The sequence below is a fragment of the Grampus griseus genome (assembly GCF_964374135.1).
Source record: "Grampus griseus genome assembly, chromosome: Y".
In the NCBI taxonomy this organism is placed as follows: Eukaryota; Metazoa; Chordata; class Mammalia; order Artiodactyla; family Delphinidae; genus Grampus; species Grampus griseus.
Window position 1 is genome coordinate 15,352,409 of NC_139016.1, and position 144,179 is coordinate 15,496,587.

The 144,179-nt window shown below is 37.2% G+C and overlaps 2 protein-coding genes across 9 annotated transcripts; both read right to left on the minus strand.

Annotated features, from left to right (window-relative positions):
* Nucleotides 1-1,628: 1,628 nt before the first annotated feature.
* On the minus strand, nucleotides 1,629-56,581 carry LOC309817677 (zinc finger X-chromosomal protein-like). 3 transcript variants are annotated; one of them, XM_082646941.1, is made up of 10 exons: nucleotides 56,229-56,581; nucleotides 53,415-53,550; nucleotides 23,035-23,122; nucleotides 22,091-22,179; nucleotides 17,051-17,620; nucleotides 7,706-7,855; nucleotides 7,352-7,492; nucleotides 6,824-6,979; nucleotides 6,198-6,338; nucleotides 1,629-5,301 (listed from the first exon to the last, which is right to left on the minus strand). In XM_082646941.1, exons 4-10 carry the CDS (start codon nucleotides 22,149-22,151, stop codon nucleotides 4,118-4,120), a joined length of 2,403 nt encoding a protein of 800 aa, XP_082503067.1. In that variant the 5' UTR covers nucleotides 22,152-22,179; nucleotides 23,035-23,122; nucleotides 53,415-53,550; nucleotides 56,229-56,581; the 3' UTR covers nucleotides 1,629-4,117. The 3 variants fall into 3 exon arrangements, with proteins under 3 accessions (XP_082503067.1, XP_082503068.1, XP_082503069.1); XM_082646942.1 differs by lacking the exon at nucleotides 23,035-23,122; XM_082646943.1 differs by lacking the exons at nucleotides 23,035-23,122; nucleotides 53,415-53,550 and having other exon boundaries at nucleotides 56,229-56,320.
* A 667-nt stretch (nucleotides 56,582-57,248) lies between these two features.
* On the minus strand, nucleotides 57,249-101,899 carry LOC309817716 (eukaryotic translation initiation factor 2 subunit 3-like). Of its 6 annotated transcripts, none has more exons than XM_082646977.1 (13): nucleotides 101,761-101,899; nucleotides 101,102-101,165; nucleotides 99,746-99,873; nucleotides 99,534-99,655; nucleotides 92,289-92,383; nucleotides 90,022-90,180; nucleotides 88,975-89,109; nucleotides 87,100-87,194; nucleotides 86,695-86,839; nucleotides 85,556-85,725; nucleotides 83,828-84,000; nucleotides 62,884-62,928; nucleotides 57,249-57,495 (listed from the first exon to the last, which is right to left on the minus strand). In XM_082646977.1, the coding sequence occupies exons 1-13, from the start codon at nucleotides 101,827-101,829 to the stop codon at nucleotides 57,450-57,452; spliced, it is 1,446 nt and encodes a 481-aa protein (XP_082503103.1). In that variant the 5' UTR covers nucleotides 101,830-101,899; the 3' UTR covers nucleotides 57,249-57,449. The 6 variants fall into 6 exon arrangements, with proteins under 6 accessions (XP_082503103.1, XP_082503108.1, XP_082503106.1 ...); XM_082646982.1 differs by lacking the exon at nucleotides 57,249-57,495 and adding an exon at nucleotides 57,899-60,070; XM_082646980.1 differs by lacking the exon at nucleotides 57,249-57,495 and adding an exon at nucleotides 60,415-61,178.
* Nucleotides 101,900-144,179: the final 42,280 nt, after the last annotated feature.

Genomic DNA, 144,179 nt, shown 5'->3' on the forward strand with positions numbered 1-144,179 from the left:
GGCCCAAAGTTCAAAACCCACTATTCTGAAATAGCACATCCTTAAGATACTGACTGGTCATGCTTTTCCTTATATAACCTACCATTTGTGGGAAATAAAGGAAATCAGTGAAACGAAGATTCCAGAGAACAGGGGTATAAATGATCTGAGTAGGGGGATCACAGACTTGGTTAGGTGTTATTTATAAGGCACTCTATTATAAATGAGTTATTCAGTTGAGTTGCAGTTGTCTTGTCTGACTTATGACTTGTCAGAGTGACATTCACCATATTCTCTTAATATTTAACTCAAACTTTTATTATTTACTGTTTGAACTATTAGGCAAACACATATTCCTATACAGTTGAAGAAGTGCAGAATCTTTATCTTTAAAAATCTAAGATTTTTGGAACTAAATAAAGGTGATTGTAACACAACACTGTCAATGTTTAAAGGCCACTAATTTTACCCTTTTAGACAGTGACTTTTATGTTACATCAGTTTTCTCAATAAAAATCTGAATGTCCCAATCTTTTTAACTCCTATTGACTAAATGCTTTTGACTCCCTAAAATTATGTTTTTATGTGCCATCGAATCCCAATGTCATGGTTATTACGAGGTGGAGTCTTTAGGAGGTGATTAGGTCATGGGGGTAGAGCCCTCACAAGTGGGAACAGTGCCTCACTATTCCCTCCCTCACTCCTTCCACCATGTGAAGACACAACCAGAAGCTGGCAGTCTATGAACTAGAAAAGTGGCACTTACCACCCACTGAATAAGTTAGTGCCTTGACCTTGGACTTCCTGGCCTCTGGAACTGTGAGAAATACTGAATGGTTAAGACAACTCCTGATAACTTTTATCTAATTTTTACTATGACAATAACCTGTTCTACAGTATGTTAGTGTCTGTAACAGACCTCCAAACTGGGCACAAAAGGGTAACTCAAGGACAGAGTCTTTTGCTATGAAAACAGTAATAACCATCATTGATTGCTGTGGTCTTATACTGAAATGAACTTTACGTGGTCTAAAACAACCACTTTATACATGGGACATTTATCTCAGAAGTAGTTGCAGATGGAAAACGACAAATGTTTTGTAAAGATAAAAGAAAAAAGTGTATTTTAAGGACATGCTAATCAAAAGGACTTACCAATTAGCTTTTTTTTTTTTTTTCCTCTCGCTGTTGTGGCCTCCCCTGTTGCGGAGCACGGGATCTGGACGCGCAGGCTCAGTGGCCATGGCTCACGGGCCCAGCCGCTCCGTAGCATGTGGGATCTTCCCGGACCGGGGCACGAACCCGTTTCCCTGCATCGGCAGGTGGACTCTCAACCACTGCGCCACCAGGGAAGCCCCCAATTAGCTCTTAACTACTCTAAAATATTACGTGCTAACTCACAGGATGAACATTTCCAACCAAGTCAAAAAAATGAAGCACAATTAAACATTTTGCATTCATTCCACTTCTATACAGAATGAATTAAGAAATGGGGAAACAAAAATAGTCCACTGTATTATGTTTACTAGATTTAAGAAAGCTGCACTTTTTTTTTCTCAGGAAAGTGTTAACTTTGTACTAGTATCAAATAGACTAAACACTGATTATCAGGAAAATAGTCTGATTTTTATTTTTGCATGTTACTCTCAAGTACACATTTACAATAGTGTCACATTCTTCTATATGAATTTCTTATTAAGTATTTTACTTTAAGTATTTTACAATGTGTACAAAGGAGGGAACATACAATATCTGACAGGTTATTTCAACAAAACAATAACTTATGTTCTTCTAAAAATTGGTACCTCTTTAAACACTAAACTGAAACATATACTTTTTTAGCTTTGCTAATCAAATTGTTTTAAGAATTAAAACAACCTCAATTAATATCAGTACATAACAGTAAGTACAATTTCATTTTTTCTTTATAAAGGCAAATGTTTTATATTAACTTGACCAAATCCTTAATACCTTTTAAAGGTCTCAATATTGCGCTTAAAAACAAAACAACTGTTTATGACTCCAGAATGTGAGAAATATGATGTAAAGTGTTGTTCTTTATCTTTCAGTGTATTTTTAAAATAAAATTATTTATCTATATTAATTTTACAGAATGTTTTAAAATTCTTAAATGTAAACTTTCATTAAACGTTTCCTTTTATGTTACTTCAGGGAATAACAAATTTGAGGGAGATTTAAAAGATACTCACATACAAAAATAAGAGTTTTCCAGAACAGGTCAACAGATGGACAATAAAACAGATGGGGACATATATGAGGGCCAAGAAGGCAGAGGTTCCAAAATCCATTTGTGGCTGTGGCTGGCATTAGGTTTAAATTCCTATATACCTAAATCACTTGATTTAGAACGAGATTAAATTAATCTAGCCTTGAGTGGCTGTGAAAAACCCCAAATGCTTAGATTTCTGACTGTATTAATGTAACTTCTGAATATGAATGGCACAGAGAAAGATAAAACCTCTACAGGAGTAGAAGAAAGCACCATAATGAAGTTGTAAGGTACCTACCACAAGGGAAGAAAAATTTCTAATCTCCCACAGTGTGCCAGTATATATGTGCCAATAGCTAATTTGAGCAACCTAAAATGTGTTTCCTTTTCTCCAAAATTTGTATTAACACAACCAAATTCTAATTAACTGAATTCATTTTATATCTATGTTTATGACTCACTAACTGCTTAAAATATTTCAACTCTCAAATAAAAAACAAAACTGTGAAAGAATTTATATTTCAAATAAAGCCTTACATTTTATTATGTACTTTAAATACAACTTCTGTCTTCTAATAAAAGGCAACTTGAGTATTAAATATTTTTCAAGTTTGCTAACTGCCTAAGAAATAAAAACGCAGGCTGAGCTTGTCAAGTTTAATTTGCACCCATTCTCTAGTATATACAGCCACCGCTTCCTTACTCTCTGCCTTATTTTGTGAGAAGACAGGTTCTTTACAGGCTTCTCGGTCTGAACAGAGAGATTAATATCTACTGGTACTCATTAGGTTTTCAGAAATTTTTAAGGTATGAAGATAAACCTGTATGAAAGCATTCTATCTAGAAATACCATTAACTTCTCTTTTCCAATTACCAAAGATTTTTATAAGATAATACTTCACTTTATAAAAATATTAGTGTCCTTATTTTTTTCCTAATTCTTCAGCTAAATTTTGATCCTTCTGAATAAAAAGTTGGCAAAAATGCTCCTTCATACATCTGTGGATCTTTCAGTTCATTGTACATTTAATACTTTTCATCATAGACTTAGAATTTGGGATTGTGTGTTTAAGTATGTAAAATAAGCAACATACAGGCACATATAAAATTTAGGGTACCTTGCAAAATCATATGAGCCACATTTCTCTCTAAAAAATTCCAAAACTTAGTTCACAATAAGTCTCATTTACAGAACATAACTATTCTAAAACAAAGGAGTACAGACAGAAGAATGAAAAACAGGAAAAAGCAAAACCTTTCAATACCACTTCTAAAAGTGTGCTGTGCTGGCAAAAAATGTAAACACTACAAAGAAAGTAAAAAGAAGCATATTTTGCCTGTTAAACAGAATGAAAACTAAGCACAAACTTAGCCAATATACTATATTCAATGTTGAGGCTCAAATGCAAAGTTTCACGGTCATGTGATTTGAAAATGTTAAGCTAGACAAGTAAATGACTCATGTTATAATTAGAACTGACAGTAAAATCTCCCATTTATATTCCAGATGTTTCTATTTAATGCAAAGAATTTGTGGGGGAAAAACGAGTCAAAATGATTACTTTTAGAGTTACTAAATCATGTTTTTATCTTTAATCGTCTTAGAAGAGTACCATCAAGGTGAATAAAGTAAATACTTAAATAGTTAAAACTTCTAAGATGGAAAAATTCAATACAGAATCAGGGATTATTTTATTGAAAGCAACTTGTTTGTTGCTACTTTTCCTCATTAAACAAACTAAATAAGATTCAGAACACTACTGAATAAAATGTAAAGGTAACGAGAAGGAATAATCCTATCTGTACACAGTATAAATCAATGTACAGTACTGTATGTGAACAAAACTGATCGGCTTTAAAATTGGCTTTTAAAAGCCAACATCTCTACAAAAGTCTGTGAAAGTATTGTTAGGGCAGGCCAACTTCTTTATGATGTCGCATTATGTGCTGGTTCTTTTCTGAAGGTCTTCGGAACCCTTTCTTGCAGTACTCACAACGGTGAGGATAGTCTTTCGTATGAATGGAGATAACGTGCCGTTTAAAGCCTGAGGCATCTGTAGTGCTATACTCACAGTACTCACACTGATATACTTTTCTACCACTGTGCGTCTTCATATGCTTTTTAAGCTCATTCTGTTGCCTAAATCCCTTTCTACATCTCTTACACCTAAATGGAAGATCTTTTGTGTGAACTGAGAGAATATGGCGACTCAGAACGAATGGATCTGCAATCTTAAAGTCACAATGTCTACACTGGTGCATTTTTTTACCCTTGTGGGCAGCCACATGTTTCTTCAGTTCTGAAGGCCTATGAAAGCCTTTATCACACATATCACACTTATGGGGGTAGTCCTTTGTGTGAACTGAAATTACATGTCGTTTCAAATCACTTGAGTTCGAACTCTTGTGGTCGCAATGCAAACACTGGTGAGTTTTGCTTTCTTGGTGGATAAGAGCATGTTGCTGCACCTCTTTGGTATCTGAGAAAGTCAGAAGACAACTGTCACACTTGAATGGCATCTCTTTACTATGCTTAGTTTTTACATGAGTTTTCAAATTAGAAGAGTCTGCAGACCTATATTCACAGTACTGGCATTGGTACGGCTTCTCCCCAGTATGGATTCGCATGTGCTTTTTGAGCTCTGACGGGTGACGAAAACCTTTACCACACTCCACACATATATGAGGAAAGTTCTTGCTGTGTACTGCCAAAAGGTGGCGATTCAATAACCCTTGTTCAGCTGTCTCGTATTCACAGAATTTACACTTGTGCATTTTGTTAGCTCCTTTTTCCTTATGCACCATTTTGTGAGTAAACAAAGCCCCAGCATGAGAGAAATGCTTCCCACACTCATCGCATTCAAAGGCCTTCTCCGCCTTGCTGGTCAGCTTGTGGCTCTCCAGGTGGTTGTGAAAACTTATCTTCTTGTTGGTAGTGTAATCACAGTCAGTACAGTGGTACTTCTTCTTGGTGAGGTGTTCAGGGTGGTTTTTCATGTGCCTTTTCAAAAAACCTCTCGACTTAAACTTTTTCCCACAAATCATACAAGGATAGACAGTCAAGGGATGTCCATCAGGGCCAATAATTATTGCTAAGAAAGGAAAAGAAAGGAGCATGAGTGATCAATCCAAGTTCTGTTTTGGTCTCTTCAAGCATTTAAAGTGTGTTCTTAACACTGTTTATAAGTACCTATATTACTTTAACATACCTTTTATTGTTTTTCAACAAAAGATATAGAAACCTAGTAATAAAGAGAACCTGGTCCAGAAACCTCATTATGACTGTACCAATCTTATTCCTAGTTTAAAATATATAAAGTAGCAATTTAAAGCCATATAAATTTAGATATCTAGAGAAAATCATTCATAAAGCTCAACATTTCAGCTTTTATTATGTCAAGCCAAACTGACATTAACTTAAAGTTCAACCAGACCTATAAAAAAATCTAATATGCAAATCATTATACAATATATACAAAAAAGGAATATATGAATGAACAACTGACGTATCTGTCCTGCTCCTCTCTGAATGATGCCTCATGCTGACAGAAACAGATCCCTTTTTTTTGGCCAAGCCATGCAGCATGTGAGATCTTAGTTCCCCGACCAGGGGTCGAACCCTTGTGCCCTGCACTGGGAGTGAGGAGTCTTAACCACTGGACTGCCAGGGAAGTCCCTAGATTTTTTTCCGTTTTTTCATTTAAAGTTAACTGACATAATATTTTAGTAATCTTTTTTTGCATTTCCCCTAAAATAACCTGATATTTTTATTTTTCCTGAAATAGGTTCTGATCCAAAATCTATTTTTTATCCAAGGAAATCATTCATGAATATCAGTGAATTCTTAAAATTATATTTTCAAATTCAATACACAAAAGCTACTGTATTCTAGCAGCTAAAATGCCATCATAACACCTCTGGGGATACATACTAGTTTCAACTGAGAGCTTGCAGAGCACGCTGCACTGTGGAACTCGTGTGCCCTCACCTGTTTGGTACTGCCTGGAATCAGGTCTTCTCCTTTTCTTTGGTTTTTGTTTAGCCAGTCTGCCAAGTCCAGCAGACTCATCTATGTGCAAGAGGGCACTTGCAGTACCATTCCGGTTTTCAATTCCATCAGAATTATTACCTAACAATATGCATTAAAAAACAAAATTATACAGTATTATAAATTATAAAGAATTAAGGATTCTTTATAAACTACAACAATGAAAAGCCATGATACTCATGAATGACAGAAATTCCCTTTCTAGGTACTAGGCTTTACTGGGCTTACTTATATACAAGACTGTAGGAAATGCCTAGCTTCCAAATATAGCATCATTTTCCCCCATGAATTCTCTCGTTCTCACGCAAAGGTCATGAGCCACATATACTAAAGATTAAAAAATTTGAGCTTGAAAGTCTACATACTTCTTAAATATAGGCACGAAAAAAATTCCTGTTAAAGGTAAAGGCAAAGGCAAAAGGTAGACTATATCATCTTCCTGTTTTTACTTAAATCACTACACTGGTACGTCATATTGCTGAAACTTAAGACCCTAGAAACATGTTTTTCAATAATAAATTCATGTTCAAGAACCATGCAATCCTTCAAGCTGCAACATGACATACCATAAGCTGCTGCCCATGCTATTGGCATGAATGTTTTGATTTCATTGTTATCCATTTGCTGTTCATGCACTGCAGCAGCGGCTGCTGCTGCAACAGCAGCATCCTCCTCTCCTACAATCACTTCCATATAAACTTCGTCTGCAATTTCTGCAACATCTGAGTAGAAAATCAACAGAGGCACTTTTGTGACCAAGTTTACAGATCAGACAGGGAAGATATTTTTATTTCAATTTTGTTATTAAACAGAAAGGAGGTTCAAATGTTACATACCTAGAATATTACTTTCCCATAGTAAATACACTATAAATATTTATTCAATGAATCATCACTTTCTTGGCTTTCACCATAATTTGCTTACAAAATGACATCCTGAGCATACATCAAGAGTCACTGATATTCTTCTTTGGAATACAGCAGTACAATAATGTCTTCTTAGTGCTCCTTATTTTCTTCAAATACTGGTGCTTTAAAAAATTTAAAGCCTATAGAAACATAAAATTCTCTCCCACAAAAAGGCCACCTACTTACTTAAATCTTCATCTTGCTGAGAGTCGTTAACAGTCATGTAAACCATCTTTTCCCTTGGCACACGAATACTGCTATTCTGATCAAGTAGTTCAACTCCACGATCATTCTCAGGCTCACTCTCCACAATGTCTACAGTGCCACCTATCAGAGAAGATGAAGGCTCCAAGAATTTATGTGAAGACTTCATTTCCATCTGTTTCACTTACTACATTTTACATACTTTTCTGTTATATTGGAACCCTCCTAAAAGTTATCTTCAGAAAAGATTACAACATTCTCAGTCTAAACCACCAAAAAGTAATTAGGCTGAAGTGTTTGATCAGGATGTATAATATGCTGAAGGTTTCCTCTTACCTAAGTCATCCTCTCCAGGGTCAGCTTTAAAAATGTACACCTTGATGACTTCAGGGCAAGTGCCATCCACTTTACAAGGATCCATTTCCGACTCTGCATCCATGGTCATTCCAGAGGAACCGTCGTGTTCTATTTTGCCAGCATCATCCACTAAAAAGGCAGGAAACACATTACATAGTAATAGATGCTTAAATAAAATATTACCATTTTCAAAACTCCTTTTTTACAAACATAATCTCTAACCTGACTCATGTAAAACTGGATGATTCTACCCAGAAAGCAGAAGATTCAATGAATACATTTTGAAAATTTTCGAAAAGCAGATGAGATATAAAGGTAGAAATTATTTTACTTAAACTGCTGGTAACCTAGGAAACTAACAAAAGTAAGAAATGATATACCTTACCTTTGGATATAGTTATATGCATAAGGTAAAAGCAGTATTATATTTTCGAAAATCTTGTGGGAAATGTCCTAGCAGTAAAATCAGCAAGCACTAAATTTAATATAAATGCTTTATCGGTGTTATCTCATGTTCACTACTCCTGAATACTGTTTGATCTTATGTTTCTATTAGAATTGAATTAAAAAAAAAAAACGAAGTATGATTTTCAAAAACGTATATTACAATGGTCAATGTAAACATCAAACTGTTTCATGTAAAACCACATACTTACAGACATGGTATATATACGTGCACGTAACAAACACACAGATACTTGAGTTCATAAAAGTAATCATTCTGGGTCATTGCTTACAAATGCAGCAAATCTATATTTAAACATACTCTTATAGGCCTTAATGAAGGTAGGGTGTTTTACATTTTTGGAAAAAAAAACCCCAAAATCCTTATTTAACAATAGAGGCTCTCATGGTTCCCAATAGTAGAGATTCAGGGAATACAGAACAAACATTTCATATTTTAAACTTCATAACAGAAGAAAAAGCATTTGTACAGTATTATGTTTAGGATTTGGAAAATTAACAAAAGTAAAAAAAAACAATGTCTCAAAGAAACATATTCTGAATTGTAATACCAAAAATGTAATTCCCAAATAATATATCCTTTCGTGCACTGCTATCTCTGGCACAAAAGAAAGTTTGGCAAAGACTGATAAAAACTTAGTACTATTCAACTCATCACTGACGCTGTGTGCATTAGAAAAAGAGTGAAGGAATGTTCTCTCTGCTCTAGACACAACAAGTGGTCTATTTGGCAGAGCTGAAGACCAAGCAGAGAGAAGCAGAACCAAAGCCCAGAGAAGACTTCAATTTAGCTTGTCTTCAATACTGCCATCAAGCCTTTTCATTTCCTTTTTGCTTCTGGTGCTCCTCTGCTAGACGTATTTCATTATCCTTTTCGTTGAACGATTATATTTTATTCAATTCAACAATGAATCACAACTATAAGTGCGACTTTGGGCTAGATACCAGAGATACAAATAAAATACGAAAAAGTCATGGACTCAAGAAGTTTGTATTCTAGTAGGAAAACGGATGATGAACAGATGATTTGATTATTTTAAAATGTGATATAGCTACCATTTAAGAGATTACCTACCTAGTAACTAAATACTTAAGGAGGGAGGTTTTAAAGTACTGCCAAAATTTTAAAGGACAGGAAACCTATGTTAATGAAAGTTGAATGATTTATCTGAGATCACACAGGTAATGACCTAAGTCAGAATACAAAACCTAATCCATGTGACTCATAGCTAACATTCATCAACTTTTAGGTATTTTAAGAATTCTATGAGATTTAAGGTGATTTTTTTGAAAAATCCATAAACGGTATAATTAACAGAAGGTGGTTTTTCCATGAGTAGCGATCAGATGAGTAAGTTCATGACTCAAGCACAACTCAAATAAGGGCATGGTGATAGTTTTGACCACTATGTAATTTTACGTCTTAAATTCCTAATACTGGCTTAGAAAGACAGAATTCAGCTTTTGATATCTTTAAAATAACTTCTCCAAATTCCCCATCATGTTCTCTATAAGATCTAAAAATTTCATTTGTCTAATCAAATTCTTACATAGAATTATAGAATATTCTTACGTAGAATATTCAGATAAATTAAGTATCTCCCAAGTGAAAATACAACACTTTAGTTTCTTATTACAAATCAAGACCATCCCCATCCCCAATAAATTACTTAACATAAAACTGCTTTCAAACAGCATCCTGAAATATTTTTACCAATGTGCAAACCCTACTATGGCACACAGAATAACACAACACACATACGAAGTCAAGGAGGAACATCTACACTGGTTTATAGTAACCCAGAGGTCACTGATATTCTCGGTGAAAAGTGTTTTAGTGAATGCTATATGGGGTCAGACAAAAGTGGGTGGAGAATTCTATATAGGATGTAAATTTCTTTAAGTTTAGTATAAAAAAGGAGAATAAAGAAGCAGTAATCAGAATGGGTTGCAGGATCAAGGAGATTACTGTTTGATAAAAATACTTAAGCCTGCTCAAAGTCTATAGGTAATAAAGAAAGTGAGAGGCTGGAATTAAGAGGGCATGGTGAATCTGCTGGATCAAGACCTCAGAAGGAAAGGGAGAAGACGAAACTAGGAGCAAAAATGAAGGCAGTTTCCTTATACAGGAGGGTAAACACTATTATTTTTGATACCCAGAAGCAAACAGCAATAGCAATGTAGCTAGCCTGTTTTGGGGGGACAGGAGCTAGAAATGCAGAAAACAAGAAAAAAAGTCCTGACTGGTGGTTTCAACCAGATATACACAAGAGGAGGCAAAGGACTCTGGTTTAAAAGTAAGAGAAAGGTAGACTGGGTTAAGAACTTGAGAAGTGAGGGAGAATGAGCTGGTACAGGATGAACCTAATAATATCAAGGGTCAAAAATCCCAGCTTGTTAAACTCTTGGCAATTATAAACAAATAACACACACACTCCCCTTCCCTAAACCCTGAATTTAACTAAAATATCTTTACAATATTTAATAAATACAGTTCGTGAGGAAAAAATAGGCATTATATCCTTAATTCTGGTCGGACGTGTAATAGCGTTTTTTTTGTTTGTTTGTTTTGCGATACGAGGGCCTCTCACCGTTGTGGCATCACCCGTTGCGGAGCACAGGCTCCGGACGCGCAGGCTCAGCGGCCATGGCTCACGGGACCAGCTGCTCCGCGGCATGTGGGATCTTCCCAGACCGGGGCACGAACCCGTGTCCCCTGCATCAGCAGGCGGACTCTCAACCACTGCGCCACCAGGGAAGCCCTAGCGGTCTTTTTAATGACATATCCAGCTGACTGACAATTAAAATTATGTTCTTAAAGGTGACTTTGGAATGTCAAACTGAGATAGGGGCTGGAGATCTCAGCAAACCAGGCAGGACAATCCAAAATAAATGTATAATTCTTTGGAGAACTAACCTCTAAGAACTTTGTAGATGAAGTTGCCCTCTTTTGGCAAGTTTATAAAAAGTCATTTTAAACAGGTACTGAAAAACCTAATGTCCTGTGTTTACAAATTCACACTAGATGTTTTTATAAATGTTAATCTGTAGGTAACCATAAAACTCTTGAGGACTGTAAAATCTAATAATTTTGGAATTGCAAAATGTCACATATTCACCTGCAGCTGTAAAAGATCCTTCTAGTTGCTTCTACGTTTTTAAAAATATGCAATAAAGGGAGTTCCCTGGGGACTTAGTGGTCAAAATTCTAGGCTCTAACCCCATCACCTAAAACTATCAATAGTTACAAGAATACTGTTCAGATATTTCTCTATGCATGTATACATGTAAAAGAATGGAAGAATGAACACAAATGTTTTAAATGAAAATTATAACGTTATTTACTTTTTTGCGGTCCGCGAGCCTCTCACTGTTGTGGCCTCTCCCATTGCGGAGCACAGGCTCTGGACGCACAGGCTCAGTGGCCATGGCTCACGGGCCTAGCCGCTCCGCGGCATGTGGGATCTTCCCCGACCGGGGCACAAACCCGCGTCCCCTGCATCGGCAGGCGGACTCTCAACCGCTGCGCCACCAGGGAAGCCCTATAACGTTATTTTTAAACAACAAATTCAACAATAAAGCCAATTTAATTTCACGTTCACCATTCTAGTCCCTTGAATATTCTCCCAATTCCTATGGCCCTCTCTCACTTCATCTGACCATTTGATTTGCAGAATCACACCCCTGCTGAATGTAACTTTTGTCTTTGCACCTATTATCTATGCAGCTACATCTGGATTTTTTTTAAAAATCACATAATTCTTATGGTTTCATTTTCAAATACATGACCATAAACTGTTGTGAATGGATTATATTTCACATTTTTTCCTCAAAACTCCAACACTACCTACCAATTGATTTTACTTCCTATTTCCCTAAGAACAAGTGAAACATTAAAAAAAATCCACTAAATTTGGCTCTACCCGCTTGACAACAACTAAATCCATAAATTCTATTTTTACTGTATGTTACCATAAACTATTTGTACTCCTCCTATTTAAAAGCAATCCCTCTGACTTGAGCACTAATTTATATTTTCTCTGTACTGTTCAACAATTATCTTTTACATCAATTTATCCATCATTTTCTACAGGAACATTCCTTTCAGCAAACAACTAAGCTTTCTCTCTGTAAAACAGCAACAATGATAAAACCACCTTATCTTGATCCCACTTCTGCAAGTTTCATTTCTCCAATTCTCATTCCACATTCTCTGAACTCACTTCACTTAGGCTTCTGCCAAACTTCACCAAAACTGTTCACTAAAGTCACTCATGACCAATTCTCAGCACTCATTTGACTTGCACTAGCATCTGACACAGATGTTCACTCTCCTCTGTGACTGACTTTCCTTCTTGACTTCTTTGACCTACACTCTTGATTCTTCTGTCATAGCTGCTCCTTTTCCCCTGCCTCTTAAAAACCTCACGCCTTTTCATTCTTGGCCTTCTTTCCTTTATACATAACCAATCCCTCTTTTGGTGATCTCACCCTTACGGTTTAAATTTCATCTATACACTAAGAATTCTCAATCTATATCAATCTATATCATTAACCCAGAACTATCTCCTGAACTCAGTTTAGCACATCCATTTCCTTTTTGATGTCTACCAGAAAACTCAAATGAAGTCTTTCATAAAATGTCATCTTCTCTAGGCATCCTGAGCATAACAACTCACTATCTTCTTTATTGGGCTATTTTAACTTTTTCAAAGCACTTTCTAATACACACATAATTCACTTATTAATTTTATGCCTGTACACTTCTGCTAGAAGGCATTCCCTGTGAAGGGAAGGAACTTCCATTCATTTTATTCACTAATCCCAAGAGCCTACAACATTGCCTGGCACATCGTAACTATTCAACATCCATTTGCTAAATGTATAAGTGATGGTCTTCAAGTAAATGTCTATTAGCCCAATAAATGTAGATTTTAAAACACCCCTCTTGGAAAAGTATTATAGTTATTAGATGGTTATCATATTTTAAGGACAGTTATCTACTGTCATCTGTGATGAGAGATAGAAATTAACACACTTATACATCATGCCATCCAAAATACTTTATAGTTAATACTTTGTACATAATTACTTTGTTGCATGATCTTCAAATATACATTTGTTTAGTCTACTTTTATTTTTTACTTTACTGAAGTACAGTTGATTTACAACATTGTGTCAATTTCTGCTGTTCAGCAAAGTGATTCAGTTACACACATAACTTTTATATTCTTTTCTTTTATGGTTTATTATAGGATATTGAATATAGTTCCCTGTTCTACACACACAGTAGGACCTTGTTGTTTATCCATTCTGTATATAACGGTTTGCATCTGCTAACGCCAAACTCTAGTTTTAAATTAACACCAGTTTTTCCCTCCATTCCTGAGATATTTCTACTGATGTATTTCATTTAATTGTTCTATTAATTACTGAATAGCAAACCCCCACCACTCATGAGTCCTAATGTCTGTGAAATCTTGGGTACCTGAGAATGACTTATCTGTCATTTTGTTTTGAAGAACAAGTTGGCTGGGTATAAAATTTTTAAACTATAGTTTCCTCAGAATTTTTAGACCCTGTTGGATTATCATATGGTATTGAGTATTTTGTGGTTTATCCTCTAAAAGTTCACTAACGTAACTACCATTACGACTTGACGGTTTTATCATTCTGTTAATTTCTTTTTACAATGTATTGCCTCATATGATTTCAATGATTCTTTTTTAATATTGAGATAAAATTTATATACCATGACAGTCACCCTTTTATAGTGAGTAGAGTGCACAATTCAGTGGTGTTTAATAAATTCACAGTCGTGCAATTATCATCGCCATCTAATTCCAGAATATTTCTATCGCCCTCAAAAGATAACCTTTGTACTCTTTTACCAACCCATCTTCAACTATCTCACAATTAGATTAGGCGATCACTAATTTACTTTTTGTCCTTATAGATATACCTATTCTAGACATTTCATATACTTATTTTTTGAACTTTCTAAGTTCATCCATGATGTGGACTGTATCAATGCTTCTCTTATTTTTATGGCCAAATAAAATTCCAATGTATGGTGATACCACATTTTTAAAGTCAATTCACCTACTAATGAACATTAGGGTTGTTTACATGTTTTGGCTACTAGCATTAAAAATGCTGCTATAAACATCTGTATAAAAACTATTGTGTGGACATGTTTTAAAATTTCCCGGGTATATGCTTAGCAGTAGAATAGCTGTGTCATACGGTAATTTCATGTTTAACTTTCTGAGGAATTGCCAAATTTTTCTGAAGTGGCTACACCGTTTTCTTTCCCACCAGCAATTTATGAGATGCAAAATCTCCCCATTCGTGCCAATACTTCTTACTTTCCATTTCTTAAAATACCAATCTGAATGTCTGTAGTGGTATCTCACTCTGGTTTTGATTTGTATTCCCCTCATGACTAACAATGTTGAACATCCTTTATATACTTACGCTTTTTCCTTTGAAGAAATGTCTACTCAAGTTCTCTGCCCATTTTTAAAATCAGGTTATCTGTCTTTTTATTACTGAGTTGTAAAAGGTTAATATCCTTGATTCTTAGACCGTTACATACAGGCTTTACAAATATTTTCTCCAATTCTGAGATCCCAGTATCATTTGTTGAAGAGACTATTTTTCCTCCCCATTGAACTTTTTTTTTTTTTTTTCGACCTCACCACGCAGCTTGTGGGATCTTAGTTCCCCAACCAAGGATCAAACCCTGGCCCTTGGCAGTAAGAGTGCAGAGTCCTAACCAATGGATCCCCAGGGGAGTCCCCCCATTGAACTATCTTGAAACCTTTGTGAAAAATCAGTGTATCAATCAATGGCCAGAGATGTATGGGTTTATGTCTGCACTGTCAATTCTCTTCCATTGATTTATATGTCTATCCTTATACTAATACTGATCAGTCTTGATTACTGCAGGTTTTTTTGTTCATATGGGAAGGTCAATTTCTCCTTCATTTTTAAAACTTTAGCTAGATATAGAATTCTTGGGTGACCGTCTTTGTCCCTTCAACATATTGACTGTATTATCCCACTGCCTTCTAGCCTCCATGTTTACTAATGAGAAAACCACCATTACTCTTTTTGAGGAAAGATCATTTGTATGTGATGAGCCAATTCTGTCTAGTTTTCAAGGTTTACTGTCTTTTAAGTATTTAAAAAGTTCACTGAATTTTTCTGTATTTGGGTTTTATCTCCTAGTTTCTGTCTCCTGTGTCTATCAATTTTCTCCATAATCATGGTTAATTCTATTTTTTTGCCATTTCACTTTTGCAATATTCTAAAGCCTGATCAAAAGATTCCTGATAATAAATTATTTATTTTTATTCTTATTGTTGCTTTCACAGTGGCTTTTTTTTTTGCCAATTAGTTTACTTTTATTAAAAGAGTAATCCATGTATGTGGTATAAAATTCAAACAGTACATCACTGAAAAGCGAGATAGAATGCCACACAGTTAAGGAGAAAGAAAACTTGTTAAGAATCTCTGTGGATAGAGAAGACGAAAAAAGTGCTGTTGCACTGGAGCAGTGGAGGCTGTAGAATGTAGAAAATTATCATTATCATAAAGCTGGGCCACGATGATGATATACCTGATCACACTAGAGACATATAAATGCCTACTATCTCTGCCCCAAAAATGTGTGCAGTAAATTTTACTGTGCTATGCTCAAAGACACAAGGGAAAAAGACTTATATTCAGAGTCAGTGGGAACAGTCTGAACTCCACCTGTACACTAAAACTTGATTTTAAAGACCCTAGCTATCTCTATGAGCTGCTAATTTAAGATAACCAAGTTGTTTAAATCAACAGCTAGATAATGGAACTAGCCAACAAAGTGAAACTCCATTAATGTAAGGAATATATTTAAAAGCTGGAGTCAGAAAGATCACACACCTATCGAGGCATTCTACTAACAATTATTATGACTATGATATGTGCTATAAGCAAAACTATGTCTAATTATGTCCTGGGTGATTAAAAAAAGTACGCTCAATGAAGAAAGCCAGCATTCCATAAGGAGTAGTGAGCAGAATGTAAAACAATGATATTAAATTTCTAATCAATCTAAAATCTACATAAATTAGTTGTTTACGCTCTTGTACATGACTACTTTATTTCAAGGTGTTATACTAATATAATTCCAAATGCAAAAGTGAATTTATTATTAAAAATACAATTATTACTCCAAAGGGAAAAGAGACATTGGTGTGGGAAAAAGTAAGTGCAAAAGTGAGTGCATTATAAAGAGAGAAGATTTTTTTCCAAACTGAAACCCTTTCAAGTTTTGGTGGTAATTCTAATAAGGGAAGTAACAGCCTAATTACATCCTTCACGATTTCATATAGTTCAGTCCTATTCTTTGCAGCCTTTATCTTTCTATTACAACCTTATGTAGAAATAAATAACTCTTTACTTTTGTATCATTTCACTTTCCTTAATTACAGCTTATCTTATAGGAACCACACTAAAACAATATTGCAAATAGGCTTATGAGATTTATCTTAACATTATATAAATTTAAGTCAAGAAAACATCACCCTGGGCTTCCCTGGTGGCGCAGTGGTTGAAAGTACGCCTGCCGATGCAGGGGACACGGGCTCGCGCCCCGGTCCGGGAGGATCCCACATGCCGCGGAGCAGCTAGGCTCGTGAGCCATGGCCGCTGGGCCTGCGCGTCCGGAGCCTGTGCTCCGCAGCGGGAGGGGCCGCAACAGTGAGAGACCCGCGTACCATAAAAAAAAAAAAAGAAAACATCACCCTAATGTAAGTTAGGAAAGACAGCCTTCAAAAACACCTTGGACAATCACTGTACCCCAACACTTACAGGAAATCATTAGGTAGTCCTCACAGTTGCCTTTGTCATCATCTTGCTGGTCCACAGGGATCCCGTTGGCATCTATGACTGCTTCAGAGGCACAATCTGCTACCAATACTTCTTCTGAAACTACATCAGTTGTCAGAGGATCAGTGATGATTTCTGCTTCAACTACACTATCATGAACGTGTTCAACGTGTCCAATGTCAGACACATGTATGGATTCACTTGTCAAGACGTGTTCTGGCATAGACATTGAGGCTGAAGTAATATCAGAAGCTAAAACATCATCTGGGACTGTGCAATGTGCTAAAGAAACTTCTTCGGTTACATCTGAGGTAATAAGCACTTGCTCTGGAATGATGACATTTTCAGACACATCTGCTTCTTCTAAGATATCTGAGCACTGAACATCCTCAATAACAACATCCTCAATAACATCTTGGATTACAACTGAGTCTGGGTCATCAGGAACAAAGTTATGTACAGTTATATCTGAATCCACAACATCTGAAACAAAAACCGTTTCTTGAACTTCCACAACAATTTGATCACCATCCATGTGTGTAGCATCAGTTCCTTAAAAAAACAAAAATTAAAACGACAAATTTCAGGTAGGCATGAATGGCTATCTTAAATGATGTAAATGTTCTTTAATTTCCACCAGGAGAACAGACTATATCCTTGGCTTTCTCAAACATTAAAATAGCTTTAAGGAATAAAGAGGGAATCTATCTGATTCATATAAGAAACAAAAGATTTTAACACAAGCACGGTTTTATTCAACGCTAACCAATTAACATGTAAAGAAATACTAGAAAAACAAAAAATGCAGGGCAGTCACAAAAGAAAAATATTCATTAAAACAAACAAACATTAAAGTTACCAGGCAACCAAAATAAAATTTTAAGCCATAATTATGAAATTAAGTAACACAAGTTCAGAAAACTAATGAACCATTTTCCCTCCTGTCTGTTCCATTTCTTTTCTTTTCCCCCCCAACTCATTCAACACAGTTTTCTACTTTTAATCATTCATATATATTTCTTTTCTTCCCTTCCTTTAAAAAATTTCATTGTCTCACCCTATTCTGGTATAATATTCCACCATTATTCTTTAATGACTGGAAATTTAGAAATTATCCTCTAAATTTATCCTCTGAATTTGGCATATAAAAGGAGCTGGGCATCAGTGAAAAGTGAGATAGAATGCTACACAGTTAAGGAGAAAGAAAGACAACTTGTTAAGAATCTCTGTGGATAGAGAAGATGAAATAAAGTACAGCTGCACTGGAGCAGTGGAGGTTGAGGTTAGTTGCTGTGCAGCCTGACCGAGTTCACCAGGGTATCTTGCCTCCATCTAGCCTCTTCCCAAGCCCGTACACTCCATCTCCAAGGCAGTTTCCTCAGAATATAAGAAACCCTACTCACTCCATTCTGTAGTTAAGGTGGAGGGGTGAATCAACTGGAGCCCCCTGAGATTAAATGACTTCACCAAGATCACACACAGTTGCTTGCACAGCACATGTACTGAATGAATGCCATGAATGGGAAAAGAAGTAAAATATCCTTACCAAAAACATAAGATAAAATAAAATAAAACAAATCTGGTATCTTGGCTCTTGGTCCAGTAAAAAGCAATCATGGAAGTCTTAACTACAATGCTACTTGGCTGATTAGTGTCCCTGGTCATGACTCAGAGAAACTGAATTTAAGCAGATGCCTAACCCAATGCCTATGTGTCAATAAGCAGGCCCTCCGAGAAACAAACAGATTCTTCAACAAACAAAAATGATCAACAAGGGCCAAGGAATAATAAAATAATAGTAAAAAGGAGTCTTTAAACCAGTTAATACCCACTTTCATTACACATAGAAAAAATAACAAGAAAATGTCTTCTTTAATTTCTATAAAACTCCAACATAAAGCTTAGTAATAATTTGTCTTCAATGTCTCTAATAATTCACATCAAGCAATAGATGACTTTAAGCTGCATCTTAAAAACATACCTGTGAAAGCACTTAGTGGCAACAGCACTGATTAAAAGGTCTAAATCACAGAGCACAGTTTAGACACATTCATTTTGTAACCTTGGGCAAGTCATTTAACCTCTGAATTTTGGTTGCCTCATCAGTAAAATGAGGACAGTAATATCTGTCGTGCATACCTCACAGGAGTGTTGTAATGATCAAATGGCAATGTAAGGGAAGTGTTCTGAAAAACTGTAATGAGAGGTTTCATTATTATTAGGACATGTAAAAATGGAGGACCTGGTAAATTAAGTGACTTGTTCATAGACAGACAAACAACATAGTCTAAATAAATAGAGCTAAAATGAAAAAGCCCTTCATTCTACCCCTTGACCCATGCCCAGGCTTGCTTGTGGCTTGTGGCTTTAAGCTAGTAAATCCTATGTGTTTTTCTCCAAGGAACTTACAGTCTCTCTTTCAAGAACATTAATTATACTTCAATATGTTCAAGTGTCCAAAGATGTATTTACCATTATCAAATAGAAATTACCACGAGTCAAGACTATCCCAAATTGTTTAAGAAACACACACACACACACACACACACACAGGATTTAGAAAGCATGTTAAAAATCCTCATGTTTCTTAGTAAAATTAATTACTGTTGCTTTAATATATGGCAATATGATCATATAAAATTCAATGAGTAAAATTCTTAAAATTTTAACTTATAAGAATAGCTGTGTAAATCACTTTACAATATTATGTACTTAGAACCATCTGTAAATGTCAATACTTTTTTCCCCACTGTTAAAACTTCATGAATATAATTTTCCTTGAGCAGTTGGAGGAATGAAGCAAGATTCCATCTGCCTGATGCAGAAGGCTCCTTTCAGAAAGCCTTTTGAGAAACAGGGCTGTATAAGTAGGACACTATCAAAACAGAGAATTTCAAGTTTATACTTTATCTCCTGGACATCGAAGAACAGAGAAATGACATCATCCATGTGTTATTTTAGAATGAGTACTCTACTGGTACAGGTAGTGAAAAAAAGAAACTAACTTCAAGGTAAATAATTTAATATAAGTTAAGAATGAGATAATAGTGCCTGGGCTAAGTGGGAGAACCGGCATGAAGAGCAGTGTGGTATACAGCCACCCCAGCCCATTTAGTCCACCCTACCCTCTTTGCAAAATGTCCATGCCACAATGGCTGAAATTGTGAATACATCACATTATGGCTAATGCCATAAATACTTTTCAGATATAATTAAAGTTATGAACCTTAAATAGGGTAATTTTACTAGATAAACATAAACCCTTAAAGCAGAGAAATTTCTTAGGCTGGCATTAGAGAGTTGAAGCAGAACGTTAAGTATGAGAGAGATTCAATGCCCAATTGCTTTGGGTGGGGCAGGATGGGGAGCACATGAAAAGCAAGTGAAGGAACACTAGCTGTGAGGAGCAAAGGCCAGCCAGCAAGGAAATGGGCACCTAAGCCCTACAACTGTTAAGGAAGTGAATTTAGCCAACCACCTGAATTAGCTTGGAATCAGTTTCACCCCAGAAGCTCCAGAAAGGAACGAACACCCTGCTGACACCTTGATTTCAGCCGCATGAAGTCCAAACCAAATAGCATAGCTATGTGGTGATAGACTTCTGATGTATGGAAACCATGAGATGAAGAATTTTACTATGTTATACAGCTACATTTGTTTAATGTTTGGCAGAGCAATAGTAATAGAAATGAATACAGATTTTTGGTACCAGAGTGGAGTGCTGCTGTACAAATACCTACAAATGTGTAATGGTTTTGATACTCCCTTGAATAGTCCAGTAATGGAAATATGGATGTTAACAACTCATGCTAGTGAGAACTCAGAAGGAAGAAACAACCAAAGCAGAAAAATTTTAAAAGAATTTACAGAATACCTAAGTCACCATGTACAGACAGTTAATACAAATCTAGACTTTAAGGACACTGCTAGTAAAAGCTCAAAAGATAGTGAGAAACATGTTACTCAAAACTGAAGGAAGGAAAAACCTGTTACATTGCGACAAGTAGCTTAGCAAAATTGTATCCTGAGGTTATATGGAAAACGTAACTTGTAACAGTTAACTCAGATATTTAGCTCAGGAGATTTCAGCAGAGTGTTGATGATGTGACCTGGTTTGTTCTTGCCGCTTATGGTAAATTCAAGAAAAGAAGATAAATTGTGGAAGAACCAATAAATAAAATGTAGCAGGACTTAACAACTGGGGAAATTCTCAGCATCAACAGATGACAAAGAAAAAAGGAGTTAAAATTGGGGTGATTTGCTGTCAGGAAAGAACCTTTTAGAGGAAAAGTAGTTTCTGACTACAACTCTTCTATAATCTCAGACAAAGCAAAAGGTCTGAGAATTCAGTCATACAATGTCTTTCTAAGGCTGTAAACAGTGTGCCTCACAGATTCCTTAATCAAAGTAGGATGCATCTAAAGAGCTTAGGGCGTTGTCCTGCAACCATCTCAGCAGAAGTCAAAAACAAGTGGGATTATCTTGGAAGGATATGTAGATGGATTTCTTTTCTAATAAGGTAAATGCCAATGACACAGAAAGGAGATTCACAAAATTCTTTAAAACTTTATACCATCAGAATGAATACTAGTTTGGATTGCTAGCTCCAGAAAAGAATGAAGCCCTGCCAACACTCCGTGAAACTCTACACAAGGACCAAGTTTAGCCACACTGTAGCTGAACTTCTGACGTACAAATCTGTGAGGTAACAAACTGATGTATTTTAGGTCCCTCAATTTGTGGAAATGCATTACAGCAACAAAAGAAAACCAGTAACAGCAGAAATAAACAAGAAACACTTTCAAAGTCAGAACTAATAGGACTTAGTAAACTGAGAAAATTTAGAATAAAGATAACAAGACTTTGATACTGATGGTATTACTGACAGACTGAGTTGGCAACGAGATTTTGAGAGGAAAACAAGATACCTAAGGATAAATCAATACAGATCTAGCAATACATCCTCTTGGTAACTCCAAATTTGTCAGATGGAAAGTGGAACAACCCAAGAAATAGATATACCTATTCCATCAAAAAATGAGTTTGGCTCTTGTGGCTGTAATTCAAGTTCATCTTCATCCATGGCCTTTGATTCTCATTAGTCACAGCTCCTAAACGGGGAAATAAAGTATATCAAACGTTAACTTTTTCGTATCACATACTTAAAACGTCATCATGATATTTACACTTCTGAAATGGTCACATTTCTTGATTTATCAAAACCTATCAAGGTAAAATAAAGTGAACATAATGATTACCAATTATATTTGGGTAGCTGTATCGTACGAGAAGTTAACTCAAGCATGTTGACAGTGTTTTGGGGTTTTTCTCTTTGTTTTAGTTACATTGTACTCTACATAAAGTGCAGAAATTTTTTTCTTTTTTTAAACTGAGGTACAGTTGATGTGCAATTGTTATATAAGTTTCAGTGATTCACAATTTTTGAAGGTTATTCTATTTCTAGTTATTATAAAACACTGGCCATGTTTCCTGTGTAGTACAATATATCCTTGTAACTTATTTATGTTATACATACTACTTTTTAACCTCTTGATTCCCTACCTTATTTTGCTCCTTCCCTCTCCCCTCTGGTAACCACTAGTTTGTTCTCTGTTTTTTTTCTGCTATATTTCACTAGTTTCTTTTATTAAAGTGCATAAATCTTAAGTGTTTAGCTTAATAAATTTATATTTGTGTAAATTTGTATTAGCATTACTCAGAGTAAGATATAAAACATTTTTTGTACCCCAGAAAACTCCCTCCAGCCTCCTTTCCATAAACAGCCATGACTCTTTAAGGTTCAACTTTAACACATTTTGTGGAATACTGAGGGAATTCCTAAAAGATTTTTATTACATCTTTAAATTTAATATAGTCTACAATCTCCTACCAATAAATTACAAAAATGGTAAAAATTCAAAATTCATTACAATGGTAAACTTTCTTAAGATTTCTATATAACTTACAGTGACCTCCCTTAATTGACCATCTAGTTGCAGAAATAATTCTCAAAGTATATGTATATTCTCCAGGCCACGAATAACTTGGTACCAGCTGAAAGGTTAAAAAATAAATTCATCTTTACACAATAAAATCAAAGTCCCATCTATAGGATGTCTGAAACCACAAGCAAGAGTTTCTCTCTCTCTCTCCTGGTGACTGAAACAATAACATAAAAACATGAAACCTGAAGGTAGGTCATCGACAAAATATGGCCTAGGGTAGAAAAAATAGCCAGTTTAAAAAAAAAAGAAAAATTAAAAAACAAAAATATGAAGAACCTAGCACATGCCTAAAAAGCAAGTGAGGAGATAGAGGGAGTAGAAAGGGGAGGTTTATTAGGGGCCATGATTTACTTATGTTGCAAGTACCACAGACACTTCCTAATTGGTTTTCCTATCGCCACTTTCTCACTTTCTAACTCACCTTCAACAGTGCTATCACATACAGCTTCTTTAATCTCTATCATTTTTGCTGACAACATATAAATTGTTACTATTAAGACTGCAAGTAATGTAGTGCACCAACTATATTTCTCTCTCTTTTGTGACCTTGATCCTGGAGGGACTACCTACTGACAGCAATAGTCTCCCTGTGAGTGCACCTTTGATATAAAAACCAATCAATCAGAGCCCACACCCCTAACCACCAAATTTACTAAGCCAAGATTCTCCTTACTCTAAAATAACCCAGGGCCACATTCCAAACAACTAGGGACAGTTCCTATAGCCCAGAGGCCACTAACATTGTTCAAACTATCCAATCCTAAACTTAGTATACCTATTCTTCCTTGCCCATTCCTTCCCTATAGAATCCCAATTAACGCTCTGGACTATGGCATCTCCTCTTCTCCTCTGCTTTCTTACCCTACGTGGTCCTTCATGAACGGTATGCCTCTCTCCTTCTCTTATACATGTGAGTGTAAACTTCTTCCTTTTCTAAAGCATACTTTAAATGATGTAAGACCTCAATTCAAAACATGTTAATGACTCCCTACTGATTCTCCAAATAAAATCTGATCTCCTTGGCTTACAAGCCTCTAAGATCTGGTTCTGACAACCTTTCCATTATTCTCGTAATTTTTCTTCATCTTCCCCTCCTTTCTACCACTACCCCAATCTCTGTTTCTGTCTCTCTCATCAGCCAAACAAAAATATCCAAAGTCTCCATAAGACCCAAACTCTATCCTTGGTTTCAGATTTCTTCTATGTAAATGACCTTTACGTGTTATTCCTGCACTAATTTATCCCCTACATGTCCTTCCTCATGAAGAAAATGCTAAAAACAACTACTTCCTCTGCTGCTGAATTTCCAGAGCACGATTATCCCTTTCTTCTTCTTTTTTTTTAAGCATATGTCATGGTTATTTATATCTCTTTTTTTAATCTATTTATTTAATCTTTGGCTGCACTGAGTCTTCATTGTTGCATGCAGGCTTTCTCTAGTTGCAGTGAGCAGGGGGTACCCTTCATTGCAGTGCACAGGCTTCTCCTGTTGTGGAGCACAGGCTCTAGGTGCATGGCCTTCAGTAGCTGCAGCATGTGGGTTCAGCAGTTGTGGCTCACGGGCTCTAGAGCACAGGCTCAGTAGTTGTGGTGCACAGGCTTGGTTGCTCCACGGCATGTGAGATCTTCCCCAACCAGGGCTTGAACCCGTGTCCCCTGCATTGGCGGGCGGATTCTTAACCACTGCCCCACCAGGGAAGTCCCTATATCTCTTATTAATGTTTGATATTGACACAGTCTCTAAGGAACTATGCAAGTAAGAATTACTCAGTTGTAATTTATACTATAAAAAAATTAATTTCCAACATGCCACCCCTAAGACATCCAATTTATTTTCAAAATATAATGTATTTTATGACATTTATTCAAAATGCTTCAAATAAAAAGGCTATGATAGGTACAGTAATATTTTTTCAACCATAAAAAAATGGAAAAGATAGTTCCTCTAAATAAGTTGTCACTGCTTCCTCTTCCCAAAACTTTCTAGCTTGTACTTCTTTTCCTTTTTTCAATATGTGACTATAAAAGGATAAATGAGAAAATATCTTACGAGCATAGTAATAAAAAATAAAATGATATCTTATTTAAGGTATCTTAAAGTTTCCCTACAGAAATCAATCTCATTATCTCTAATAAAAGTTGAACTTAGGGCTTCCCTGGTGACGCAGTGGTTGAGAGTCTGCCTGCTGGTGCAGGGGACGTGGGCTCGTGCCCCGGTCCTGGAGAATCCCGCATGCCGCAGAGTGGCTGGGCCCGTGAGCCATGGCCACTGGGCCTGCGCGTCCGGAACCTGTGCTCCGCAATTGGAGAGGCCACAGCGGTGGGAGGCCCACGTACCGCAGAAAAAAAAAAAAAAAAAAAAAAGAAGTTGAACTTGTATTCATTATGGTGCAATAAGAGTTTTCTACTGTCTTCACTCCAAAGAACACTGACTGAGACAATCATCCATGGATAAGTGAGCTTTTGTGGAAGTTCAAGAGTCAGTGGAGAAATTCCAGAACTCCCTTCAGCAAAAAATCTGAAACTGGATGCACTGGAGCCAGTAAGAATGGTTTCACATTACTCACATCCCCCAAGGCAGCACAGCTCAGTGCCAAGAGAGTCCTTCTTGGCCTGTGAATGAGGACCCAGCTACCTCAGTGGTGCAGAATATTGTCAAAGAGATCCACTTTGTTTGCCACATCCAGAATACTGATACTGGCTACAGGACTAGGGGCTATGAGAACAGTAGCCAGGGTTCTTGCGGGGCGTCAAAGGAACATGATCCTCCTGCTTCACAACTCTATCAGAAAACCCACCCATTGAACTGCTGGGGACCCCCTGCTTGTTCCACCCCCATACCTGCCTTACCCATACACACTCCCATCGTATGGCTGGCTCTCTGTTGTGTCTTGTCAACAGTACCAAGAGCAGGTCTGACTCAATGGGATTGCGAGAAACCATACCAATTAGGATATTCAGCACAGCCCTGGATAAAGGAAACCTGAGGCTCTCAGCACCCATGCTGGCTTTGCAGAATAGGAATAAGGCATACAATCTAAGGATTCCCTCAAAAGAGGGAGCAAAAAGGATGGAACAGGCATGTCCATAGAAAAGGTATTAGAAAGCCTCAGAATCCCTCATAGGGATGAAAGAAGGTATTTCTTTGCTGAGGACAGTTAAGACTGGAAAAGTGACTGCTTCTTCTAATGCAAAGAAAATGACACAAGACTTCAAGGAATTTGAAAAACGAAGGACACGCAATACCACCAATGGAACACAGTAACTTTCAAGTAACCAACTCCAAAGACATGGAGATCTTTAGGGCAATGTGCCATAAAGAATTCAAAAGTTATTTTATGAAAGCTCAGAAAACTAGAAGAAAACCCAGAGAAACAATTCAAGAAAACAATGAGAGCAATACATCAACAAAATAAGAAGTTCAAAAGCAAGACAGAAAAAAATAAAATAAAAAATAAAAAATAAATTAAAAAAAATTAAAATAAAAAAGCAAGACAGAGATCATAAAACAGAACCAAACAGAAATTCTAAAAGAATACAGTGAAATGAAATGGGAAAAAAGTGAAATAGAGAGCATCAACAAAAAAATGGATAAAGCAGAAGAAAAAAATCTTATGACAAGTCCTTTAATATAAACCAATCAGAGGTTAAAAAAAAAGAAAAAAGAATGGAAAAGGAAAGAGAGCATACCTTAACTGTGGGATACCATTAAAGAAAACAACCTACATATTACTGACATCCCAGAAAATGACAACAGAGACAAGGGGAAACAATGGCTTTAAGGAAAGAATGTCTTCCCCAAACTGTAGAGGATTTGGATATATCCCCTGAATTTCAACCTAAAAGGATCTTCTCTAAGACACGTAATTAAACTGTCTAGGGACTTCTTAACTGGCAAAGTGGGTTAAGAATCCACCTGCCAATGCAGCGGACACAGGTGCACTCCCTTGTCTGGGAAGATCCCACATGCCAAATAGGTAGCATTTTCCCCAATAGGAAATCCACCTATATCATGATGGTGGTTCCCTTATGAAAGAACGTTTTCCTCTTGCTGCTTTTAAAATTCTCTATTTCTTTTTTATTTTAGACAGTTTATTTTTTTAAATAAATTTATTTATTTCTGGTCGTGTTGGGTCTTTGTTGCTGCACGCAGGCTTTCTCTAGTTGAGGTGAGCAAGGGTTACTCTTTGTTGCGGTGCACGGGCTTCTCATTGTGCAGCAGGGACTCTAGGCACAAGGGCTTCAGTAGTTGCAGCATGCGGGCTCAATAGTTGTAGCTCGCAGGCTATGGAGCACAGGCTCAGTAGTCGTGGCACGCAGGCTTAGATGCTCCACGGCATGTGGGATCTTCCTGGATCAGGGCTCGAACCAGTGTCCCCTGAACTGGCAGGCAGATGCTCAACCACTGTGCCACCAGGGAAGCCCCTTTCCTTCATTTCTGAAGGACATACAGGACAATAATAAATTGTTCTATAAATTAAAAGACAAAAAGTATTAGAAACAATGTTAGCTACAATTTGTTGCTAGATATGTAATATGAGAAAGGCAAATTCTGTCAACAGAAACAAAGTGTGAAGGGTTTGGATAGGGTTTTTGTATTCAATCAACATTTTAAGTTGTTATCAGCTTAAAACTGATCATTATGTGCATAAGATAATTTATGGAAACCACAGCAAAAACCTACAGTAGATACACAAAAGATAAAAGAAGAAAAGCAAAGCTTACCACTATGAAAACTAGTCAGTTCCCAAAGGAAAGCAGCAAGAGAAGAAGGAAGGAAAAAAGGAATTCATGTCTGTTTCTAGTCATTCAAGAAACAGTGAGAGAATTAGTACATCTCTAAGTATCATTAACCATCCTAAACATAAATGGACAGAATTTTCTAATCAAAAGACAGAGTGTGGCTAGATGGATTTGAAAAAAAGAGACAAGACTCAACTACCAACTATATGTTGCCTAAAGGACACTCACTGCAGCAATAAGGACAAACACAGGCTCAAAATGAAGGCATGGATAAAGATAATCCTTTCAAGTGGCAATGAAAAGAGAGCAGCGGTAGCTACAAATATCACACAAAATCAACTGTACATCAAAAATGGTACAGAAGGTTATATACAGATAAAGGATCAATTCATCAAAAGATATATCAAATCAAAAATATGTATGCAACCAACACTGGACCCTACACTGGCCCACTTAAGCATATTAACCAAATAATGGCGAATCTGAAGGGAGAAATAATATTACAACAATAGGAGGAGGCTTCAACAGAGCAACTTTTAACAGACAGATCATCCAAACAGAAAATCTAAAAGGAAACATTAGAATTGAACTATACATTAGACCAAATGGACCTAAAAGACATATATAGAACATTTCATCCAACAGCAACAGAATACCCATTCTTCGCGCGTGCACTCAGAATACCCTTCAAGATAGATTATTATATAGGTCATAAGTCTTAAACTTAAGAAGAATGAAATTATCAAGTATCTTTTCCTGCAACAATGGTATGAAATGAGAAATCAGTACCAGGAACAAAGCTGGAAACTAACTGAACAAAAAACTCTGAATTAATTTGTCAAAGAAGAAATCATACAAAAATTTTAAAAATATTCTGAAGCAAAAATGGAAACAAAATGCAAAACGTACCAAAACTTAGATGTGGCAAAATGACGATAAACACCTACATGAAGAAAAAAGATCTCAAATAAACAACTTAACATTACCCCTCAAGGAACTATAAAAAGAACAAACTAAGCCCAAAGTTGGCAGAAAGAAACAAAGAACAGAGCAGAAATAAATGAAATAGACACCAGAAAACAACAGAAATGATAAACAAACTGAAGAGCTGTTTTTTGTTTGTTTTTTTTTTTCGATACACAGGCCTCTCACTGTTGTGGCCTCTCCTGTTGCGGAGCACAGGCTCCGGACGCGCAGGCTCAGCAGCCATGGCTCACGGGCCCAGCCGCTCTGCGGTGTGTGGGATCTTCCCGGACCAGGGTACGAACCCATGTCCCCTGCATCGACAGGTGGATTCTCAACCACTGCACCACCAGGGAAGCCCCTAAGAGCTGTTTTTTTAATGAGGTAAACAAAACTGACAAACCTTTAGCTAGACTAAAAAACAAAAAGTCAAATAAATAATATCTGAAATGAAAGGAGACATTACCACTGACACTAGAGAAATACAATCTTTAAGAACAACCACATGCCAACAAACTGGATAACCTACAAAAAATGGATATAGTCCTAGAAACATATTTCCTAACAAGACTGAATCAGGAAAAAAATATACAATCTAACAGACCAATAATAAGGAAGGAGACTGAATCAGTAAATAAAACTTCCCAACACAGAAAAGCCAAGGACCAGATGGTTTTGGTAACATTTAAAGAAGGATTAACACTAAGCCAATTCCTTTCAAACACTTCAAGAAGCTGAAGAAAAGGAAACAATACCAAGCTCATTTTATGATATTAAAGCAATACAAGGACAGTCCAAGAAAGGAAAACTACTATCCCTGATGAATATAAACGCAAAACTTCACAATAAAATTGTACTAAACTGAATTCGACAGCACATTAGAAGGATTACCACATTAACAAAATGAAGAATAAAAATCCTATGTAGTAAGTCCACAACTAATGTAAGCATCTCCTCTATGATCAGACACAAGAGTGCTCACAATCACCACTCCCATTAACACAGTACTGCAAGTCCTATCTAGACCAATCAGGCAGGGAAAAAGAAAAGGCAATGGAACTAGAAAGGCAAAAAGTAAAGCTGCCTCTACCTGCAGATGACACATTTAATATACAGAATATCCTAAAGACTCCATCAAAACACAAATTCAGTAAAGTTTCAGGAGTTGGATGAAGTACAATTGAAATTGTCTTCAATTGAAATTGAAGACACAAATAAATGGAACGATATGCTGTGTTCACAGATAAGAAAAATTATTGTAAAATGTCAACACTTCGCAAAGCTATCCATAGTTTCAATGCATTAAAATTCCAATATTATTTTTCACAGCAATGGAAAAAACAATCCTAAAATTCGTGTGAAATCACAAAAGAATCAGGAGTCCAGAAATAAACCTATGTAAATACACTCAATAACTTATAAGGAAGTTAAAAACAGTCAATAGGGAAAGAATGGTCTTTTCAACAGTGTTGAGAAAGTTGGACAATCACACGCAAATTATGAAACTAGACTTCTATCTTATATACCATTCAAAAAAATTAACTTCAAATGGACTAAGACTTACAACCTGAAACCATAAAACTCCTAGGAAAAGACAGAGAAGAAAAGCTCCTTGACACTGGTCTTTGCAACAATTTTTTGGATATGACACAAAAAGCAATCTGTTAGAGTCATCACTTAGTATCTGTTAAATGGCTAGTCTGAAAGAGATGATTAAGTGTTGGTGAGGACGTGAAGAAAAGGGAATGCTTCCACACTGTGGGTGGGAATGTAAACCGTTGTGGCCACTATGGAAATCAGTATGGAGGTTCCTCAAAAAATTAACAGGACAGCTCCATGGGGACCCCAGTGGGGTCCAAATGCCCGGTGAGCTCAGCATGTGCCCAGAGGGTGCCCAAGGACAGAGACCCAGGCCTGGAGATAGCATGTGCAACTCTGTCTGCAGGCTAGACAGGGTGTGCACCGCAGCTGAGCTCCGCATAGCCATCTGGGAGAAGGGGAGGGGAGAGAAGCCTTTAACACTCTGACATTAAACCAAAGAGGCCTCACTTAGCCAAAGTTACTATTTTACCCTGAAATCGAATGTCCTACAACTGATAAACAAGGAGTAACCTTAATGGACTGGTGTACTACTCTACTCTACTGCGAGTGTGAGCTTGAGCACCACATTATGTCAATTATATGGATAAGAAAGGAACCATATTTTCAGAAAACAGAAAGTTGGAGACAAGATGGCAAAGTAGAAAGACTTGAACTCACCCCCTCTCACAAAAACACCAAAACCAGGACTAACTGCTGAACAACCATCAATAAAAAAGGCTGGAACCTACCAAAAAAAAAATCTACATCCAAAGACATAAAGAAGAAGCCATAATGACATGGGAGGAGGGGTGCATTCATGATAAAATCAAATCCAATACCCGCTAGGTGGGCAACCCACAAACTCCAAACTAATTATATCACAGAGGTTCTCCTTTAGGAGAGTAATGACCCCCACGTCAGGCTCCCCAGCCCAGGGGTCTGGCATTGGAAGGAGGAACCCCCAGTGCATTTGGCTTTGAAGGCCAGTGGGGCTTGACTGCAGGAGCTCCACAGGACTGGGGGAAACAGAAACTCCACTATCGGAGGAGGTACACAAGGTCTCATGTGCACCAGGACCCAGGAAAAAGACAGTGACTTCATAGGAGCCCGGGTCAGACTAACCTGCTGATCTTTGAGAGTCTCCTGGGGAGGTGAGGACACTGTGCGGACAAGGACACTGGTGGCGGAGGTACCAGAAAGTACTCATTGGTGTGAGCTCTCCTGAAGGCTGCCATTTTGACACAAGACCTGGCCCCACCCAATAGCCTGTAGCTCCAGTGTTGGGTCGCCAAACAACCAACAGGGTGGGAATACAGCACCACCTATCAGCAGACAAGCTGCCTAAAATCTTCCTGAGTCCACAGCCACTTCTAAACACACCCCTTGACATGGCCCTGCCTACCAGAGGGACAAGATCCAATGCCACACACTAGAGTGCAGGCACCAGTACCCCCACCAGGAGGCCTGCAAAAGCCTCTTAGACCAACTTCACCCACCAGGGGGCAGACACCGGAAGCAAGAGAAACTACTATCCTGCAGCCTGAGGAACAGAAACCACAAACACAGAAAGTTATAAAATGAGACAGCAGAGGAATATGTTCCAGGTGAAGGAAAAAGGTTAAACCCCAGAAAAATACCTAAGTGAAGTAGAGACAGGCAAGCTACCTGAAAAAGCATTCAGAGTAATGAGATAAAGATGATCCAAGATCTCAGAAAAAGAATGGAGGCAGAGACCAAGATACAAAAAATGCTTTACAATCAGCTACAATATATAGAAGACAAACGAACAGAGATAAACAATACAATAGGGGCTTCCCTGGTGGCGCAGTGGTTAAGAATCCTCCAGCTAATGCAGGGGACACGGGTTCGAGTCCTGGTCCAGGAACACCCCACATGCCACAGAGCAACTAAGCCCATGTACCACAACTACTGAAGCCTGCGCCCCTAGAGCCCATGCTCCACAACAAGAGAAGCCACCACAATGAGAAGCGCGTGCACCACAACGAAGAGTAGCCCCCGCTTGCCGCAACTAGAGAAAGCCCGCGCACAGCAACAAAGACCCAACACAGCCACAAATAAATAAGTAAAATAAATTAATTTTTTAAAAATACAATAAGTTAAACAAAAAGTACACTAAAAGAAATCAATAGCAGAATAAATGAGGAGAAGAATGGATAAATGAGCTGGAAGACAAAACTGTGAAAATCACTGCTGCAAAACAAAATAAGAAAAGAATGAAAAAAATGAGAGTGGTTTAAGAGACCTCTGGGACAACGTTAAATGCACCAATATTCGCATTACAGGGGCCCAGAAGGAGAAGAGAGAAAGGGCCTGAGAAAATATTTAAGGAGCTAATCGCTGAAAACTTCCCTAACATGGGAAAGAAAACAGTCACCCAAGTCCAGGAAGTGCAGAGTCCCATACAGGTTAAACCCAAGGATGAATACACTGAGACACATATTAATCAAATTGAGAAAAATTAAAGACAATGAGAAAATATTAAAAGCAATAAGGGAAAACAACAGCTGATTTTTCAGAAGAAACTCTGCAAGCCAGATGAGAGTGGCACAATATATCTAAAGTGACGAAAGGAAAAAACCTACAACAAAGGATACTCAACCCAGCAAGGCTCTAGAGTTTAGATTCGCCAGAGAAATCAAAAGCTTTACACACAAAAGCTATAAGACTTCAGCACCACCAAACCAGCTTCACAACAAATGCTAAAGGAACTTCTCTAGGTGGGAAAGAAAAGGCCACAAACAAAAATAAGAAAATTACAAATGCGAAAGCTCACCAGTAAAGGAAACCATACAGTAAAGGTAGAAAATCATCCACACACAAATATGATACCAAAACCAGCAACTGTGAGGACAGTACAAATGCAAGATATAGGAAATACATTTGAAATTAAGAGACCAGCAACTTAAAAAAATTTGTGTACATACAGACTGCTACAGCAAAACCTCATGGTAACCACAAACCAAAAATCTACAATACATACAAAACAGAAAAAGGAATACAAACACAACACTGAAGTTAATAATCAAATCACAAGAGAAAAGAACAAAAGAGGAACAGAAAAAAAAGACCTACATAAACAAATCCAAAACATTAACAAAATAGCAATAAGAACATACATATCGATAATTACCTTAAACGTAAGTGGATTAAATGCTCCAAGCAAAAGACACAGACTGGCTGAATGGATATAAAAACAAGACTGCTATAAATGCTGTCTATGAGAAACCCACTTCAGATTTAGCGACACATACTGAAAGTGAAGGGATGGAATCAGGTATTTCATACGAATAGAAATCAAAAGAAAGCTAGAATAGCAATATTCACATCAGACAAAATAGACTTTAAAATACTGTTACAAGAGAAAAAGAAGGATATTACCTAATGATAAAACCATCAACCCAAGAAAATGATATAACAACCGAAAATACATATACACCCAAATAGGAGCACCTCAGTATATAACATAAATGCTGTCAAAAAAGAAGAAATCGGGGCTTCCCTGGTGGCGCAGTGGTTGGGAGGCCACCTGCCGATAACAGGGGACGCGGGTTCATACCCTGGTCCGGGAAGACCCCACGTGCCGCGGAGCGGCTGGGCTTGTGAGCCATGGCCGCTAAGCCTGCGCGTCCGGAGTCTGTGCTTCGCAACGGGAGGGGCAGCAAAGGTGAGAGGCTCGCGTACCGCAAAAAAAAAAAAAAGAAGAAATCAACAGTAACACAGTAATGGTGCAGAACTTTAACACCTCACTTACATCAATGGACAGATCATCCAGACAGAAAATCAATAAGGAAACACAGGCCTTAAATGGCATACTAAACCAGATGGATTTAATGGATGTTTACAGAACATTCCATCCAAAAGGAGACTATACATTCTTCCCAAGCGCACATGGAACATTCTCCAGCATAGAGCACATGCTGGGCCACACAAAGTAAGCCTTGGTAAATTTAAGAAAATTGAAATCATATCAAGCATCTTTTCTGACCACTACATTATGAGATTAGAAAGCAACTACAAGAAAAAAACTGTAAAAAACACAAATACGTGGAGGTTAAACAATATATTACTAAACAACCAATGGATCACTGAAGAAGTCAAAAGGAAATCAAAAGATACCTAGAGACAAATGACAGCAAAAACATGAAGATCAAAAACCTAGCACATGAAGATTGGGACGAAGCACAAGCAGTTCTAAAAGGGAATTTTATAGCAATACAATCCTATCTCAGGAAACAAGAAAAATCTCCAATAAATAACCTAACCTTACACCTAAAGCAACTAGAAAAAGATACAAACAAAACCCAAAGTTACTAGAAGGAAAGAAATTATAAACATCAGAGCAGAAATAAATGAAAAAGAGATGAAGAAAATAGAAAAGATGAATGAAACTAAAAGCTGGTTCTTTGAAAAGATAAAACTGATAAACCATTAGCTAGATTTCTCAAGAAAATAAAGAGAGCACAAATCAATAAAATTAGAAATGAAAAAGAAGGTACAACGGACACCACAGAAATACAAAGACTCATAAGAGACTACTATAAGCAACTATGCTGATAAAATGGACCACCTAGAAGAAATGAACAAATTCTCAGAAAGGTACAATCTCCCAAGACTGAACAAGGAAGAAATAGAAAATATGAGCAGAACAATCACAAGTACTGAAATTGAAATTGTGATTAAAAAACTACCAACAAACAGAAGTCCAGAGAAAAGTCCAGGACCAGATAGCTTCACAGGTGAATTCTATCAAATATTTAAAGAAGACTTAAAACCTATCCTTCTGAACAATTCCCATAAATTGCAGAGGAAGGAACACTCCCAAGCTCATTCGATGAGGCCACGAACACCTTGATACCAAAACTAGACAAAGATACCAAGAAAAAAAGAAAAAATACAGGCCAGTATCACTGATGAACACACAGACACAACAATCATCAACAAAATACTAGCAAACTGAATCCAACAATACATTAAAAGGAAGATACATCATGAGCAAGTGGATTTATCCCAGGTATGCAAGGATTTTTCAATATCTGCAAGTCAATCAGCGTGATACACCACATTAACAAACTGAAGAATAAAAACCACATGATCATCTCAACATATATGGGAAAAAACCTTCTGACAAAATTCAACATTTATGAGAAAAACTCTCCAGAAAGTGGGCACAGAAGGAACATACGTCAAAGTACTAAAGACAATATATGACAAAGCCACAGCTAACATCATACTCAACTGAAAAGCAGAAAGCATTTCCCCTAAGACCAGGAACAAGACAAGAATATCGACACTCACCACTGTGATGCAACACAGTTTTGGAAGTCTTGGCCACAGCAATCAGAGAAGAAAAAAAAAGAAATCCAAACTGGAAAAGTAGTAGTAAAACTGTCACTATTTGCAGATGACATGATACTATACATAAAAATCCTGAAGATGCTACTAGAGCTCATCAATGACTTTGGTAAATTTTCAGGGTACACAATTAATATGCAAAAAATTTCTTGCCTTTCTATACATTAACAACAGAAGTTCAGAAAGAAATGAGGGAAACAATATCACTTACCATCACATGAAAAAGAATAAAATACCTAGGAACAAACCTATCTAAGGAGGCAAAAGACCTGTACTCCAAAAACTGTATGACACTGATGAAAGAAATCAATGATGGCACAAACAGATGGAAAGATATACCATGTTCTTGGATCGTAAGAATCAATATTGTCTAAATGACTATACTACCCAAGGCAATCAAAGATTCACTGCAATTCCTATCAAATTAGAATGGCATTTTTTCACAGAACTAGAACAAAAAAACTTTAAATTTGTATGGAAACACAAAACACCCAAACAGTCAGGTTCCCTGACTTGAGACTACACTACAGAGCTACAGTCATCAAAACAATATGGTACTGGCACAAAAACAGAAATATAGATCAACAGATCAGGCTAGAAAGCCCAGAAATAAACCCATACACCTACGGTGAATTAATCTACAACAGAGAAGTCAAGAATATAAAATGGAGAAAAAAGTATCTTCTATAAGTGGTGTTGGGAAAACTGCATGAATAAAGAAATGAAAGAAAATAAATAAAAGAATGAAACTCGAACATTCCCTAACACCATACACAAAAATAAACTCAAAATGGATTAAAGACCTAAATGTAAGACTACATACTACTAAACACTTAGAGGAAAATATAGGCAGAACACTCTGACACAAATCGCAGCAATCTTTTTGGCTTCACCTCCTAAAGTAATGAAAATAATAACAAAAATAAACAACTGGGACCTAATTAAACTTAAAAGCTTTGCACAGCAAAGGAAACCATAAACAAAATCAAAAGACAACCCACAAAATGGGAGAATATATTTATTAATGATGTGATCTACAAGGGATTAATCTCTAAAATATACAAACAACTCATGGAGCTCAATAACAAAAAAACAAACAACCCAATCAAAAAATGGGCAGAAAAATCTAAATAGACATTTCTCCCAAGAAGACACACAGATGACCATAAAGCACATAAAAAGATACTTACTCAACATCACCAGTTATTAGAAAAATGCAAATCAAAACTACAATGAGGTATCCCCTCACACCAGTGAGAACGGCCATCATGAAAAAGTCAACAATAAATCGCTAGAGAGTGTGTGGAGAAAACGGAACCCCCCTACACTGTTGGTGGGAATGTAAATTGGTACAGCCACTGTATGGAGATTAATTAAAAAATTAAAAACAGAGCTACCATATGACCCAGCAATTCCACTTCTGGGCATATATTTGGAGAAACCCGTAATTCAAAAAGGTAGATGCACCCCAATGTTCACTACATCACTATTTACAATAACCAAGACAGGGAAGCAACCTCGATGTCCATCAACAGAGGAATGGATAAAGATGTGGTACACACATGTACAATGGAGTATTACTCGGCCATGAAAATGAATGAAATAATGCCATCTGCAGCAACATGCATGGACCTAGAAATCATCATACTAAGTGAAGCAAGTCAGAGAAAGACAAATATTGTATGAAACCACTTATATCAGGGATCCCCAACCCCCGGGAAACAGACCATTACCAGTCCACAGAGGTGAGTGAGTGGTGAGCGAGAGAGCAAAGCTCCATCTGTATTTGCAGCCGCCCCCCACTGTTTACATTACCACCTGAACTCCACCTCCTGTCAGATCAGCGGCAGCATCAGATTATCATAGGAGTGTGAACCCTAGTGTGAACTGTACATGCAAGGGATCTAGGCTGCATGCTCCTTATGAGACTCTAATGCCTGATCATCTGAGGTAGAGCTGAGGCAGTGATGCTAGTGCTAGGGAGTCGCTGCAAACACAGTTTACCATTAGCAGAGAGGTCTGACTGCACAGAGAACATAATAAATCAATTGCTTTCAGTCTCATATCAAACCCCTATCAGTGAGTGGCAAATGAAAACAAGCTCAGGGCTCCCAGTGATTCTGCATTATGGTGAGTGGTATAATTATTTCATTATATATTACAATGTAATAATAATAGAAATAAAGTGCACAATAAATGTAATGTGCTTGAACCATCCCGAAACCACCCCCCACCTCCCACCCTCTGTGGAAAAACTGTCTTCCACGAAACTGGTCCCTGGTACCAAAAAGGTTGGGGAGCGCTGACTTATAGGAGGAAACTTAAAAAAAAATGATACAAATGAACTTATTTACAAAAGAGAAACAGACTCACAGACTTAGAAAACAAACATGATAACAAAAGGGGAAAAGTGGGGTGAGGGATAAATTAGGAGCTTGGGATTAACATACACACACTACTATATATAAAACAGATAATCAACAAGACCTACTGTATAGCACAGAGAACTCTACTCAATATTCTTTAATAACCTAAATGGGAAAAGAATCTGAAAAGAATAGATATATGTATATGTATAACTGAATCACTTTGCTGTACACCTGAAACTAAGACAACACTGTAAATCAACTATACTGCAATGTAATATAAACTTTAAAAACTTAATAGAATTGAACTACCATAAGATCCAGCAATTCCAGTTCTGGGTATATATCCTAATGAAATAAAATCACTATGTCAAAAAGATATCTGCAGTGCCATGTTCACTAAAAAACAGTAGTTACCCTGTTAGCCACCAGGACAGGTTCCAAGCCCCCACTGGATACCTGAAATTGTAGACAGTACCAAAGCTATACATTCTATATTTTTTCCTGTAAGTACATACCTATGATAAAGTGTAACTTTCAGACACAGTGAGAGATTAACAACAGTTAAGTATTAATAAAACAGAATGATTACAATGTATTGTAAACAAAGTTATGTGAATGCGGTCTCTCAGAACATTTTATTGTACGAATTCAATACCTTTTTAAGCATTTATCATGCATTGTGGCTGTAACTTTTGCAGTCTGACGTGTGACAGTAAAACCACGAGGAACTTTTTTTTCCTGGATAGGATATTTTATACATGGATAGAATATTCATTCTTAATGTAAATCTTAGCAACCTAAGCAATTTTTTTCTTTCCTTATTATGTCCAGAACTTTCACCTTCTCCCCTGAAGCATTTTATGGCTTCTTTTTCACATTCCCAAATTGCTACCTTTTCCCTTAAGTAAGCACTTCATGCTTGTCTTTGGCATTTCCAAATTGCCAGCATCACTACTCTTGTGCTTTGGGGTCATTATTAGGTAAAACAAGTGTTACCTGAGAACAGGCACTGTGAAACCATGACAGTAGATCTGAAAACCAAGGAAACTACTAAATGACTAAGGGGCAGGATACATGGATCAAAGGGATAATTCATGTCCCAGCTGAGACACAGCCAGATGGCAAGAGGCTTCAACATGCTATTCAGAATGGCATGCAATCTAAAAGTTAAGAGCTGTTCATTTCCAGAATTTCCCATTTAATATTTTCCAACCACAGTTGACCAGGGTAACTAAAACCCCTAGAAAGTGAAACTTCAGATAAGGCAGAGACTGCTATACTATTTGCAATAGCCCAGATATGGAAACAAGCTTAGTGATGAATGAGTAAAGAAAATGTGTTATAGGCATATCGTGGAGATATTTTGGGTTCAGGTCCTGAGCCCCACAATAAAGGAAGTCACATGAATTTTTTGGCTTCCCACTGCATACAAAAGTTACGTTTATGCTGTACAGTAGTCTATTAAGTATGTAACAGCATTATATCTTAAAAAAATACATATCTTAATTTAAAAATACTTCGTTGCTGAAAAACAATAACCATCATATGAGGCTTCAGCTAGTCCTAATCTTTGCTCATAGAGGGTCTTGCGCTTTGATCTTCATAGCTGCTGACTGATCAGTGTGGTGGCTGCAGGAGGGCTGTGGCAATTTCTTAAAATAAAACAATAAAGTTCACTTCATCAAGTGACTCTTCTTCTCACTCCTAATTTTTTTTCCTTTCCTTTTTTTTTTAATTGAATTATAGTTGACTTACAATTCTGTGTTACTTTCCAGTGTACATAACTGAATATGTATACATATTATCATATTCTTTTCCATTATGTTATTATAAGATATTGAATATAATTTCCTATGCTATACAGTAAATCCTTTTTATCTGTTTTACATATAGTGGTATGTACATGTTAATCCCATTCTCCTAATTTACCACTGCCCACCCCTGATTTGGTAACCATGTTTGTTTTCTATGTCTGCTTTGGTTTGTAAATAAACTCATTTGTACTATTTTTTAGATTCCACACATAAGTGGTATCATACAATACTTGTTTTTCTCTGTCTGACTTCACTTAGTATGATGATGTATACAGGTCTCTCCATGTTGCTGCAAATGGCATTATTTCATTCTTTTTTATGGCTGAATAATATTCCATTGGTGTACATACACTGCATCTTCTTTATCCATGTTTGTGTTGATGGACATTTAGGTTGCTTCCATGTGTTGACTACTGTAAACAGTGCTCCTATGAACAGTGGGGTGCATGTATCTTTTGGAATTAAGAGCTTCCTTTGGAAGCTAGGAGTGGGACTGCTGGATCATATGGCAGCTCTATTTGTAGTTTTTTAAGGAATCTCCATACTGTTCTTCACACTGGCTGCACCAATTTACATTCCCACCAACTATGTAGTAGGGTTCCCTTTTCTCCACACCATCTTCAGCATTTATTGTTTGTAGACTTTTTGACGACAGTCATTCTGACCGTTGTGAGGTGACACTTCATTGTAGTTTTAATTTGTCTTTCTCTAGTAATTAGCAATGTTGAGCATCTTTTCATGCCGGTCTACTTTTATTACATATTGTTGTGTCCCAGGGAATAGGGAGACCTGAGAAAAGGTACAGAATGGGGAATGGCCCAGAGGTGAAGCAGTCAAAACACACACAACATTTATTAAGTTCATTGTCTTATATGGGTGCAGTTCCTGGTGCCGCCAAACAATTACAATAGTAACATCAAAGATCACAGGTTATCATAACAAATATAATAATAACAAAAAAGTTTAAAATATTGAGAGAACTACCAAAATGTGACACAGAGACACGAAATGACAAAATGCTGTTGGAAAAATGATTCCAACAGACTTGCTTGACACATCGTTGCCAGAATCTTCATTTTGTAAAAACCTCAGTATCTGTGAAGTGCAATAAGCAAAATACAGTAAGAGCAGGTATGCCCATCTATAAATACAATGAAATAAAGAGTAGGATCAGGAGCAGGAGAGTTTGGGGAAATGAGAACATGCTGGTCTAAGAGTACAAACTTCAGGTATAAGTTCTGGGGATCTAATATACCAAATGGTGACTTCAGTTATCAATACTGTATTACATACTTCAAAGCAGCTAAGGTGTCAAAATTTAATGTTCTCACCACACACAGAAAATGTAAATACGTGATGAGGCAGAGGTGTTTACAACCAATTCACAATGCATACTGGCAACATATCATTGCACTGTACACCTTAAACTTACATAATGTTATATGTCAATGATATTTCAACGAATGGTAGGGTTAACCGTAGGTTAAAGAATAACCCTTTTTCTCATTCACCCCATTAGCATTTGAGAGAGAATACCCTCAGTTTTGAAATTCTCTTGTTTCTCAGTCTTTAAGTGACACCCTAGTTTTCTTCCCACTCTCCCAAGTTCTGGTTACTGTGTCACTCCTCAGCCTTTACTGTCTTGCCCAAGGTTGTGCAATCAGCCATGTCTTCTTCTACTTTCTCTTTATTCCTATGGTTTCAACTACCATATGCAGAAAGATAATTCCCCAAATCCACATACTCAGACTAGGCTTGGACCTAATTCTTCCACCACACTATCTACTGAATATTTCATTTGGATAAAACCCAGCTTCCTCCAGACGTGATCACTATGACCTTTTCTTCCTTCCCTGTCAGTTGGGATGTCTGATCTTTCCTATTCTTTCCCTCCCAACTACTCAATTATCTGTTCCTTTCTCTTATTCCCATGATCATTATTCACTCTCAGCCCCGTATTTCCTGATCCTAGGAGATGAAAATAGCCTCTAGGGACTTCCCTGGGTGGCACAGTGGTTAAGAATTCACCTGCCAATATAGGGGACACAGGTTCGAGCCCTGGTCCGGGAAGATCCCACATGTCATGGAGCAACTTGCCTGCGAGTTGGATCCCACAAGCCTGCAAGCCACAACTACTGAGCCCGTGCACCACAACCACTGAACCCCACCCACCTAGAGCCCGTGCTCCACAACGAGAAACCACCACAATCAGAAGCCCACACACCACAACCAAGAGTAGCCCCCGCTCGCCACAACTAGAGAAAGATCATGTGCAGCAACAAAGACCCAATACAGCCAAAAATTATTAATTTTTTAAAATTTACCAGTATTAACCGGAGATAGAAAACTCAAGCAATCGTAAAAGTAAATACAATAACCTGTCTAATGTTAACATTTCAAACAGCTTGAAACCCAAATTCTTTCATAGGTGAATTTTTTCACAAGTTCCAAAAACAAGTAATTCTAAAGCTTTATGAATTATTTTAGAGCATTTTACAATTCCTTTGGCAAAGTCAACAAATCTCCAAAACCAAAACCTGATAAAATAAATCAAACCACTCCCAAACTCTATTACTTATGACACCAGTTCAAGTATTTGCAAATACGATCCATAATCTGAAAGAGAAACACACAAACACATCCCTTAACAAAGTAAGAAATCAGGATGGAGCCAATTAGTCCATATCAATGGGCTGCAAGTAAAAAAACGACGATACTCTTAAAGATGTCAAAAAGTTGAAATTCAATATTGATTTTTTACTTAAAAATATTCACTCAGTAGAAAAAGAGATATGTCTTAACACAATAAAAATGTGTGCACAAGTGTATAATTATGCACTTCAGAATTTCAAAATCAGTCTAACCTGCTACAAAGGGTTTCTATTACACAAAATCAGCTCACATAATAAAGAGGAATGATATTTGCATTACTTTAAAGTAAAACTGCATACCTTGAATTTAGGGGTGAAACACTACATTCTCACAAAGGTCAGAAGATTAAGATGCCTTTTAACATATTGTATTTTAATACTGGAAACTGCTAACCAATTCAGTTAGGTAAGATAAGTAAATGCATGATTATAGTCAAATTTCTGATTTATACCTTATATATCCAAGAAATCCAAAAAACCAACAGAAATACTATCATCATAACCAGTTCAGAAAAGTAGAATAGTACAAAATTAGTACTATTAAAGACAATAGATTTTTTACCACTTAAATACATGATTGGCTATGTTAACTGAAAACTCTAGTGAGATTCTTCTTAAAAGACAAAGGGAGAATTCTGTTGCTCTAGAAAACACTGCCTCTGTAATGTCAATTTCCCCTAAATTAACCTCTGTATTCAATTAAAATCCTAGCAAATTACTGTTTACTACCAGCACCAAAGCATGTACTGGGTAGGCTAAAAAGTTCGTGCCGACTTTTCTGTTAAGATTTTACAGAAAAACCGAAATGACCTTTTTGGCCAATCCAATAAATGTACATTCTCCAACAGTACTCTCTGAAGTTAATCAATATCAGAATGGATAATGATGGAATATTTATACAACTCATTATTATACACAATAAGAATGAATTAACTGCTATAAGTAATTTCATGGATAACTTTTCCAGGCATAATGTTGCTCTGGAAAGCCCAACACACAAAAATAAAAACCAAATCAATGGTAACAGAAGTCAGAATAGTGGTTCTTTCTTGCAAAGGGAGGAATAATTGACTGGGAAGGTGACAGGAGTGAGGCTTCTCTGTTACTCATAATGTCATTTAAAAAATCAGGGTAATGGTTATTCACATGAGTGAATGTGTTTAATACTTGAGGCCAACACAATCGATATCAGATAAGGTAATAATGCATTTTAAATAAACTACCTCTACATCTTACCACCATTATGATTAATGTTCCTCAAGAGGGCTACTTTTCCTCAGCAGGTAAGAATTATTAAGAGATGCTCCATTTCCTGCTAGATTTTTAAAAAGTATGGTAAATTCCATAATTTGCCCTTTAAGCAGATTCAGTTGGTTATGAGTAGGCTCTTACTTAATTTAGCGAAGTTCAAAATGAGACATGAATACTGCTTGCATTTATCTCAGTATTTTAGTATGCAACACTGTGACAGCACATTTTGGTTTTTTGCTGTGTCGTTTACATTTTGGTGGATATTCTATAGGAAAACTGTAAAGAAGGTCACGTGAGTCAGACTGTTTTGTACACATAAAAATTTGAGGGAATATCCTCGCGGTCTGGCGGTTAGGATTTGGAGTTTTCACTGCCAGGGCCAGGTTTGATCCCTGGTCAGGCAACTAAGATCCCACAAGCCACATGGTACAGCAAAAACAAAACAGAAAAAACCCCGATATTGTTAAGACGCTCTCCACAAAACTCTCCTAACAATTTTTATGCTTTTACCAGTAATATAAAAGTACCTACACTTCCCTAAAACCCAATGAGCACTGGAAATTAGTATTTTTAAAATTTGTAATTTTACTGAAAAATGAACGTTTGGGTTTTTTTGTTAATATGTTGCTTATGAGTTTTATACATCTCTCAGCTGAGTTTTATCTCACTGACTTTTTAAAGACCTATCAGTATATGTGTGTGGTATATTCGTCCTTATTGGCATATATTTAAACCTCTCTTTAAAGGGGATTGACTGCGATTCTGTTAATTTATACTGACCAATTTGGGAAGAACTGACATCCTTAAAATATTAACTTTTTCCAATCTACTACTCTTCTTTAATTTATGAATCCTTAAATTTAATTATGTTTGTGAAAAAGATCTTACATTGTTTTATTAAAGTACTAGATGTTAGTCTACCATTATTTCTACTTTGTTAGCTAACAAAGTCAGGAAAGTCCAGTGTGTACACTTTTTAATTTGTATTCATGCTTATTTTAATCTATTCTGTTTCCATCCTTTAAAAAGCTGTCATTTGCAGATAATTTGCTAGATCTCAGAAACTGTACTAAAGTCTTTGCATAAATTATCTCATTTTATCTTTACCTGAACTAGGGGTAGATATTACCAGCCCCATTTTCCAATTAATGACATTGAAGCTTTGAAAGCTAAGAAATGTGCTCAAGGACACAAAGGGACTTTACTCATTTCTCATAAACATGTTATCTATTTTACTTTTTTAATCCTTCTAAGACTCTTATTCTCCAGTTTCAATTATTTCACAGTATCTTCTGAAGCCTATTTAAGTTGTTTGAATGTTCATTACCCGAATCTCAGCAGATCTAATGGTTGCAGGAGAAAGCAAAAGTCTTAAGAATGAACGTATTTAATGTGCCACTGGCACTGAAGTGATATGTGCACACCCCACAGAACTGTTGTTTATATATAATTTTTTTAAATACTGTTCATTAAAATGACTATATTGTATATGTTTAAAAATATACAATAGTTTAACAATACGGGTGAACAAGAAAACTGCTTGGAGTTCTCTCAACTAATGAACTCAAAACATTTCTTCCACGTAACTGTAAACTCTGCTTTCCACTCAAAACACATTATCTTTGTTGATTAGTATGACAGATCAATTCTTTAAACATAATAATAATACAAAGTAATTATATTTAAAGTGAAAATGTAAAGCACAAAAGATGTAAAAAAGTTGGTGAAAATGAAAAAGATATGCTCAGTCACAGTCATGGCCACTGACTTAAATTAAAATCTATAGGAAGACTAATTAACAGCTAGAGAAACAAAAATATCCACAAGATTAAGCCTAGCAAAGGTCTTAGAAAACTGACATACAATTTTCATATTGCAATTCCAGTATGAAGTGAAAACGCCATATAATGATGGCTCACAATTATGTCAGAAAATCATGCCAAAATACAATCCACCTCTATTTATTCTCTTCATTTGGAGAATTAGTGCACTCTTAAAATTAGAACTAAATCTAGTTTTTAAAAGATGAAACAAATATAATTGCAAATTTTTAAATTTCATTCACAGAGATAAAATATCAAGCTGTTTCATCACTATATATTAAAAATTCTTTATTCTAGGGACTTTCCTGGTGGTCCAACGGTTAAGACTCTCCATGCTTCCACTGCAGGAGGCATCGGTTCGATGCCTGTTTGGGGACTAAGATCCCATATGCCACAAAGGGTGGCAAAAAAACAACAACAAAAAACTTATTCTAGTTTTCCATAGTCTAGCCTTCTTCCATATAAAAATTTTCAAAAAAAAATTTAATTAATACTTTAAAAATTGTATTTTTAAAAAACCTCTCACTGTTATCCTTTTAAATCTATCTAGTTTTCCTCTAATATTTTAAAGTTAACTTTCATTCTATCTTAAGTAAAGTCCTAACCATCTTTTTTTTCCCCCTTATCCATCCCTCAGCTAATCTTTTTATTACCTGGCACAGTGAATTTTAAACTTCCTTTTTTTTTTCTTCTAGTCAGCAAACCCTACCTTCAAATGGAAGTTTAAAAAGAAGGTAAGCATACTGATTAACGTTCATTACCTGAAATCAAGTTAAGCAATATTTAACATTTAAGTTGAATAACTGGAAGAAGAGAAGTAGAAAGAATTAGTTTGTAAGCTAGTGTTTAAAAAGATCTTGAGAAATAAGGGACAAATTACAGCTCAATGATATGGAAATGTAAATACTAACTATACAGAAAATTCAAAGAGAATTTAAAGTTAGGAAATCCATTAATAAAGTTCAGCACATTAATGGATCAAAGGAAAAAAAAAATCAACAGATGCAGGCCAAAGCATCCCCCAAATTCAACTCCTCTTTATGATAAAAACTTCTAAACTCTAAAGGAAGAGAATTTAAAGAATATTTACCTAAGAGAACACTGCAGTATCAATACTTAAAGAAAAAAACACTGGAAACACTCTTTCAAGTACCTATACCATTAAAACTGAATCTAACATCATTATTAACAGAAAACACAATTACAGAGAAAATGCAAAAAGTCCACTAACTAGTATCACTACTGGATTTCATGGACTCTGAAGATGCTCTTAATTATTAGATGAACCATTATTTTACATACCACTAAGAAAAACTACTGCTCAGTAAAATGATATAATTCGTCATCATTTATAACTGTAAAATACATACTGGAGTTGGCATGTGTGTGAAAAATAACCAAAAGAAATGCATTTAGAATATTAAAACTTCTTCACATCACATTCAGGGTGCTACTGTGGCTCACTTTTCTGCTCAAAGCTGTTCAATGTCCATGTCTAACTACAGTTTTCTCCCAACAACAAGGTGTTGATGAAGCATCTCTTAATTATCATCTGTAGAATCTTCTTACAAGTCAATGACACTTACTTCTCAAACTTTGATGCCAGCACTTTATTTTTTGACTAAAGTCATTATTTCATTTTTGCTAAAGTAAGTTAAGCAGCTTCTGTTCAAAGTTGGAAATTTTGTGATAAAAAGACTCTCAATGTATGACCACGTATCCTATGACTGAAATATGAATCAAACAACCCAGGCTCTGACTGCTGTTTAACTTCTTTCAACTCTTCCAAGAGCAATTTATTCTACTTTCAGGAGTACTGTCTGATAAGTATTAGCAATGTATGTAGTAACCAATAATGACTGTAACTCATGTGGAGGGATACAAAATGAGTAGTTCCTGAATACTGCAGGCTGTGATAAATACATTTCAATTTCAGAGATACTGACCTATAAGGAGGAAAGTGCACCTCAGAATCTATGCAGCATGGTCATACATTTAATAATGAAAGTTTGCATAGTCGATTTCTGCATGTCAACAGAGTCTGTTATAAATTATAAACTGAAATTGTTACTTTTAAAAAACTGCTATTCACTATGGCCACAAAAGTTACACAACGTAACACAATACAGTTAACAATGCATATATAAAAAGCAATATATAGTATGGTATAGGTGTAGACTCTGGAGCCAGACGGTAAAATTAAAATTCTACCTCCACTAAGATTATGGGTTTCAATCCCTGGGGTTTCAAAGTTTCAAAGCAAACTTAGGATACAAGAAAATGTGTATTGGGAATTCCCTGGTTGTCCAGTGATTAGGGCTCGGAGCTCTCACTGCCAAGGGCCAGGGTTCAATTCCTGGTTGGGAAACTAAGATCCCACTAGTCACGCAGCACAGCCAAAAATAAATAAATACATGAAATGTGTAATTATGGTAGGGAGATTTTAGAAGTTATTATATTAGTACTGTCTGAAGAACAGTGCTGGCACACAATAAGTGTTTGATGACAATGGCAAAGACGATAATGATGATGGAGAAAATGTTATAAAAGGACTTTAATAAGCCTACAGAAATAAACCATGTTCATCAAAGGCATATATGTATGTCCATATATTGTCCACATATTGTATAAACTTGATGCAAATACAAAAATCTAATAATTTTTCCAACTGAAATAAAGAGTCTAAAAAAAGTTAAAGGAAAAAGACAACTAAAACAATTCTACAAAGAATAAGAGAATACTTACTAAGATTTTGAGGAGTTGGAAGACTCTGAGCTCACCTCCTCTCACACACACACCAAAATTATATCTACAGAGCAAGTATTGTTGAGAAAAACCAGAGACTAGTAGAAAAGATACAAAGAAGGAACCACAAAGAGACAGAAGTGGTGCATATGCAGTACAGTCAAGGTCTATGCATATCCCTGGGTAGGTGACCCACAAATGGGATGATAATCACAATTGTAGAGATTCTTCCCAAGGAGTAAAGAATTGGAGCACCTCAGTAGGCTCCTCAGCCTGGGGGTCTTGCACTGGGAGGACAAGTTCCCAGTATGTCTGACTCTGAAACCCAGTGGGGCTTACTCTGAGGAGACCTAGAAGAATGCGGGAAATAGACTCCATTCTTTTTTTTTTTTTTCTTTTTTTTGCAGTACGCAGGCCTCTCACTGTTGTGGCCTTTCCCGTTGCGGAGCACAGGCTCCGGACGCGCAGGCTCAGCGGCCATGGCTCACGGGCCCAGCTGCTCTGCAGCATGTGGGATCTTCCTGGACCGGGACACGAATCCGTGTCCCTGCATCGGCAGGCAGACTCTCAACCACTGCGCCACCAGTGAAGCCCTAGACTCCATTCTTAAAGGGCATATACAGAAGCTGTGATTTGAAAGACACCCAGGTTATGCTGATACCTGATCTTGGAGAGTCTCCTGGAAAAGAAGGGACAAATGGAGCTCACCCTGGGGACGCAGTCACTGGAGGCAGCCATTCTTGGGAGCTTTGTTCTACCATGTGGACACTGGTGCTGGCAAGCATCACTCTGGAGCCCTCCCTCTAGCTTATTAGCACTGGGACCTGGCCCAGCCACCAGTCTGTCAGCACCAGTACCAGGAAGTCCAAGCAACTAGCCAGGAAGGGACACAGCCCCAACCACCAGGAGGCCAGCTAATCTTAAGGCCCTTCAGCCCATAGCTGCCCTGGGAATCAACCACACACACAAGTGCACTGGCACTAGCATGGGACCACCCAGCCTGGGAACCTCATGGGACTTCACATCTGGCCATCAGAACCAGGCCCTGCCCACCAGCTGGCTAACACCAACTCCAGGACACCTTTGGCCCTGCAGTTAGAGACCCCAGCACTCAGCTCTGCCCACTAGTGGGTCAGCAATAGCCCTAAGACCCACTAATACTCCACAGCCAGCTGCCGTATGTACAGAAATAAAACCCCAGAGGAACTAAATGAAGTAGAGATAGGCAATCTACTCAATAAAGAGTTCAAGGCAATGATCATAAAGATAGTCAAAGAATTTGGGAGGAGAATGGATTCCCAGAGTGAGAAGTTAGAAGTTTTTAACAGAGGTAGAAGACAAAAAACAACCAAATAGAGATAATACAATAACTGAAATGAAGAACACACTCGAAAGAATCAACAGTAGATTAGATGATACAGAAGAACATATCAGTGACTAGACAGACTAGTGGAAACTGCTGAGGCTGAACAGAAAAAAGAAAAAGAATGAACAGAAATGAGGATCGTTTAAGAGACCTCTGGGACAACTTCAAGTGTACTGATATTCACATTACAGGAGTCCCAGAAGGAGAAGAGATTAGGAAAAGAGGCAGAGATCATATGTGAAGACATAATAGCCAAAAACTTCCCTAAAATGGGAAAGGACACAGACATCCAAGTCCAGGAAGCACAGCAAGTCCCATACAGGATTAACCCAAAGAAGAACACATCAAGATACAGTGTAATTAAAATGGTGAAAGTTAAAGACAAAGACATAATATTATAAACAAGTTATGTACAAAGGAACTGCCCATACTTGCACGTAATTAATCTGTAACAAGGGATGCAAAAATAATACAATGTGGAAAAGAGAGCCTCTTTAATAAAAGCTGTTGAGAAAAGTGGATAGCTACATGCAGAAGAATCAAGCTGGACTACTCTCTTCCACCATGCACAAAAATAAACTCAATACATATTGAAGACTTAAATGTAAGACCTGAAACAATAAAAATTCTAGAAGAAAACACAGGCAGCAAACCCTTTGACATTAGTAGTATTTTTTTTTACACACATAAAAAAGAGAAATTTTATTTCTCTTCTTTTATTTCCCTCCTCAAGGGAAATAAAAATAAACAGATGTGGTACTACTTCAAACTAAAAAGCTTTTGCACAGGGAAGGAAAATACCAACAAAACGAAAAGGCCCCCAATGAATGGGAGAAGATATTTGCAAAGGATATATCCAATAGAGCGTTAATATCCAAATGTAAAAAGAAGTCACACAACATCAAACAAACAAAACAAAACAAAACCCCACAAACAACCCAATTAAAAAATAGGCAGAGGGGCTTCCCTGGTGGCGCAGTGGTTGAGAATCTGCCTGCTAATGCAGAGGACACGGGTTCGAGCCCTGGTCTGGGAAGATCCCACATGCCGTGGAGCAACTAGGCCCGTGAGCCACAACTACTGAGCCTGCCCATCTGGAGTCTGTGCTCCGCAACAAGAGAGGCCCGCGCACCATGACAAAGAGTGGCCCCCGCTTGCCACAACTAGAGAAAGCCCTCGCACAGAAACGAAGACTCAACACAGCCAAAAATAAATTAATTAATTAATTTAAAAAAATAGGCAGAGAATCTGAATAGACATTTTTCCAAAAAACACATACAGATGGCCAACAGACACATGAAAAGATGCTCAACATCACTAATTATTAAGGAAATACAAATCAAAACCACAATGAGGGATCACATCACATCACATCAATCAGAATGAGTAGTATCCAAAAGACAACAAATCACAAGTATTGGCAAAAGGGTGTGGAGAAAAGGGAACCCTCATGCACTGTTGGTGGGAATGTAAATTGGTGCAGCCACTGTGGAAAACAGTATGAAGATTCCTCAAAAAATTAAAAATAGAACTACCATATGATCCAGCAATTACACTCCTAGGTATTTATCAAAATAAAAACACTAATTAGAGAAAAACATGCATCCCAATGTTCATTACTGCAGGACTGTTTACAATCACCAAGGTATAAAAGCAACCTAACTGCACCATACAGATGAATAAAGGTGTGGAATGTTAACCATAAAACAGAATGAAATATTGCCATTTGTGACAACATGCATGAACCTAGAGAATATGAGACTAAGTAAAATTAGTCAGAGAAAGACGAATACTGTATGATTTCACTTACATGTGGGAAAAAAAGGCTCCACCTCACTAGTATTCTGACTGACGCAAAGTTAAAGCGACAATCAGAAAACATCTAATCCCTGGAAACTGGAAGAAATTAAACTGTTAAGTCTTTGGCAGTGCTATGAAGAAACAGAGACTCACAATTTAGTATCAACTAAATACAACCACTGTGGAAAGAACTTGGCAATTCCCAGTAGAGCTGACAATGCATATATATATACACTTCAGTGTACCAATTCCATTTATATCATAAACCCAAGAGAGAAGAGTTATGTACAAAGAGAGCAGCACTGTTTTGAAAATTCAAACAACTTAAAACTTAACTGTAACTATTAATGAATAAATAAGCCACGGCCTATTTACTTATTAAAATACAAGTCTACTATGAAATTAGACTAGGAGTTTCTCAAACTTTTCCACGTCAGGACTCCTGCATAATTTTATAAAATGTTGTACTGAAAAATAATAAGAATGGACTGTCCATATTCCTATCGGGTGAAGAATATGAAAAAGAGGAGAATAAAGCAGGCAGGGAAGGTTATCCTGAGCTCCCATTTGGACTTTGTACCTTTATAATGTGGACACAGTATGCCTTAATATTTATACCCTTGTCCATAACACAGTAACTGTTTAAGCTAATTCCAATTGGAAAGTTATTCAACTCCATATAAATCTCTGCATTCAGTCATTCAAATAATATTTATTGGAAATGATGCCCATGCGCCAGATCATTTTGCTAAGGGGACAAGGCAGGATGAGAAACTGTCTCTACAGTTAGGACCTCAAGAAAACAAAATATAAACTAATAGAATACAACAGCTTCAATGGTAAGTTAAAGATGTCTGTATTGTTCTATGGGACACGAAAAGAAAAGCCTGGGAAAATAAAGTCACAAACAGAAAGAAACCAACAAGCAGGAGTTGTTTTAGGGATTCTATGAAGAAACTGCTTTTTCAGCTCATATTATTGGGCACTTAATATGTATCAGATACATTTTATTTTAGCCATATTGAGTATGGAGTGTCAGGAAGGCAAATGAGTTGTTCAGCAGGCAACGAGAAATGCTAGGTGAGAATCTCAGACAAGAGGAGACAGCGAAGCCAGAGAAGACTGGAGAAAACAGGATAGAGGACTGACGTCAAGGGAGATTCCACATGAGGTTTTAAAAAGAACCACAGCAGAGACAGAAGGCACAGAGTCTCTGAAACACAAAACACTTTTATGTGACATACCAATTGTACTGTGGAATAGTCTCGTTATTTGGGAAATAATGAATTTAGAAATAAGTGGGGGGGAAAAAAAAGGACTGATGATTTTTAGAAGATTAGAGAACCTAAGAAAATTTTAAGGAGAGAGAAATGAGCCAGCAGAGTGTCTGGGAAGAGGTTAAGCAGAGCACCTGGGCTTGGAAGGAGAGCACTGCAGTAAAAGAAATGGAAGAAAGCCTAGGTAGAAATAGAGCAAAAGCATGAAGCTAAAGAGAACAATCATTTACATCAAATGACCATCTACCTTTCTCAGTTAAGTAAAAGAATAAAAAGACTTCAAAAAAATTTGAAAGACTGGAGTTGACAAGAGAATTTTTTTTTAAAGTTTGTAATTGCCACAATGTGCTCAAATACAAATAACACAAAGATTATTCTGTGAGAATACAAATTAAATAGGATCAGAGAAACCATTTACAAAAAGTGCTGTATGCTTTTAAAAAAAAAAAAAACTGCCTCTATTTGAAAAATACACATAAATTAAAACAGCTGGCTAATACCTGTCATCAGAATCTACCCCTTCAAGCAAAAAACATCATATATTTAACCATTTCTGATAGAAATGCTTTAAAGTCATACACTTACCTGTCTTCTTAATTATACATTTGAGTTTAATATAATCATTATCTTGAACATCCTTTGTTGCTGTACTGGAACATCTGCTTCTGCTGTACTATGCAGCATACCATTCTATCTTCTCAGAGTTCTTTCTGTTTCCCAGCTGTCAAGATATAAAGCAACTATTTCTACAGTTTATGTTCATCCTTCACACCTCAACAACTAGGCTGCATTAGCAACTTGCTTCCCATCTGTCTCCTTCAGTCCAGTTTCTAAGTTTTCTAAACATGGCCATTCATGATAAATGTGATAATCTTTCTCATGGAGCATCACGTGTTGAAAGATTAGGAAACACATGCTTTCTGAAACCTGCATCTAGGACATTCATAAATGAAAAAACGAAGTTTAAAGCTTGGTTCAGAGAAGAGTAATAAAATTATTTTCACGATGCGGTTGCCTTCACCAGGGGAAGGAGGTTTGCACAAGGCCATGTCAAGGTTATTTATTGTGTTTTTAGGAATTACTCTTCTGTTTTTTCAAACCTACTTCCTAAATTATTCCTGTAATGTTGTACCATGGTTAACTAAAATTTTGTTCACTAGAGGAAATATAATAATTTTCAGCAAAACGTTACTTGATGTTAGAACTTAGGATAGAAAAAAGGAGCAGCTGTCGGGCTACCCTGGTGGTGCAGTGGTTCAGAATCCGCCTGCCAATGCAGAGGATACGGGTTCCATCCCTGATCCAGGGAGGATCCCACATGCCATGGAGCAACTAAGCCTGTGTGCCACAACTACTGAGCCTGTGCTCTAGAGCCCAGGAGCCACACAGCTACTGAATCCCAAGTGCCTCAACTACTGAAACCCGCGTGCCTAGAGCCCATGCTCTGCAATGAGAAGCTGCTGCAGTGAGAAGCCTGTGCACTGCAAGGAAGAGAAGGGAGTGGGGAGCTCACTGCAACTAGAGAAAGCCTGGGCGTACCACCAAAGACCCAACGCAGTCTTTATTAAATATATTTATTTAAAAAAAGAAAAGAAAAAAGGAGCAGCTGTCAAGAACACATGAGTCATTCAAGAAGCAGCAATACTCGATAATTTTTCTAGTAAAGAAAACACTGATCAACTTACTACTAGTTTTCATTATTTCTCAACTTTAAAAGTTCTCCCCAATGGCTGGAGCCAGAACTGCTAAATAAATACGAAGCACAGCTTAGGTGTTCCATCAGTTTACCTCAGAATCTACCTTTTCTAGTCTCAATTTCCAGTATGCCCCTACCTATACATCCACTCTAGTCAAACTTTAAATATGTGCTGTCTTCTGAAGAAGCTTCAAACTTAAAATATGCCCTTTCCCTACTTCTATCTCCACCTAATGAAGTCCCACAAATTTTCAGTAAGTACCTTCCTAGAATTCCTCCTACTTCAGGGACCCTTTCTGAATGCTCCAAATGAAGACCTCGCATTCCTATGAAACCTTAGCAGTGAACTTCTTGCAGGCATCATCCGATTTTCGGAACTTTTTCAATCTTTACTAGTACAGCGCAAAGCTCACACAGGCTTAAAGAGTTCACCAATAAACCTGAATAATATACAATGTAAAGTACTGTAAAGAATGGGACTGTACCTTAAGACTTTTCAAATAAGACAAAATCTAAACAGCAGCACGGTACAAAAACTCGTAAATAATGCATCACTTTATCGTACTTCAGTAAGAAAACCCCATTTCCAACTCTTACTATATACAGTGTAAAATTATCACTAGTCGCTTAAACGCAAGTTTCCAACAAAATTTTTCCAGCTAAGGAAAAGAAGACTTCAGACTTTTAATCACTTTCGAAGTATCTGTATCCTGTGGCACAAAAAAGAGTTACGAGCACTTTTTTCCCATCAAATTCATTTTTTATTACTGAGATACTCAGGGAGGCAACTGGTGGAAAACCTCAAGATAGGCACGTCAAGGTGCATGTATGACTTTACTTAAGTAAAAATAAAATTTCCTAGATTCTCATTTGCCTTCGTGAGCTCAAGTGCCTAGGCGGTCATCGGCCGTAACCGCCCTAGGGTGGCTTCAAGGGCGGGGGTAAGGCGCGAGGTCGTGATTGCCAGCAGCTCGGCTAAAATACAGCGGAAACTGCAGCCAGCCAGCAAGCTGCGGTAGGCAGGGCAGGAAAGAGGCGCTGCCGCCGAGCGCCTGGAGCCCGAGGGCTCATCACGACTGGAAGGACCACGGCCGCTGTAGGCAGCGAGCACGCCCCCTCCGCGCGTACACGCTGCCGTGCCGGGCCGCCGGTACCCGCCATCCGAGCCGCCGCCGTCTGCTCTCCGACCCCACCTCACGGGCTGTAGCGGAATTTCGCCTTCAAAAGCCACCTTCAAGATGGCGGCTCCCCCTCCCAGCCATCCCCTGCAGCAGGCGTAAATCCGCCGCCATCTTGTCCCCCCTCGCCCCCCCCACCCCGTCTATATTTACATAGCGAAAATCGGGCAGGCCGGCCAGCGGCCTTCACCTCCCGCCTACAGCCCTCGCCTCCTTGCCAGGCCTCACTCGCGCGCGGTGCCCGGGCCGGCCGCGGCGCCAACCCGATGCCCCTCGGCCGCATCCCGGGCCACAGGGAGACCCTCCCCCAGATCCCGCCCTGTAACAGAGCGCGCCTCCGCCGCTGCTCGGGGCAGCCGGGCTCCTTCCCGGGCCTAACTGCGGCCTCCTTGGGGCCTGCTCGCCGCCGCACGCCACACCGACCCGCCTAGCGCATAAGAGCGCCACACGGGCCACCGACCAGGCCGAGACCAGGCCGTCCCACTCGCTCTAGGCCCCGCAGCCGCGGCCGCGTCCCAGACTCACCAGACCCGGGTGCGGGCGCTCGGCGACGGTGGCGGGTGCCGCAGGCCGGCCTTTCTCTGGAGCACTGGGCCGGGCTCCGGCTGGTGGGGCGGGCGGAGGGAGGGAGGAGGGGCCGAGCTCGGAGCTGACAAAAAGCGGCCCAGCTCCCCGGCACGGGCCCGCCGTCAGCACGTCACGTCACCGCCTGGGACAGAAACCCAAGAAAATACGGAAGGGTGAAGTCCCCTCTTCGGCCCGGTTGGTCCCTCGGCGCCTCGTGTCGAAGACACTCAGGCCTTTCAACCTGAGAGTATAGTTGCCGTGCTGCGGCGGGGTCTCTGGCGGCCTGACTGACAACGTTCCTTTCTCCTCCTCCGCGCTCCCGCCCGCCGCCGCCGCCGCCGCCGCCGCCGCCGCCGCCGCCGCCGCACACGCGCCACTGCCGCCGCCTCGGCCGTAAAACCCACGCAGGGCCGCGGTCCGCCAACCCCGCGGAAAGACAGGAGGTCCGCACCTGGGCGGACTGGGTTCTGCCCAGAGACGTACCGCGTCTCGGTGCGGGTCGTGGCCCAGGTACTTGCTCGAGTTGTTTGCAAGCTGTCAAGACCCATGCCTGCAGAAAATGTGTTTTCTTCATCCTTGTAGCTAGAAAATTTAGCAACCCCCGCCGTACCCTTCCTTCGCTTAAAAAGAAAAAAAAAAAAAATTGTAATAAAATGAAAATAGACTTGCCACTCTGAATGGTTTGTGGGCAAGAAGAGCAGGCGGCTTGTTCTAAAACTACCAAATATTTTCATTTTTAAAAGTTAGAGAACCTGATATGAATGTAATGTGGGAAAGGATTAAACTTTGAAAGCGATTTTGCACATTTCAATGAACAATTTTTAACGTATCGTTAATTTTCTATGTACCTTGTGTTTGAGGATTTCTGAGCCTATTGAAATGTAAGTCTTGTGTATTTGTTTCATAAATAACGCTTTTTTTTGTATTTCAGTATTCTTTAATAAATATACATATATACTGGCAGAATTGGCTATGGATTTTTTTTTTTAAAGCAAGCTACATAAACAGCTCTTTAAACGTTAAAAAGGCCTGAAAGGGAAAAATTTGATTAAACAGACATTTATCAGCTCCAAAACCATGTATTTTCTGTTTTTATTACTTTAAATTTCTCTGCTATCTTTCCATACTAAACTTGGGGTCCAAAGATGGTAGTAAGAAGTGAAAAAATGTTGCCTTTCTCTATATTAATCTGGAATCCGACATGCGGTATTTCCTCAGTATGGACCTAAACGATAAAGACATTTTAAATAACAAGGAATACAAAAATAACAGAGCCAACAGAATACAGGTGGAGAAATCTCTTTAAATGTAGAGGCCAAATATTTAAGTTTTCTATCATACATATTGTCAAAACTCCCAGAATGCAACTCGTCCTTGCCTCACATACATTAAAATCATGAAATGCTTTGTAAAAGGAAAAACAGAGGTACAGTTAGAAATCTCTGGGAAAGTCTCTGGGTGATAGTTTTCCATTCAAGTCCATAGCTTAGTTTTGTTTTTGTTTTTTCTGAGTGACTAAATATCCTTTCAGAAATCACAAAAGACAACATGTCATTATTGTTTATAGAAAACTACAAAAGGCTGTGATAGAATATATTTTCACAGAAAGGTGAAGAAAAATATTTTTTCAGGTGAAAAAGAACTAGCTTAACTTCAAATATAATTAACATAATTTCAAAATAATGACAACCAGTGTTTAAATATTTTCCAAAGGCCTTGTTTAATGTTATGGTATGCTAAGAATGGGGTCTGACATCATCCTTTCAACTGTAGTTAACATAATCAGAACACAAGAAGATAATGTCAGTATTCTTGTTAGATCTCCCATGATTATGAAAAATACTAGTAGGACCATCAGTATAAAGCACTTAAGAAAACAGTGGCCACAGTAAAAAGAAAAAGATGTTTCCTAATTTCAGAGTTAAGTAGTAGTTTAGACAGTGTTATTTTTATAATAGCCTTTTAATATTTCATACATTAAAAGATTGTTAGCCTTTGATAGGATACAAGTGATGGCCTAATTATATTTGTTAGATAGACCATTATTAGAATTCAAGAAAGATTATTTAATAGATGACTATACATATGTAGTCAACTATATTACATTAGCTTTTTTAAAATGCAAAGTCATTTGTATTTCAAATACATTTATGGATAGCAGTAAAGAAATACCACTATATGACAAATCATTTTACCAGAAATACATGTAAAAATACAAGATACTTATGATAAAATGAAGAAGTATGAATAGAGATGTGAAATTGTTTAACATTATAAAATATTAAAGTAGTTACAGTAAGACCTTTAGTACACCTAACATCACCGTGAGTTTTAAAGGATCTCCTACATTCTATCTTGTATTAAAATTATTGATCATTGTTTTAGTATTAGGGGAGGGGCCTACAGAATTCTGGACACAGAGTGACGAAGATGTGCTTGGTTCTTGCCTTTGGGGAACTCCATATAAGAAACTGCGCCTGACAATAAAAACCTTCAGAAGTGCTTTCACTTTCACAAAGAAATACACGAAAGGAAAATTTAGAAAGACTGGCCTTCCCTGGTGGCGCAGTGGTTGAGAGTCCGCCTGCCAATGCGGGAAACGCGGGTTCGTGCCCCGGTCTGGAAGGATCCCACGTGCCGCGGAGCGTCTGGGCCCGTGGGCCATGGCCGCTGGACCTGCGCGTCCGGAGCCAGTGCTTCGCAGCGGGAGAGGCCACAATAGTGGGAGGCCCGCGTACCACACGAAAAAAAAAAAAAAAAAAAAGAAGCTTCCACATTTTTAGGGATTTGTTATTGCAGCATCCCACTTCTCAGTACCCATAATCTGTATTAGTCAGTGTTCTCCAGTGTTGACCTATAACAAACCCAGTTATTTCTTCAGGAAAAAAGGGGAGGGGTTTTGAGATCAGCATAGAATTGCTATTCACAGTCTGCAACCATGGGTGAGCCACACACAAGTTCCAGCACAATAAGCAAAGGAGAACACTTCTATAGAGAGGAAAAGGAAGTTATGAGGGCTGTAGTAAACAGAGAGCCCATGGGCTTTCATTGGCTGAGTTCTTGCCAGGGAAGAAGAGGACTCTTTCTTCTTCCTGCTGGGGTCTACTATTTTTGCAGAGCATGAGAGCTTCCCATTCCAGTCTCTCAACTTCATTATATAGAGGTTTCTGTTTATTAAAATTTTTCATTTTCCCCTTTTGATCAAGATTTTTTTCTGAAAGCATCACTGATCAAAAGTCAGCTTTTCTAGTTTCAGCAGTTTTGTCCCTCAGGGTCAGGAAGGACCTTTCCTGGGTGTATTTTCTCACATCAGTCGGAATGTGTACAGATTGGAAACGTACTGAGGTCATATTCAAGCAATAGGCAGGGGTAGGAAGGAGAACTCTCAGGGATCTTTTATCTAAAGTTCATATGTTACATAGAGCATAGACACTGCAGACCATCTAAAGCAGTATGTCATCATCAGAGGTTTGGTGACAAATTTTCATCAGTCCTGGTCTGGATGTCTTCGGAAAGCTGTCTCATCAGATGTTTTCTACTTCTATTCCAAGAAATCTTTAGTTTAAGGTCACCAGATAATGCACAGGTCCAGTCAGCGTTCAGTGCTTTTTATTTTTAGGTGTGCCACGTGAATCCAAGAGTCTTTCCCTGGAGATTGATGCCACACGGTTGTTTAGCTGTACCTGATAAAGGTCCCTCCACTGAGTTGAAAATAATCTTTCTGAAGGTATCTTTTCCAAGACACAAAATCTCTAAGTTGCAAGGTGTGATGCTTAAGGTCTTCATCTTCAGAGAGTGCACTGTGAAAATATTGCTCTATGAAAACATGGTTATTTGTAATAGCAACACTTGGCCTTACAGGATATTGAGTAATTCTGGTAAGAGGTTTTGAGGGGATCTATGAGAATCTTTTTTTTTTTTTTTTTTTTTTGTGGTATGCAGGCCTCTCACTGTTGTGGCCTCTCCCGTTGCGGAGCACAGGCTCTGGACGCGCAGGCTTAGTGGCCACGGCTCACGGGCCCAGCCGCTCTGCAGCATGTGGGATCCTCCCGGACCGGGCCAGGAACCCGTGTCCCCTGCATCGGCAGGCGGACTCTCAACCACTGTGCCACCAGGGAAGCCCTATGAGAATCTTGATGGGAGGGGTGGCTGTGAATTTTGCCAATACCAGCTGGAGATTTTGCCCATACGAAGGTGGTAGCTGATTCAATAGGGACAAATGATCAGCTTTTCCAGAATGTGCTCTCGTACTGACAGAGACGCAACACATAAAAGATGTCAAAGGGTCATTTAATTCACCTGGTTGATGACTTTGATGACTACTATCAATTCTAGAATTAGTTTCCATTTTGGGGAGGAGCAATTCCAGCATGATGCTCCTGTAAGAAGTCTCTGCCTAATACATGAAAAGCGGTGGAGGAAGCAGTGAGAAAAGGGTGTGTGTCTCTCAAAGCTCCCAAACAAAAGGGCATAGGTTCAGAGACAGGAACCTCTTGAGGTTCGTTAGAGATCCCACTCTGAAAGATTTCAGTGATCCAAGGCAGGGGCTCTTGGTAGTAGAGGGGTAGAGCACCAAGAATGTGGCTCCAGTGCCAGTTAGGGCCGGAAGCAGGTTCATCCTGAGTGAGGAGAACTGCTTCCCCAAGCTGCTTAACAGGGAGGAGTGGGAAGAGCCCCTGTAGTTCCTCAGAGCTCTATCACTGAGAACTGGGAGGACGTGAAAGGCTGGTTACTGGGTCAAGGTGCCTGAAATGCCTAAATTAACAATCTCTTTTTCAATCTCTGCCTCTTGGCAAAAACAGTAGAAACTAGAGGGATTTTTTTTTTTTTTTTTTTTTCATTTCGGAGACTTCATTTGCTGGAGTTGAAGATGAAGAATTTCAGCAGTGTTCCTTTTAGGTGGCTTACCTAGAAGGTGAGAGAGCTGGTTTACCAGATTAACTAAATCTGCGTGGACATAGTTTCCCATTCCATCTTGGTCCTTTTAACCACAAGGGGAAAACAATCCTTATTTAGTCCATTAGTAAACAAGAGTTAAAAGCTACCCAGGGGAATCAACATTTAAAGGAAGAACAAGAATTCAACAATTATTTGAAGTCAATTGTAATAGTCATGAACAGGTTCATCAGATTTTGTGTGCGAGCCTGAATTTCGTTACAACCAGCAGGCTTTGGAAAAGCCCTAGGAATTTCTCCATGAAGTTGCCTGATGACCGTCTGAGCGTGATCATATAATAAGTTAGTGGGCTCATCTCCCAGTTGTAATTCTAGAGACCTTTGAGGACTTTCCCAATTAGGGGTTTTCATCTGAGGCTGGGCATGCCCTTCACAGCACATTATCAGCTGATATAAATCAGAGAAACTAGGTTGGTAAGTTTGAATGAATATATTAATTTCGTTAACAAATCTATGAGAGTCTTTGGTTATGTTAGGAAAATCTTTGACTATGGCTTGCAGTTCAGCTTTAGTCCAGTGAGAATAAGAAATTAAGGGTTTAGCTTCTGGATCCTTAGAAGGCTTAATTTTAAAGGGACAAGTGCCGATGGGTACAGAGGAAAAGGGGGTGGGGAGAGTTTCAGGGAAAAAGGAAGTTTGGTTAATAGAATTAGTATAGAGGATTTGAGGGTATAGGGGAGGCATAGGTACAAGAAAAGGAGGAAGATGGCACGGAGGCAGAGCCTGAGACAAAGAAGCCAAGGAAGAGAAGCCTGAGGCTTTGGAAACCATTTTATCTGTCTTTATCATTTTCTTGCCTCAGTTAATCTTAAAAATCTCGTTTTGCAAAGAGGAAATTTTAGACTGCTGATAACTTCTGGCAGCTTCCGAATACAAACTGAAAGAGGCACTGCATTCAGTTTTGGAAATTTTAGAGCCACTGTAGTCCAATTCAGTTTTAAGAAAAGTTAAGTTTGGGTTTGTTCAAAATTAGCAGAAAATTAGTTTGGGGTCTGCAACTGTGACCGAGCCATTTGTACATCCCACGTAGCACAAGAAGGAGAATACTTTTATAGAGAGGAGAAAGAAGTAATGGAGTGCTGTAGTAAACAGAGTTCAGGGGTTTTCATTGGCTGAGTCCTTGCCAGGCAAGAAGACAAGTCTTTCTTCTTCCTGTTGGGCTTGCTACCTCACAGAGTGTGCAAGTTCCCTGCTGGCCTCCCGACTCCATTTAATTTTTTTAAACATTAAAAAAAAGAAGCAAAGATAAACAGTGAAAGAATGAGAGACATATAGAGACAGAGACACAGAGACAGGAACAGAGAGACAGAGAGAAAGAAAGACAGATTTATTTTAAGGAAATGCCTCAGGAGATTATGGAGCTGCAGAAGTCCAAAATCTGCAGTGTAGGCCAGCAGGCTGAAGACCAAGGAAAATGTTGATGCTATGGTCTGAAGGCAGCCTTTTCCTCTTCAAGCCTTTAACTGATCGATAGAAGCCCATCAATATTACAGAGGGTAATCTGTTTTCCTAAAAATGTTAACCTCATTTGAAAAAACACCTTTACAGAAACACGTCAAATAATGCTGGACCAAATATCTGGGTAACCTGTCCTAGCCAACCTGACCCATAAAATTAACTATCACCCTAAGCATGACTCATAAAAATTTATCATTTACCTTGGACAATGAGCAAGTTGCATGTTGTGCTGTAATTTGCTGCATCTATAAAATAATATCAAGTATAAATTTTAACCTGCATATTTAATCCATACATATTCAGCAAATAAAATTAGTTTAAAATTTTGATGGTCAATGAGGTGACTTTCAAGCAGTATTTTTCACACTTGTTGAATAAGGTTATTTAATTTCTAAAAATCACCACCAGCTTAATTATACTTTATAGTTATAAGTCACAAGGGATGAAAAACTAGCACTACTAAATAGGTAAAAATCAATATATGAAGCCTAGAAAAAATAATCAGCAGCAATAAGCACCCCTCATACATGGTTTGGGGCTTTTATATATCATTTCCCACAAAAAGCAAACAGCTTTCCTTAAAGAAAAGACAATTCCCTGGCTAGGACATCTTATACCATAAATTAAGAAAATAAAGTATTAAAAATTAGTAGTGTTTCTAAACATGTCACAACCCAATAAAAAGAGGATTCCATTTGCTAAAGATGAGAATATTTGTATCAAAACTATATTAACTGCAAAAGAGTCAAATATATCAATGGTGTCCACATTTATGAATTTATAGTGACATTTCAAAAAATGATCACTTTTGATAAAGTAGGCAAGAATATACAATGGAGAAAAGACAGTCTCTTCAATAAGTGGTGCTGGGAAAACTGGACAGCTACATGTAAAAGAATGAAATTAGAACACTCCCTAACACCATACACAAAAATAAACTCAACATGGATTTCCTCTTAGAGGAAAACATAGGCAGAACACTCTGACATAAATCACAGTAAGATGTTTTTGACCGACCTCCTAGAGAAATGGAAATAAAAACAAAAATAAACAAACGGGACCTAATGAAACAAAAGCTTTCTAACAGCAAAGGAAACCATAAACAAGATGAAAAGACAACCCTCAGAATGGGAGAAAATATTTGCAAATGAAGCAACTGACAAAGGATTAATCTCCCAGATTCACAAGCAGCTCACGCAGCTCAATATCAGAAAAACAAACAACCCAATCCAAAAACGGGCAGAACACCTAATTAGACATTTCTCCAAAGAAGATATACAGATTGCCAACAAACATATGAAAGAATGCTCAACATCATTAATCATTAGAGAAATGCAAGTCAAAACTACAATGAGATATCATCTCACACCAGTCAGAACGGCCATCATCAAAAATCTACAAACAATAAATGCTGGAGAGGGTGTGGAGAAAAGGGAACCCTCTTGCATTGTTGGTGGGAATGTAAACTGATACAGCCACTATGGAGAACAGTATGGAGGTTCCTTTTTAAAAAGCTAAAAACAGAACTACCATACGACCAAGCAATCCCACTACTGGGCATATACCCTGAGAAAACCATAATTCAAAAAGAGTCATGTATCACAAAATTCACTGCAGTTCTATTTACAACAGGACATGGAAGCAACCTAAGTGTCCATCGACAGATGAATGGATAAAGAAGATGTGGCACATATATACAATGGAATATTACTCAGCCATAAAAGAAACGAAGTTGAGTTATTTGTAGTGAGGTGGATGGACCTAGAGACTGTCATACAGAGTGAAGTCAGTCAGAAAGAGAAAAACAAATACTGTATGCTAACACTTATATGTGGAATCTAAAAAAAAAAAAGTTCATGAAGAACCTAGGGGCAGGATGGAATAAAGACTCAGACTTACTAGAGAATGGACTTGAGGACACGGGGAGGGGGAAGGGTAAGCTGGGACAAAGTGAGAGAGTGGCATGGACATATATACACTACCAAATGTAAAACTAATAGCTAGTGGGAAGCAGCCGCATAGCAATGGGAGATCAGCTTGGTGCTCTGTGACCACCTAGAGGGGTGGCATAGGGAGGGTGGGAGGGAGACGCAAGAGGGAAGAGATATGCGAACATATGTATAACTGATTTACTTTGTTATAAAGCAGAAACTAACACACCATGGTAAAGCAATTATACTCCAATAAAGATGTTAAAAAACAAAAAAAGATTCATTTGGAAAATGCTAGAGAACATGTTATTTGAAAAATGCATGATTATAAGCCATTCCTACAATGAAAGAGGAAATTCTGTCTTTACAGAGGTATTCCAACTAATACATTAAGAAGGACTGAAGTAGATATTTCACCTTAATCTAACCAATGATCATCAATGGCTGCTTAAAAAAAGAGGAACAATTAGATATTTGCCTCGTGATGACTAGACACAATACCACCTATGTAGTAATTTGTCCTTCATCACCTCACCCTAAAATCAAACCTCAATACGATCAACCCTGTAGATTTAACTATTTACCAATAAATACAAGGGTTCAAAGAAGCCAAAACCATGGGGGTATGATGATTCATAGGGATTAATTCACGAAATCCAGATGGTAGGAAATTTGACAAGACAAATGACCTGCTTTATTTATCAATTTTTTTCTTACCTTCGTATTTGAAAGAATTCTTGCAGAGACGCAAATATTACCAATACTGGTTGCTGCCTTCTTCACTCTTCTGTGGACCCACATCATAACATATATTTTCAAAACCACCACCATTGGGCTTCCCTGGTGGCTCAGTGGTTGAAAGTTCCCCTGCCGATGCAGGGGACACAGGTTCGTGCCCCGGTCCGAGAAGATCCCACATGCCGCAGAGCGGCTGGGCCTGTGAGCCGTGACAGCTGAGCCTGCGCGTCCGGAGCCTGTGCTCCACAACGGGAGAGGCCACAACAGTGAGAGGCCCGCGTACCGCAAAAAAAACAACAAAAAAAAAAAACAACCAGCATAACTAAATAAGCAAAAGCAGACCACTTATATTTAAGAGAACAGCAATAGTTCTCAAACTGTCAAGGGAAACATGCTGGTAGAGATGCATATTCCAGAGCCCTAACTTCTACGGACAAGAATCAAGTTTAACAAGCACAGATAATACAGAAAAATGGCCCAAACACCAAAGACACTGAAAAATATTAGTACATATTTTAAGACCCTCTTTGACCACATTTATAAGACCTTCTCTTGGAGTACAAAGAGGTAAAATTGCTGGATTTGGCACATTTGTACTATACTAATGACAACACTAATATATTCATTCTCTTTTGTAGAATATGATGGTTCCTAATTCTTTACTTCTTGAACAGTTCTTTTAGTTCTTTTTTGGAGCGATGAGGTTCACATTTTTACAGGGGGACGCAGAAGGGGGACTCTCCTCTGTCAATAAAGGTTCTCACAGTTTCTTCAACAATGCTAAGCTTGAGCCTTGGAGGTCGAGTAGCTGGGCACACTAGGCATGTTCTAATCATCTTACAGGGGCAGTGGGCAGTTGCAGGGTGTGGCCAGGTTGGACAGGATGGTATATTTGGTGTAGAAGATTAAGGGGTTGAGCAGAGTTATAGTCATGGCTATACTGGTCTCATTGGTGGCCTCTTTGGCCAATAGCCAATTTTTTTTTTTTTTTTTTGGCTGTGCTGCACAGCTTGTGGGATCTTAGTTCCCTGACCAGGGACCAAACCCATGTCCCCTGTAGTGGAAGCATGGAGTCCTAACCGCCAGGGAAGTCCCAAATTCTTTTTTTTAATTTGATTTTTTAAATTGAAGTACAGTTTATTTACAATGTTTCAGGTCTCCAGCAAAGTGATCCAGTTATACATAAATATACATTATGTATATGCTTATATACATACATATACATATGTACACATACACATTATACATTCTTTTTCTGATTTTCTTCCATTACAGGTTATTACAGAGTATTGAGTAGAGTTCCCTGTGCTATACAGTAGGTCCTTGTTGTTTATCTGTTTTATATTTAGTAGTGTGTATGTATTAATCCCAAATTCCTAATTTATCCCCCCCCCCCCCACTCCTCAGCCAATCCTTTTGTGAAAGCCTGGAATCCTAAACACTATTGGCCAATTCTTGATGTGCTCATATTTTTAAAAATTTTTAAATGTCAATCTGATAAGCATGAAATACTAACACTGTTGTTTTAATCTGGTAATCTTTTTATTTTCATTAGCTACTTAGTTTCACTCTTCTGGACATTACTTTAGCATAAACTTTATACTTTTTTCTCTCTCGTGTTGCTCTTTTCTTTATTATTTGTAGTAATATTTTATACATTACGAATGTTAAACCCTTGTTGCTATGTATGTTACAAATATCTTTTTCCTTTTATGGAAACCAAGTTCCTCCGTATTTTCAGGACTTTCCAGTTTTAACACTAAAAGTTCTGTTCCCTGTGAATTCCCGTAATCCCAAAGCAAACCATGACAGTAGATCCCACAGCCACTTGTCTTCTACTTGGTCTAACAGAGTTTTTCAAATTGAAATCAGAATCACCTGTCCATAATTCAATTTCCAGATAGTCTAATTTCATCTGGGTGGAACTTCAGACTATGTTTATTTTTCAAAAGCTCCATCAGATTGTATTAATGAGTAGCAAAGTAAAGAACCACAGATCTAGGGTGTTGCATTCTTTATGTGTACCAGAATGCATCAAAGCGCATTGCAAGTAGCAGATGATTTTACAAAGTTCTTGCTTTATTTCATACTTTTGAAGGTATCTAACAGGTTAAAATATATACAGGAATACATATCTCGTAATTTTGCTCTTTGCACACATTGATATTTCTATGAATTGAAGGTGTGTGGCACCTCTGTACTGGCAAAGTCTATATTGGTGCCATTTTTGCAACAGCATTTACTTACTTCATGTCTCTGTCACATTTTGGTAATTCTTGAATATTTCAAACTTTGTGATCACTGATCTTCGATATTATCCACTGCAAAAAAAGATTATAATTCACTGAAGGCTCAGGCGATGGCTAGCATTTTTTAGTTATAAATTATTTTTAAATTAAGGTATGTATATTGGGGTTTTTTAGATATAATGTTATTTGCACACTTAACAGACAACAGTATAGTGTAAACATAACTTATTTATATGCACTGGGACACCAAAAAAGTTTGATTTGCTTTATTGCAGTTGCCAGGAATTAAAGCCATGGTATCTCTCAGATATGCCTATATAAAATTTCTCTTACTATACGTAAAGGTCAAACTTTTGAAAGTCAACTGGCTTATGGTGGATTGTGCAATCTTTAACTATCATATAATCAAATCACTTTCAACTTACATTGTTTCCTTTTTTTAAGTCATGTTTAAGAAATCCAAAGTTTTCCCAGGACTCTAAATAGTAACTCCTTTATCTTCTAGTAAATTTTATTGTCACTTAATTCTTTAATCCATTTGTGTACATGAAGACTTTATTTTCATTTCTTTCTATATGGAAAGCCACTTGCTTCAGCATCATTTGTTGAATACTATACCCTTTCACTATGTGTGGTGCCAACTCTATCACAGTAGTATGTATTTATAGTTGCATGAAAATGTCGCTATGCTTCTCCTCTGGTATACTGATATATTCATTTGTCCCTACATAAAAGCCATACTTTAAAAATTACTGTAGGGCTTCCCTGGTGGCGCAGTGGTTGAGAGTCCACCTGCCGATGCAGGGGACACGGGTTCGTGCCCCGGTCCGGGAAGATCCCACATGCCTCGGAGCAACTGGGCCCGTGAGCCATGGCCGCTGAGCCTGCGCATCCGGAGCCTGTGCTCCGCAACGGGAGAGGCCACAACAGTGAGAGGCCTGCATACCACAAAAAAAAAATAAAATAAAATAAATAAAAATTACTGTAGCTTTTTTATAAGTTTTTATTTTGTTAGGTTAATCGCTTCCCTATCTCTCCGCCCCCCAGTTTTAATCTCTGCTTTCAAAATGGTTCTCCTTAGTCCTAGAAATGGAAACATAAATCTAAAATTTAAAATTTCAAACATCACAAGATATGCTAACGGAATTTATACTGCAGTAATACAATTATAGACTTAATTGAGCCTTTCCACAAGTGAATTTGATCTATCATTCCAAACTGCCTTTCTTACATATATTTTAAACATACTTTCCAATTTCTTTTCATAAAAATCACCAAGATCTTTATTTAGGCTTACTGCTCAGTTATCTTTTTATGTTACTGTTAGGAATGAGTTGGTTTCTAAAGTGTATTTTAAAACAAGTATTACTTTATATGAAAGAAATGAAATTAGAATTGTATAGAATGAGCAAACTCCTAAAGTTTTACCATTGTGAACGTTTCACAATGTATCTGGTAGCTAACGTTTCACAAGTTTTTGGCAGCTAGACATCACAACAAAGAAATTTCTCTCTATTCCTATCTTGCTAAGAATTTTTTATTACGAATGAATGTTGAATTATCATACTTTCCCTCCTTTACTCTGTTCATATAGATCTGCTATAAGTTTTTACTAAAGTTAAGCTATTCCTTTCGCTATGATGAATTCTACTCAGTCATAACTCTTTGATTGCGCCAATGAAGTCACCTACTATTTTCATGTTCGTGTTTTTAAGTAATGGTTGGTTAATTGTCTTTTCATGTGTAAGGTCTCATTTTGATAACAAGGTTATCTCAAAGGTTAACTTCTTACATGGGTTGGGTGTAATTCCCTTTTAAATTACTATCTGAATATTTAGGACAAGATACTGTTTTCTTATAAGCTGGGCAAAGTTCTGCTATAAAGCCTACTTTGTGTGCATGTATTTGTGGTAGAGGATTCATCAATTTTTATTTCATTTTCATTTCTTGATTCCATTAGGAACTCCATATATTTTATTTTTTTAAATAAATTTATTTTTGGCTACATTAGGTCTTCATTGCTGCATGCAGGCTTTCTTTAGTTGCGAGGAGCAGGGGCTACTCTCTGTTGCGGTGCATGGGCTTCTCATTGCGGTGGCTTCTCTTGTTGTGGAGCACAGAGGCATGGGTTCAGTAGTTGTGGCACACGGGCCTAGTTGCTCTGCGGCACGTGGGATATTCCTGGACCAGGGCTCAAACCCATGTCCTCTGCATTGGCAGGTGGATTCATAACCACTGTGCCACCAGGGAAGCCCTACAGATTTTATTTTTAAATGGCCTATTTGTGAATTTTAAAATGTATATTTATAAAGTGATTCAAAATATACATGTTTTTCAATCTTTATCAAATATATCATTTTCTCTTTTATGACTATTATTCTTTATGAATTCTATATTTACCAGTCAGTGATGCAAGCAATTAGTCAATTTTTTACATTCTTTTAAAATATTAATGTTTAGTATCCTTGATTATTTTTCTTGGCTGTCTTTTATAAATTTGTTTTATATTTTCTTTTCACTCTTTTCTATGCATTTATCTTTTGTCATTTATAGAAGACTGCTAATTGTCCAACATCTTTTCTCTCCACAATTTTATCTATAATTTTAACAGAATTGTAGTTGGACACATGGCTTTGCAAGTAAAAGTCACATTTCCCAGTCTCCTAAGATACTATCTGATTCATCATCACAAAACAAAGTTCTAATAGAATGCAGAACAAGCTATTATGTCTTTTCAGGGTCTTGCCTTTCAAATAATTGCATGCACAGACCCTTGGTCTCTTTCACACTTTCTGATGGCTGATGTGTGATAGCTTTTTTTACAGCTGTCCTGGAGATGTAAATTAAAAAGCTGATATTAAGTTTAGCATGGCTGCTTATCAACCTTTAACTATTCCCCAATCATGAATCGATTTATGAGGGAAAAACAGAGTTCTTCATTTCTACCTATCTAAACTGTGTATTTATTAACATATTTGGCAGTGTTTTTAATAGAGGTACATCACTTGCATACTAAATTATTAGTTCTTTATCCAAGCACTTCAGCTTTAAAACAGAAACTTTGATCAATCTCAGCTTTAAAACAGAAATTTTGATAAATCCCACTTTTTTTTTTTAACTGTTGGTTCTAACTAGTTCATTATTTTCATTTTTGTTTCTTCTCTAACTAGTTAAGTATTTTGGTGTATTCTTAAATTTTGATACCAGGGTCAGGACATTGCTATGTTTTTACCAATTATTCATATCAAATGATACCACTTGAAGCCAGAGAATGTACCCTTTATCAGTGCTGCTCAAGTTTTCTGCAGTAAAGAATTACCTTTAATTTTTAATTTACCAACCTACTGTAGGCTGATGCTTTTGTAAAATATTATAATAATAAATTAAAAGTGAAGGGAATTAGATTCAGACAGGAAAAATACTTCGTCAATAGCTATAAAAGTTTCTAAGCTCTTAGTCTCAATTTTTGTACTATCTTGTCATAGATGGGTCAGAAAAACTGTTCATAGATTACATCCCTCCAAAAATCATAGTTCCAGTAGCATCGGTCTATATAATATATAAATCATGTAATACAGACTTACGTTGTATGATTAAAAGTTAACAGTTCTTGCCATAAGAGCTCTTGAAAAGGTATGACATCTTTTGAAAAAACAATGACTCTTGTCTAATTTATTTCTTCTTTTAATTTTCATAAAAGAATTTGTATTTATAAAAGTACACTTTCAGGGCTTCCCTGGTGGCGCAGCGGTTGAGAGTCTGCCTGCCGATGCAGGGGACACGGGTTCGTGCCCCGGTCTGGGAAGATCCCACATGCCGCGGAGCGGCTGGGCCCCGTGAGCCGATGGCCGCTGAGCCTGCGCGTCCGGAGCCTGTGCTCCGCGGCGGGAGGGGCCGCAACAGTGAGAGGCCCGTGTACCGCAAAAAAAAAAAAAAAAAAAAAGTACACTTTCAGAAAGCAACAGACAACAGAATAGGGATAATCTTTATATAAGCATACTTTAGTATAAACTGTGGTACACCCAGACAATGGAATATTATTCAGTGCTACAGTGAAATGAACTACCAAGCCATGAAAAGACATGGAGGAAAGTTAAATAGAAGCACTAAGTAAAAGAAGTCAATCTGAAAAGGATACATTCTGTGTGATTCCAACTCTAAGACACACTGGAAAAGGCAAAAGTATGGAGACAAAGAGAAGATCACTGGTTACTAGGGATCAGGGGAAATTTACAGCGGTAAAAGCCTAAATTTTAAAAAAAGTCTCAAATCAATAATCTAACTTTACACCTTAGGGAATAAAAAAGGCAGAGGTTCCAAAAGCTGGTAGCACAAAGAAAGTAACAGTAGAGAAGAAACAACAGAGAAAAGCAATGAAATCAAAAGTTGGTTCTTGAAAAGATAATAAAATTGACAAAACTTTAGGCAGACTGACAAAAAAACAGAGCTCACGACTACAACAAATGAAAATGGGAACATTACACAAACCCTCCTTAAACTTTTACCAAAAAATGAGTAGGAAACAGTTCAAAATTCATAGCACAATACCAGCATTACAGTAACAAGAAAGCCAAAGATATCACAAGAAAATGACAAATCAATACCTCAAAATATGAATCAAAATATGACATTTAATCAATACAACATACCACATTGTTCTGGGGTAAATTGTGTCCCCATCCCCCAAACGCAGAATAGTACTGAATTTGGAGACAGGCCTTTAAGGAGGCAATTAAAGCAAATCGAGGTCATTGGGTGGGCCCTAAACCAGTGTAGTGTTCTTATAAGAGGAAATTTACAAAAATAAAGAGATATCGGGGAGGTACACACACAGAGGAAAGATCTGAGGAGAAAGCATCATGTGGCCCTCTGCAAGCCAAGCAGAGGCCTTAGAAGAAACCAAATCTGCCAACACATGATTTCAGACTTCTGGCCTCCATACCTATGAGGGAATAAATTTCTGTTAAGATACCTCATCTGTGGTACTTTATATGATAGCTGCAGAAAATGAATAGTGATACCTCAGTATCAAAGGGGGACTGGTTCCAGGAGCCCCTGCATATTCCCAAATCTTGGGTGCTTAAGTCCCTTACAGAAATGATGTAGTACAATCAGCCCTCTGCATCCATGGGTTTCAAAACCTGTGAATATGGAGGGCTGACTATATATTTATTGATAAAAATCTGCATATAAGTGAATCTGCACAGTCCAAACCCATGTTGTTCAAGGGTCAACTATATAATCTTAATTCAATCAATATAATATATAATATCAACAGAATAAACAGCAAAAGTCACATGATGAACTGAACAGATGCAGAAAAAAACATAAAATGCAAACCTTTTCACAATAGAAACACTCAGCAAAGAATAAAAAGGAACTTCCTAAATTTGATAAAGAACACCTACCAAAAGACAACAAAATCATTATACTTAATGGCAAAATACTGGATAATGTTCTCTTAAGTGTAAGAAAATAATATTTACTCTCACCACTATTCAAAATTGTACTGGAATTTCTAGGTGGCTAGGCAAGAGAAAGTTCTAGAAATCAGACAAGAAAAAAGGCATCCATACTGGAAAGGAAGAAGTAAAACTTTATTAGAAGATGACATGATCTTATAGTTAGAAAATCTTAAGGAATCCACTAAAAAAATCTATTAGAATTCATATATGAGTTCACCAAGGTTGCAGAATACAAGATCAATATACAAAACTCTATTTTATTTCTATTGAACAAAAAATCCAGGACTATACAATGGAGAAAGAATGGACTTGTATACAAGTATCGAATCACTATGTTGTCTAACAGGAACTAACACAATATTGTAGGTCAATTATATTTCAAAAATAAACCAACCAACAACAAAAAAAAACAAAGTCACAGAAAAAGACAGCAGATTTTTGGTTACCAGAGATGGGGTGGGAGGAGCAAGAACTCATTGAAGGTGGTCAAAAGGTACAAACATTTTTAAGATAAATAAGTACTAGGGATGAAATGCACAAAATGATAAAAATAATTAAAATTGCTGTATGTTATACAAGAAAGTTGTTGAGTTTTCATCACAAGGAAAAATGTTTTTTCTATTTCTTTAATTTTGTATCTATAAGAGATGATGAATATTCACTGAACTTCTTGTGGTAAACATTACATGGTATATGTAAGTCAAATCATTAAGCTGTACATGTTAAACTTACACAGTGCTGTATACCAATTATATCTCAATAACACTGGAAGAAAAAAAGGAAAAAATATGCTTCTAAGGACACTATCAAAACAATGAAATCAACCCATAAGAGAAAATATTGCAAATGACACCTGATAAAGCACTTGTATCCAGAGTATATAAATAACTCTTACAACTCAGCAAGACAAATTAATCAATTAAAAAAAAAGAGCAAATAATCTTCAGTCGTATGATTCAAGTCAGGACCACAATAAGCTATCACTTCTCACTTACTAGGATCAGTAGAATAAAACAGTGAAGTATGAAAAAGTGTGATGAGGGTATGGAAATCAGAATTCTCATATATCACTGGTGGAAATGTAAAATGGCACAGGTACTTTGGAAAAAAATCTCAGTTCCTCAAATGATTAAACATAATTATATGATCAAGCAGTTCCACTTCTTGGTGTATACCCAACAGAAATTAAAACATATATCCATTCAAAGACATGTACATGAATGCTTATAGCATCATTATTTATAAGTCAAAAAGTGGAAACCAAGTGTCTATCAACTGGCAAATGGATAACACAGCGTGGTACAGTCATACAATGGAATGTTTGCCCATAAAAAATGAAATCGTATAGATGAAGGTCCATGCTATAACAGCAACAAAGGATGGAAACATGCTATGTGAAGATGCACAAAAGACCAGATTATGATTCCATTCACATGAAATGTCCAAAGCAGGGAAATCTACAGACAGAAAGTAAATTAATGGTGTTTAGGGCTTGTCAAGGGTGCATGATATACAGAGAGAGGAATGGTGGGTAATACTAAAGAATACAGTATATTTGAGGTACGGAAATGCTCTAAAATTGATTGTGGTGACTGTTCACATAGGTGTGAATACACTAAAACACCACTGTTTTGTATAATTTAAATGGGTGAACTATATGGTATGTTAACTGTATTTCAATAAAGTTATCTTTAAAAAGCTTCATAGGTATTAAAGGAGAGACACAAATATACAAATAGAACTGGAGACTTCAATATTCCTCTCAAAAACTAATAAACAAGTAGGTAAAATATCTGTAAGGATACAGACCTATGAAGCACTGTCATTTTGACCTAATTGACAGTTAAAGAAGTATTAAGGTTTTTAGTAGAAGTGATACCATCTTAGGCCCATACCATTACCCCTGTCTTTCGCTCAACCTACCCAGTATGGTTCAGTAAATCACTTCTGTTGTCAGGGGCTTTAGTTAATTGATATTGTTTACAATAGCTTGGATACAATGATGAAGACCTTTGCTGACATATTCCCAGCACACACCAGACTAGTTACCCAACTGTAAACCTTGACTTAGGGTGGCACATCCTGTTTCTAAGCATGTACCCCGATACCCTAGATTAACTATAAAACTGTCCTAACGGCCCCTCGATAGTGTAGAGTGCAGCTGCAAATGTTTATGGACCACTGTCTGATTCAGGTCCCACCCGCTAGGTTACCCTGTAATAAACTGAACCATTAATTATATGAAGCTGTCTTGTCTCATTTTTAGTTCTCAAGATGCCTTCTCAGTTCAGTGAGCACTTTTTATTCCCTCCACCCTCCATCAAAAGCATTCCTGTCTAACAGCACTAAACATGTACTTTTCAAGCGCATATAAAATATTCAAAATATACCATATTCTAGGCCACAAAACAAACCTTAACAAAGTTTAAAAATAAAAACAAAATGTACTTTCTTGAGCTACAAGGAAATTAAATTAGATACCGGTAACAGAAAGATATCTGGAAAAATCCCAAATATTTGAGAACTAATCAAATACTTCTAAATACTCATGGATCAAAGAGAAAGTTACAAAGGAAAAATTTTATATAAATTAAATATGAAAATAGAACTTTTCACATTTGTGGGATGTAACTTAATTAGTACATAGAGGGAAATGTATAATACTAAACGGTGTGTTAGGGAGAAAACTAAGCTTCCAACTGAGGAAAAGAGAAGAGTAAATCAGATTTAGAAAAAGGAAATGGATAAAATATTTTTTAAGTGCAGAGATGAACACTGAAAAAGGAAAACAATAAAGAAAAAAGCCAAAGCTGGTTCTTTGATAAGATGAATAAATTCATAAACCTTTAGTCTAGCTGAGTAGGAAAAAAAAAAAAGGCTCAAATTACCAGTATCAGGGATGAAACTAGTTATAACACTACAGACTCAAGTGTAGCCAGAAGATAATGGAATCTCATGAGTAACTTCTACCAAAAAATCCAGAACTTACATGAAATGAACAAATTTTTGAGACAGAAACTACCGTAACTCACTCATGAATAGCTTACACTAAAGAAAGGAATTTAAATTGCAGGTAAGGGCTTCCCTGGTGGCACAGTGGTTAAGAATCTGCCTGCCAATGCAGGGGACACGGGTTCAAGCCCCGGTCTGGGAAGATCCCACATGCCGTCGAGCAACTAAGCCCATGTGCCACAACTACTGAGCCTGTGTGCCACAACTACTAAAGCCTTTGTGTCACAACTACTGAAGCCTGCATGCCTAGAGCCCGTGCTCCCCAACAAGAGTAGCCACCACAATGAAGCCCGCGCACTGCAAGGAAGAACAGCCCCCACTCGCCACAACTAGAGAAAGCCTGCACACAGCAATGAAGACACAACGCAGCCAAAAATAAATAAATAATTTTTAAAAAAATAAATTGCAGGTAAAAATATTTCCATAAATATGAAAAAAAAAGAACTCAGATGGATTTTATGGCTTTGACTGACTTCCTTCACTTTAGCAAAAATATCAGTTCTGCACAAATTCATCCAAAATGTTGAAGAGAGAATACTTCTTCAGTTCATTCTAAGTCAGCATGCCTAATTTAAAAAATTAACTGAAAAAAAGAAAAATTCATACTAATAGATGAAAATCCTCAACTAGAAAAAAGAGCAAACTTAACCTGACTTGTCTAAATAATTATTTCATTTACAAACATTACTCCTCAACTCTTCCCTCCTCTCGATACTTCAAAATTCTACATGAAGTACATTTAGTTTTCCATTCTACAAAGCACATTTTTCCAGGAAGATTTACTTTGAAGACTGTGTTCTCTGAACAGTGAAAGGACATTCAATTAATACATCTGCATAAACAGATGTCTAAAGTTCTTTAGCTAATACGATCATTTTCTGTAAAAGAACAGAAATATTAACTATAGAGTAGGCACACATATGAACAAGCATTTTTAAAACTGCCACTCTGAGTGTAGAGTGAGAGGTAGGTTGATGAGAGTATATAAACTTCTTAACTTTACTTTTTTTACTCCTAGTACTAAACTCTACAGTGTTTTAGACTTACGTTGTATCATTTAACAGCAAAGTAATAAAGAAGCCCATCTAGGTGAAATTTTATCTTGGATGTTTAGAATCCAAATTATTATCACCATTGCTACCATCACAAGTAAAAATATCCTTCATCTGTTACTATTTTCTTTTACTTAATTTTTTGTTTTGGGGCCTTTTGCTCACTTGTTACCTGTACGAGCCCTAAAAGTTTGCTGTACTTGTATCAGAAACAGGCAAACAACAAATACAGAAGAAATCATCACCCAAAGTAACATTTTTCACCATTCATGACTTTTCAGAGATATTAAAGGAGAAATGGTAGGGAAAGCTACTATTTTTTTCTCCCCTCATGATTAGTCTTTGAAATCACTACCTCCTTCCAACTCATTTCATTTTTCAAAACTGGTCTTCCATGGCCACAAATAATTACAGAATGAGCAGTGGACCTTTTGCTTCCCATGCTTCAACTACATGAATTTTTCACACAAAAATAATTCATACAAAACTAACTTCAGAAGAATTATTACATTTTGAGAAAAGATTATTTTTTAAAAAAGCTCTACATATTCTCTCAATGATCTTACTGCCAGCTAAGTACTACTTTAAATACGGAGCTTATGATCTGTAGCATGTCTTTGATTTGTTGTTAATGAACGAATAAAAAACCATAGGCTATATCCTAGTTATGCTGTAGAAACCAAACTTAAAAGTGCTTTTGTTCATTGTATCCCGTGCTCACACAAATGTAAATATTCTCTGATCTTCTATGAAAATAAAATTCCCACACACTTTACTTCTGGCTAAAATTACTGTTGAAACCAAGGGTCAAATATTAAATGATATGCTAGGTAGATAATAAAATTATGCTGGCACAGCTATACTAATAGCCAGTAAATTATACTAGCCAAAAACAGTATTAGACATTTATTTCCTTATGTTGAAAGATGCACTTAAGTCTACTTTATCTGTACTTACTCTTAACAGTAACAGAATAAGCATTATTATAATAAGCCGGTAAAAACAGTAAGAGAACAAGTAATAAAAGGAGCAGAGGAAAAAAGAAGTCTTAAAAAATGAAAAGCTCTTGAATGACAAATTTACAAAAGTTTATCTCACTGTCAAATATAAACCACGGCACCTAACAACTGGAAAATACACCTTCCAAAAGAGGCATGTAATTTCATGGTTAAGGGTATAAACTGTGGAGCCAGATTATTCATGTTTGACTTCCAATCCTTTACTGGTTAGCTGTGAGACTTGGGCAAATTTCTTATCTTCCTTATGCCTGTTTCTTCAATGGTAAAATATTGATAACTGTACCCAGCTCAGTGGAACTTTGTGACAAATTACTATATATAAAATGTGACAGTGCAAAGCACAAGCAAAGCATGCAATAAATGTGTGGTAGTGGGGTTTTTTTGCAGGCACAGGTTAGATTGTAGCAATTTTTAATATGAATTTATGAAAGGACTCCAGTGGCTCTGTGAGACTACTGAAATCACACGCAAAACTTTAGACTTGAATGCAATTTTCCGGGAGATAAAACTGTTTTTGCTCTTAAATTTATGACCTATCTGCCCCAAGAGCCTAAATGTTAATACTGTGTTTATGCTTTTTTAAAAATAATATACTCAATATTGGAAAATAGTTAAGCCTCCCAGGCTATGATATCTCAAATTATTACTTTTTAAACATAACTGGCTAGTGATCAAGTCAATTCAATGTATGTGGGCTAAGAAAAACCGATTAAACACTTCCTTTGGCAAACCGCTTATTTTTATTTTTTTCAAATGTAGATTAAAATCATCAATATGTCAATTTTGATAATCAGTAACTTCTAGTGAGTATTTTAAGAAAGAAAAATACTTGCTACTTGATAGAAAACAAAAGACTAGTATTAGAATCCATGTTATAATTATATAAACTGAACAGTTAAGATAAAACATAAAATTGGTTTAAGCTTCCTATGTTTCAGTCTAGGAACACAGTAAAGGGAGGGAAAGGTTTGTGCATGTAAATGAGCACCTATGCTCTAAAAGGACAATTTAATTTGAAGCTGTTAATTTTTGTTCTAAGTTTTAAAGAGAAAGCAAAATAAAATATGGCATAAAAAGGAAACTAGTTTTGAAGGAGACTTTGTATCTTCAGGTTTTGACTGGTACAACAACCCTTCAGGCCCAGAAATACTCATAGACAAATCATGAAAAAATAAGAGAAAAACTTTATTTCAAACAGGGTCAGTGGTATGTATGTATGCTATAGAAAAGGCTGGTTGTAACAGCAGTTTCATTTCAAACCTGAATTGATGCACAAATGTGACAGTTTAATGATCAATTACTGCTAAAATGTGGATTAAATCCATCAACGTGCCAATTCTGACATCTGTTATAGACACTATTATTTATTTTAGTAGTAGAGGCTAATTTTTATCAGAAGAAAATGAAAACAACCTTACAGTTTCTACTAATGTAATGAACTGTATCCCCAGTATTGCTCTGAAATTATACCACTAGGCTGCTAAGAGAAATTCTAACTTCATCCAAATGTATTATTTAACTGATAATCTTCAATCATCATCTACTGTTGGCTTGATGGTTACTCCTCTTCTTATCTGACCCCAACCAATTAAACTGAAAAATGAAAATAAAAGAAATCATGAATTTTAAATCCATTTCATTAGCATTACTATAAAATGTTGATATATCTAATTTTACTACACTCTCCTCTAAATTCAAACTTGTTCCCATAACATGTTCTATTAAAAAAAGTCTGTATGTTACCTTCTTAGATTCCTAGAATCGTACACATGGATTTTCGCTATCAGGAATGACAAGAAAAGCAAACAAGAAGTTTCTGTCACACATATGCTCATGTTTCTCTAAAAAATTATACCTATCCATTCAGAATCAGCAAACAAGAGCATCTCAGTTCCCCCAATGAACAATGCCAATAGACAAAACACATCAACTTAAATTAAAAACAACAACAACAAAAGAAACCCAACTCATTATCAATTCTTTTTTCCTTGAAAAATGCCTCTTTCACAGCATCTCAACATATCATAATGGCTTTAAAGGGAAATAAGAGAAAGAAGTGAAGAACTAGAATAGGTAGTCTATAAACAAATTACTCTCAATAGCAGAGGGATCAAAGGCCCCTCTAGTCAACAACCAGACTGGATTGATACCACAACTTTACTTTCTAGAACAAAACCCACCTAAACATGGGTAAAAAATACAATTCTAAAGAATATAAATGAAGAAGAAAGTTAGCAAAAATGGGGAACTTGAAGGTTCCAGATATCTGTTCTCCTATAGAACCAAGTAATTAACATTCTGAAAAAGTAGTTTTGTGCATCTGCAGCAGCCAAGCATACGCCCAACAACAAAAAAAAGCCACACGCAAGATAGAAAAAAAATTTGTGTAATTTTGCTCACCCAGTGCAGCATAGCCAAGAGGAACCCAACCAATTCCCAGTTCCTCCCATGGGACAGAAGGGAAAGAACAGAACTTGTTTTCCAAGGTCTAGTTTGTATGGGGGTTGCTCAAGGGACTAGTTTCTGTCTTGTCTGACTCTGAGTACCTGGAGAGCTGTGGCATGGTTGCATCATCAGGTTGAAGACTCCAGAAAGTGGTAGTGTGAGACCAGGTGAGTAAAACCTTCAGAAGGACTAAGGGTGCCCGGGGAACAAAGGATTATGAGCAGAGATATACAGTAAAGTGAGGTCACAGAAGAAGCAAGGGTGAGACTTGAAGAAACTAAGACATATAAAGCAGTTGTCTACATGAAAATATTGGACAAAAGAACACAGCTCCAGGGAAGATGCATACCCAGAAAGGCCTGAGAAGACAATAAACAGTCACACTCGGTTGATCAGTGAAGATTTTTTCCTTCAGTCTTCAAAGACTGTAAGAGATGGCTTCTTTTCCTTCCTTTCAAATGCCCAATTTTAAATAAAAGATCACAGGTATACAAAGATACAGGGAAACATGAACAAAGCCCCTGCAAGAGAACAAAATAAATCCCTAGATACTAAACCTAAAGATGCATAGGCCTTGGACCCACTTGAAAAGGACTTTAAAACAACTGTCTTAAATACTTCCAAAGAGCTAAAGGAGAAATAGAGACCTAAAAATATAATGAAATACACAAACAAAAAGAGAATTTAAACAAAGAGAGTTTATAAAAATAAAGAGAAAAAAAAACTAAATAGAAGTTCCAAAGCTGAAAAATGCAAGGACAATTGAAAAACTCAACAGATTAATAAAACAGCAGATTGGAACAGTATCAGCAAACAGACAACAAATCTTGAAGATAGGTCATCTGAAATTATTGAGTCTGAGAAGCAAAAGAAAAAACAAAGAAAAGTAAACAGCAACTGAAGTACTTATGGGACATCCAGAGAATCAACACATGCATTATGGGAGTAGCAAAAAAAAAAGAGAGGGGCAGAGAGTTTATTTGAAGAAATAATGACTGTAATAGTTCATGAATATATATAAGAAGCTCAAAACCCTCCAACTAGGATAACCCAAAGAGAAGTGTATCAAGGCACACTGTGATCTAACTGTCCAAGTCAAAGACAATGAGAGACTTTTAAAACTGCAAGAGAAAAGACAGTCAGTACATATAAGGGAACTTCCTTAAGATTATCAGTAGACTTCTTAGCAGGTAACTTGCAGGCTGAAGGACAGTGGCATGATATATTCAAAGTGCTACAAGAAAAAAACTACCAACCAAGGACACTATCTTGAAAAACTGCTTTCAAAATGAAGAAATGAAGACTTCCACAGATAAAAGCTGAGTGATTCATTATCACTATATCTGCTTTTAAAGAAATGCTAAAATAAGTCCTTCAAGTTGAATTGAAAAAATACACAGCAACACAAAGACCTATGAAAATATAATGCTCACTTGGTAAAGGGAAATACACAAATATAAAAACCTGTATTATTTAATTCTGGTGCACAGAATCTAAATGACACAAATGTAAGAAGTAATGATAAATACAATATGCAAATATGTAATTCATTTGTCACATCAATAGCATTAAGTGCATGAATAAATATTTAAAAAGAGTAAGGTACTGTATGTAACTGAAGTTAAGCTGTTAGCAGTTTTGAATAAAATGTTTTAATGTTTAAGTTTTTATATGTAATCCAACAACAAGAACAACAAATCTATAGAATATACACAAAGGAAAAATGGTGGGGTGAAGTCATAAGAACATAGGAACAGGGAATTCCTGGTGGTCCAGTGGCTGAGACTCAGCACTTTCACTGCTCTGGGCCCAGATACAATCTCTGGTTGGGGAACTAAGATCCCACAAACGAACACAAGAATGAAGCGGAGGGCTTCCCTGGTGGCGCAGCAGTACAGAGTACGCCTGCCGATGCAGGCGACATGGGTTTGTGCCCTGGTCCGGGAGGATCCCACATGCCGCGGAGCGGCTGGGCCCGTGAGCCATGGCCGCTGAGCCTGCGCGTCCGGAGCCTGTGCTCCGCAACGGGAGAGGCCACAGCAGTGAGAGGCCCGCGTACCACAAAAAAAAAAAAAGAATGAAGCGGAACAGAATCCCACTAGCCAATGTGGGTTATGAGCACCAAAATAGAAACAAACAGCAACGGATCATAACCCACTGTAAACAAGTAAATAAACAGGAAAAGAGGAATGGCAAATGATAAATGTAGAGAAGCACCACAGAGTTATGCTATCCCCAGAACAAAGCACAATTCAAGCAAGAAAAATCAAGTGGCAAAGGGGTAGGCAATTTGATGAGAAGCAGGCTATTTGCAGTCTTAAGGGTTCTCATCATAGACTTCATTAGTGCAAGCATAAAAAGAGAAACTTTACAAAAGAAAAATCAGATGTCTTGACTGTATGAACAAAATTAACCTCACCATCTAGGTGCAGCCAGATATTCTGTGCCCTTGAGATTCCTGATAAAGACACAGCACAAACTATATAGCATTTTGGTTTATAATAAATAACCTGAATCTAATAAGACAAAATATCAAATTCAAATTGAGGAAGATTCTATGAATTAACTGGCTTGTATTGTTCAAATGTCAATTCATGTTCAGACAAAAACGTTTAAAAAAGTTCCATATTAGAGAGACTATAGGAACATGAAAAGGAAATGAAATATGTGATCCTGGGGTGAAGCAAGAAAAATTCAATGAAGTACAATGGTGAGACAGATGACAAAACTGGAATGAGGAGTTCAGGTTTTTGTATTTTGTCAACATTAAAAGTCTTGAACTAGCTGTACAAGAGAATATCCTTACTCTTAGGAGATACACACTGAAATATTAATAACTCTAGGTTATGCAACCTACTCAGTGGTTCATAAAAACTAAGGTGTATGCTTATGTATGTGCACATGTAATAATATGAATGGTGTACATATATAAAAAGTCAAAGAAAATGGAAATATTAATTCGGAATTGTTTGATTTTATATAGATTCTGTCTGAGATTAAAGGAAAGCCAGTTGCAATACCTGGAGTAAAAAAGTGAACTGCAACTTTATAAATCAGTGCTGGAAATATAGATTTTAGTGATCCAAATACACACCTGAGAATTAAAGCCATGAGAACCACTGAATTCAAGGACAAATGTGTTTGTGCGTGTCTATACATCATTAAGAACTAATATACCAGAAGAAAATGTGCCGTTGCTCTTGAATGAAAGGTGGACAAGTTGACAAACTTACCGCCAGTGTTTCTCAACTCTTCGGCTAAGGGCTATTTTTTCTCCCACTTCTGTGCACACAGGATTAGTGAGAACTATTTTACCCAAATCAGCCTTTACTGCACTAACTCTTCCTCCTGTTGAAAGGGATCCTATGTTCACCATAAGCACTTCATTCTTAGACAGCTTTTGCACCTAGGGAAATAAATTAAGAAAAAAATCCTTAAATAAAGGAACGGCTTTCCAAAATGAAGTGAGAATTTACCAAATACTGCTAGAAATAAACTATGAAGGAAAAAAATTCTGCACAAATTACATTATAATGGGATTTGAACTATATATGTGTCCAAACAAAACAAAATGTTAGTTATTTGGCATTTACTGAATATACACAAGGTCTAATTCTAAGCTACTTAGTATAGCATAGATCAGTCAATGAAACTCTTAAAATTTTGAAGAGACTTGCAGCAAAAAGAATGTACAGGGACTTCCCTGGTGGCGCAATGGATAAGACTCCCCGCTCCTAATGCAGGAGGCCCAGGTTTCATCCCTGGTCAGGAAACTAGATCTCACATGCATGCCGTAACTAAGAGTTCACATATCACAACTAAGGAGCCCAAGTGGTGCAACTAAGGAGCCCAGCTGCTACAACTAAGACCCGGTGCAACCAAATTAATTAATTAATTTAAATAAAAAAAGAAAAAAGAAGTTCAATATTTCTTGAAAAGTGCAGCAAGATAATAACAAAACACATAGTTTAGTGGGTTCTGAAGGCCTAATTCCATTCATGTAATGTTAACTCGGTACTTAAACTTCCTGGCCGCTATAAAACTGGATAACACCTACTACCGTAATTATTAACTGTTACACTGCCTACTGCTGTTGTCTATACTTACAGTCTCATGTCAAAATTCAGACCAGTGTTTTTAAGGGCTTCAAGTTTCATTAAGTCAGAGGGTAAGAAATATAAATATTAAAGGAACTCCAAAAAATTGACATGTAAATTTTATAAGCACTTAATTCACATCCAGAACAATTCCTTTCACATGACCATTGTTTTTTCCTAACATAAAAAGGACTTTACAATCATACATACAGAATTTTGAGTACTGTACGGATTGATACTCAATCTTTCAAGAAACAAAGGTAAAAATTTTAAGCAACCCATCAACCAATCCTAAGGCCTAAAGAAAATGTGGAGAATAGAATCTGATAGCAAGAAAGAGATACAAAGAAGACTTAGTTACTAGAAAAAGCCCAGTGTTAAAAAGTTAATGTAAGAATTCTATATCACTCTTTTGCCACCTGTTTCTCTCCCTAAGCTTATTATATCATCAGATATTTTAATGTCAAAACATGTATTATGGATCTGATTCCTTTTAAAATGTCATTTTCCTACTGCTGTTTAAAATAACTCTGAAATGAAACTGCTGGGACACTGTTTGCACACTTAAATACATTACAAATTTATACTTTCTCAAAAAAGGTTAAAGTGCTTATTTCTGTGTATCTTTGCCAACAAAATCTTACTTTTTAAAAAGAAGTCAAGTGTATTCTAGAAATATTAAGTCTTTGTAATATGTGCCACAAACACTTTTTTCCATTAAAAAACAAAACAAAACTCTGGCTTGGTTTATGGCTGGTTGCTACAAAGAAACTTCCAGATTATACACCTTTTCTTTGTTTGTAATTCCACTGTGTAAGACAATGAAACAAAACTGGTTGAAACATCATACTTTGTCTCATTTACCTTTGCTGCTTTTTTGTCTCCTTCTGTGCGTACACCAAGAAGTCGTCTAAGTAGGAAATAGGAAATTTCCAATTCTGTGAAGATCTCAGGTAAAGCACCAACTGCACCAAGCACCTGCCCCACCATTCTGTCAGCCCGGCACAAAGTGGGGTCAATTTTTGTTCCAACTCCTAATACATGATATAAACATTACATATTCCAACTTGTTTTTTCTTAAAATGTTTGTAAAGTTAGTCAAACCAGTACAACAAGTCTCTACATATTGTAACCCTGTTAACTCATACCATGTAACAGCTACGTAACCAAAATCCCATAAATTCCTAATTAAAATCCCTGCTTTATCTAAAAATATAAGAATGGGAAAAAGTGTTGCTAGAAATTCAAGACTAAAAAAAATCTTCTTGATTTAAATTATAAAGAAAAAAATTATAAAGGTAAATGAGATATCTGCTTACCTCAAAAGAAATTTCATTTAATAAGATATTGTTTTAATAAAGATTGAAAAGTACAAAGTTTATATGTTTACTTCAAGTTATGTTTGTACATTGATGCAATAAAAAGTTACAAGAAAATGTTCTCTGAATGTCCCTATTCCTAAACAAACAAAAACACCAACCAAACAAAAAACTGCACCCACATCATATACAGAAAACAGGCAAATTTATAGGCAACCTTCCATTTGTAAAAATTTACATAAAAAGCAACCAAGAACAGTGTAAATAAAAGAGTATAATAATATATTCAATATTAAATCATAAAAATCTGGTTACTGAACTTATTCATGAAACTAAAATGTATTCTTTATATATAAAAGTATCCCCTTTTCCCCACCCCACCCTGTGGCAACGCACGACTTGTGGGACTTAGTTCCCCAACTGGGGATTGAACCCAGGACCACAGCAGTGAAAGCATTCAGTCCTAACCACTGGACCGCCAAGGAATTCCCTAAAAGTATTTTTCAACAAACATAAAAAATCATTTTATAATGATAATCAACAATTCAACTACATGTATACCTCCCATCCACTCCTTCATATTCAGTTAAAATATCTAATCAGAGATACAGACTCTCAGATAATCCATTTCACACAAAGTGACATGAATAGCCACTATCAAAAGAATGTAAGTGAAATCCTTACCAATAAGACCCCCTGGAGCAGCATACTGAAGATCATTGTGTTCCGCGAAAAGTGATACAATTTTGGAAAAGATTGGTTTGCACATGAGTTTTCCTTCACTATCTTTGGAAACAATACCAGGTCTGACTTCTATCTCCTGGCCCACCTGAAACATGCAAGTGAGTAATCAAAATATGTGGGGCAACACAGTTACCATTTACATGGTTAAGAGTCCTCACTGGTAGATTGCCAAACACAATAACCACTAAATTATCTAGCAATTACCTAGAAGATATATATGCTTTAAAGACATACTTAAAACATAAAACAGGAAACAAAACAATAAGTGTTTTTAAAGTTAATTTTGAGATTTTGTTTTTACCATTTTTTCCCCTCTAGATAACAAGAGTTCAAAATCAAGTTCACCTTTAATACTCCTTTTAAAATACTACCACCAGCCACACCACCTTTAAGGTCATCAACTTCACAGCCAGGTTTGTTGACATCAAAGGACCTAATAACTGGGAAGGGGATAAGGAAGAAAGGAAAGAAACCATAAGGCTCATCATGTTATTTAAATTAGATGTTTAAGTTAACTTACTATTTTTTTTTTTACAAAAAGTAGCCAATTAAGATCTACACTTCAGAGTTGAGTTTGTGGGGAAATATCATTATTCCAATGCTTACTGTGCTCTTAACTATTGGAAAAATGAAAATAACTTGATCAGTTAAGTGACATGTTTAAGCTTTATCTATCTTTTGGAGTCTAATGTGACTGTTACAAAAGAAAAGACAAATAAATACTCTTTATGTATACAGTTAAGTGAAGGGATGACTGTTCTGGGCTGAATTATGGCCTCCTTCCCCACAATTCATGCTGAAGCCCTAACCCTTGGACTCAGTACCTCAGAATCTGACTCTATTTGCAGACAGGGTGTTTAAAGAGGTAATTCAGGTAAAATGAGATCAGTGAGGGCCCCTAACCAATCTGACCGGTGTCCTTATAAAAGCAGGAAATTTGGACAAAGAGGTACCAGGGATGCACATACAAAGAGGAAAAATCATGTAAGAAAAACCATCATGTGGCCCTCTGCAAGCCAAAAAGGAGAGGCTTCTGGAGAAACCAAATCTGCCAGAACCTTAATGTCTGACTTCTGGCCTCCATAACTGTGAGGAAATACATTTCTATTGTTTAAGCCACCCATTATGTGATACTTTGTTATGGTAGCCCTAGCAAACTATTACATTGGTCCTCACATACAATTACAAAAAGAATTAGCTATGAAATTAATCTCCAGAGTACAATCTTAGTCATTAAAAAAGACTATACAGGGACTTCCCTGGTGGTGCAGTGGCTAAGCCTCCGTGCTCCCAATGCAGGGGGCCCAGGTTTGATCCCTGGTCAGGGAACTAGATCCCACATGTGCCACAACTAAGAGTCCACACGCTACAGCTAAAGATCCTGCATGCTGCAATGAAGATCCCACATGCCACAAGTAAGACCTGGCACAGCCAAATAAGTAAATGTTAAAAAAAAAAAAGACTACACATGCACATATGTTTATGTGATTTTATGAACAAAAAGAGGTTTGGAAATATACATGTTATCAGTGCTGTGGGACTGAATTCTTTTATATACTTTTACATTACAACTTACGTAATAAAAATTTAGTTTTAAAACTACAAAATAATTCTAGGACTATGTAACTTACAAAAAGAACAGTGACACTTAACAAAGAGTGTGCTTCAGAATCACTCAAAAGAACACTCTCCAGAAAACACACAGGAGGCCAAGAAGAGTGCCCAGAAAGGCTGATGTTTTCTACAAACTGTGTGCAAGAACCACAAACTTAATGTAATTACAGTTTTGGTACTGTAAGCTTAAGGTAAAAGGAACATGAAAATCTTCACCAGAAGTATGGTGAAATCATTTGTACAGAAATTCTAATGTCCTGTTTCTGCCTAAAACATTATCTCCACATAAAGAACACTGTATTAGTCTAATCTCAATTACATAATAAAAAAATTAATGTTCCTATTTTATTCAGGAGTCTGTTCCCAACCAATGTAGCACTGCCAATACAATCTTAGAATCAATCTATCTTAATAGATAAACTTTCACTCACTCCACTGAGTTCAAAATGGAATGTTGTCCTTGGTTTTCATAAACTCAATACTATTTTAAAATTCAAAAAAGCACATAAAGACTTCAATTTACTATTGCTTCTGTGTCCTTAAAAGCAAATCAACAATGCATAAAGACTGAGTCAACCATTAAAGGCCAAAAGGTTAAGTCCTTACCAATAAGTCGGGGCTCTGAAGTAAAGTCTCTTAGAGGTACTGGAATTTTATTAACGATATACTCACAGACAACTTCAATATTATATTTCAGCTGAGCAGAAATTGGAATAATAGGAGCTCCTTCTGCTACTGTACCTATATGACAAAATTCAGAAAGATCCAAATGTCATTTTTACAGAATTTGTCCCATAGACTACTAAAGATTATTACATGGATATCCAGACATAGATATACAGATGTCAGCAAAATATGCCATGCTATCATCGTGTTCAGAAAGATGACTGTTTTTTCTCTCTAATTAAACATCAATCAAGAAGTCAACAGAATGGACCAAATGAGTTTTTATAGACACAACTTTTCCTTTTCTTTACCACATAATCTGGCTAATAAAGCCAGCCTATCTAATAAATAAAAGAGAAGTCAAATGTAAAAAATAATTTGCATCATGTCTTGCCCCAAATGAAAACAATATGTTTTACAGAAAGGGACACTAAAGATTAAAGAAAGCATTGTCAGTTGCAATTTGGGAAACAGATTCTCAATGAGAGTCTAAATAATTTGAAAACACACCAACATATATAAAAAAGCCACTTTCATTCATTTTACTATCACTGGGAAAGAATTTTAGAAACATCAGACTGGTGCTCACTTTGACAGCACATATACCTAAACTAGAATAATACAGACAATATTAACATGGCTCCAATGCAAGAATGACATGGAAATGTGAAGTACTCCATATTTTTATTATAATAATCAATCTGTTATACAGTTAAAAAAAAAAAAAGCAATGTTTCCGTTTTTCCGTTTGAAAAAAGCCCACCTGGTAACCTTCATAGAATATAACTTCTTTTCTATCTAATATGTACTTTTAGCACATCAAACTCAGAAACAAATTTCACTGCTTCTATAAACTGGCTAAAAGCAACAAACATCTTACGTGATACAGAGAAAGAGGGCTCAGTACCCTACCCACAGATTCACTTCGTTTTTGATAATTAAATTCTTAAAACTTGATTCATGCATTTATTAATTACAGCTTCTTACCTTGTACAAATGCAAGGATCTGTTCATACTGTTCTTTAGCCTGACTTTCTTTTACCAAATCAATTTTGTTTTGTAGAATCAAAATATGCTTCAGTTTCATAATTTCTATGGCAGCCAGGTGTTCAGAAGTCTGAGGTTGAGGACAGGATTCATTACCAGCTAAGTTGATTATGAAGAATTAAAACACAAAAAAGATGAGTAATAAGAATTAGTTCACACCTAATAGAGACTTCTGGATGTCTTAAAGCAAATTCCTGGACACCAGTGCCAAGTGTCTTTGTGTGCACATTTAAATTCAATGACAGACTGCCCTGGATTCCCCAGTCTTTTGGCTCCTATTCATGGTGCTATGCACAATCCTTGGAATCAGCTAGTTTGGCTTCTTTCAGACTGCACTAAAGGCTTTTTACTCAGGCATAACACATGCCCCTCTGGTTCTGTGTAGTCTTTGGGATATTCTGGCTTCAGAATAGTTAAGAGTAGAAAAGTTGCTTAATGTAGTCTTATGAACAATAATTAACCAACCACAAATGTAGACAACCACAAAAATGGCTCAATGATCCCCATGTCTGACATTCACACCCTTGTGAAATCTTTCCCTTTAAATGTGGGATGGATCTAATGACCTACATCTAATGAAGAGAACACTGCAAAAGAGATGGAACGTCACTTCTCAAAGTAGGTTACAAAGACCCTGGCTTCCAACCTGGAAGTTCTTTGTTTCTCTCAAACAAAGATCCATCACTAGGACAGATGGGAAGCTTATGGAGGCCCATGTGAGGAGAAACCAAGGCATGACTGAACTTTAAAAAGTGTACTCTCCAGCACCAGACAAGTCTTGAGGTAACAAGTCTGCATTCTGCTGACAGATGGCTATAACTTCATGAGACCCTGAGCCGAGACAGCAAAACTCCTGAGCCACAGAAATAGTGATTAAATGTTTGTTTTTCTACTTACTACATTTTGAGGTACACTGTTACATAGCAATAGACAACAAACACAGTTATTCATTTTAACAAAAGGGAAAAACACTACCTGCAAAAATAACAACGTATTATAAAGTACTATGTTTTGTCTAATACCCCAGTGATCATCTCCCATCTCCTTGTTCCAAACCCATTCTGAATGCTTGTTAAAAAGCATAGCCTTATAAAACAAAGCATTTGGCCTTGCCCCAAAAGACGTCTAGTTCTTGCCTTTGGGCTTCTTGAAGATAAGCCATGTCATCTCTGATAGAAGTGTCCTTATTCAGGGCAGGAGCAGACTACATCAAATCTTAAGAGAGAGGCTGCTACACTTGATAGCCTTAAACAGGCTGGCCATGCCAGAAACACCAACCATGGGGATTGAAGACATGAGGTCTCTGCTGATTTGAAGATTAAAATCAACCACATGGGCAATCAATCACTCATATGTATGTAATGGAACCTCAATAAAAACTCTGAACACCAAAACTGAGGTGAGCTTCCTTGTTGGCAATATTTCACATGTAATGTCACATAATGACACCAAGAGAGTAATCTCTGCCTCCACACAGAGTACAATGGAAGTTTCATGTTTGTAACCCTCCTAGCCTCTGCCCTTTGTGTCTCTTCCTTTGGCTGACCTTAATTTTGCACCTTTCCCTATAATAAACTGTAATTGTGAGTAAAACACCTTTCAGTGAGTTTTTTAAGTCTAATAAATTATCAAATTTTAAGGATGATTTACAGGAGTCCCTGAATTTGCAATTGGGTGTCAGAAACAAAAGCGGTCTTGGGTGGAGACAGTGCTCTCTAACTTTACACTTGACCCTAAAATTCATGTAATCTCCAGTAATAAAATCTCTTGACAGCTCACAGAGAAAGCACAAAAAACTTCCCAGCTCTGAAAACCTTCACACACCTCTTGATTTCAGCATTTCACATGAATGTGCATCTAAAAAACACCATTATGTCAATATTGCAGTGGAGCGCTCAAAGATATTTGAAAAATACCCTTCTCCCCACCCCCTCATATTACTATATTAAAAATTCTAAGATAGTAAGAAAATGCATTGCTGTCTTACAAATATATTTTTTTCCCTCACTACTCAAGAATTTCACCAGATATAAGCCCCAGTTTAACTTGCTTAGTATTTCATGATTGCTGGCAAGCAGGCATGGATACTAATTTGGATGACCAGTTTATTCTCATTTATGGTCACTAGAGACCCTTCTTCTCCTTTAAATATTCCACACTGGATCGGCTCCACACTAATTTGTCAAACCAATTCTGATGTTATTTACCTATTAACAGAAGAGCTGCATCCATCACTGCTGCACCATTCAGCATAGTAGCCATCAAAATATCATGGCCAGGACAGTCAACAAAGGAAACATGTCTAGTAATCAAGAAATAACAATCAGCTTTAAGATCAACTAGCATTTAAACATGCAAGTCGCAGACTTCTAAAAGTTGGATCACTTTGAAAGAAATTAACCTTGCTGCAAAGTGGCTACAAAACATGATGCTTCCAGAATTTTGAAATGACACTCCCCGTTTGAAATTAAAATGACTGATGATACATTCCAAAGCAGATAAAATTAACTATATGCAGATATAACTTACCTAAAGACAAGGCTGTAATAAGCTTGGGATAACTCCCAATCCAATCAAAGTGAAAAAGATACTGACTTTATAGAGTGTATAAATAGGAATAATAAACTAATAACAATAATAAACTGGGAATATTCTTGATTTGAAAGCCAAACAATGAATTATAAGAAATGTGTTTATTTGCCTACCAAATACAATATCCAAATCTTTAGACCATTGTCTAGTGGGATCATTTATTTCATCTGTTAAGTTGAAAGCTGTATGTTATAGTCCCTTCTGGACATGTTCACAAATATTATCTCTGGGTCACTAGTATGTCTTTTGACCCTTCCAACAGATCTTTTGCTGAGCAATATCTTTTTAATTTTGATGTACAACAATTTACTAATTTTTTTCATGGACTGTACCTTGCCATATCTAAAAACATCAGAGCAAGTCCCTTGTCCAAAAAATTTTACCTACATTTTCTTCTAGAAGTTTTTATGGTTTTATCTGATCCATTTAATACTCAAATGTGTCTATATTTCGAGTATGCACTCAAAATGTATGAGTACACACAAACATCAAAAGAAAATGTACATTTTGAATGCAAGGCATTAGGTTTAAAACTAGAATTATTTTTAATTGTTCCATCACCTGTTTGTTGAAAAGCCTGTTCTCCTCTGCTGAACTGCTTCTGCACCTTAGTCAAAAATCAGTTGGGACATATTGGAGTTGGTCCATATCTGGGTTTTCTAACTCTGTTCCACTGATCTGTGTCTCCCTTCACCAGCAATACATAGTCTTGATTACTGCAGCTAGATACACTTTGAAGTCAGGCAGACTAACTCTTTCTATTTTCTAACTTTACCAAAATTGTAGCTATTTAATTTCATCTCTCCAAATAAATTTTAAAATAACTTTATATACACCAACAATAAACCTTGCTGGAACTTTTTTTGTTTTTGTGCAAAACTACTGTATTTACAAAAATGGCACAAAAGTGAATTCAACAGTCTATGCACATGCACACTTCATTCACATCTTCAACAACAAAAGGTATTCTAACACTACAGAACTGAATAAGAATACTAGCTTCAACAGCAGCTGTTAAGCACTGGAGTCACATAAGTTACACCAGAATGGGCAATTATTGCCCAAGTAAAATTCTATTGTTAAAGCTGAAACAGATTTAAGGCCATTCAAGTTCAAGCACAGAATACAAATCTTTTGAAGCCCCATCTATTTGTGTTTGAAATATGTGACATTTCTTCTAACTTGTGGTCTTAAACTTCTGTTTTACAAAATCCAAAAGGGAAATACAGAAGAAATCAATAAAATAGCAGTTACATTAAATAAGAGTAACATACAAAGCTATAATTAAGATGAATTAAAAAAGCCAAAACATTAAAATTGTAAAACTTGCTTGTTACTTGCTGGAACCAGCCCTACACTAGGAGTTAGGTAATATATACAATTATTTTCAAGTAGATTACTTTACATTGCTCTAACATGTTCTTTTCATCAGTGGACTGTTAAACTAATCAAAACTCTACACATGTATATTCCCTTACACACACACTACAACTACCTGCAAAGCCATAACTCTCAAATGACTTAGTGAGTGAAAGGAAATAAAAAGTGGAGAAGTAACATATTAAGGAGAAATAATGGGAATTAGAAAATTCATGCAGTTCAGCTCTTTTAATCAGCCAGCCCTTGCTGGCACTTTGATAAAATTTGTATTAAACCTGTATATCAGTTTAAACAGAATTAGCATTTTATTCTCTGGAGTTTCCAATGTGCGAACAGAGTGTATCTATTTAGATTTTCTTTGACTTCGTAATTTTCACAGATTTTTGCATGTATGTTCATGAGAGATATTTTCCCATAGCTTTCCTTTCTTGTAATGCCTTTTTCTGCTTTTGGTATAGGGTAAAGCTTTCCTCATAGACTTCCTCTGCTTCTATCCTCTAAAGAGATAGTGTCTTCCATCTAAGTATTTCATCTTTTTGAGACTTAAGTACAGCAGTTTAGATTTTGCTGTGTGTACGTCCATTGCTGGTACACAGAAATATAATCAACTTTTGTGTGCTGACCTGGTATCCTGCAACCCTGCTTATGAAGCAAGATTTTTTCTCTTTCCAATCTGTAACCTTTAATTATCTTTTCTTAAAATAATTTTATCTATGCAAAAAAAAAACCTTGCTAGGATTTTGATAGGGATTGCATTAAACCTGTATATCAACTTGAGCAATTTGAATAGGTTTATATCAATTACAGAAGTTCAATCAACAATTAATAACCTCCCCAAGCAGAAAACACCAGGCCTAAATGGGTTCACTGGGTGAATTCTACCAAACATTTAAGGAAGATATTACACCAATACCCTACTTGCTCTTTAGAGGATAGAAGCAGATGAAACACTTTCTAATTCTATGAGGCAAGCTTTAACCCAATACCTAAACCAGACAAAGCCATTACAAGAAAGGAAAACTAATGGAAAATATCTCTCATGAACATAAATGTAAAAATCTTCAACAAAATATTAGCAAATCTAATCCAACAATGGATAAAAGAATTACATGCCACAACCAAGTGGGTTTTAACTCAGGTATACAAGGCTGATTCAATACCTGAAAATCAATTAATGTAAGCCATCACATCAACGGGTTAAAGAAAAATCACATAATCAAATAAACAAATGCAGGAAAAGTATCTGACAAACTTCAACTCCCATTCATGAACTCTCACCAAATTAGGAACAAAGGGTAACCTCCTCAAGCTGATAATGAGTATCTACAAAAGCCCTATAGCTGATGTCATACTTAATGGTGAGAAACGCAATGCTCTCCACTAAGATCAGGAAAAAGCAAAAATGTCCCTTTTACCAATGCTTTTTTTTTTTTTTTTGCGGTACATGGGCCTCTAACTGTTGTGGCCTCTCCCGCTGCGGAGCACAGGTTCCGGATGCACAGGCTCAGCAGCCATGGCTCACGGGCCTAGCCGCTCCGTGGCATGTGGGATCTTCCCAGACCGGGGCACGAAGCCGTGTCCCCTGCATCGGCAGGCAGCCTCTCAACTACTGCACCACCAGGGAAGCCCCTACCAATGCTTTTGAACACAGTAATGGAAGTCCCAGCTTGTATAATAAAAACAAAAGAAAAGGAAATAAAAGGTATACAGATTAGAAATGAAGAAATAAAACTGCCTTTGTTTGCAGATGACATTGTTAAAGGCGACAAAAAAAACTCCTGAAACTAATAAGCAATTATGGTAAGACTACAGATTTGAGGTTAATATATAAAAGTTAATCACTTTCCTAAATAGCAGCAATGAACAAGTGGAATTTGAAATTAAAAACACAAATCATTTACATTAGCATCCCCAAAAATAAAATACTTAGGTATAAATCTGAGAAAATATGTATAAGATCTATATGACGAAAACTACAAAATTCTGATGAATGAAGCCAAAGAACTAAATAAAAAGACAGATATCACATGTTAATAGGTAGGAAGACTCTACATTGTCAAGATGTCAGTTCTTTTCAAACTGATCTACAGATTCAATGCAATCCCCATTAAAATCCCAGTCAATCATTTTGTGGATATCAATAAACTGATTCTAAAGTTTATATGCAGAGGTGAAAGTCTCAGAAGAGCCAACACAGTACTGAACAACAATAACAAAGTTAGAGGACACTAGGCCACTTCAAGACTTAGTATAAAGGTACAGTCATCAAGAAACTGCAGTATCTGAAAAACAGTTAAACATATTAATGGAACAGAACAGAGACCCAATAAACAGATCCACATTAATAGAGTTAACTGATCTCTCAAAATGGAACAAGGGCAAAGACAGTCTTTTCAACAAATGGTGCTTTACCAACTGGACATTTACATGCAAAAAAATGCATCTAGGCAGAGACCTTGTGCCTGGTAGAAAAATGAGTTCAAAAGGATCACAAAACTATAAAACTCTTAGAAAATAACATATGAGAAAACACAGATAACCTTGAATAAGGTGATCACTTTTCAGGCACAATACCAAACCACAAAAAAAAAGAACTGATAAACTGGGCATCTCAAAATTTGAAATTTCTGGGAATTCCCTTGTGGTCCAGTGGTTAAGACTCTGCGCTTCCAACGCAGGGAGTGTGGGTTCAATTCCTGGTTAAGGAACTAAGATCCCATATGCCGCAAGGTGTGGCCAAAAAAAATTAAAAAAAAAAAAAAAAAGGAAAGGAAATTTCTGCTCTGTGAAAACACTGTCAAAACAATGAAAAGGGGCTTCCCTGGTAGCACAGTGGTTGAGAGCCCGCCTGCCGATGCAGGGGACACGGGTTTTTGCCCCGGTCTGGGAGGATCCCACATGCCACGGAGTGGCTGCGCCCATGAGCCATGGCCGCTGAGCCTGCGCGTGTGCTCCGCAACGGGAGAGGCCACAACAGTGAGAGGCTCGTGCACCACAAAAAAAAAAAAAAAAGAGAGAATGAAAAGACAAGCAAACTGGGAGAAAATATTTGCAAAAGACATATCTGACAACAAACTAGTACCTAAAATACACAAATAACCCTTAAAACTCAAAATAAGGAACAGGTTAAAAAATGTGTTCAAGACCTGAACAGACTTAACCCCACTAAAGATATACAGACAGAAATTAAGCACATGAAAAGACACTGCACATCACGTCATCAGAGAAATACAAATTAAAAAAATAAACACATAAAAAACTGTTTGAATGGCTTAAATTCCTAATACTGACACCATCAAATGCTGCAAAATGTGGAAAAACAGCAACTCTCATTCGTTAGACGGAATGCAAAATAGGACAACCATTTTGAAAGAGTTTGGTGCTTTCTCACAAAATCAAACATCCTTTTACCATCTGCACCAACAAATACACTTCTTAGTATTTATTTACTCAAATCAGTTGAAAACCTATGTCCACATACAAAAAAAACCTGCATGCAGATTTACAGCAGCTTTATTCATAACTGTCAAAACTTAAAAGCAACCAAGATGTCCTTTTGTAGGTGAATGGATACATACGCTGTGATATACCCAGGGAACAAAATATTGTTCAGTGGTATAAAGAAACGAGTTACCAGTTACAAATTGATATGGAAAATAAAGGCATACTATTAAGTAAAAGAAGCCAATCTAAAAAAGCTAAATACTGCATGTTTCCAACTATTTACTATTCTGGAAAAGGGAAAACTATGCAGACAATTAAAAAAATCAGTAGTTGCCAGGGGTTACGAAGGAGGGAAAGATGAATACACAGGATACAGAGGATTTTTAGGGCAGCAAAACCACTCTGTATCACAGTATAACAATGAATACGTGTCAAAAACTTTTGCAAATGCACAGCATGTAAAACATCAAGAGTAAACCATACGTAGACCATGGACTCTAGATCATAATGATTTGTCAAAACAGGTGAATCAACTGTAAAAAATATACCACTCTGGTAGGGAATGCTGAAAATGAGGTAGGCTATGTTTGCACACTGAGGATGAGAAATCTTCTGTACCTTCTGCTCAATACTGATTTCAATCTAAAACTCTCTAAAAAAGTCTATTAAAAAAAAAAAAGAGAATGAACTACGGACATGCTCAAAAACCTGGACAGCTCTCAAAAATATTGTAATGAGTGGAAAAGTCAGTTTCAAAAAGCAATATATTGTATTTAATGTATACGACATTTCTGAAATAAGAAAATTACAGTTAAGATAACAATTAGTATTTCCCAGGCATTAAGAATAGTGGGGGAAAATGGAGCGATCTTTGTGTAATATCTGTTATCCAGAAAGTACTGGTGGTTACAGGAATGGAAATGTGACAAAATAAGGTAGATGCATATACATACTTTATATCAACAGTTATTTCTTTGTTTTGATGTTATACTGTAGTTTGATGTAGTACTATTAACTAGTAGGGCAAAATGAGTTAAAGACATGTAGGTCCTCTATGTTATCTTTCCAACCTCCTGTTATACTATAATTATTTCAAAATTAAAAATGAAAACATGGAGCAGAGCTGCTGGAAAATGAAAGAAAGTGTTACATTTGCAATGATTAATAATTTTAGGTCTAGCCTGATCTTAATAAAAAAAAAATTCAGCAACATAGAAGCATATAGATTTTGAGTAATTTTAGTTTTTAAAATTTGTATGAAAAAAGTTTAAGAGATTTTTGATGTTTTCATAGAAAGCGTAAAACTGTAGTCATGTGAAGCAAAACAAATTGTTTAAACAAACAAACAATAAAACATTAAAGAAACCACATTTGTGTTATGAGAATGAAAATTGTCATTCAAAAAAGAAGTTTGCTCAAGGGTTCCTAGTGTCTTGAAAGACTAAGTGAAATTGCCAGCCTAATTCAGGGCAGTCCAACGAACAAAAATAACTATGCTTTCAAAACTGTTACCATTTTCAAAAATTGAATATTCACGTCCTTATGATCTAAAACTTCTTTGGGTAATTCTAATACCTACATGTGTTGGTTGGTGGACGTCAGGGTTCTGAGGAATTAAGACACACAAAAACATTCCAAAAACGGATAGAGACAGACAAAAGTATTAAAAAGACATAATTAAGAAAGTCTTTGGTCTCCTCTGAAGAAAAAGAAACAAAGGAAGCCTGGGAAAAAAAAACACCCCACTAAACGTAATTATTTTATTCTGGTAATTCTTTATAGAACCCACATGTACATATTTTAGCTTAGATTTAACTAACTGGCCTCTCAATTTATTTTTCTAGCTTTAAGTGCATAACAACGAACTCTTAAAAAAGTAATTAGTGACTACTGTAAACTGTAAATTTCTTAGCTAGAAAATGTTTTGGCAAAAATGCATCTGTATCAAGCTTAGGTTTGAATCACTGTTTACATTCTCAATTAATTTGTTCCATGAGCACAAGACAAAAAAGTGTGTTTAACACAAAAATGATCACCTGACGAGTTTGAAGTTCCCTTTGGTCCCTGGAATGTCTGTAGGAAACTCATCAGGTGTACTACTTCCACAAGATCTATAACATTCTGGTCGAGGACAACTTCCATCATCAAGTTTGTAAATCTAAAAGTTTCAATGAAAAAACTGAATTTGTCACTTGCATATCTAAAAATTCAAGTAAAATGATTTGTCCTTCCACAGTATACTATGTACCTTGGCATTAGCATACCCAAGCTTGATTGTAATATTTCTTTCTAGTTCATTTTTGAATCTGACAGTGTGAACTCCAGAAATAGCTTTTACAACAGTAGATTTTCCATGGGCAACATGACCAATTGTACCTACAAAGACCAAATAAAATTAATTTACATGCATTCCATTACACCAAATATTTCAGTAAAGTTAGAAAAACAAAAGGCATAACTCATTGTAAATAGTTCAACCTACAACCACCAGTGATTTCATTTTCCACCTCCATGTATTCTTTTCAACACAAAACTTTTTCTGAAACATGACCAAAAATAACTTTCCATGTACCTGAAAACTTTATTTAAAAACCATACTTAGTGTAACATAAGCTACTCAACTTATTACTCTCAAAAAGAATAGTTCACTTGAAATAAACATTCACTGAAAAACACACAAAATTTTGTATAATTAGAAACTTGCCAGTGTGTGTGTGTGTGTGTGTGTGTGTGTGTGTGTGTGTGTGTGTGTGTGTGTGTGTGTGTGTGTGTGTGTGTGTGTGTGTGTGTGTGTTGTACACGGGCCTCTCACTGTTGTGGCCTCTCCCGTTGCGGAGCACAGGCTCCAGACGCGTAGGCTCAGCGGCCATGGCTCACAGGCCTAGCCGCTCCGCGGCATGTGGGATCTTCCCGGTCTGGGGCACGAACCCACGTCCCCTGCATTGGCAGGCGGGCTCTCAACCACTGCGCCACCAGGGAAGACCGCCAGTATTTTGATTGAGGTAAACATACATGAAAATCCCATAGCGGGGGGAAAAAAAGAGAAGGAATCCATGAAAATTAGAAAACAACATCAGTTTAATTACAAGAATTAAATACATGTTAAGAATGATATAACGTTTTACAATTTTTTCATAACTGTAGATAAGACTTAATAGGTTTTAGTGCCAATACAGATGCTAAAATATCTGAGGTTTATACTCAATTAAGTTCTCTTCAAAATTACAAAAGTGTCAACTAATAATATAAATAAAAGATTATTCTAATAATAGATTAGATATCAAATAAAACTTTTCAGGCCCTGTTAAGGGCACTGTTCTTAAAATAATCCTGTACAAAAAGCATTTTCACCTCTTCTTTAACCTTCTGCTACACATGCATATACCTCTATGTGTATCTATGCCTTCCCATTCTAATGGAGAATACTGTGTTTCCCAAGAAATCGAGCAGGCGCTTGCTCATAAGAGCCGAAATCTATTCCTTATATATCCGAATCCTCCTATAATTCAGTTAACGGAAAGTGAAGAAATCAAAAATCATCATGGAAAAACAACCAAGTCAGTCCTCCAGAAAGGTAACACTCTATGCAATAATTTATGCTTACCTATATTAATTGTGGCTTGTCTGCTGATAACTTCCTGCGAGAGTGGAGTCAACCTGGCAACGTCCTGCAATGAAACATTTTAGTTTAAGCTACCTAACAAAAGACAAACCAGAAATTAGATTTCACGTTCTGTATCTACAGCTTGCCACCATCTACTCAACGCTCCACTGCTTTCCAAAAAATATCTTTCTTGTTAAGGCATTCTTTATTCCAGAGTCATAATCTTGGGGCTAATAAGTCCTAAAAGGCCTTTAGACTTACAAAAGAGACTATTATTTTCACTAACTCTAGAAGATCTGGAAGGCCGGAGTCCCAAACTTTAGGAGAATTAACACCAAGGACAATGTAAACAGTTCCTTCCTATAATTAAAGATGCTAACACACTCTTTTTCCAGATCTTCAGAGGAAAATACCTTAATGGCACTTAAAACTATGACTTTCCAGCCGAAACCTTCGGGGTTTCCAGGTCCCACGACCTCATTTACACCCCCATGCCCAAGTCGCAGCCCTGCTGGAGCGCTCCTGAGAAAGCCCGGGCTCGCGTCTCCTTCCTAACCCAGGCTACCGACAGCCAGGTATTGCCATGACTCAACGCCTCCCGGAGGCCAGGTCATCCCCACTCCTGAGCTCACTCCAATCCACCTACAGGGAAGCCTTACCAATGTGGCGAGATCCTGGCGAGAAAGATGTGGCTGTCCCGAAGTCACACAAGCCTCGCCCCCCGCCATCTTGCCGGGAGAAGAAGTAAGTCATCCAGAGGACTGCCTGACCGTTCGCATGCCCTCTTGTGCGGGGGCGCAGCTGCGGAGGCTGGAGGGTCGACTAGGTCGCACGCCGGAGAGAGGAGGATGATCGATGCTCCAGAGAGGTCGCTGCGTGAACTTATTTCGCCTGACTTTACACCTTACCTGCAGGAAAGCTGACGACAAAACGAGAGGCAAAGTTTAGGGATGTATTCGTAGCAAACCTTTTGGATATTTGTGCAGGCAATGCTAAGGGCAGCCCCATAAAAGGACCTTTGTTGGGTGGGTGATGCAACCCAGGCTCCTGCTGGCAAGGGAGCGGCCGTTTCCGTTTTTACTTGTGGATGGCCCGAAGGGTTTCCCAGGGTCAGGGGATCTTAGTTTGCATGTAAGAGTGGCGTAAAGGGAATGGTCTTTACCAATTTACGTTAAGCTGAGGTCGCTTGGGATCCCAGCCAGACTTGACCCAGAGGAGACCATGTACTAACTTGCTGGCCACGCTCAAGGCTAAGCCACTTCCGTTTTGGGCGTTTTGGGGTGACGGGGCGGAGGGAAAGACGCCTTTTGCGGAAAGGTTAATGGAGGGCTCCGTTGCGTAGGTATGGCGAAAGCAAGCCGGTATCTTGGGTCTCTGAGCGCTATGGCAGGGGACGTTTTTGTGTGGTGGTGTTAGAGTGCACTCAGATGGATATGGAGTGCGCAAAGAAAGTGTTTAAAAAGCAGATGTAAGGAAATCCATTTATTTGCAGAAAATGTGGGCAGAAAATGTCACCTGCTGTCTTAGTAATGGAAGGATGCTGAGGAAATGGAAATATGAGCCTCTGCAGCCACCTGCATATATGCCATGTAAGGGAATTTAGGGTGGAGAAAAATAGGATACTGGCCTAAGATGGTTAAGATACATATCTAGGAATGATTTCACTGGGCCCAGGTTTGCATTTTCCCATTCAGAGAAAAGCACTAAATTCCTTAACTCAAGATGTCTTTTTAAATTAGTGGTAATTGTTTCATGTTCTGACTACCTGTGCTTGTTTTTTTGCAAAACTTCCCCCTTACTTCTTCGGAACACTCTTTAAGAGCTAATTGCCCCTCTTGGGCTGTAGTCCTCAGTAAGTCCTGAGTAAGTGGGCTGAATAAATCATAATTGTCAGCATTTAGGTTGTGCTTTTTTTTTTTCAGTCTGATGGTTTGGTCACCAACGAAGGCACACAGAGCAAACTTCTCTCTTTCACTGAACTCTGTAAGGATCTGGGGCCTTGGAAACAGCAGAGTCCTCTTGTGTCTGTGCACCTCCATGGAGTGTCCAGGTGAACTGAGGTCATTGTCTCCTGGTTCTCAGATTTGCTGTTTTTAGCTAATGATACTAAGTTTTATCAGTGGTGTTAAACTCCCTAGAGGAGTCGGTTCCCTTGAAACTTACCTTTTAGAAGTGGTACCTGCGTTATCCTCAGTTGAAAGAAACTGGGAAGATTTTTGCTCAGTTTAGACACATAGTGGTTTATCCTCAGTTGAAAGACTGGGAGTACTTTGCTCAGTTAAAAAACACTGAGTAGAGGTTGGGCTGGGTAATTAGGTGAAACAATGGCCTGTCATTTGCCTTTGAATTGTCTAGATTAATCAGGTTTGTTGAAATAAAAGTGAAGATATCTCATGACAGCTTTCAGCTCTGAAGAAGGGATGCCTCCTCCTGGCTTTCTCAGGCAGCTTTCAAGAGTGGTGAATGCAAGTCTTCTTACCATGCTGCTGTCCTATAAGGGAAGCCCACTCACTTTAATCAAAAACTGGCTCTGCTGGAGACGCACACAGGAGCTGCCTACTCTGTGATCTGAGCACCCACAGTGGTCTTATACTACGTGAGGGAAAAACCCAGATGCATAATAGAGCTGAAAGAAATCTAGGGTAAAACATAAAGGAGTTAAGCTCACAAACAGCCCATTGGCCCACTGCATGGATCTCAGAGAGGCAGCAGTGAGTGGTGGCTTGAAGCGAGATCTTAGTTCCCTGCCCAGAAATTTTGAACCTGTGTATCCTTGAAAACCAGGAATCCTAGCCATTAGAACAGCAAGGTCCAGAGGCTAGAAGCAAATTTTCCCTGGCTCTTGCCTGCATTTGAAAGCAAGAATGTTTTAAGAAGACAAAAATTCTAAAAACAGGTGCAAAGTTTGTTATTAGAGGTATAGCACAAGAAGTGAGAGAGCACCCGGAGAAGCAGTTTGTTATTTAAGACTGAAGCAAGGCAGAGATACAGCCCCTCCTTTTCACCTCCAAGGAGCCTTTCTGGGCGTGCGCAGTGTCTCCCTTGCCCCAAGAATGGGAAATGTGTGACTTCTTGATCTATTACTTAAACAGGGTTTAGCCCCTCTGTCCCTGCCTTAACTGTTATCTTAAAGTGACCACAGGAAACAAAGTCCAGCTATTTATCCTGTCCCTGTTATTTCCATCTCACAGTGTAAACAGGAGGCTGGTTGTAAATATCTAGCCTAGAACCCACCTGCCTCCTTCTTGAGGAAATGCAAACAGGAGGCTGGTTGTAAATGTCTAGCTTGGAGCCCATCTAACTCCTGCCTTAACATGATTGTCACTAGTGATTTTTGTCTTGACAAACCAGTTGGGGAACAAAGCTTTCAAAACAAAAGAAGAGGATTGACAGAATGCCACCCTCCAACTAACAGGCCAGCCAGGTTTGTACTTGCTTAATTGGGATAAAGGAAACCTTGCCCTGAAAGTGATGAAGATGGGGCACTTTTATTGCATATGCAGTTAAGTTAGAGAAAGACAGCTTGATAAAACATCTTTTCAGACTTCTATCTAAAGTTGGGTGGACCAAGGGGACCCCCTTATTGGTCCCCAACACTAAAGGGCCCCAAATAAGTCAGCTCTATTTACCCCAGTTAAAAAAGGCTGAAAAAATTACATTCTGATACCTTACCAGTAATTGCTTGAGGGAATAGGTCAATTAATCAAGTTAAAGATTGACAAAAGGGCTTGAGTCCCTTGGCTGAACCCCTCACTAGGGACCCCAACTGTTTATAGAAAAACAGATTAAATGATCAGGGGATTTAAAAAAAGAAAAACGTGTTGATTCCTGGACTTGTAAAACCAAGGCTTCTTGATGGGATCCTGTGGGAAACTAATGTTAAAAGTAAAGAAATTTATAGAATTGAGATCAAGGTGTATAAAATTTGTATGTTTAAATGGATTTATATAAGATGGTTACATCTCTTTTGCCTAACTATATTCTAGGGTAGAAATGTTTCATTGGGGAATGCTTCCCCTGCCTGGTATTGTAAGACAGGGCATATAAATCTGCCCCTCAGACAATATTAATTAAACATACTAAAGGAAACCAATAGGATTACCTGAGCCATACAAATAAGTAAAAACTGGGAACTTAACATTCAGGGGCTAATAAAAATAAGTGATTTTGCTCTGGGTCTAACCTATGCACTCAGAAAGAGGGCCTTTGTTGAATGTCTTGTGGAAATTTTTTTCTCCGTAGAATCACATATATTATTTATTTATTTGTTTATTGGCGTATAGTTGCTTTACAATGTAGTTTGTGCAAACTTTTGAAGGCAAACTTTTAGTTGGAAATCTTACTGATACTTTATAAAAGCAAATTAAAGGAAAAGCAGTTGGGCAAATCAATCTTTTATTATCGTTGGGTGGCAGACCAGTTCTTTGGAGAATTAAAAGCAACTGCCTTGTCTTGCAAATCTCTGCAAATTAGAAATGTAAATACAGCCCACAATGACCTGAGACTGAGCCTAATTAGCTCAACCTGGTAAAACTTGAAGCCAAAAGGAAAAGGCCTTTTCAAGCTCAAACCACTGGAAAGGCTCCCTCACCCAAAATCTAATTCACAGCTTCCTTAGGGCTAATCAAGTGCAAATAGAAACCTTAAAAGTCTTTTCTACAAGTAGTAAAGCCTTAGTCATCTGAACAAATGAATTTAACTTTGTTGACAGAAAAAAAAAAAAAAAAGTACAAAATGAGAGTGGTGAGTTAAGATTTATTGTGGGTTGGGGTGGGGGGTGGGAAATGAGGACTATAGCCTGGGAGAAGCATCTCAGATAGCTGTGAGGTACCTGCTCTGAAGAGGCAGGAGGAGAGGTCAGTATTATCTATGATTTTAGTGAAGCAGTGGGCGGGTATTTGGAGTCAAGCACACATTTTGGCAGAGCCTTGCTGCTAGTCCTGAGGAGCAGATGTCACCATTAATGATTTTAGTGCTTTTCTAGTTATGAGGAGATGCAAGCATTGGGCTCATAAAATCTCCTGAAAATATCTAACTATCTGAAGGCCTGTTTGGCCAGTTTTTCCCAGAGCACAGAGTGCATCATTCCTCATCTCTACTTTCTGGGAGTGGCAAAGGTCAGAGACAGCAGTGACCAGTGACCTAATCCTTGTAGAACCAGATGGAAAGCAGAAATTTTTAGTTGGCAGGGCCCCCTTATGATCACAGATTCAACTATGGTTTAGGAGGCGTTCCATGACCATTTTGTCCCAAGGGTGCTAGGAATTCTCATTCCTAAGTCCGGCAAGGATTCCACTGATAGGCCACTCAATGTGCTATTAGTGGACTAGGCCCTGTTAACAGTAGCCAGAAATCTCTGGACCACCTGTTTTATTATTTTGTTATGTTCCAGGAAAAGATCCCCTTTTATAGCTTCTTCTCATATTTAGAGTTACACTAATACCAATACCATCAGTGATCACATACAGAACTACATATCTGGTCAACTGCTTCAAGTTGCCTAGTCATTTTATCAGAGGCTCGGTGACATATCTGGTAATGCAAGACAACAATTTTGTAAGACAGGCAAAATATAAATAATATAGCTAAGAGCATTAATAGACGTATAGGTAAATATTTAAACCAAGAGCTTGCTATATCAAAACAACTTCTGAATAGGTTACCAAGACTAGGGTCTGATTTTTCATATGGTTCATTAAGTGTGTTATATTAGAGGATTAACTGGGTATGAAAACACAGCATTCAGTTTCAATTATGGCACAGAGGCCTCCCTGAGATGCTGTAGGGATATCAAGGCCCACGTGGTTTTGTGGCACCACTTTTCTCGCCAGAGACCTCAGAATTTAGTAGGCTAATAGCCTGATTACCATTATTTAAGACCTGTGAGTGAACTTAGGCTTTGGTCTGATCAGTTACATTCTCCAATTCTACTGAAGGCACAAAAATGACTGCTAAATAGTCATACCAGCGAAATACGGATCTCTTGACCCATTAAGCTTGCATGAATTATAAATTTGCTGGGGCCATATCTAAATTATTACATAAATGATCTTCAGTCCAAGGGAATCCTAGGGCACATCTTCCTATCCATCTTGTGGGAAGTCAAGGCCATAAATTAGTACCACAAATCTATTCAGTTCCATTATGTGCAACCCAGTGAATCTCTGGTCTTCTGACTCAGTCTGTTCCAGACTGTCACTAAGATAATGATATGTAGGCATTGTTCATAAGGCACCCAGCCTAATTTCCTAGTGCTGCTAGGCTGATTATCCTTAGTATGATTTAATTCTTCCCAACATAAAGGACCCTTTAAACTTAAATGACCATAGCCTGGTGTTAACCATATAAAGCCATCCCTTAATTGTGAGAGGTTTCCTTCTAATCAGGAGTTTCAGTTTTTGACTGAGATTCAGCTCCTTGTTCTGACTGAGCTTGAGTTATCATAATAGAAAATTCATGTTTATGGTCAAGGTCAAATCAGGTACTATTAATTGGCCACCTAGTAATATTGGTAGTGGCCTGAAAAGAACTGTGATTTACTTCTTCTGGAATAATTTCCTAAGGACCATGCAGTTAGAACCTTGGACTGGAGAAATCCACGAAGGTAACAGAGAAGTACTGGATATAGGTCATTGACCATAAACACAACTGGATTAATTCGAAACTCTGCATAAGATTGTGAAATACATTTGTTTCATAAGAAAAAAAGGTGAGCAATTATCAAAGTAATTGGTATATAGCCCTAATCTGGCATCTTGGGTTAGCTATCTACTTCAAATGTCTTCTTATCCTTGTCTGGTAGTTTCTCTTCTGCTTGAGTATTGTTTTAAGGTGATTTTCAGGCCAGCAGTTCTCACTAAAGGCCAGTCCAGTGCAGGAGTCCTAAGTGGAAATATTAATCCAAGAGTCAGTTCTCTTCAGTTTCCCTGTGCATGAGCTCTCATCGCAGTGACTTCTCTTTTTGTGGAGCACAGGCTCTAGGTGCGTGAGATTCAGTAGTTGTGGCACATGGGCTCAGTAGTTATGGCTCTCTAGAGCACAGTCTTAGTAGTTGTGGTGCATGGGATTAGTTGCTCCACAGCATGTGGGATCTTTCTGGACCAGGGCTCAAACCCATGTCCCCTGCATTGGCAGGCAGATTCTTAACCACTGCACCACCAGGGAAGCCCCCCTGTGTTGGAATTTTTATTTTACTTTTTATTAATTTTTTTAACATCTTTATTGGACTATAATTGCTTTACAATGGTGTGTTAGTTTCTGCTTTACAACAAAGTGAATCAGCTATACATATACATATATCCCTATATCTCCTCCCTCTTGCATCTCCCTCCCACACTCCCTAACCTACCCCTCTAGGTGGTCACAAAGCACCAACCTGATCTCCCTGTGCTATGTGGCTGCTTCCCACTAGCTATCTATTTTACATTTGGTAGTGTATATAGGTCTATGCCACTCACTTTGTCTCAGCTTACCCTTCCCCCTCCCCATGGCCTCAAGTCCATTCTCTATGTCTGTGTCTTTATTCCTGTCCTGCCCCCAGGTTCTTCAGAACCAATTCTTTTTCTTTCTTTTTTTTTTTTTAGATTCCATACATATGTGTTAGCATATGGTATTTGTTTTTCTGTTTCTGACTTACTTCACTCTGTATGACAGATTCTAGGTCCATCCACCTCACTACAAATAACTCAGTTTCATTTCTTTTTATGGCTGAGTAATATTCCATTGTATATATGTGCCACATCTTCTTTATCCATTCATCTGTCGATACACACTTAGGTTGCTTCTGTATCCTGGCTATTGTAAATAGAGCTGCAGTGAACATTGTGGTACATGACTCTTTTTGAATTATGGTTTTCTCAGGATATATGCCCAGTAGTGGGATTGCTGGGTCGTATGGTAGTTCTATTTTTAGTTTTTTAAGGAACCTCCATACTGTTCTCCATAGTGGCTGTATCAATTTACATTCCCACCAACAGTGCAAGAGGGTTTCCTATTCTCCACACCCTTTACAGCATTTATTGTTTGTAGATTTTTTTCTTTTTTTGGTATGCGGGCCTCTCACTGTTGTGGCCTCTACCGTTGCGGAGAACAGGCTCCAGACGCGCAGGCTCAGTGGCCATGGCTGTCGGGCCCAGCCGCTGCACGGCATGTGGGATTTTCACGGAACACGGCACGAACCCGTGTCTCCTGCATCGGCAGGCGGACTCTAAACCACTGCGCCACCAGGGAAGCCCTGTTTGTAGATTTTTTGATGATGGCCATTCTGACTGGTGTGAGATGATATCTCATTGTAGTTTTGATTTGCATTTCTCTAATCATTAGTGATGTTGAGCATCCTTTCATGTATTTGTTGTCAACCTGTATATCTTCTTTGGAGAAATGTCTATGCAGGTCTTCTGCCCATGTTTGGATTGGGTCGTTTGTTTTTTCATACTGAGCTGCTTGTAAATTTTGGAGATGAATCCTTTGTCAGTTGCTTCATTTGCAAATATTTTCTCCCATTCTGAGGGTTGTCTTTTCGCCTTATGTTTTCCGTTGCTGTGCAAAAGCTTATAAGTTTCACTAGGTCCCATTTATTGATTGATTGATTGATTGATTGATTGATTTTTTGTGGTACAGGGGCCTCTCACTGTTGTGGACTCTCCCGTTGCAGAGCACAGGCTCCCGATGCGCAGGCTCAGCAGCCGTGGCTCACGGGCCCAGCCGCTCCACAGCATGTGGGATCTTCCTGGACCAGGGCACGAACCCTTGTCCCCTGCATCGGCAGGCAGACTCTCAACCACTGCACCACCAGGGAACCCCGGTCCCATTTATTTTTGTTTTTATTTCCACTTCTCTAGGAGGTGGGTCAAAAAGAGTTTTGCTGTGATTTATGTCATAGAGTGTTCTGCCTGTGTTTTCCTCTAAGAGTTTGATAGTGTCTGGCCTTACATTTAGGTCTTTAATCCATTTTGAGTTTATTTTTGTGTATCGTGTAAGGGAATGTTGTAATTTCATTCTTTTACATGTAGCTGTCCACTTTTCCCAGCACCACTTATTGAAGAGGCTGTCTTTTCTCCATTGTATATTCTTGCCTCCTTTATCACAAATAAGGTGACCATATGTGTGTGGGTTTATCTCTGGGCTTTCTATTCTGTTCTATTGATCTATATTTCTGTTTTTGTGCCAGTACCATACTGTCTTGATGACTGTAGTTTTGTAGTGTAGTCTGAAGTCTGGTAGCCTGTTTCCTCCAGCTCTGTTTTTCTTTCTCTAGATTGCTTTGGCTATTCGGGGGTCTTTTGTGTTTGCATATAAATTGTGCAATTTCTTGTTCTAGTTCTGTGAAAAATGCCATTGGTAGTTTTCTAGGGATCACTGAATCTGTAGATTGCTTTGGGTAGTAGAGTCATTTTCACAATGTTGATTCTTCCAATCCAAAAACATGGTATATCTCTCCATCTGTTTGTATCGTCTTTAATTTCTTTCATCAGTGTCTTATAGTTTTCTGCATACAGGTTTTGTTTCCTTAGGTAGGTTTGTTCCTAGGTATTTTATTCTTTTTGTTGCAATGGTAAATGGGAGTGTTTCCTTAATTTCTGTTTCAGATTTTTCATCATTAGTGTATAGGAATGCAACAGATTTCTGTGCATTAATTTTGTATCCTGCTACTTTACCAAATTCATTGATTAGTTCTAGAAGTTTTCTGGTAGCATCTTTAGGATTCTCTATGTATAGTATCATTCATCTGCAAACAGTGACAGCTTTCCTTCTCTTCCGAGTTGGATTCCTTTTATTTCTTTTTCTTCTCTGATTGCTCTGGCTAAAACTTCCAAAACTATGTGAATAATAGTGGTGAGAGTGGACAACCTTGTCTTGTTCCTGATATTAGAGGAAATGGTATCAGCTTTTCACCATTGAGAGTGATGTTGACTGTGGGTCATATCTGTCCTTTATTATGTTGAGGAAAGTTCCCTCTATGCCTACTTTCTGGAGGGTTTTTATCATAAATTGGGGTCAATCTTGTCAAAAGCTTTTTCTGCATCTATTGAGATGATCATATGGTTTTTCTCCTTCAATTTGTTAATATGGTGTATCACATTGATTGATTTGCATATATTGAAGAATCCTTGCATTCCTGGGATAAACCCCACTTGATCATGGTGTATGATCCTTTTAATGTGCTGTTGGATTGTGTTTGGTAGTATTTTGTTGAGGATTTTTGCATCTATGTTCATCAGTGATATTGGCCTGTAGTGTTCTTTCTTTGTGACAACTTTGTCTGGTTTTGGTATCAAGGTGATGGTGGCTTCATAGAATGAGTTTGGGAAGTGTTCCCTCCTCTTCAGTTTTTCCCAGGAGTTTAAGTAATTGCTTGAGATGTAAGTTTAGATTGTTTGAGATTTTTCTTGTTTATTGAGGTAGGCCTCTATTGCTATAAACTTTCCTCTTGGTACTGTTTTGCTGCATCATATACATTTTTGTATGGCATATTTTATTTTTGATTTGTCTTTAGGTATTTTTTGATTTCTCCTTTGAATACTTTGTTGATCCAATAGTTATTTAGTAGTATGTTATTTATTCTCCATATATTTCCAGTTTTGTTCTTGTAGGTGACTTCTAGTTTCATACCATCGTGAATGGAATAGATGCTTGACATGATTTCAGTCTTTATCAACACTTTTTTACTGAGACTTGTTTTTTCCTCCTAACTTGGAGTCCATCCTTGAGAAAGTTCCATGTGCACTTGAGGATAATGTGTATTCTGCTGCATTTGGACAGAATGTTTGGCATGAATTTTGAAATCCACCTGTCTAATGTTTCATTTAAGACCACTGGTTTTGTTGTTGTTGTTTTGTTGACTTTCTCTCTGCATGATCTAGAGCTACGCATTTATGTAAGTGGGGTGTTAAAGTTTCCTACTACTATTGTGTTGCTGTCAGTTTCTCCTTTTAGGTCTGTTAATAATTGCTTTATATATTTTGATGCTCCCATATCAGGTGCATATGTATTTGTAACTGTTATGTCTTTTTGTTATTGTTGTTATGTCTTCTTGGTGCATTGTCTCCTTTGTCTTTACATAGCACCCATTTTGTCTCCTGTTATTATTTTTTTGACTTCACATCTATTTTGTCTGATATTTGGAGTGTCATCTACCTTTCCTTCACTTTGAGCCTATCTTTGCCATTAGACTAGGTGAGTCTCCTAGAGGCAGCATGTAGTTGGGTCTTGATTTTTAATCCATTCAACAATGCGTCTTTTATTAGTGACTTCAATACTCTTTGGTAGATGAGGACTTAGTACCACAGTTATATCTTTTGTTTTCTTCTTGTTCTATATCTCCATTGTTTCTTTTTCATTATGTTTCTGTCTGCCATTTTGGTTTGGTGGTTTTCTATGATGTTTTCTCTGCTTTCTTTTTTATGTTTTGTGTTTTGTTCTAGGTTTATGTCTTGTGGTTACCATGAAGTTTGTATAAAATGTCTCATAAAACCAACTATATTCCTTAAAAAAAAAAATCATGCTTCCTACATCCACTAGGATGGCTGTAATAATAATTATTTTTTAAAGGAAAAAAGCAAGTGTTGGCAACAATGTGGAGGAATTGGAACACTTGTACCTTGCTGATAGGAATGTAAAATAGTGGAACAAAATTTGGTGATTCCTCAAAGATAAGCATGGAATTGCTATATGACCCAGAACTTTTACTCCTAAGTATATACCCAAGGGAATTGAAAACAAGAGCTCAAATATATGTCTATGCATGCTCATAGCAGCACTATTTACAAATAGTCGAAAGGTGTAAACCTGAATTTCCATCTACAGGTGAATGGATAAACAAACTGTAGTGTACACTAACAATGAAATATTATTCAGCCATTAAAAGGGATTAAATACTGACACATGCTACAGTGCAGATGAACTTTGAAGACATTACGTTAAGGGAAAGAAGCCAGTCACATAAGGTCATATGTGTGTGATTCCATTTATATGAAATATCCAGAATAAATTAATCCACAGATGGAAAAAGCGGGTTCGTGGTTGCCAAGTGCTGGGAGAAGGGAGGAATGGGAGTAACTGCTTAGTGGGTACAATGTTTCCTTTTGGGATGCTAGGAATGTTTTGGAACTATTTTAGAGGGGTGGTGGTACAACATTGTGAATATACTACATGCCACTGAAATGTTCACTTTAAAATGGTTAATTGTGGGGCTGCCCTGGTGCTGCAGTGGTTGAGAGTCCGCCTGCCGATGCAGGGGACGTGGGTTCGTTCCCCAGTCCGGGAAGATCCCACATGCCGTGGAGCAGCTGGGCCTGTGAGCCATGGCCACTGGCCTACACGTCCGGAGCCTGGGCTCCGCAATGGGAGAGGCCACAGCAGTGAGAGGCCCGTGTACCACAAAAAAAAAATTAAATAAATAAATAAATAAATAAAATGGTTAATTTTATAATGTTATGTGAATTTTACCTAAAAGTATTTTTTTAACTGCAAACTACATACAATGCTTTGCTAGGATGGTTAAACAAATTATGACACATTGAAACAGTGAAATATTATTCAAACTCATTCTATGAGGCCACCATCACCCTGATACCAAAACGAGACAAAGATGTCACAAAGAAAGAAGACTACAGGCCAATATCACTGATGAACACAGATGCAAAAGTCCTCAACAAAATACTAGCAAACAGAATCCAACAGCACATTAAAAGGATCATTCAACATGATCAAGTGGGGTTTATCCCAGGAATGCAAGGATTCTTCAATATACGCAAGTCAATCAACATGATACACCATATTAACAAATCGAAGGAGAAAAACCATATGATAATCTCAATAGATGCAGAGAAAGCTCTCAACAAAATTCAACACGCATTTATGATCAAAACCCTGGAGACGGGCTGCCCTGGTGGCGCAGTGGTTGAGAGTCCGCCTGCTGATGCAGGGGACACGGGTTCATGCCCCGGTCTGGGAAGATCCCACATGCCGCGGAGCGGCTAGGCCCGTGAGCCATGGCCGCTAAGCCTGTGCATCCAGAGCCTGTGCTCCGCAACTGGAGAGGCCACAACAGTGAGAGGCCCGCCTACCGCAAAAAAAAAAAAAAAAAAAAAAACTGAAACCATTTCCACTAAGATCAGGAACAAGACAAGGTTGCCCACTGTCACCACTATTATTCAACATAGTTTTGGAAATTTTAGCCACAGCAATCAGAGAAGAAAAAGAAATAAAAGGAACCCAAATCCGAAAAGAAGAAATAAAGCTGTCACTGTTTGCAGATGACATGATACTATACATAGAGAATCCTAAAGATGCTACCAGAAAATTACTAGAGCTAATCAGTGAATTTGGTAAAGTAGCAGGATACAAAATTAATGCACAGAAATCTCTGGCATTACTATACACTAATGATGAAAAATCTGAAAGTGAAATTAAGAAAACACTCCCATTTACCAATGCAACGAAAAGAATAAAATATCTAGGAATAAACCTACCTAAGGAGACAAAAGACTTGTATGCAGAAAATTATAAGACACTGATGAAAGAAATTAAAGATGGTACCAACAGATGGAGAGATATACCATGTTTTTGGATTGGAAGAATCAACATTGTGAAAATGACTCTACTACCCAAAGCAATTTACAGATTCAATGCAATCCCTATCAAACTACCTCTGGTATTTTTCACAGAACTAGAACAAAAAATTTCACAATTTGTATGGAAACACAAAAGACCCCGAATAGCCAAAGCAATCTTGAGAAAGGAAAATGGAGCTGGACGAATCAGGCTCCCAGACTTCAGACTATACTACAAAGCTACAGTCATCAACACAGTATGGTACTGGCACAAAAACAGAAATATAGATCAATAGAACAGAATAGAAAGCCCAGAGATAAACCCATACACATATGGTCACCTTATCTTTGATAAAGGAGGCAAGAATATACAGTGGATAAAAGCCTCTTCAATAAGTGGTGCTGGGAAAAGTGGACAGGTACATATAAAAGTATGAAATTAGAACACTCCCTAACACCATACACAAAAATAAACTCAAAATGGATTAAAGATCTAAATGTAAGACCAGACAATATCAAACTCTTAGAGGAAAACATAGGCAGAAAACTCTGTGACATAAATCACAGCAAGATCCTTTTTGACCCACCTCCTAAAGAAATGGAAATAAAAACAAAAATAAACAAATGAGACCCAATTATAGTCTTAAATGGAAAACCTAAAACTGTAAAACTCCTAGAAGAAAACATAGGCTAAAATTTCCTTGACATGTCTAAGCAATGATTTTTTTGATATATCAAAATGAGAAACAACAAAATAAAAAACAAGTAGGGTTACATCACATGAAAAAAATCTTCAGCACAGAAAAGGAAACTATATACAATATGAAAACGCAATATATGGAAAGGGAGAAAATTTTTGCAAATCCTATATCTGATAGGGATTAATATTCAAAATATTAAGAACTCTTACAACTTAATAGCAAAAAGTAGTAATGCTATTTTAAAATGGGGAAAAAACCTGAATAGAAAATTTTCCAAAAAGATATTTAAATGGCCCAAAGGTATATGAAAAGTTGCTCATAACTAATCATTAAGGAAATACAAATCAAAACCACAATGAGATATACTTCACACTTGTTATAAAGGCTATCATCAAAAATCAAGAGATAAAATGTGCTGGCAAGGAGGTGGAGAAAAAGGAACTTTTGTGCACTGCAGTGGGAATATAAATTGGTGCAGCCATTATGGAAATATTAGGGAGGTCTCTCAAAAAATTAAAAATAGAACGGCCATATAATCCAGCAATTTCACTTCTGGGTATATACTCAAAGAAAACAAAATCTTTTGTTGAAAAGATGCCTACTCCTTTCATGTTTATTACAACATTCTTAACAATGTCCAAGACATGAAAACAATTCAGTTGTTTGGGATGAAAAATGAGTGAATAAAGATGGTGTGGTGTATACACACCACGGAATAATATTCAACCATGAAAAAGAAGGTAGTCCTGTTTTTGTCACAACATGAACTGATCATGTGGGCATTATGATAATTGAAAGAAATCACACAAGGAAAGGCAAATTCTGCATAAACTCACTTAGGTGTAGAATTATAAAAAAAAAAAAAACAGGTTCCTAAGAAAAAATCAGATTTTTGGTTACTAGAAGTTGGTGGTGGGAGAGTTGGACATAGGTAGTTAAAAGATAAAAACGTCTAGGTATGAGATAAATAAGTGCTGGAGATATAATGAACAACATAATAACTATAGTTAATACTGCTTTATGGTACATTTGAACATTGCCAAGAGAGTAAATCCTATGTTTTCATCACCAGGAAATAAAAATTGTAACTATGTGATGTAATGGATGGTAAGTAAACTTATTGTGGTAATTATTTCACAATCTATGTATACTGAGTCATTATGCTGTAGACCTCAAACTTGTACTGTGCTGTATATCAATTCTATCTCAATAAAATTGAAAAAAAAGATTACATTATATACCATTAGTGAAATGCAAATAAAAATATCACTGAGATACCACTACACACCTATTAGAATAGCTGAAATACAAAATACTAACAACACTAAATGCTGACAAGGATGTGGAGCAACAACAACTCTTATTCATTGCCAATGGAAATGCAAAATGCAAAATGCATCCACTGAATTTGGAAGCCTTGTTTCTTACAAAACTAAACATGCTGTTACCATATGATCCAGCAATCACATTCTTTGATATTAATCCAAAGGAACTGATAACAATTTATGTCCACAGAAAATTTATGGCAGCTTTATTCATAATTTCCAAAATTTGGAAAGAAACAAGGCGTCCTCTAAGTGGATCCATGGATAAATAAACCGTGGTACATTCAGATAATGGAGTATTATTCAGTACTAAAGAGAGATATTAAGCCAAGAAAAGACAAGGAGAGACCTTAAATGAATATTTCCAGTCTTGAAAGGCAATCTACTCTCTGATTCTAAGTGTATAACATTCTGGAGAAGGCAAAGGTATTGTGAAAAAAAAGACAGGTGATGGCTAGGGTTTGGGGAAGAGACAGGGATGAACAGGGCATTTTTGGGGCAGTAAAACTGTACGATATTATCAAGGTTGATAGGTGTCATTTGCATTTGTCAAAATGTTTGTAATGTACAACACCAGGAGTGAGCATAATGTAAAGTTTAGAATTTGACTGATAATGTGGTGTTAATATTGTTTTATTGATTGTAACATGTGTATTATATTGTCACTGGGAGGTTGATGGTGGAGAAGCTGTTTGTGTTCATGGGGAGGGAAGAGAGGACAGAGGTAGCTTATGGAAACTTTCTGTATTTATCACTCAGTTTTGCTGTGAACCTAAAAGTGTTCTACCAGAGTCTATTAATTGAAAAAAAAAAAAAAAGACCCACAAGTAAATTTGCATAGATAATTGCAAATATATACCCAAAAAAACAAATATTGCAAAGTGAATCCTAAAATATAAAGTCTTTATCCCTGACTTGTGGGTATTTTGAGTGGTTTTTATTTCCTAAAGTGCGGTTTTCAGGATTCTTTATAACTTGTACAATGAAATGAACTTGTGTTAAGAAGATTAGTGAATTTTTTGAAGTTTATTCTGTATGAATCACTGATTTAAAATCATGAAGAGGCTTGCCCTCGAAGTGGATATTGTAAAGTCCAACCAATGAAACTAAATTCTGCAAAAATTTGTTAAAATGAGTAGAGATGATAGACAAGGATGAAGATGTCAGAGGAGTAGGACATGGAGTGCAACTCTTCCCACAAATACATCAAAATGTATCTACAAGTGGAGCAATTTGCACAGAACATCTACTGAATGCTGTCAGAAGACCTCAGACATCTGAAAGGGAAAGAAAACTTCCACACAACTGGGGAGGACAAAAGAAAAAATAATAAAAAAGATAGAGAAAGGAATTGGGATGGGACTGCACCCCATAGAGGGAGCTATGAAGGAGTAAAAGTTCCTCAACCCTGGAAAGTCCCCTCACTGTGGGGAGATCAGCCTAGATGAAGGGGGAGCTCTGGGGCCTTGGAGGAGAGTGCAGCAACCCGTTTGAAGAAGGCAAGGTGGAAAGTGACCCGCACAGATGGTTGGTACCACCATCCTGCACTCCACAGCCTAAGACACACATCTTCTGGTGTGGGTGGGGGCTGGATGCTGAAGCTTGGGCTTTGGAGGTCAGACCCAGGGAGAAGACTGGGTTAGCTGCACAGAGACAGCCTGAAGGGGCTAGAGTATGGCAAATGATGGTGTACTTGGAAGAAGCCTGGGCCCACCAGAGAGGCAATGTACCACTGTTGGGGGACATGTGAAGAGAAGGGTAGGATCAACATAGGAGCTTCTTTCCTGTACATGCTCTTAGGCATCAGGACAACTCCTACACAAGCTTCAGGGGCGGGAACAACTACAAGACCCATGAGCAGTGTAGGTGCCTAGCACTGCCCCTGCTTTCCTGGGAGTGCATGGGCCACCACTGCCACCGGGAAAACAAGAACCAGGGGGGCCATTTGCTGCCCCCACCATCTGGGGAGAGTGTATGGGCTTTGAGCAGGTGCTGGTTGCTGCCCTGGCTGTCCCAGGAGTTCACAGGCACCCGCCCCTGAGAAAACCATGCGCAGGCTCTGATTACTGCCCCCACTATCCTAGGAGCACACATGGGCTGCCACACAGGCACACCCTCTATCAAGGGGATAACAGTCAACATATGCTGAGGAAAGAAGCAGCAAGGATACAAACTAAAAGCAGCCCCTCCATTCCAGGCAAGATGGAGGAGTAGAACTTAGAGAAGAGTTAACACCTATCCTTCTGAAACTATTTCAAAAATTGCAGAGAAAGAAACACTTCCAAATTCATTCTTTGTGGCCACCACCACCCTGATACCAAAACCAGACAAAGATATCACACACACACACACACAGACACACACACAAATTACAGGCCAATATCCATGATAAACAAAGAAACAAAAATCCTCAACAAAATACTAGCAAACCAAATCCAATAATGCATTAAAAGGATCATACACCATGATCAAGTGAGATTTATACCAGTTATGCAAGGATTTTTCAATATCTGCAAATCAATCAACATGATACATATTAAAGTGAAGAATAAAAACCATATGATCATCTCAATAGATGCAGAAAAGATTTTGACAAAATTCAATGCCCGTTTATGATTTAAAAAAAAAAAAAAACCCTCCAGAAAGTGGGCATAGAGGGAACATACCTCAACATAATAAGGGCCATATATGACGAACCCACAGCTAACATCATACTTGATGGTGAAAAGCTTAAAATATTTCCACTAAGATCAAGAACAAGACAAGGACGTCCCCACTTAAAACTTTTATTTAACATAGTTTTAGAAGTCTTAGCCATGGCATTCAGAGAAGAAAAAGAAATAAAATGAATCTAAGTTGGAAAAGAGGAAGTAAAACTGTCATTATTTGCAGATGACAATATACCATACATGGAAAATCCTAAAGATGCTACTAGAAAACTAACAGAGTTCATTAATGAATTCGGTAAAGTAGCAGGATACAAAATGAATACACAGAAATCTGTTGCATTTCTATACATTAACAATGAAATACCAAAAATAGAAATTAAAGAAACAATCCCATTTACCTTTGCATCAAAAAGAATAAAATACCTAGGAATAAAGCTAGCTAAGGAGAATCAAAAACTATGATCAAATGGATGGTTGAACAAGATATGACAAAATATGTACAGGTCAAGTATGTGTATAGTTCAATACAAAACATCTGCATATAAAAAGCAAACTTTTTGTGCTTCCCTGGTGGCGCAGTGGTTGAGAATCCACCTGCCAATACAGGGGACGTGGGTTCGTGCCCTGGTCCGGGAAGATCCCACATGCCGCAGAGTGGCTGGGCCCGTGAGCCATGGAGGCTGAGCCTGCGTATCCAGAGCCTGTGCTCCACAACGGGAGAGGCCACAACAGTGTGAGGCCCTTTACCACAAAAAAAAAAAAAAAAGCAAACTTTGACAAGTATAAAGGGAAAAACATCACACAAGTAGTAGGAAACTATAGTACTACACTGTCAACAATGGATAGATCATCAGGAAAGAAAATCAATAAAGAAACAGTGTGCTTGAACAACTCTATAGATCAAATAGACCAATAGACATACACAAGAACAAAAGAATATTAATTCTTCTCAAGCACACACACAGCATTCTCCAGGATGGGTCATGCTAGGTCATAGCACAAATCTTAAGAAATATCAGAAGACTGAAGACCATTAAAAAATAATCTTTATAAAAAGTCACAATGGGGGCTTCCCTGGTGGCACGGTGGTTGAGAGTCCGCCTGCCGATGCAGGGGACGCGGGTTCATGCCCCGGTCCGGGAAGATCCCACGTGCCGCCGAGCGGCTGGGCCCGTGAGCCATGGCCACTGAGCCAGTGCGTCCGGAGCCTGTGCTCCACAACGGAGGAAGCCACAACAGAGAGAGGCCCGTGTACTGCAAAAAAAAAAAAAAAGTCACAATGGGATGAAGCTGAAAAAGTGAAAATGAGAATGACAAAAAGAAAAATGTTTTTAATTCACATGGGAAAATACAAACACTCTTAACCATTGGGTCGAGAAATCAAAAAATAAATTAGAAAGCATCTTGAGACAAATTTTTAAAAAACACAACTTACCAAAACTTATGGATGCAGCAAAAGTAGTACTAAAGGGTAAGTTTATACAAATAAAGACCTACATTTTAAAAAAGAAAGATCTTAAATAAATAACCTTATTTTACACCTCAAGGTCCTAGAGAAGGGAGAACAAACAAAGCACAAACTTAGCAGAAGGAAGGAAATAATAAAGATTAGAGTAAAAATGAACAAAACAGAGATTAGAAACAATTAAAAATTGAGTTGAATTAAAAAAATTTTTTAACATCTTTATTGGAGTATAATTACTTTACAATGGTGTGTTAGTTTCTGCTTTATAACAAAGTGAATCAGCTATACGTATATATATATCCCCATATCTCCTCCCTCTTGCGTCTCCCTCCCACCCTCCCTATCCCACTCCTCTAGGTGGTCACAAAACACCGAGCTCATTTCCCTCTGCTATGTGGCTGCTTCCCACTAGCTATCTATTTTACATTTGGTAGTCTACATATGTCCATGCCACTCTCTCCCTTTGTCACAGCTTACCCTTCCCCCTCCCTGTGAGTTGAATTTTTGAAAAGATAAAATTGACATATGCAAAAAAGAAAGGAGAGGTAGGGAGCAGAGATCAAGATGACAAAGTAGAAACATGTGAAGCTCATCTCCCACCACAAATACATCAACTGCATATGACAAAAAAAAAAAAAGGCATCAGGATAGAATCTGTTCCCCTGGAAGGGAGCTGTGAATGAAGAAATGTAAATGTTCCCTTGCTCTGGGAACCACCTTCACTGTCTGGGAAGGTCCACTGGGACTGGGAAGTCCACTGGGACTGACAGGGAGCTGGAGATGACTAGATTCTGCTCATGAGGAGGGTGTGGGTGCTGGCTTGCTAGCAATCAGGGTAGAGAGAGGCCACTGCCAGTAACCACAAGTCCCAGCTGTAAATGCATGCCCAGTAGGGTGCAGTTCTGGTGGCAGTGCACTTTGTGAGTGCACATATGACAGAGTTGGAGCTGATGCTGGAGCCAAGTACTAGTGCTCCCACAATGGGGGTGGGTCTGGGGGTGGGTGCAGCAGCAGTGGAGTTTGTTGGGGTGTACGGTGTATGGCAGGCAAAACCACAGAATCACAAGTCCCAGCAGACAGCCCCTACGGAGGGGTACATAGTGGCTCCTTTCCTGGCAGTAGTGCTCCAGTTCTGCCTGCCAGTTTGAAGCTCAGTCTGAGGGCTTCTACTCCAACAAATGGGGAGCAGAACCCAACCCTGTCCTGTGACAGCCACGGAGCAAAGAGGAATCCCTGTCCAACATCTAGCTCAGGATCTGTTCATCACAACACTAAGCACACCCCTAGCAAAAGGAGAATTGCCAGCACGCTCTGAGAAAAGATGTGGTAAGTATCCTTACCAAAAACATCCCTTGCACTGAAAATATTAGACTCACACAGGGACACTTCCACATAAAAACAGCCTTTCAAGACTATGGTAGATAACTGTTTCTCCTAAGTTCATAGAGACAGAGAAAATAAAGTAAAATAGAAAAGGAGAGGAACAGCTCACAGTTAAAAGAACAAGAGAAACCCCCTGAAAGAAAGAAAACAGTAAAACAGACCTCTCTAGTCTACTAGACCCTGAGTTGAAAAAGGAGATAATAAAAATGCTAAAGTAATTAAGGAAGATTATCAATAGAAATGCAGATTACTGTAACAAGAAAGTAGACATTATAAAGTGGAACCAATAAAGGGTAGACAACTCAACTGCCAAGATAAAAATTGAGCTAAAAGTAATAAATAGCAGACTAAATAATGTAGAAGAAAAAATAAGTGGTCTTGAAGATAGAATAATGGGAATTACCCAATCAGAACATCAGGCAGAAAGACAAGTGAAAAAAAAGAAAAGAAAAGAAGAAAGCAATATACAATAACATGGGATAATATAAAGCATACAACCTATACATAATAGGGGTTCTAGTATAGAAGGAAATGAAAAGGCGCTTGAAAATGTACTTGAAGAAATTGTGGCTGAAAACTTCTCAAACTTAAAGAAGGAAAGATATCCAGGTATGAAAAGCACAGTGTCCCAAATAAGATGAACTTAAACAGACCCACACCAAGACACACCATAAATAAAATGGCAAAAGTTAAAGATAAAGAGAGGATCCTAAAAGCAGCAAGAGAAAAACAAAGAGTCAGTTACAAGTGAACCCCCCTCAAGGCTATCAGCTGATTTCTCAACAGGAAATTTGCAGGCCAGAAGGGAGTGACATGATGTATACAAAGTCCTGAAAGCAAAAAACTCTTAAACTAGGATACTCTATACAGCAAAATTATCATTTAGAATAGAAGGAGAAACTAAGAATTTCCCAGACAAGCAAAACTCAAAAGAATACAGCAATGCTAAAATTATCCTAAAAGAAATATTGAAAAGTCTTCTGTAAGTAGAAAGAAGCAAGAATCTATAGAAAAGGGAATAACACAATAGGAAAGGCAAAACTACAAAAGGATTGATCACTTAAATAAGTCAGTTCATAGAGTAAAAAAAAAAACAGAAAATTGTCAATGTGATTATAATTACAACTAACAACAAAAGAATAAACATGAAGATGTAGACAAGGACATCAAAATCGCAAAATGTGGGGAAAGGGAGTTAAAAAATGTACTCCTTTAGAACGTATTTGAGCTTATGTGGCTATCAGTCTAAAGCAAGAAGATACAGTTATGGGTTAACATAGTTAAAAACCAGGGTAACCTCAAATCAAAAAACATACAATAGATTCACAAAAAAAAAAAAAAGAAATGAACTCAATAATATTACAAAAGAAAAGCATTAAACCACAAAAAAGAAAAACAGAAGCAGAAAGGAACAAAGAGCTACAAAATCAACTGGAAAAAAGTTTAAAATGGTAATAAATATATATTTATCAATAATTACTTCCAATATCAATGGACTAAATGCTCTGATCAAAAGACATAGAGTGGTAAATTAGATTTTTTTAAAAAAAACAAGGAAAGAAAAAAAATTTACAACATGCTGCCTACAAGAGACTCACTTTATGGTGAAAGATACAGATTGAAAGTAAGGGGATGAAAAAAAATTGCATGTAAATGGTTGTGACAAGAAAGTGAGACAAAATAGACTCTAAATCAAAGTCATAATAAAAGACAAAGAAGGACACTATTTGATAACAATGGTATAAATACAAGAAGAGGATATGATACTTCTTAACATATAGGCACCCAATATAGGAGCACCTAAATATATAAAAAATGCTAACAGAAAAAAAGTGAGAAATGGACAGGCATACAATAATTGTAGGAGACTTAACTCCCCACTGATATCAACAGACAGACCCTCTAGATGGAAAATTAATAAGGTAACAGAGATCCTAGATAACAAAGTAGCATAGCTGGACTTATTGATATGTACAGGACACTACATCCAAAACAAGAATACACATTCTTTTCAAGCATGCATAGAACATTCTCTAGGATTAATCACATACCAAGACACAAAACAAGCCTCAACAAAGAGGTTAGAAATTATTTTAAGCATCTTTTCTGACCACAGTGCTATGAAACTAGAAATCAACCATAGAAAGAAAAACAAGAAAGAAAAAAAAAAGATTACATAGAGACTAAACAACATGCTACTGAAAAACCAGTGGGTCAATGCTTAAATCAAAGAGGAAATCAGAAAATACTCTGAGACAAATGATAATGAAAACACAACCTTAGAAAATCTATGGGATACAGCAAAACAGTTATAAGAGGGAATAGCAACACAGGACTTCCTCAACAAAGAAGAAAACTCTCAAATAAACAACCTAACCTGTTACCTAAAAGAATTAGAAAAAGAAGAAAAAACAAAACCCCCAGTCAGCAGAAGGAAGGAAGTAATAAATATCAGAGAGGAAATAAAACAGAGATAAAACTAGAAAAGGTCACTAAAACAAGAGCTGATATTTGAAAGGATAAAAAAATTTTTTTTGTGAAAGTTCTGGCCAGGCTCACCAAGAAGAAAAGAGAGAGGACCCAAATAAAATAACAAATAAAACAACATATACCAGAGAAATATAAAAAGAAAGAAAGAGAGAGAGAGAGAGAAAGAAAGGAAGAAAGGAAGGAAGGAAGGAAGGAAGGAAGGAAGGAAGGAAGGAAGGAAGGAAGGAAGGAAGGAAAGAAGGAAGGAAGGAAGGAAGGAAGGAAGGAAGGAAGGAAGGAAGGAAGGAAGGAAGGAAAGAAAGAAAGAAAGAAAGAAAGAAAGAAAATACTACAAACAATTACATGCCAACAAATTGGACAACCTAGAAGAAATGGTCAAGTTTCTAGAAACACACAGCCTGCCAAAATTGAGTCAAGATTAAACAGATCATTTGAACAGATCAATCACTAGAAGTGAACTAGAATGTGTAAGGAAAAACTCCCTGCAAAGTCCAGCATGGGATGGCTATACTGGGGAATTCTACCAAACATACAAAGAAGTCCTAACTAACTTTCTCAGACTATTCCAAAAGACTGAAGACAAAGAAACACTCCCAAAGTCACTCTATGAAACCACCATCACCCTGATAGGTATACCAGACAAAGACGCTGCAAAAAGAGAAAATTACAGGCCAGTATCTTTGATAAACATAGATGCAAAAGCCTCAACAAAATATTAGCAAACTGAATCCAACAATAATAAAAAGGATTATGCACCATGATCAAGTTGGATTGATTCCAGGATCACAAGGATGGCTTAACATATGCAAATTAATTAGTGTAATACACAACATCAACAAAAGAAAAGAATAAGCCACACGATCATCACAATAGATGCAGAAAAACCATTTGATAAATTTGAACATCCATTCAGGGACCATATCTCAATCCAATAAAAGTCATTTATGACAAATCCAGAGCCAACATAATACTCAACAGTGAGAAATGACATCCTTCTTGCTGAATTCTGGAAGAAGACCAGGATGCCCACGCTTACCACTTCTGTTCAACATAGCATTGGAAGACTTAGCCACAGCAATCAGGCAAGGAAAAAAAAAAAGAAAGAAAAGAAAAGAAATAAAATAAAAATAAATAAGTAAAATCCAGATTGGAAGGAAAGAGATAAAACTATCATTACATGCAGGTGGCATGATAACCTTTATAGAAAACCCTAAAGACTCACACAAAAACTAATAAAATAATTCAACAATGTAGCAGGATAAAAAATTAATATACAGAAATAAGTTGCATTTATTTACACTAACAATGAAATATCAGAAAGAGCAAGTAAAAAAGCAATCCCATTTCAAACTGCATTAAAAAACATACCTAAGAATAAACATAACCAAGGAGGTTGAAGACTTAGATACTGAGAACTGTAAAACATTGTTACGGGAAATTGAAGATGATTCAAAGAAATGGAAAGATATCCCATGGTGTTGGATTGGAAGAACTAATATTGCTAAGATGGCCACATTACCCAAAGCAACCTACAGACTTAATGTGATCCCTATCAAATTACCCATTACTCTTTTCACAGAACTAGAACAAGTAATCCTAAAATTTACATAGAACCACAAAAGATCCAGAATTGCCAAAGCAATCCTGAGGAAAAAGAATAAAGCTAGAGGCATAACCCTCCCAGACCTCAGACAATACTACCAAGCTACATTAATCAAAATGGCATGGTACTGGCACAAAAACAAAAATATAGATCAATGGAACAGAATAGGGAGCCCACAAATAAGCTCATACACCTATGGTTAATTAATCCTTGACCAAGGAGGGAATATATGCAATGGAAATAAGACAGTCTCTTCAGCAAGTGGTGTTGAAAAATCTGGACAGCCGCATGTAAATCAATGAAGTTAGAACATACTGCATACAAAAATAAACTCAAAGTATTTTAGAGAACTAAATATAATACATAACACCATAAAAGTCCTAGAAGAGAACAAAGGCAAAATATTCTTGGACATAAATTGTAGCAATATTATCTGAGATCAGTCTCCCAAGGCAAAAGAAACAAATGCAAAAGCAAACAAGTGGAACCTAATCAAACTTAAAAACTTGCACTGCAAAGGAAATCATCAACAAAATGAAAAGACAACCTATGGAATGGGAGAAAATATTAGCAAACAATGCAATTAACAAAGGATTAATTTCCAAAATACACAAATAGCTCATTCAACTCAGTATCAAAAAAAAAACCCAACACAATCAAAACATGAGCAGAAAACCTAAACAGACATTTCTCTGAAGAAGTCATACAGATGGCCACACAATTGTCAACAATGAAAATTATTAAAGAAATCAAAACCACAATGAGGTATCACCTTACCCTGGTTAGAATGGGTACCATTGAGAAAATCTACAAACAACAAATGCTGGAGAGGGTGTGGAGAAAAGGGAACCCTCCTACACTGTTGGTGGTAACGTAAACTGGTGCAGCACTATGGAGGACAGTATGGAGGTTACTTAAAAAACTAAAGTGAAAGCTACCATATAATTCAGCAATCCACTCCTGGGTATATATCTGGAAAAGATAAAAACTCTAATTCAAAAAGATACATGCGGGCTTCCCTGGTGGCTCATTGGTTGAGAGTACGCCTGCCGATGCAGGGGACACGGGTTCGTGCCCCGGTCCAGGAAGATCCCACATGCCGCAGAGCGGCTGGGCCCGTGAGCCATGGCCACTGAGCCTGCGCGTCCGGAGCCTGTGCTCCGCAACGAGAGAGGCCCCAACAGGCCTGCGTACCAAAAAAAAAAAAAAAAAAAAAAGATACATGCACCCCTATGTTCATACCAGCACTATTTACAATAGCCAAGACATGAAAACAACCCAATTGCCCATCAACGGATAATTGGCTTAAGAAGATGTGATATATAATACATAATATATATTATATATAATGAAATACTACTCAGCCATTAAAACGAATGAAATAATGTCATTTGCAGCAACATGGATGAACATAGAGATTGTCATGCTAAGTGAAGTAAGTCTGACAAAGACAAATATCATATAATATCACTTATATGTGGACTCTAAAAAATAATACCAATGAATTTATTTACAAACCAGAAACAATCTCATAGACACAAAAAACAAAGTTATGGTTACCAAAGAGGAAAGGTCGGGGCGGGTGGAAAAGGAATATATTAGGAGTATGAGATTAACAGATACCAGCACCATGTATAAAATAGATAAACAACAAAGATTTACTGTATAGCACAAGGAAATTACACTCAATACTACAGTCAAAAAGAAAAAACCCAGTTATTGATATACTAGATTTGTGTTTATCTCTTAAACAGTTCTAGTTTCCACCTTACACAGAATAATCAGGGTGAGTGGAAAAACTCTAAAGTGAAATAAAGAATTTTATCAGTTAAAAAAACATTTTTGTAATAACCTATAATGGAAAATAATCTGATATATATATATATCTGAATCACTTTGCTCTACACGAGAAACTAACACTACTGTACTTCAAGTTAAAAAATATATAGAAGATGTAGTACTTCTTTTCTCTTTTCTTGTTAGTTTCGAGTATTCTCTCCCTCTTTTTTTTTTTTTTTTTTTTTTGCGGTACACGGGCCTCTCACTGCCGTGGCCTCTCCCGTTACGGAGCACAGGCTCCGGACGCGCAAGCTCAGCGGCCATGGCTCACCGGCCCAGCTGCTCCACGGCATGTGGGATCCTCCCAGACCGGGGCACGAACCCGTGTCCCCTGCAACGGCAGGCAGACTCTCAACCACTGCGCCACCAGGGAAGCCCCCTCTTTTTTTTTTGAGAGAGAGAAGATAAAATGTAGAGAATTTTATATATATAGATATATATAATTCAGTGATATATATATTCATTTCAAGTTAATTTTTGTGATTGTATGTCATACGTATATACAATAATACACATACATACAATCAAAACCTACATACAAATACATATGACACACAATCACAAAAATTAACTTGAAATGAATTAAGAACTGAAAAATTAAACTTAAAGTAAGAAAACTCTTACAAGAAAATATAGGAAAAAAAGCATTAAACATTAGACTTGGTAATGACTTCTTGGATATAACACCCAAGGTACCAACAACAAATTAAAACTACTAGATAAAAGAGAAAACATCAAACTAAAAATGTTCTGCATAGTGAAAGACGCAACAATATAAAAAGGCAACTTGACAAGTGGAGAAATATTTTCAAAACACATATCTAATAAGGGATTAATATACAAAATATGTAAGGAACTCAATAGCAAAAAACAAAAATAACCCAGATTTTAAAATGGGAAAAGTATGTGAATGGACGTTTTACCAAACAAAACATACAAATGGTCAACGGAGACATGAAAAAGTGCTCAACATCACTAAAGAGGGAAATGCAAATTGTAACTACAATGATATATCCCCTCACAGTTGTCAAACGGTTATTGTGAATAGAACAAAACAATAGTTGGTGAGGATATAGAGAAATTGTAAGCCAGGGACACTGTTGGTGGGAATGTAAAAGGTGCAGCATTATGAAAAACAGTATGGGGATTCTCAAAAATGAAAAATACAACTATCATATGATACAGCAATCCCACATCTGGATATATGTCCCAAGGAATTGAAATCAGAATCTTGAAGACATATATGTACTCCCATGTTTATTGCAGCATTATTCACAACAGCCAAGATATAAAAACAACCTAAATGTCCATCAGTGGTTAAATGGATGTGTTACATACACATAATTGAATATTATATTTAGCCTTCAAACAGAAGAAATTTATGTTTCATATTTATGTGAAGACATGCATTACTGTGACTAGTGAAATAAACCAGTCACAGAAGGACTAATATTGCATGATTGTGCTTATATGAGGTATCTATAGTCTAAGTCATAGAAACAGAGTAAAATGGTGGTTTCCTTGGACTGGAAGAATGGAAAATGCAGAGCTGCTATTCAGCTATACCAGTTGTCAGTGATGTAAGATGCACAAATTCTAGAGATCTGCTGCACAGCATTGTGTCTATAGTAACAATATGACATTGTATACTTAAAATTTTGTTGAGGTTGATTTAGTTATTTTTACTGCAATAAAAAATAGAATAAAATAATATTTATGCAGAAATCCATAGGCCTTAGAATGGCTAAGATAATCTTGAAATGATTAATAAAGTGAAAGGAACTATACTTTTGATATTAAGCCTTATAATTTTATTAAAAATAGAGGATATAGTTCCATCCATGCTGCTCCACACAGATCCAAAGAGCTTCTTTAGTCTCACCAAGTGCACATCCTGTTGCTCCTAATTCTAAAAGTTCTTGTGGTGGTTATGACCATTGTTTTGTAAGGCTTAATCCCAGCCCAGGATGCCTCAGACATGTCCAGTGCCTCCAGAATAAATGGAAAGAGTTTAGAACATCCAGGAGGAAAAATTCCTTTATCAAACACTGATGTGTATAATTCCGGAGCTGGTTTTCTGCGACAATTCAGAATTGCCTTCTGCATGCAAAGAGTGCCATCATACTGTTGTTGCTGCACCCTTGGAGAGGCCTCTGAAATTTCTCATGTCACGGCCTCAATGCCAATAATCCCCTTCATGAACCTCCATCACTCTGCACTAACAATGTCCTTTCAAATAATAATAAAATTTAAAAGAATAAATAGAAATAACTCCAAAAAATGCTTAACTGATTTTTTTTTTTAGTATTGCAAAACCACCTCCAATTGAATGGAGTTAAGTCTTCAGCAGATAGTGCTAGAGCAGTTGGGTGTCCATAAGGAAAATTATTGTCCCTCCAAATCTCACACCTTACTAAAAATTAGATCAAAATAGATCACATAATTAAATGTAAAACTATACACTTCTAGAAAATAAAATGGGAAGAAAAATCTTTGCCAACAAGAGCTATGAATTCTTGACACCAAATTATTCATTAAGAAAAAATTGGACCTCATCCAAATGAACTTTTGCTCTGCAAAGGACTATATGAAGAGGTAAAGACAAATTACAAGCTGGGAGAAAATATTTGCAGACCACATATCTAACAAAGGACTAGTGTCTAGAAAATATAAAGAGCACTTAGCACTCAATAAAAATATCAAATTAAACAATGATTGTAATTATATTAATTATGCTTGCATGGTTTCTGTAAATTGATGTTTTATCATGCTTTAACATTTAAGGATGGCTGTCAACTTTATTAGGGACATGAGATGTTCACCTGGTCTTCCCCACACTATTATTCAAGTATGAGTTCACAAGAGCACTACTTTTAAAGAGTGCTAAATAATCCAGAGCATCTTTTCTTTCTTTGCCTCCTTTTTCCTGTGGAAATGATAGCAAAGTGCTTGCCCATAGTTTTCCCTCTCTCTCTCTCTTTCTCTCCTTCTGCATCATGACTGACCCCGGTGTTTTCCCACTTTGTTCTGCATGGTAAACTGTTTTCCCTGGGGAGCTGTGTGTGGGAAACTTCTAAGATTTCAAGAGAACATAGATCAAATCAAGATTTCTCCTTGATCTATATTTGGGCTCCCTATATCTTAATCAAACTTCAACTATGATGAAACCAACTGGCATAGTGAACTTGAAGGAGTGGCCCTAGACAGAGAAGAGAATGCCGCTATACTGCTCTTACTTTTTATGTGGGTTTGCCAGACAACAGATGCCACTTGCACAGGCACCACTGTTTGCTGCCATTTTTGTGCTTTGACTACTGCTTGTTTGTTTGTACAGCTATTGCCTCACCTTCTCACTCAAAATCGTGAAACTTTTAATAAGAGTTTTCCCCATGTGTTCCTCTGAGACAACCCTTCTTGTTACTGGTAACTTTGAGATCAGGGTGGACAAAATTCTGAGACACTTCATCTTGTTACTGATACCCAAAAGGGAGTGGAGTGGTACTTCTCTCCAAGTGTCTTATGACAGGCTTAATCAGCCAACCACACAGCACTATCTGGACTATGCGTCACTTTACTCAGACAACCTGTGATGATTTATCTTTGTAAAAGTACTGAGACAATTTATAGACTGGTGCAGAAATGGTGGGAGAGTATCCTCTGGGTTGTTTAGGACTCCCAAACAGAATTAGTATAAGGATACTCCCCTCACAGACTAGCAATGACACACCAGCAGGGACATGGTGTCATAGCTGCCATCTGTTATGTTGTTGATTTGCCTGTTTCAATGTGCCCCATCCCCTGGTCTGGTGTGACATGTGGGATTCCATCCATGGAGACTAGAGGCACAAAAACTGATGGAGAGAAAAGAAGTAGGAGGCCTTCTCCTAAAATTAGTTCCTCCAAAAGCATGTGCTCAAGTTATAAACTCCCCGAGGAGTGCAAAAAATTCAAGCCAATGTGTCTGGAATTTACTGCTGCTGCATATTAGAGTGCCAGGGATCTTCTGCTAAAATCTAAGGGGATCAAAGATATTACCAAAACAGAGGGTATCTTGACTCTCCTGATGTTGAGCCAAATCTCTCTTAGGTTGACTGGGACAATCTAAAGAAGTGAAGCAGCCAGCTGTGAGCAGAGCCACAGAAGACTACTAGTTAATCTGATATCTTTTTCACGTGTTAAAACTGTTGAGGACAGGCCAGAGACACAGAGATGAATTTCACCCATCTTGAGACTTCATTATCTGGGATTTTCTTTAAAAAGACAATTGAAAATGAGTCTGTACTCTTCTTTACCATGTAGCCTGAATCATGGCTCTCAGATCATGAAGTGAGACTAACAGCCAGTCTAAACCAAAACCCTAAAATGTGCACCTTACTAAGGCAGTCATGAAGTTTCCTCTGTCAATTCTTACACAAAAGTGTATCCTGCTCACGTGGGCTGACCCTGTAAAAGCAGAGCCAAACCCCAGGAGGAAGGTGAAACTGAGGAGATAGAGAAGAGTGTCAGAGCATTACAAGGCAGAGCCTCTAACCTTCAATTATTTTGCTTTCAGCTTTTATGTCACTGGAGATGGTCTATCCTACTATTATTATTACCACTGAAAGAGATGCTCCCTAGAACACTCTCCAGGTTGCCGGTGCACAGGACATCCCGAAGACTCTGAAGCCTAACTTTCAAAGCCTAACACAGACATCTCAACACAGAGTAAGAATTGTTTCTCCAGAGTGCCCCACCGAATTACGGTGCTGTTCTACTCTCCCATATTGCGTCCTTTCACATTTTCAAGGAAGACTTGGGGCCCATGAAAGAGATCCTGATCAGACTCTGAAGTACACACTTACCACCTTCCCCCTCATTAATTCTTAGAATGCCAATCTTGAGGTGGCCCAAAGAATTCTTGGCCTCTCTTCTGAGGCAATAAACCAAAGCTCATGTAGTAATTGAGACAAGTCTGAGACTGCCTAACAATTTAATTTCTGGCCTGCCAGCTTCGATGGTCTAACAATTAAACAAGGTGCTATATAAATTTCAACTCAATCCAGAGTCACAGCTCCCTTGGGCCATGGCCTCAGCCATGACGAGGGTATGAGGTGTTCCTGCAAAAGGAGAACCCCAGCCTAGTATCCCTTATCCTGACTTACTGCTAGGAAAATCGTGGTTTTCCAGTGTGGTTTTCCAATGTATGTCCTACCACCTAGGAAACTTCCCCTAGGAAAATGGTGGTTTTCCAGTGTATGTCCTACCATCTAGGGCCAATCACTCAGACACAAATTTGGTGCTTCATTGGAGCCAACTAATGATGAATATTTTATTGGTCTTTTAAACATGGGCATCCAAGTTACAGTTATTCCCACACATTGTGCTCTCTTTATAAAACAGGAGACACACACCCAATTTACTACAGGCATACTTGAATGCACCATTAAAGGAATCTAAATTAGCCCTACATTTAACCACTGGGACAATTAAACTTACTAAGTTGCTTATGTGTGATGGTCCGTTTCTTGCCATTTTATGCACAGAACTCTTATTATCAGACAAGTTCTTCACTGGAGCAAAATAAAATCCTCAGTTCTCATGGTGCGATCAAATAGGAAACTGTGTCAACACTTTGTAATCTCTTCTGAAGCAAAGTACTATGGCAATTTGGGCCCACTCTCATTAAAGAGCTGATTCCTGAGAATGTTCTAATTCCTACTACCCTCCCTCCCAGTTGCCATATTTGACCTATGCTAAAAATACATGTGAATGACACCTTCAGTAAACCATCACAATTTACAGTGGTTCCACCAACTAAAGCACCAGAATCCAATATTATCTGAGAATACTGAAGACATCCAGAGAATTCTGCATGATTACCTTGTAGTCACAGAATATGCTTTTTTTGGTGCGGAGGAACGCGGGCCTCTCACTGTTGTGACCACTCCCGTTGCAGAGCACAGGCTCCGGACGTGCAAGCTCAGCAGCCATGGCTCACGGGCCCACCCGCTCCGTGGCATGTGGGATCCCCCCGGACCAGGGCACGAACCCGTGTTCCCTGCATCGGCAGGTGGACTCTCAACCACTGCGTCACAAGGGAAGCCCTAGTCAATATGTTTTATTCAGTTCTTATCTCCAAGTCCTCAGAGCCACAGTTAACCTTCACATTTGAAGGCATGCGTTCATTTGCTTTACAATAAGTTATGTAACAGTCTGGTTGTGGCACATAACATCTGCCAACAGAACCTTAATTCACTGCTCCTTCACATATACACCTGTGGTACTATGCAGACGATATTCTTTTAAAAGTACTCATGTAGAAGGCAGTGGTCCAACACCTTCACTCACTTTTTTTTTTTCATCTTTATTGGAGTATAATTGCTTTACAATGGTGTGTTAGTTTCTGCTTTATAACAAAGTGAATGAGTTATACATATACATATGTTCCCATCTCTCTTCCCCTTGCATCTCCCTCCCTCCCACCCTCCCTATCCCACCCCTCTAGGCGGTCACAAAGCACCGAGTTGATCTCCCTGTGCTATGCGGCTGCTTCCCACTAGCTATCTATTTTACGTTTGGTAGTGTATATATGTCCATGCCTCTCTCTCGCTTTGTCACAGCTTACCCTTCCCCCTCCCCAAATCCTCAAGTCCATTTTCTAGTAGGGCTGTGTCTTTATTCCTGTCTTACTCCTAGGTTCTTCATGACTTTTTTTTCCCTTAAATTCCGTATGTGTTAACATACAGTATTTGTCTTTCTCTTTCTTACTTCACTCTGTATAACAGACTCTAGGTCCATTCACCTCACTACAAATAACTCAATTTCGTTTCTTTTTATGGCTGAGTAATATTCCATTGTATATATGCGCCACATCTTCTTTATCCATTCATCCAATGCTGGACAATTAGGTTGTTTCCATCTCCGGGCTATTGTAGAGTTACAGTGAACATTGTGGTACATGACTCTTTTTGAATTATGGTTTTCTCAGGGTGTATGCCCAGTAGTGGGATTGCTGGGTCATATGGTAGTTCTATTAGTAGTTTTATAAGGAAACTCCATACTATTCTCCATAGTGGCTGTACCAATTCACATTCCCACCAGCAGTGCAAGAATGTTCTCTTTTCTCCACACCCTCTCCAGCATTTATTGTTTCTAGATTTTTTTGATGATGGCCATTCTGACCAGTGTGAGATGATATCTCATTGTAGTTTTGATTTGCATTTCTCTAATGACTAATGATGTTGAGCATTCTTTCATGTGTTTCTTGGCAATCTGTATATCTTCTTTGGAGAAATGTCTATTTAGGTCTTCTGCCCATTTTTGGATTGGGTTGTTTGTTTTTTTGTTATTGAGCTGCATGAGCTACTTGTAAATTTTAGAGATTAATGCTTTGTCAGTTGCTTCATTTGCAAATATTTTCTACCATTCTGAGGGTTGTCTTTTGGTCTTGTTTATGGCTTCTTTTGCTGTGCAAAGCTTTGAAGTTTCATTAGGTCCCATTTGTTTATTTTTGTTTTTATTTCCATTTCTCTAGGAGGTGGGTCAAAAAGGATCTTGCTGTGACTTATATCATAGTTTTCTGCCTATGTTTTCCTCTAAGAGTTTGATAGTTTCTGGCCTTACATTTAGGTCTTCAATCCATTTTGAGCTTATTTTTGTGTATGGTGGTAGGGAGTGTTCTAATTTCATACTTTTATATGTACCTGTACACTTTTCCCTGCACCACTTATTGAAGAGGCTGTCTTTTCTCCACTTTATATTCTTGCCTCCTTTATCAAAGGTAAGGTGACCATATGTGTGTGGGTTTATCTCTGGGCTTTCTATCCTTTTCCATTGATCTATATTTCTGTTTTTGTGCCAGTAACATACTGTCTTGATGACTGTAGCTTTCTAGTATAGTCTGAAGTCAGGGAGCCTGATTCCTCCAGCTCCGTTTTTCGTTCTCAAGATTTCTTTAGCTATTCGGGGTCTTTTGTGTTTCCATACAAATTGTGAAATTTTTTGTTCTAGTTCTGTGAAAAATGCCAGTGGTAGTTTGATAGGGATTGCATTGAATCTTTAGATTGCTTTGGGTAGTACAGTCATTTTCACAATGTTGATTCTTCCAATCCAAGAACAATGGTATATCTCTCCATCTATTTGTATCATCTTTAATTTCTTTCATCAGTGTCTTATAATTTTCTCCATACAGGTCTTTTGTCTCCTTAGATAGGTTTATTCCTAGGTATTTTATTCTTTTTGTTGCAATGGTAAATGGGAGTGTTTTCTTGATTTCTCTTTCAGATTTTTCATCATTAGTGTATAGTAATGCCAGAGATTTCTGTGCATTAATTTTGTATCCTGCTACTTTATCAAATTCATTGATTAGCTCTAGTAATTTTCTGGTAGCATCTTTAGGATTCTCTATGTATAGTATCATGTCATCTGCAAACAGTGACCGCTTTACTTCTTTTCCAATTTGGGTTCCTTTTATTTCTTTTTCTTCTCTGATTGCTGTGGCAAAAACTGCCAAAGCTATGTTGAGTAACACTGGTGAGAGTGGACAACCTTGTCTTGTTCCTGATCTTAGTGGAAACGGTTTCAGTTTTTCACCATTGAGGACGATGTTGGCTGTGGGTTTTTCATATCTGTCCTTTATTATGTTGAAGAAAGTTCCCTCTATGCCTACTTTCTGGAGGGTTTTTATCATAAATGGGTGTTGAATTTTGTCGAAAGCTTTCTCTGCATCTATTGAGATGATCATATGGTTTTTCTCCTTCAATTTGTTAATATGGTGTATCACGTTGATTGATTTGCGTATATTGAAGAATCTTTGCATTCTTGTGATAAACCCCACTCAATCATGGTGTATGATCCTCTTAATGTGCTGTTGGATTCTTTTTGCTAGTATTTGTTGAGGATTTTTGCATCTATGTTCATCAGTGATATTGGCCTGTAGTTTTCTTTCCTTGTGACATCCTTGTCTGGTTTTGGTATCAGGGCGAGGGTGGCCTCGTAGAATGAGTTTTGGAGTGTTCCTCCCTCTGCTATATTTTGGAAGAGTTTGAGAAGGATAGGTGTTAGCTCTTCTGTAAATGTTTGATAGAATTCGCCGGTGAAGCCATCTGGTCCTGGGCTATTGTTTGTTGGAAGAAGACAAAAACCCACCTGACCTAACAAATGAAGAAGAAATAGGCAGTCTACCTGAAAAAGAGTTCAGAATAATGATAGTAAAGATAATCCAAAATCTTGGAAATAGAATAGAGAAAATGCAAGAAACATTTAACAAGGACCTAGAAGAACTAAAGATGAAACAAGAAACGATGAACAACACAATAAATGAAATTAAAAATTCTCTAGAAGGAATCAATAGCAGAATAACTGAGGTAGAAGAACGGATAAGTGACCTGGAAGATAAAATAATGGAAATAACTACTGCACAGCAGAATAAAAAGAATGAAAAGAACTGAGCACAGTCTTAGAGACCTCCGGGACAACATTAAACACCTCAACATTCGAATCATAGGTGTTCCAGAAGATGATGAGAAAAAGAAAGGGACTAGAAAATATTTGAAGAGATTATGGTTGAAAAATTCCCTAATATGGGAAAGGAAATAGTTAAGTCCAGAAGAACAGAGAGTCCCATACAGGGTAAATCCAAGAAGAAACACACCAAGGCACATATTAATCAAACTGTCAAAATTAAATACAAAGAAAATATATTAAAAGCATCAAGGGAAAAACAACAAATAACACACAAGGGAATCCCCGTAAGGTTAACAGCTCATCTTTCAGCAGAAACTCTGCAAACCAGAAGGGACTTGCAGGACGTATTTAAAGTGATGAAGGAGAAAAACCTACAACCAAGATTACTCTACCCAGCAAGGATCTCATTCAGATTTGATGGGGAAAATAAAACCTTCACAGACAAGCAAAAGCTGAGAGAGTTCAGCACCACCAAACCAGCTTTACAACAAATGCTAAAGGACCCTCTCTAAGCAAGAAACACAAGAGAAGGAAAAGACCTACAATAACAAACCTAAGACAATTAAGAAAATGGGAATAGGAACATACATATTGATAATTACCTTAAATGTAAATGGATTGAATGCTCCCACCAAAAGACACAGACTGGCTGAATGGATACAAAAACAAGACCCATATATATGCTGTCTACAAGAGACCCACTTCAGACCTAGAGACACATACAGACTGAAAGTAAGGGGATGGAAAAAGATATTCCATGCAAATGGAAACCAAAAGAAAGCTGGAATAGCAATTCTCATATCAGACAAAATAGACTTTAAAATAAGGAGTATTAGAAGAGACAAAGAAGAACACTACATAATGATCAAGGTATTGATCCAAGAAGAAGATATAACAATTGTAAATATTTATGCACCTAACATAGGAACACCTCAATACATAAGGCAAATACTAACAGCCATAAAAGGGGAAATCGACAGTAACACATTCATAATAGGGGACTTTAACACCCCACTTTCACCAATGGACAGATCATCCAAAATGAAAATAAATAAGGAAACACAAGCTTTAAATGACAGATTAAAACAAGATGGACTTAATTGATATTTATAGGACATTCCATCCAAAAGCAACAGAATACACATTTTTCTCAAGTGCTCGTGGAACATTCTCCAGGATGGATTATATCTTCGGTCACAAATCAAGCCTTGGTAAATTTAAGAAAATTGAAATTGTATCAAGTATCTTTGCCAACCACAATGCTATGAGACTAGATATCAATTACAGGGAAAGATCTGTAAAAAATACAAACACATGGAGGCTAAACAATACACTACTTAATAACGAAGTGATCACTGAAGAAATCAAAGAGGAAATCAAAAAATACCTAGAAACAAATGACAATGGAGACATGATGTCCCAAAACCTATGGGATGCAGCAAAAGCCGTTCTAAGAAGGAAGTTTATAGCTATACAAGCCTACCTTAAGAAACAGGAAACATCTCGAATAAACAACCTAACCTTGCACCTAAAGCAATTAGAGATAGAAGAACAAAAAAACAAAAAAAATAGTTAGCAGAAGAAATCATAAAGATCAGATCAGAAATAAATGAAAAAGAAATGAAGGAAACGACAGCAAAGATCTATAAAACTAAAAGCTGGTTCTTTGAGAAGATAAACAAAATTGATAAACCATTAGCCAGACTCTTCACTCATTTCTGCAACACCTTCAAGACAGAGGCTGGGCTGTTAGCTTCCATATATACAAATTCTTGGGCATTACGTGTCCTGAAGGTAAAAACAATTCCAAACACTAACAACTAACAACTCATATTATCAAAACCCCCGCAAACACTTAAATAGGCAAAGTCTCCTAGAAATGTTTACCTTTAGGAAATAGTACATCACTAATGTATCTATTATCCTCTATCCATTATATCACATCACTAAAAAATAAATGCTTTCCACTGGGGATTTCTACAGCAGCACACCCTTGAATAAACACAAGCCACCCATCAGGATTTGTCTCTGGTCCTGCTGGAATCTGACTTCTGAATTAAGGCACTGGCCACCAACAGATACCATGGCTATTGGAGTTTATGGACCAAGCAGAGTCCTAAATGGCTGCACAATAGGCATTAGCATAGTGACTGTTGTGTATTTATGTGGGAATCGGTTGTGGCAGGAAAGGGAGGTAAAACTGTGTTGGGTTAGAAGAGAACTCACATGGCAAATAAGAGGAGATGTGCCCAACTGACTTGCATGGCTAAACTTGGAAAAGATAAAATTTCTGCAATCAAGGAAAAACAAAAGTTTTTAGAGTATTCTTTTTACTTAACTGACAATTTTAGGGTTTATTAAACCACAAAATTTTCTTAAGTGGGAAAGTTCTTTAACACTTTTTAAGAAGAGTTTCAAATAGAACTACCATATGATCCAGCAATCCTACTCCTGGGCATTCATCCAGAGAAAAACATGTTTCCAAAGGATACACACACCCCAATGTTCACTGCAGCACTGTTCACAATAGCTAAGACACGGGAACAACCTAAGTGTTTAACGACAGATGAACGGATAAAGAAGATGTGGTACATACATACAATGGAATATTACTCAGCTACAAAAAAGAATGAAATAATGCCATTTGCAGCAACTTGGGTGGACCTACAGAATATTATGCTTAGTGAAATAAGTCAAACAAAGACAATTACTCTGTATTATCACTTATATGTGAAATCTAATCTAAAAACTAGAACAAATGAATACATAAAATAAAACAGAAACAGACTCACAGAGTGCAAACTAATGGTTACTAGTGGAAGGACGGGCGGGGCAAAATGGGGTATGAGGTTAAGAGACACCAACTACTGCATTTAAAATAAATCAGCAACAATGATATATGTACAACACAGGGAAATATAGCTGTCATTCTGTAATAACTTTAAATGGAGATTAATCTATAAAAACAGAGTCACTATGTTGAATACCTAAATCTAATATTATAAATCAACCACACTTCAATAAAATGTACTCAATGGAAGCAGCTATTTTATATTTTATTTTCTAATTGCAATTAGTTTGCGTTTGACATTTGTTATATTATCCCAGATATAATATGAAAGAAAACATCCTATTAAATTGGTGCTAATTAGTTTTCATTAACTATAGTAAAAGGACTTAGTAAGAACTAGAGAATAACAGGCCAGAGCTATTAATATTAAATCCATAAGCTATTACTAAGCATATAACACAGTTGTATATCCCTCATAGCCATTTTATGTAACAAATTCAAGCAGCAGAGAGAACTCCATCTTCATATTCATCTTGAGTTGAACTAGATGAGATTGGTAGCAACTATTTTCAATATTGTCTTGACACAAATGTACAAATATATACTATACTATGTACATCAAATTGTAAGAATAAAAGATGTAAACAAAAGAATGGTCAGTGTATAATATAAAATGTGCATATATTACACAGACCAACATATCAAAATTGAAGAAATTCTAAAAGCAAAATTTAAACAACCAAAGGATCAAAGAACAAGAAAGTTACAAGATACTTGAAAACAAATAATTATAAAAACACAACGTGCCAAAAGTTGTGACACAAAGACAGCAGTGAAAAGAGGGAAATATATAACTACAAATGCTTACATTACTAAACAAGATCTCAAATCAACAACCTAACTTCAAAACTTAAGAAACTAGAAAAAAAAGAAGCTAGGAAGAAACAAGAAAATAAAGATTAGAATACAGATAAAATACAAAATAGAAAAGCAATAGAGAAAATGTGGTTTTTCCAAAAGATCAATAAAATTGAGCAAACTTTAGCTATACAGACAAAAGAGAGAGAAAGATATAAGACTCAAATTCCTAAAATCAGAAATGAAAGTGGGAACATGATTATTGACTCCATAGGGGGGAAAAAAAGATTATGAGAGTACTATGAACAATTGTATGCCAACAAATTGGGTAACCTAGATGAAATGAACAAGGTCCTAAAAACAGGAAACATATTAAGAATAACTAACAAAAAGCAGAAAATCTGAACAGAACTTTATGTAGTAAGACTGATTCAGTAAAAAAAAAAAAAAAAAAAACTCCCAAAATAGAAAACCTGTTAACTTCACTGGAGAATTCTACCAAACATTTAAAGATTAAAAACATCAATTCTTCTCAACACCCACCGCTGAAAATGAAGTGTGGGGACCACTTCCTACCCTATTCTATAAGACCAGCATCACCCTGATACCAAAGCCAAACAAAGACACAAGAAAACTATAGAACACTATTCCTTATGAATGTTAATGACAAAATTCTCAACAACACACTAGCAAAACAAATGCAGCAGCATTTAAAAAGGATTGTGTCCCATGACCAAATGGAATTTAGACATGGAATGCAAGGATGGTTAAATATACAAAAAAAAAAAAATCAATGTAATACACCACATCAACAGAATAAAGGGTAAAAAACACATGATCAATTGATGCTGAAAAAGGATTTGACAAAATTCAACACTTTTTCACACAAGAAAATAGGAATAGAAGGACACTGCCTCAATATAATAAAAGCCATAGACGTAAAACCTGCAGTATACATCAATCATACTCAATGGTAAAAGACTAAAAAACTTCACTCTAAGATCAGGAACAAGGCATGGACACCCACTTTCACCACTTTAGTTCAACCTAGTACTGGAAGTTCTAGTCAGAGAATTTAGTAACAAACAAAATAAAAGGTATCCAAATTGGAAAGGAAGAAGTAAAACTATCTCTTTGCAGATGACACGATCTTATATGTAGAAAACCCTAAAGATTCCACAAACACAAACAAATGTTAGAACTAACAAATGAATCCAGCAAGGTAGCAAGATACACGTCAACACAGAGGTATCAGTTGCATTCCTATGCACAGTGAACAATCTGAAAAAGAAATTACAAAAACAATTTGATTTATAATAGCATTTAAAAAAAACTCAGTAATTAAAGAAGTAAAAGACTCACACAATTAAAACTACAAAACACTGCTGAAAGAAGTAAAGACAAAAATAAATCAAAATACACCCCATGTTCATGGATTGGAAGACAGTATCTTTTAGATGCCAAATACTACCCAAAGTCATCTGTAGATTCACGGCAATCCCTATAAAACTCCCAACAAATGTATCTGCAGAAACAGAAAAAACCATCCTAAAATTCATATAGAATCTCAAAGGACCTTGAAAAGCTGAAGCCATCCTAAAAAAACAAAACAAAACAAAAAATCCAGAACTGGAGGACTCACACTTTGATTTCAAAACTTACTACATAGCTACTATAATCTAAACAGCACAAAGAGAGTTATATACACCAGAAGAGAATAGATCCCAGAAATAATCATTTGCAAAATGGTCAAATAATTTTTGACAAGGGTGTCAATATTATTCAATGAAGAAAGAACAGTCTTTCCAATAAATAGTGGTGAAGAACTGGATATCCACATTCAAAAGAATGAAGTTACACCCTTACCCAACACCACACACAAAAATTGAATTAAAATGCATCAAGGACTTAAATCTAAGACCTAAAACACTTACAAGAAAACAGGGAAAAAGTTTCACAACACTGGATTTGGAAATGATTTCTTGGGTATGACACCAACAGCACAGGTGGCAAAAACAGACAAATCATGCTTCATGAATATTTTAAAATTTGTGCATTAGAAAACATTATTAACAGAATAAGAGTGTAATCCACAGAAAGGAAGAAAACATTTGGAAATCATATATCTGATAAGAGGTTAATATCCAGAATATACAGAGAACTCCTAAAACTTAGCAATGAAAAACAACCCAATTCAAAAAGAAGCAAAGGAACTCCATAGACATTTCCAAGAAGATACACACATGGTCAATAAGGATATGAAAAGATGCTCACCATCACTAATCATTAAGGAAATACAAATCAAAACTATAATGATACCACCTCACACATATTAGCATGACTAATATACTTATTAAAAAAGACACACACCACACGGTACTCACACCAAAAATCAGCAAGCATTGGGGAAGATGTGGAGACATTGGAAACTTTGTGCACTGTTGGTGGGAATTCAAAATGGTACAGCCCATGTGAAAAACAGAGTGGTTCCTCAAAAAAATTAAAAACAAAATTACTGTTAAGTTCCAGCAACTCATTTTGGTTATATATCCAAAAGAATTGAAAACAGAGCTTCAAAGATACCTATCTGTATACCCATGTTAATGGTAGTATTATTCACAACAGCTAAAATGTGGACATAAGCTATGCGTCCTTTGATGAACGAACAGATAAGCAAAATGTGGTGTTTACGTAGAATGGAATATTATAGACCCTTAAAAAGAAATTCTCACATATACTATTACATGGATTAAAACTTGAGGATATCATTTTACCTGCATGATGCATTTGGAGTATACAGAATCACAGATAGAACTCTAATGGTGGTTGCTAGGGGGTTGGGTTGGGAGGGGAGAATGGTATCACTGTTTGATGAGTACAGAGTTTCAGTTTTACAAGATGGAAAGTGTTAAGGGTGGTGGTGATAGCTGCTCAACAATGTGGATATATTTGATACC

Bases quoted from the DNA above. Each gene is read 5' to 3' on its own strand.
- LOC309817677 (XM_082646942.1), bottom strand. From the start codon at position 22,151: ATGGATGAAGATGAACTTGAATTACAGCCACAAGAGCCAAACTCATTT. The intron at 7,493-7,705 runs GTAAGAGGAAAC...CTTCTCTGATAG, and splicing joins CCCTGGAGAGGATGACTTAG to GTGGCACTGTAGACATTGTG. The intron at 6,339-6,823 runs GTATGTCATGTT...GCATATTGTTAG, and splicing joins AGCATGGGCAGCAGCTTATG to GTAATAATTCTGATGGAATT.
- LOC309817716 (XM_082646982.1), bottom strand. From the start codon at position 101,829: ATGGCGGGGGGCGAGGCTTGTGTGACTTCGGGACAGCCACATCTTTCT. The intron at 90,181-92,288 runs GTAAATAACATC...TAATCAACTTAG, and splicing joins TGCAGCTCTTCTGTTAATAG to CTGGTAATGAATCCTGTCCT. The intron at 84,001-85,555 runs GTAAATGAGACA...TTATTTCCCTAG, and splicing joins GAGACAAAAAAGCAGCAAAG to GTGCAAAAGCTGTCTAAGAA.